This window comes from Enhydra lutris, unplaced genomic scaffold (assembly GCF_002288905.1).
Source record: "Enhydra lutris kenyoni isolate GAN:26980312 unplaced genomic scaffold, ASM228890v2 scaffoldscaffold45, whole genome shotgun sequence".
Taxonomy (NCBI): domain Eukaryota; kingdom Metazoa; phylum Chordata; class Mammalia; order Carnivora; family Mustelidae; genus Enhydra; species Enhydra lutris.
In genome coordinates this window covers 12303985-12441378 of record NW_019154129.1, presented here as the reverse complement: position 1 = coordinate 12441378, position 137394 = coordinate 12303985, and the positions used below count along the sequence as shown (strand labels likewise).

General features: G+C 57.0%; 5 protein-coding genes, 1 long non-coding RNA gene and 1 pseudogene across 11 annotated transcripts; 2 read left to right on the top strand and 5 right to left on the bottom strand.

The window, feature by feature from the left end:
* Nucleotides 1–1887: 1887 nt before the first annotated feature.
* LOC111156154 (transcription factor AP-4) lies at nucleotides 1888–13658 on the bottom strand. Its single transcript, XM_022516845.1, has 7 exons — nucleotides 13428–13658; nucleotides 6609–6774; nucleotides 6394–6492; nucleotides 5823–5993; nucleotides 4681–4821; nucleotides 3517–3669; nucleotides 1888–2763 (listed from the first exon to the last, which is right to left on the bottom strand). The coding sequence occupies exons 1-7, from the start codon at nucleotides 13514–13516 to the stop codon at nucleotides 2569–2571; spliced, it is 1014 nt and encodes a 337-aa protein (XP_022372553.1). The 5' UTR covers nucleotides 13517–13658; the 3' UTR covers nucleotides 1888–2568.
* Nucleotides 13659–36945: 23287 nt separating this feature from the next.
* On the bottom strand, nucleotides 36946–38075 carry LOC111156169. Its single transcript, XR_002641187.1, has 3 exons — nucleotides 38014–38075; nucleotides 37177–37284; nucleotides 36946–36972 (listed from the first exon to the last, which is right to left on the bottom strand). It is a non-coding gene; the product is annotated as an uncharacterized LOC111156169 (long non-coding RNA).
* A 3356-nt stretch (nucleotides 38076–41431) lies between these two features.
* LOC111156143 (GLIS family zinc finger 2) lies at nucleotides 41432–62125 on the top strand. Of its 4 annotated transcripts, none has more exons than XM_022516820.1 (7): nucleotides 41432–41468; nucleotides 55702–55944; nucleotides 56965–57137; nucleotides 57921–58097; nucleotides 58182–58315; nucleotides 58412–58530; nucleotides 59357–62125. In XM_022516820.1, exons 2-7 carry the CDS (start codon nucleotides 55773–55775, stop codon nucleotides 60154–60156), a joined length of 1575 nt encoding a protein of 524 aa, XP_022372528.1. In that variant the 5' UTR covers nucleotides 41432–41468; nucleotides 55702–55772; the 3' UTR covers nucleotides 60157–62125. The 4 variants fall into 4 exon arrangements, with proteins under 4 accessions (XP_022372528.1, XP_022372530.1, XP_022372529.1 ...); XM_022516822.1 differs by lacking the exon at nucleotides 41432–41468 and adding an exon at nucleotides 52427–52467; XM_022516821.1 differs by lacking the exon at nucleotides 41432–41468 and adding an exon at nucleotides 52848–53155.
* A 78-nt stretch (nucleotides 62126–62203) lies between these two features.
* Nucleotides 62204–69949, bottom strand: LOC111156166 (presequence translocase associated motor 16). The gene is made up of 5 exons (XM_022516870.1): nucleotides 69868–69949; nucleotides 64942–65026; nucleotides 63770–63906; nucleotides 63302–63367; nucleotides 62204–62844 (listed from the first exon to the last, which is right to left on the bottom strand). Exons 1-5 carry the CDS (start codon nucleotides 69868–69870, stop codon nucleotides 62758–62760), a joined length of 378 nt encoding a protein of 125 aa, XP_022372578.1. The 5' UTR covers nucleotides 69871–69949; the 3' UTR covers nucleotides 62204–62757.
* Nucleotides 69950–71941: 1992 nt separating this feature from the next.
* LOC111156135 (coronin-7) lies at nucleotides 71942–127664 on the bottom strand. Its single transcript, XM_022516793.1, has 28 exons — nucleotides 127526–127664; nucleotides 125184–125280; nucleotides 124034–124108; nucleotides 120322–120392; nucleotides 119746–119929; nucleotides 116883–116959; nucleotides 105857–105907; nucleotides 100451–100537; nucleotides 99906–99988; nucleotides 79615–79669; nucleotides 79062–79119; nucleotides 78839–78984; nucleotides 78667–78759; nucleotides 78410–78556; nucleotides 77760–77886; nucleotides 77292–77467; nucleotides 76701–76809; nucleotides 76510–76596; nucleotides 76286–76428; nucleotides 76107–76211; nucleotides 75942–76027; nucleotides 75024–75165; nucleotides 74836–74925; nucleotides 74175–74291; nucleotides 73773–73908; nucleotides 73275–73366; nucleotides 72670–72756; nucleotides 71942–72555 (listed from the first exon to the last, which is right to left on the bottom strand). Exons 1-28 carry the CDS (start codon nucleotides 127583–127585, stop codon nucleotides 72550–72552), a joined length of 2787 nt encoding a protein of 928 aa, XP_022372501.1. The 5' UTR covers nucleotides 127586–127664; the 3' UTR covers nucleotides 71942–72549.
* Nucleotides 84452–98223, top strand: LOC111156140 (vasorin). 2 transcript variants are annotated; one of them, XM_022516812.1, is made up of 2 exons: nucleotides 84452–84557; nucleotides 92814–98223. In XM_022516812.1, exon 2 carries the CDS (start codon nucleotides 92824–92826, stop codon nucleotides 94855–94857), a length of 2034 nt encoding a protein of 677 aa, XP_022372520.1. In that variant the 5' UTR covers nucleotides 84452–84557; nucleotides 92814–92823; the 3' UTR covers nucleotides 94858–98223. The 2 variants fall into 2 exon arrangements, with proteins under 2 accessions (XP_022372520.1, XP_022372521.1); XM_022516813.1 differs by lacking the exon at nucleotides 84452–84557 and adding an exon at nucleotides 90766–92614.
* Nucleotides 127665–131851: 4187 nt separating the features above from the next.
* Nucleotides 131852–132404, bottom strand: LOC111156168 (annotated as a pseudogene). The gene has a single exon (XR_002641186.1). The product of XR_002641186.1 is annotated as a macrophage migration inhibitory factor pseudogene (transcript).
* Between the last annotated feature and the right edge of the window lie 4990 nt (nucleotides 132405–137394).

Here is a 137394-nt window from a genome sequence, read left to right as displayed (position 1 = left end):
CATGGTCCTAGTGTCCTGGGATCGAGCCCCGCATCGGGCTCTGTGCTCTGCAGGGAGCCTGCTTCCACCTCTCTCTCTGTCTGCTTCTCTGCCTACTTGTGATCTCTGTCTGTCAAATAAATAAATAAAATCTTTAAAATAAATAAATAAATAAATAAAATACTTAATTTGGGGCACCTGGGTGGCTCAGTGGGTTAAAGCCTCTGCCTTCAGCTCAGGTCATGATCTCAGGGTCCTGGGATTGAGCCCCACATCGGGCTCTCTGCTCAGCGGGGAGCCTGCTTCCCCCTCTCTCTGCCTGCCTCTCTGCCTACTTGTGATCTCTGTCAAATAAATAGATAAAATCTTTAAAATAAAATACTTAATTTTAAGTTATGTGAATTTCACCTAAAAACATTAAAGGTTTGGGGCACCTGAGTGGCTCAGTTGGTTGGGCGACTGCCTTTGGCTCAGGTCATGATCCTGGAGTCCTGGGATCAAGTTCCACATCGGGCTCCCTACTCGGCGGGGAGTCTGCTTCTCCCTCTGACCCTTCCCCTTCTCATGCTCTCTCTCTCATTCTCTCTCTCTCTAATACATAAATAAAATCTTTAAAAAAAAAAAAAAAAGAAACATTAAAAGTTCTAAAAAAAAAAGTTCAGGCTCCTGCCTCCCTTTCTATTCAACAAGCCGGTGTCTAGAGGCATTCACTGTGGGGTGAGATGTGAAGTGGTCATTCCTCTCTGGCCTCAGTGCCCATGTACCTGTCACAATGCACACATGACAAAAAGCAGGAAAAGGGGAACACTTGAGGGGTTTTTTGGTGTTTTTTGTGATCTGGGTTTTTTTGTTTTTGTTTTTAATTTATTTACCTATTTGAGAGAGAGAGAGGAGAGCACATGTGCGGGGCGGGGGGGCAGATAGAGGGAGAAAGTCCTAAGTAGATGCCACACTGTGCATAGAGCCCAATGCAAGGCTCGATCTCATGACCCTGAGATTACTAACTGACGCAAAACCCAGAGTCAGACACTCAACTGCTCAACCGACTATACCACCCAGGCACCCCAAGGGGAGCAGTCTGTAAAGCTCTCTCTGGGCACGGAGGATTAAGAGATTTTAAGATCCACCACCCTACCCAATAAGGCAAACTTCCCTTGTCCGCTGACTTCCAGCTTCAGATGATGATGAAACTGAGGCTCAGAGATCAACGGGCTCCCCCAAGAAGGAACTGGCTGCTGGCAGACAGACTCCAAGACCTGCTCTCTTTAACACCACACCAGGAGGTAACACTCCCTTCCCTTCTGTAGCTGGGGAGACTGAGGTTCAGGGAGGTTACACAAGATGAGGAAGTGGCAAAGCCCAGGGACAACCAGGACCCCTGAACATCCTGTGTCCTTTCTCTAAGACATAGGAACCTATTTCTTGGTGGTTCATTCTCTCCTTGCCTCCCACCAAGGAGTTGGGAGACACTCCTCCCACCCCCAACACCATCTCCCATCTCTGCATGATTGAGGGAGTAATCCTGGGAACCCTGGAGTCTGGAACCCTGACTGCTCATTGCAACACAAGCTGAGGGAAGTCATCACGCTCAGGCACACCCAGTCCCCTCTGGGGGGCCCCAAGAGCACCCATACTCTACTCCAGGAGCCTTCCCCAGCTCCTCAGGACAACACACACCCAGGAGACACAGAACCTAAAAAACAAAGTACAAACTTTATTTTGTTTCTTTATAAAGGCACGGTGGCCTCTTGGTTTTTCCCCCCACTTTCTTAACAAAATATAATAGTTTCTCCTTGAACACAAAGACCTCAAAATTGTAAGAAAAAAAAATTTCAAAACAAAAAAGCAAAACAAAACAAAAGAAAAAAAAAACAAGAAACAAGAAACAAAAAAGATAAACGAAACCAAAACCAAAAAGAACCAACAACAAACAAAACAAAAAGAGAAAGACAAAGACATTTTTGGGGTAGAAGATGGGAAATCCGGAGGGAGAGGTGGGGCTGGGTGGTGATTGCGAGTGGCAAATCCTCGTGCTGAGCCGAGGCCGGGAGGGGAGGGGAGAAGGGCAGCAGCAAACCCCAACCGAGAAGCACTGTAGACCCCCGGGCCCCCAGAGAGCCCCGACCCAGCCAGACCCCCAACCCATGTAAGTGCTTACAGGAGAAAGGAAAAAAACAAAAAGAGGAGGGAAAGAGTCAAAAACTGACGGTCTCAGGCTGGCTCTGGGGAGGGCAGAATACCTTGGGGTTTTGTTTGATTTTCCCTGTTCTTAAAAACACGTTGAAATGAAAAAATGCTTTTTGGCGGAGAGAGGCCAGGCTGTGTCAGCTTCCCCCAGCCTCCGGGGCGAGGCCCAGCCCCAGGTGTCCCGGTGCTCCCACGCGCTCCTGCCACCCCAGCCCCCCGGGACCTCAGGCCAGGTGGCTTCGCTCAAAGGTGGATTTACAGTATTGAAAAAGAGGTCATAAAAGAGACCCAAATGACGTCATAATTTTGTAAAAATTCCTCACTCGTTCACCTGCGTCGCTCCCTGTTGCTGCCCCCCGGCCCCCTCCAGCCCCAGGAAGGGAGAGGAGGGCTGGGGGGTGGTCAGGGAAGCCCCCCGTTCCCTGCTGGCTCCTCCCGGCTCTGGTCCATGGCATCGCTGTCCGAGGCCTCTGAATCGGAGGCGGTGTCAGAGGCGTGGGCCTCTGGGCAGCTGCGAGCTGGCTTCACGATGACCGCTCGCCGCTGTTCCTCCTCCTGCTCCTGCCTTTCCTGGGTGCCCTCGATGTGCTGGATCGCCTGGGGTGGGGGGGTGGGGCAGGCTGTGATGAGGGCTGCTGGGGACACTCGGACAGCCACCATCCCCTCCCACCCCCCACACACAGCCCAGAAAGGCCCACAAGTGAGCCTGGCAAGACAGCGGCTGGCCCGCCCAACCTTTGGAACTCCTCTGCTAAGCTGAAAAACTCCGCAAGAGAATCACGAGCGTCCCCCATGGATATATTTCAAAGTGCCTGTTCACTTATGCAGGGTCTCTGTCATTAACTTTATTATTCAATTTACTGGGTTTATGTGCAACTACAGTTGCAGGGGTTGATGGGGTTTTCTGGTTTGTTTCTTTCTTTGTGACGCTGTTGGGTTGCCCAAGGGGCACCACGCGAAGGTGGGCACAGCAGAAACCTTGGGCCTGACCCACAGAGCCGATCATCTCCTTTCTTCCTCCTGCGCTCGAGGCTTCCCTGTCTCCCACCCAGCCGCTGCCACCTGCACCCCGCCCCGGGTCCTGGGAGATGGAGCTCAGAGGAAGCTCTGAACCAACCCGAGAGCTGGATACAGGAGCCTGACACCAGGGCTCTCAGGGAGCAAAGAGCCCTCTCAGCAAATCCCACAGAGGGAAGGAACGGGGTCTTCCAGGGCATGCTGCCCACCCCCTCCTTCTCTGCCCAAAACCTTCTCGGGAGCCGCCTCCCACCGCAGACACAGAAAGGGAGAAGCAGGGATGGACACAAAGGGCCTGTTCCCACACGAGAACCCGTCCCCAAGCCCAGGTACCTGCACGATGGTGTCCAGATTTTGCCGGGACGTAGAAACAGAGTTGATGACCGAGGAAGGGCCCATGGTGACAACGTTGATGTGGTGGGAGGGAGGGGGTGGCGCAGGCACGATCACTGTGGGGTGGTGGGTGGGGGCCGGAGGGGGCAGGAGCTGCAAGACAGAGGCCCTCAGTCTCTTTCCGAAGGTTCCAGGAGCTGCCCCTTCCCTTCTGTCGCTCACAGAGGACGGCCCTCAAAACCATCTGCTTTGAGAGAGCCTCTGCCAGCCACCCCAGCCCTTGAACTCCTTCACTCAGAGGGCCAGCCAGTTTGTGCTTCACCCCTCTTATTTTAAAAAGGAGGGAAAGGAGGTCGAGAGAGGCGCTTCCAGCCATCCGAGATCCCCTGCCCCTCCAACCCCGCTCTCCAGCACAAAGGAAGCACTTCAACATCTAATAAATCCCATGGCTGAGGGGCACCTGGATAGCTCAGTGGGTTAAGCATCCGACTCTTAATTTTAGGTCCGGTCATGATCTCAGGGTCATGAGATCGAGTCCCACGTCAGGGTCCATGCTCAGCAGGGAGTCCACTTCAGAGTCTCTCTCCCTCTGCCCCTCCCCCCACTCGTGCTCCCTTTCACTCACTCTCTCTAAAATCAGTAAATAAAAATTTTTTTAAAAGTAAATAAATCTCGGGGTGCCTGGGTGGCTCAGTGGGTTAAAGCCTCTGCCTTCGGCTCAAGTCATGATCCCAGAGTCCTGGGATCGAGTCCCACATCGGGCTCTCTGCTCAGCAGGGAGCCTGCTTCCTCCTTTCTCTCTCTCTGCCTGCCTCTCTGCCTACTTGTGATCTCTGTCTGTCAAATAAATAAATAAAAATCTTTAAAAATAAATAAATAAATAAATAAAAGTAAATAAATCTTAAAGAAAAACACACTGGTTGTCAGGAGCGTAGATGCTGGGTTTAGACGGCCAAGTCCCTGAGGATCCCGAGTGGGCATACAATGTAACTTTTCTGTGCCTCAACTCTGCCATCAGTAATATCAGAAGAGTAAGAGCTCAGGCCTCCAAGAGCCACTACAAGGCTTCAGTGCCCTAAGCACTGAAGGGCACTGAGTCACCCCACTGAAGCCCAGAGGCACGGATACTCAGGTGAGAGCCCCTCCTGGACGCCTCCCGCTCACCTGGGTCCGCAGGTGCTGCTGCTCCCGCTCTAGTTTCTCCTGGTGCAGCAGCCGCACCTGCTCCTGCTGCTGCTGCAGCTGCACCTGCTGGGCAATCACCTTGAGCTTTTCCGGATACATGTGGGCCTCCAGCGAGCGCACCTGGGGGCAGGGCAATAGGTTCAGGGGCAGGGCTTGGACCACACCCTGTCGCCTCCCCCCACCACCAGCCCGGCTCTGGGACCGTTCAGGTCAGCCACCCCAAGCTCTGTCCTCCGCCAAGCCCTAGTATGGTGCTCGGCCACCCTTAAGGTAGAGACCAAAGTCCTCAGCTCAGCCTGCCGGACTCGCCATGACTCATCTCCTCTCCTGCCGCCCTCTCGCCCGCACTCCCCTCCCACCGCCAGGTCCCTGCCCAGGCTATTCTGGGCGGAGCACCCTTCTTCCCTCTCTGCATGGTTGACTTCCAGACTTGACCTCCCAACCTCAGCAAAAGTCACTTCCACGGAGAGGCCGTGGAGCAGCCTCTCTGCAACCAGCCCAAGTCCGCCTCTCTGGTGCCCACCGCTGGCATGTGGCTTTTATTACAGCTGTGTTTTTATCTTACTTTCTTTTGTTAAGAAGTCATTTACTTGAGAGGCATCTGGGTAGCTCAGTGGATTAATCCTCTGCCTTGGGCTTGGGTCATGATCTCAGCCCTGAGTTGGGCTCTCTGCTCGGCAAGGAGCCTGCTTCCCTTCCTCTCTCTCTGCCTGCCTCTCTGCCTACTTGTGATCTCTGTCTGCCAAATAAATAAATAAAATCTTTAAAAAAAAAAAAAAGAAGAAGTCATTTACTTGAGAGCGAGCAAGAGCGCATGCCTGCGCAGACAAGTGGGGGGCAGGGGGTTACAGAAGGAGAGGGACAAGCAGACTCCCCACTGAGCAGGGAGCACGACATGGGGCTGGATCCCAGGACCATGACATCGTGACCTGAGCGCCCCAGACGGCCCACAGCTGTGTTTTTACAGTGTGAGATCCTCTGACTAAGGTTCCTCCATCCCATACAGACAGTGACCCCGAGGAAAGTGAGCTGTCTGCTTTGGTCCCCGCTGGGTCCCTCACTTGTAGATCCGGAACAAGGCAGGTGCTCCTGCAAATACCTGTTCAACCCAGGAGCCTCACCTGCTCCTCCAGCATCATGCGCACCGAGCGCTCCTTGTCCAGCTGCTGCCTCAGCTCGATCATCTCCCGGCGCAAATCCTCCGCCTTCTCGTCCTCCCAGATGTCCGGCGACCCGATGCCCTCGTCCTTGTCCTCAGCCCGCCGCCGCTTGGGGGATGAGCCGCTCAGCTCCTGGGGACCCCAAGGGGCCAGTGAGTGTGCCCCCATACTACCAACAGCAGCTAAGTCAGAGGACCCCCCACAGCCCCCAAGCCTGCCTGGCCCAGGTGCACCGGCACTAAGGAGCCCCGTTCTACAAAGCCAAAAAATGGCCAAAGGCCAGGCAGGGAGGCAGAATGGACTTGCTTTCCAGAGCCCACCCCACTGCACTTGACTGATGGGCAAACTTAGGCCCAGGAAGGCAAACGCCTGAAATAGGCAAGTCGGTGGGAAAGATGCAGCCCTTAACCCCATCGAAGTCCAAGGCCACGGTGGAGCCAGGACAGGCCAAACAAGGGAAAGGGAGCCAGGAGGACAGCAGGGCACTGAGGCAGCAGCGGGGCCTCCATAGGGGTGGGGGGAGGGGCACTACCTGGATAAAGCGCTTGAGCTGTGTGTTTTGCTGCAGGAGCCTGGTCTTCTCCTGCTCCAGGGAGAAGATGTACTCTGCCGTCTGCTGGAGAATGGCTGCCTGGGGGTGGGAGGGACGCGTCAGGGACCCTAGCAGGCAGCCTCTGCCAAGGCTCACTTTCTTCTCCCCACCGGAGCCCACCACTTCCTCCAGGAAGCTTCCAGGCCCTAGCCCACCTTGCTGAGCTTCTCTCCATCTGTGTGGGGGATGAGGGTCTTGAGGGACTGGAAGCCCGCGTTGATGCTCTGCATGCGTCTCCGCTCGTTGCTGTTGGCGATCTCCCGCCGAATCCGCCGCTCCTGGTCCCGCTGAGTCTCAGGGGTCAGTGGAATGTTGGCAAGGCTGCAGGGGAGGACAGAAACAGGCTCAGGCTAGGTACCCTCCATGCCCTGCCCTGGCAGGACCCTGTCTTTCCAATCCCTCTGCAGAGGGCCCCTAGTAGAGCTATCATCCCCTCCCGGTGCAGAATTTGCCTACACTCGCAGCAGACCAGGAGGGTGACGGAATAGTACACTCTGGGAAGCCCCCAGGTCCCAGCCCCAGTGCCAGGCCAGCATGTGTGGGTGGGGCGCCGAAGCCTGAATGGCTACCAAGAATCTCTGTGATTCTGATACCAACGGTCCCTAAGAGCAACTGCAGACACCTGTCCCTGCGACACTTCTGAGCTCCTTGTTACACACCTGGACCACCCTCCCTCAGCACTGCCTGCTTGAGGACTGGGGAGCACATCCCTCCCTCAGCCTGGCCCCAGACAGGGCTGAGACTTCAAAAATGAGACAGGTACCCCTCACTCCAAGAGGGGGCATCAGATCAAGCACCCCTGGAGACACTTCCCCCCAAGTCCACGCACCCCGAGGCAGGCCCACCCAGTGCCAGCGAAGCCAAGCTCCCAGCATGCGGTCGGCAATGTTACTGCAAATTACGTGACTGCGTCCTACAGCGGCAGCAGCCGGCAGGGTGAGAGAGAAGGCGGCCAGTGGAAGGGGGAGAGGCTGTGGGCCCAGAGGCATTGGCAGGAGGCAAAGACAGCAGCAGAGCCTGTGGGCCCAATGCCACCGCTCCCGAGGGGTGGGCCTGTGTGTGGCCTAGAGGAGGCATTCCCCCTTTCCTGGCCCTCTCCTGCAACTCCCCCGCCCCTGGCCTGATGGCTTCCAGATGCTGGGCTCCCAGAAGAGGCCACCGGCCCCACCCAAAGCCACAGCCCTGGCTTCTTCCTGAGGGGCCCTCCTGGGGTGACCTGGTCCAGGCCTGGGCCAAGAGAGCTCACACCCCTGGTTCTAGAGAAGTGGGAAAAAGGAATATGGGCAGCCTTATTCCATCGATGGGGACCCGGGGCTCAAAGAGGTGCCCAAGCACCCATGCCCATCCCCAGGTGGAAAGGAGTTTGCTCAGAAACCCAGGAGAACACTTGTGTGACAGCTAGAGACAGCCAAGACCTTTCTTGGCCGCCGCCCCCACCCCCCCGCCCACCCCGTCTGTCCCATTCCAGGCCTGCAGGACCCTGCACTCACCCTTGCCCCTTCCTGGGCCTTGGCCTTCTCTCCTGACAGAGAGGCAGTCCACATCAGCCTCAGCTGGAGGTCCACAGACAAGCCCTCTCCTCCACCAGCACCCCGAAGTCCTCCCTGGACCCCCTCCATCAGGATGCAGTTTCCTCATGGTGCCCTGGAGTGTCAATGCTCGAAAGGGGGCCACAACCCTTTCTTCACAGATGAGACTCAGGGCTCAGAATGAGGGCCAGAGTCTTAAGAGTCAGACCACCAGTCATATGGCTCCAATTCTGGGCGAGAGGCACCTCACTCATCCCAGTTTCCCTGCCCCTACAGTGGAGGCAATGGGGTGGCAGAGAGGATGCCACCCTGAGACCTGATACATAGTGGCTTGCCTGCCCTTGGCGGTGGCGGGGGGGGCGGTGGGTAGAACCTAGTCCCGGCTCCCTGGTCTGGATGTACCCTCCAGACCCTCTGTGGTGGGAGGGTAGATTACAGAAGAGGTGGAGGGGGAGAAGAAGAAGAGGGGGGGTAAGAAGCCTGGCTGGCTCAGTCAGAAGAGCCTATGACTCTTGATCTTGGAGTCATGAGTTCAAGGCCCATGTCGGGTATAGAGCTTACTTAAAAAAAAAAAAAGAGGTGGGGTGAGATGTCCAGAGGAGGCCAAGCCACCAAGGTCAGACAGCCAGACCAGGGTTCAACAGGCACCTGCAGATGCCAAGGCCCAGCTCTCCTACACCTGCTGATGGTACCCTCCACTGATGGCTCACGAAGCAGCTGCCGCTTACCAGAGCCCCGTGTATGGCCTCAGTAGATAGTGTCCCTGACCCTCCCGACGAAGAGTGGGACCGCACAGAGGTGAAGTGACCTGCCCAAGTCCACCATGAAAGACAGGAGGAGGAGGGTGCAGGCAGTGAGGCTCCTGCACGTCCCAGCCCCCACTGCCCCCCCCCCCGCGCCCCTATCCAAGTCCTACCAACTTCCCTGGACCCACAGAGAAACCAGAGTTCAGCCCCACTTCCCCCAACCAGCCACCTCGGCCACCCATTAAAATCTCTGCCCCGGGAGACCCTCAGCTCCATCCTTCTCCCCAGGATGCCCAGGAACTGGGGACACCAACGGAGAGTGAAGGACCCAGGCAGGGGGCAGAGGCCCGCTCATCCTGGCTCTTCGGAACATTCCAGCCGTTCTGCTCCCTTCACCACCAAGTATATCCACCCAGCCTCCTGGTTCAGAAACCAGCTACAGGGGAACCTAATGCATGCAGAATTAAGTCCCAGAAAACAGACTTCACCCTAAAGCTGCAGTTCCTCGTGACGGACTGCCAAGACCCTAATGGATAACTCACCTAAACAGCCCTGTAAGTTACAGGTTTCCGAGTTTCTCTAATACTCAGAAACTCAGCTGAGTTTCTCTAATACAACGTGGACTAACCAGGGGTTCTGATTGGCGGAATGTTGACTCATCAGGGGTTCTGATTGGCGAAAGCATGGCGAATCAGCTGTTGACCTGTGGAATCACGGCTAACCAGGGGTCCTGACTGGTGGGCGTGCTACCAACCAGGGCTCCCGAATGCTGACCAAGCAGATTCCTGCAACAGAGGGCTGTTCTAGCTACTCTACTAGATAGGGATAAAGGGGACTTTTCTGCAAATACCTCAAAGTTTCTTACACTTCTGAGTTTTGAGCACATAAACGTGATTTACAGGAACGGTAAGGGCCTCCGACCCCTCCCCACCAACTTCAGACTCGCAGATGAGCAGAGAAGGGAGCCTGGTCCACTGACACCCAGCGTCTGTTGCTTCTCTCCTTCCCGAACTGCCCTCTGACAGCCAGTCTCCAGAAGGGCAGCCAACGGCCAAAAACAGTTTGGGTACCACCCCTGGGTGCCGACTGCCACCCCAATACCAGAGTAGCCCCAGACGGCCCCCTGGGAATAGCACCAGCATACCAATCAGAGGCTCTATAGTAGTGACCACACTCAAGGCAGAATCCTGACCTGTACCTGTTCTCCTGCCCAGTCCAAAGGCAAGTAGTCCCCATCCACCTATACCCCCAGATTTGGTTCCAGCCTCAGATTAGCCACGGAGAACTCTCATTTTCCATGGCCCAAAGACACTCACACACCTGCCACTCAACATTGACAGTGAGAAGTGGGAAAGCCCACATAGGATTTCTCCCACACCCCAAAAGGAAGACAGGAGGGAAGAAGCGACCATCAGCAAGGATCCCCAAGGCCAAGTACTGAAGCAGCTCAGGGCCTTCACCCAGTCCCAATGCTTTTATCCATACACTTCACTCTGCCCAGCCTGCCACCCCTACCCTCGGCTCTGAACAGAGCATGGCCAGGCTGTTCCCATCAGGAACACCTCTCGCCTCCCTATGGCTTCCTTGGCCCCTCAGATCAGAGGGAGCTCCCTGCACTGTGTCCAAATACAAACCAGCCCGGCCATTTGCTAGCTGTGGAACCCCATGCTAAGGCGCTTCATCTCCCAAAGCCTGTTTACCCGCCTGTAAAATGGGGGAATACTACCTCACTTCATAGGGTCATGGTGAAATTTACAAGATATTGTGGGGGGGCGGGGCACCTGGCTGGCAGAGTCAGTAGAGCATGAGACTTTTGATCTTGGAAGTCATGAGTTCAAGCCTTACATTGGGCACAGAGAATACTTTTTAAAATAAATAAATAAGGAAGGAAAGAAAAATGATCCTTAGGTTATAAAAAAGATAGAAGGAGGGAGGGAGAGAGAGATGGAAGAAGAAAAAAAGAGATTGAAGAAAACAGGATGCCTTGTTTTTCCAGAGTTTGTACCTAGGACTCCAGGAGATCCCAAGATCTCTCTTATGTGGCTGACAAGACTCTTCAGCACCAGACTCTGAGCTGTGACGACAGCGTCAGTTCCAGTTGCCCGCACAGAGTAGGTGCCATATACATTCTGGATTAGGGACTCAGCACACACTCCAAAGGCCCTGTCTCTTCCTCCCAGGAACTGGTCTTTTTCCCTCCACCAAGCACAGCAGGTAAACACTTTAAGACCACAATCCTCCTGCCTTTACAAATTTTGAGGGCTAGTGTAACAGACACCAGGCGCTTCCCAGACACACAGCCAACCTTCACAGGTGCTCCATTTTACAGAAGGGGAGAGCAGTGCAACCACACAAGTCCAAAACTACCCAGCTTGGGCATGAGCGGGGCTAGGAGGGTGATGCGGGGTGCGGGACCCACACCGGTGCCTGCTGTGCAGTACAGTCCCCTCCAGTGGGCCTGGGAGAGGGATGAGAGAGGGAGGAAGCCCTTCTAGTCCCTGAGGGATGGAACGAAGCCAAAGCCCGCCAGCCTCAGGAGCCAGTCCACATAGCCCAAATGTCCCGCCCAGTCTACACACTTGATGCCACCTCACCCCACAGCTGCTTCTGAAAATGAACAAACCCAGAGGGCCCAACTCCACACCCACTGCACGGGCTTACAACTGTCTCACAGATAGGCAGGCTGAGCATGTCCCCATGCCCGAGCCTGGGGCATCTGACCCCAAAGACTGCTGGACTCCTGTAAAGCAGGGCTTGGGACAGGGACAGTGAAGCCAGAGTCCTCAGAGGCCAAGAGAGGATTCAACAAAGTCCTAGGGCTGGCGGCCAGAGGTCCCCAAGCCTACCCAGGATCAGGCCCAAATAGCCCCACCCAGCCGTTCTCTGAGCAACCAGCCACTAGGGGTAGGAGCAGGGCTCTGGGATCAGGATTCAAGCCCCAGCCCTTCCACTTGTCCTTCTCAGGCCTGTCCTCATCCCATATGAGAATCTTAAGGCCGTTTAACTGAGAACAGTATGAAAATTCAGTGAGAAAAATCTAGCAGAACGAGTCCCTAAAACATACTAAGAGCTCCACAATTTTTTAATTTACCTATTACAGGTAGGTCCTCAGGGCAGACCTTCTGGAAGGGCCAGTCCCCAGAGTGGCTACCACCCTGGCTGCCCTCCATCCTGAACTTGAAAACTGTTAAGGTAGGAGGAGCCCTGGGGCAAGCTGGGATGTGTGTATATCCTTGCGCAGCAACCTTCCCCAAACGCGATTTCTGCAGCCCTTGGTGTCAGTGTCCACCAGTCTGGGCCACACCGCCCGGGGCTCCTCCTCCCTCAATCCCCGCCCAGCCTGCCCCGGGGCGGTGGAGCACGTGGCCCCAGCCCTAGGGAGCCATTTCGCTCCAGAAGCAGCATGGTTGTAAAGGGGCTGTGGGTTCCAAACTTGGGCATACAGGAGAGTCCCAGATGCTGTACTGCCATGTCCCGTGGGCCATGTCCAATGCAGATGCCCAAGCCCTTCTGGCCACTGAAGTTGCGGCATGTGCATTTTAGCAAGTGTCCAGGGCAACGGGATGCGAGTGGTGCACACACTCATCACCCTTGGTGAAGGGTGGATCTGGAGCAACCCGGGCCAGACCTGGAAAGTGGCTCCCGGGGAGGGCCTCGGACCTAGGATCACCCACCCACGCACCCACCCGGCTGCGAAATTGAACGCTTTCGGTTTATGGCTGGGGGGAGGGGCGTGGGATGGGAAAGTTTGCAGCCCAGACCTGCGTGCGGCAGGCAGCGGCCTCGTGAGGCCAGGGGCGGCGTCCGGTGCCCCCTCGCCAGAAAGCACTCCCACCGGGCCTGCCTGGCCCGTCCAGCCCTTAGGAGCCGAGCTTTGTGCGAGGAAAGCGTGGTCGGGAGGCGCCTACAATTCCCACAATGCCACTCCAGCGGGGAGCCGGGAACTACAGCTCCCGAGAGGCTGCGCGCCGAGGTCCGCCTACTCCAAGAGGGCTGCAGAGTCACGTCCAGGCCTCGCTAGTAAACAGCGCCCGGGCGCGGGCGGCAAGCTAGCTAGCGGCCGCCAACGTGCCGGAGTCCGCGGCGCCCCCCAGCTGGTAGTGCCGGCCTCTCGGGTCCCACCCATCCTCGCGCCCCCACTCGAGCACGCCCCCCCCCAACCCCGCCAGAGCTCCGCTAGCTGCAAACACATCACCCGGCTCCCCGATTCCCCCCCCCCCAGCGCCCAGAGACGCGGCGTGGCTGCATTGTAGCCGCCCGCGCCGCGGCCCCACGCGTGGCCCGGGCCCCCCAAGTCCCCTTGGAGGGGAGGACCCGGAGACAGCGAAGAAGGAGGGAGAGGAAGGAAGCCGCGGCAGGAGGGGGAGGAGGAAACGCGGGGGGGAAAGCCACCAGCACCAAGCATGGCCGGGACTGCTGCAGAACCACGTGGGTCTGTTTGCAATTTACAAACGTCGCGACTCGCCCGCCTGCAGTGGACAAAAGTGACCCGGGCCGCTTGGGGCCCCCATGTTCCGGGGGAGGAGGGTCACCCGGCAGCGCAAGCCCGGCGCGCGGGGCTATAGCCGCCCAGGGCGGCTAAGAAAGGCGAGCGGGGTCGGCAGCGCGGGCCATGCGTGCGCACACGCGCGCCAGCCCAGGCTGGCTGGCCGGGGGCTGCAATCATGGGAAGGGGGTGGGGGAGAGGAGGAGTACACACCTACAGAGCCCTCCTATCACTTCTTTCTCTGTTTTCCTGAAATGTTGCAAAGAGGGCACCTTCTGAGTGGGCACCATGAAATACTCCATAGCGATCGGCCCCCCTCCTCTGCACGAGCCGGGTCCCGCGGTCCGCCGGAGAATGCAAGATGGAAATCCGAATCAAAGGGCAGCGCCGGACGGAGGTGCAGAAACGGCCGGTCCCAGATGCTGGCGGCGGCGGCGGCGGCGAGGGGAGGGAGGCGGGCGGGAGGGGCGGGAGGGAGGTCTCTCCGGCCTGCCTCCCCGGGCGTGTGTATGTGTGTGTGTGTTTGCAGCTGATCAGATGTCTGTTTCAAGGCGGGAAACAGCTGGTGAAAACTCAGCACTCCCCCGGCCTCCTTCCGCGGAGTAAGGAATTGCATGTAAACAAAGGACTATTTGCAGCGCCCCCCGGGCGCCGCAAGGCCCGGGCGAGAGGGGCGCCGGCCCCCGGGGGCTGGTTGCGGCCAGGGTCTGCGGGCCTACCCCCCTGGCACCAGGAGCCGGGGGCCGTGGGCCCGCTGGGGGGGCGCGGCGTGAATGGAGCGAGCTGCGGCCGAGCTACATGCGCCACTATGGGTGATGAGGTCCATCAGCTGACAGGTTGGCAAGCGTTGCAAAAAAAAAAAAAAAAAAAAAAAAAAAGGCCAGCGACCGCGAGGGAGCCTAGTCCGTGCGTCCGGGGTCCGGCAGAGACTGCCCGATGCAGGGTCTCCGTACTCGGCGGCTCTCGGGGACAGAGGCCGCGCAGCTGGGCCCGACGAAGACGGCTTAGGCAGCCTGGGGTGCTGCTCGGGGCTTTTTCTTTTTCACGGTTGCAGCTGCACGGAGAGGAGCCGCTCTGGCGCGCTCCCTCCGAGCCCAGGGCCCCCTGGAAACTTGCGTCACAGCCACCTCTTCCCACATGTAACTTGGGGCCGACTTCGGAAGCCAGCCAGCCCCCTCCCTCCCTGCCTGCCCAGTTGGCCGCCCAGCCCAGACTCCGGAGCCTGGGAATCCCGGAGCCGGGGAGGAGGAAGCAAAGGGGGGCGCGCCGGGCGCCTCAGATCCTGGGGCTGCCTTAGGAAACGGGGGCCTCGTTGGGGGAGTGAAGGGTGGAGGCTGGCCAGGACGGCATTGGCCCCGGGGGCAGGCTGCCAGCACGGCCCGGAGGTCTGATGGCTGCTGCCTAGTACCCCCTATTACCCAGCCTCCCACTTTCCCCCTTCGTGGGGAGGCTGGACAGCAGGAGGCGGAGGGCCGAAGCTTCTCATTCATGCCTAAGCCAGTGAGGGACTGCTCCTCCGCCAGGGTGCGCTCTCTACTACGGGTGACCGCCCGGGGCGAGGAGGGAGGGACGCTGTGGCGGCCAGCTTCCGTCCTCCCTCCCACGTCCCCTCCCCTGGCTCCTGGAGGATTGGCCCCTGGCTCAGGAAGACCACGCCTGCCTTGGAATGTCCTCCCTCCTGCCCACCGCCTTTCCCAATCCCATCCGCCTTCAAGGTTCCGCCCAAATCGCGCCTCCTAATTAAAATATTCCTACTAATCGCAAGAGTTACTGTTACTTTAGGAACTATCATTGTTACTAGACATTGCGACAACCTTGCAGATTTTTGCATGCATGTTCTCGGATCCTTAAAGCAACATGTTGGGCAATTTCTCTAAGTACAGATCCCAGTCCCTGGGAAGTCTCAGTATGGGGCAGGAAATGTGCTCAGGAAATGATGACTTCTGGGGGGCAAATAGGATACAGGGCCACATAACTGTATACACTGAGTCGGGTCTATAATGCCTGAATGGAGGAATGAAGGAATGAAGGAATGAGAACCAGGAGAAGTTACTCTTCTCTTAGGGAACTGGTTCCCCCTGAGGGCCCTGGTTCCCCCTGAGGGCCCTGTCACTCAGACTGGTCTCCCCATTTATGCGAAAGGTGCCTAAACGATGCCCCCTTACCCCCTGGCCCCGCGCCCGTCTCAGCTGCCCCTCCCCCAAGGCCCGAAATACCATAGCAGCCTCCACCCACCACCCCACTCCAACTCCCTCCCAAGACTTAGCCCTCTTTGCCCAAGTGACACAAGACTTCCTCAAACTCCAGGCTGTCCCCATTCCCAGGATTCCCAAACTCGGTCCACTGTGCCCCCTGCAAAACCCCTTAGAGCCCCCAACCCTGATTCTCTCAGTCACCTTCCTGCTCTAAATTAGGGTCAGCAAACTTTTTCTGTAAAGGGCATGTAATACTTTCCCATTGCTACTGTAACACATTAACACCAAGTTCCTGGCTTAAACCAATACAAATGTATTCTCTGGAGGTCAGAAGTCCAAAGGGTTATATTTAACTAAAAGCCTGCTGTCGGGGACGCCTGGGTGGCTCAGTCGGCTAAGTGTCTGCCTTCTGCTCAGGTCATGATCCCAGGGTCCTGCTCCAAGGTCCTGCTCCAAGGGAGCCTGCTTCTCCCTCTGCCTGCCGCTCCCCCTGCTTGTGCTCGCTCGCTCTCTCTCTCTCTCTGACAAATAATAAAATCTTTTTTTTAAATATAGTTTAACATTTATTAAAAAAAAAAAAATCCTGGGGTGCCTGGGTGGCTTAGGTTAAGTGGCTGCCTTGAGCTCTGGTCATGATTCCGGGGTCCTGGGATCGAGCCCCACTTGGGGCTCCTTGCTCTGTGGTCAGACTCCTTCTCTCTCTGCCTGCCACTCCCCCTGCTTATGCTCTCTCTCTCTCCCTGACAAATAAGTGAATAAAATCTTTAAAAATAAATAAATAAATAAATTTTAAAAATAAAATCCTGTTGTCAGCAGTGCTGCATTCCTTCTGAAAGCTCTAGGGGAGACTCCTTTCCTTACCTTTTCCAGCTTCTAGAGACTGCTTTTTTTTTTTTTTTTTTAAGATTTTATGTATTTATTTGACAGAGACACAGCGAGAGAAGGAACACAAACGGGGAGTGGAAGAGGCCGCGAGAAGGGAGCCCAATGCAGGGCTTGATCCCAGGACCCGGGATCATGACCAGAGCCAAACACAGATGCCCAATGACTGAGTCACCCAGGCGCCCCTCCCCATGTTTCCTGACTGTGACCCCACTCTAGTGGCTCACTCCAACCTCTGCTTCTATTACCATATCTCCTCCTCCGACTCTGCCTCTTTTATGATGATCTTTGGCCCACCCAGATAATCCAGAATAATTTTCCCATCTCAAGATCCTTGCCTTAGTTGTATCTTCAATGCCCCTTTTGCCACATAAGGTAACTTACAGATTCTACCGATTAGGATGTCAACACCTTGAGGGACCATACCATTCTTAGCTCAGCGGCCACACAAAACCTGACAAAAGCTGTCATAAGCCCCAGCAGTTCCACTCTTAAGTATACGCCCAAAAGAATGAAAACAGGGACTCCAACAGGTAATTGTATGCCAGTGTTCACAGCAGCTAAAAAATGCAAAGCACCCACTGTCCCTCAAGTGATGAGTGGGTGAACAGAATGTGGTCTATCCATACAATGGAATATGATTTAACCTTAAAAAGGAATGGAGTGTTAATATATACTACAATACAGATGAACCTTGAAAACATGGTAAGTAAAAGAAGCCGGAATACAAAAGTTCACATATTGTATGATTCCACTGGCATGAAATACCTAAGATAGGCAAATTCAGCCGAGACAGAAAGTAAAGCAGAGGTTACTGAGGAGGTGCGTGTGGCGGGGACGGAAGTTATTGCTTAATGAATATTGTGTTTGTTTGGGGTGATGGAAAATTTTGGAAACAGTGATGGTTGCACAACACTGCGAATGTAATTAATACCACTGAGTTGTACACTTTTAAACGTATTTCATTTTCATTTATTTTAAGTAGGCTTGACACCCAATGTGGGGCTTGAACTCATGACCCCAAGATCAAAAGTCACATATTCCACCAACTGAGCCAGCCAGGCGCCCCTGGAATTGTACACTTCAAAACGGTGACAACAGCAAACTTTATGCTATGTACATTTTACCACAATAAAAGAAAAAATGGCCAGGGAGCTGGATTTGATCCGTAGTTCCCTTGACCCCATTGATACTGCCAAAGGCTTGACCCTTTATTGTCTCACTTCCCTCATTACCCAGCTTAGAATTCACACCCATCAATATAATCCTTCCTTTGCATATCTAACCCCAGCCTGCCTTACCCTGACCCTCCCCACTAGACGAACAGCCAGAGAAAAGGAAATCCTACAACCTAGCTGACTGATCTTATTTTCACATCCCACAGTGGAAACTCCTATTGCCCTGGTCTGTTTTTCCTCCCATCTTCTCCTCTCTCCTCAAGACCTTCATCATCTCCCCACCTTCTCACTCAGGTGCATGACTTCAGGTCCCGTTTCTCTGAGAAAATGGGACCAACCTTGAGGAAAAATCCCACAAGCGCCTCTTGCTGGTTCTTCCTTGCTCTCTGTACCTGTCATCCACCATCCGGCCCGTGTCTGGGTGAACGTCCGCGCTCTGTCCGTGCAGGGACAACCCCTCCATGAGTCTCATTCAGAGATGTTTCTCCCGCATCCTCACTGCGCGCCCTCTCTCAGATCCTTTCCATCACCAAGAACAAGCTGTGTTATTCCCATTTAAAAAACAAAACAAAACACCCACAACCCTCCACCCCTTCCAGCTACCACTCTCCCTGCTGTTCTTTACAGCAGAACTCCCTAAGTGGGTGTTTTGTTCAATCTCCCCTTCTCTCCTGCCCACCCCCAACTCCATGAAAACTACCCTTGCATCACTGGTGACCTCCAAGGAGCTCTGTTTTCTGTCTTCATTGTATGTGACCTTGTTCTTTTTTGCTTGGCATCTGGGACACCCCAACAGCCAAAGTCCTTAGACTTTGTCTCTGTCTACACACACATACTCCCTGCTTTCTGGACAACAGAGTTCCAAAAAGGACCAGAAGCTGTATGGTATGGTTCAGAATCCAGGTTCTGCCTGAACCCCAGCTTCAGGTATTAGGGTGACCACGGGCAAGTTTCTTAGCCTGACCCAGCTTCCTCACCGGGAACACAGAGGCCCTACCGCACCCGGCTTACAGGCTGTTGCAAGAAGTCTGTGATTCACCTGGCATGTCGGAGCATTAGTAAGCGGTAATTGTTACTGCTGATGCCAGGCTGCCATGAGCAGAGCAGGCCAGAGGCATCTGAGCTGGCCCGGAGAAGAATGACAGGGTTTGGTGGTGGTGTGCAGGGGAGGGACAGAGGAGGGGCCAAGCTCTTCTCCCTTCCTGCTAAAACCTGCCACAGGTGAAAAGAACAGGTGTATTGTAAAGTTCTTTGCTGGGCTTTATGGTAGATGCCTGCACGTAGGGCCAGGGGGTTTGACACTCAGCCTGCAGATCATTTGCCCTCTGAAGTGTATGGCGTGGGAGGGGAGGTCCTCTGTAAAGACTGAGAGCAGCTAACCTCCCTGTGTTAGTCAATCTGTTTTAGAAATGCAAACTGTCATCTACGTAGCTGACACACAGCTGGCCCCTTGCAGCTGGATCTGGCTGCAGACCCTGGGGCAGACACTGCTCTGGAAAGTAGACGCGGGGAGGGGGCTGGCTTGACCCGGGGGAAAAGAGCTGGGACCACAGTATGGCCTCAGAACAAGGGCCCTCCTTCCTCTATACTGTCAAATAGGAGCCCACCCAGCTCCCTTCTTCCCCATTGCTGCCCTTTCCCCAACCCTATCCCCAAATTCCAGGTAGGAAGAGTGAAAGAGAGTCATCGACAGGCTTTAGGAATAAATGAATAAAAAAAAAAAAAATGTGGTATGCATCCAATAGGTATTACTTACCCACTAAAAAGGAACAAAGTACTGGGGCCCCTGGGTGGCTCAGTCATTTCAGCCTCTGACTCTTGTTTTCATATCAAGTCATGATCTCAGGGTGGTGGGATCAAGCCCTGTGTCGGGCTCTGCATTGGGGGTGAGCCTGCTTAAGATTCTCTCTGCCAGGGGCGCCTGGGTGGCTCGGTGGGTTAAGCCTCTGCCTTCGGCTCAGGTCATGATTTCAGGGTCCTGGGATAGAGCACCGCATTGGGTTCTCTGCTCAGCAGGGAGCCTGCTTCCCCCTCTCTCTCTGCCTGCCTCTCTGCCTACTAGTGATCTTTCTCTCTGCCAAATAAATAAATAAAATCTTTTTTTAAAAAAATTCGGGGCACCTGGGTGGCTCAGCAGGTTAAAGCCTCTGCCTTCGGCTCAGGTCATGATCCCAGATCCTGGGATATAGCCCTGCATCAGGCTCTCGCTCAGCAGGGAGCCTGCTTCCTCCTCTCCGCCTGCCTCTCTGCCTACTTGTGATCTCTGTCTGTCAAATAAATAAATAAAATCTTTAAAAAAAAAAATTCTCTCTGCCTACCTTTTTTAAAAATTTTTTTAAACATTTTATTTATTTATTTGACCAAGAGAGAGAGATCACAAGTAGGCAATTAACAATTCCATTAAGTTAAATATCTAAAATAGTCAAATCCAGAAACAGGTGGTGAACGAGTGGTTGCCAGGGGCTGGGAGCAGGAAGGAATGGGAACTGCTGGCTAATGGGTAGGGGAGAGATCTTGGGCTGATGAAAATATCCTAAAATTGGTTGAGGCAATGATTGCACAACTCTGTGAATATACTAAAAACCACCCAATTGTACACATTTTTTTTTTTAAGATTTATCTATTCATTTGTCAGAGAGAGAGAGAGAATGTGCACAAGCAGGGGGAGCAGCAGAGGCAGAGGAGAAGCAGGCTTGCCACCGAGCAGAGAAAGCGGCACTTGGGTGGTTCAGTTGGTTAAGCATCTGCCTTCAACTCAGGTCATGATGCCAGGGTTCTGGGATCAAGCCCCTCCTGGGGCTCTCTGCTCAGCAGGGAGCCTGCTTCCCCCTCTCTTTCTCTGCCTGCCTCTTCGCATACTTGTGATTTCTCTGTCAAATAAATAAAATCTTTAAAAAAAATAATAAAAATTTAAAAAATAAAAATCTTAAAAAAAAAAAAAAAGCACCCATTTATCATCACTCAGTTCCAGGGGTCAGAAGGCCAGGTAAGGCATGACTGGGTTCTCAGCTTAGGGTGTCACCAGCTGAAATCCAGGTGTGGGCCGGGGCTATGATCTCATCTGGGGCTCTGATCCTCTTCCAAGCTCACGGGTTGTGGGCAGAATTCAGTTCCTCTCAGCTCTAGGATTGAGGTCCCTATTGTCTTACTGGCTATTGGCCAGGGACAAGGCCCAGCTCCTAGAAGCCATTCTCAGGCCCTTGCCCTCTGGCCCTCTCATCTGAGCAAAAGAGACTGTCCCTCATGCCGACCCCTTTCTCACTTTGAGTTTCTAACTTCCTCTTCTATGGGCAGCCAGAGAAAACTCCCTTTTTTTTAAATTATTTTTTTTTTTGAGATTTTGTTTATTTATTTGACAGAGAGACACAGCGACAGAGGGAACACAAGCAGGGTGAGTGGGAGGGGGAGAGGGAGAAGCAGGCTTCCCGCTAAGCAGGGAGCCTGATATGGGGCTCGATCCCAGGACCCTGGGATCCTGACCCAACTGAGCCACCCAGGTGCTCCAACTCCCTGCTTTTAAAGGGCTCATTGATTAATCTGTCTACTTTAGGGTCAAGTGTGCCATCTCACATAAGCTAATCACAGGAGTTACACCACATGCACAGGGAGGGGAAGACGAGGACAAACGTCACTAGGGTTCTTATGAGAACCCAGCTGCCATAGACGGGGAACACGCGGGAGGTGCCAAGAAAGTTAAGGGATTTCCCTAAGGACATACAGAGAACCAGAGATGGGGCCTGAATGGCTGTAATTTAAGGCTTCTTCCTCCACACAAGTAGGCCAGGACCTGGGGGATGTACCAAATGGCCTTTTGAGCCCCAGCATGCTCTAGTGTATATGGGGACCCCAGCCTGCTGGCTGAGGAGGTGGCAGGGGTTCCAGCTGTTGGACCTGGAATGAGGTCCCATAGAAACAAAATGCTCCTGCCAGGGAGAGGATCTTGAACACTCCCAGGAAGGCAGAATAAGAGTCAGATGGCCCTCCTGGGGTCTGGAACAAAGGCCAATATTCCCAGTGCCCAGGTCCCCTTTACTTGCCCAGACAGGGAGAGATCTCTGGGCCAAAGAGGCTAGGGTCCCCCAACCACTAGGGGGCGCCTGGCACACACGATGCTTTGTGTTTAAGGCTGGTGTGAACACATTTGGGGAACCCAAGGTAGGTACTGGGGTGGAGGGGCTGACCACCTGCCTCCCCACACCCTCAAGGTTCTACAGATCTGGGGGGCATCTGGCTTGTCTACATGCCCTAAGGCCCTGGCCTCCTGATGCCTGTTTCCTTCTTCCTGCTTAATCTGTTTCACTTTGCTCAGAAGCAAGCCCTTGAAAAGGGCAGTGGACGTCCACTTCTGGTATGCACCCCGTCCCCATCTCTGGTCCTTTTCCCAGTGTCTCCAGTCCTGACACTTCAACCCACTGGGGCGGCCCCCTGCCCTTACCCCTGCTTATGCTCCATCATTGTGCCCTGTCCTGGACCTGGTCAGCACCCAGCTCCTTCCCTCACACTCCATGGGAAACCTTCACCTCCTTCTGTTAGGGGATTTTCCCCCAGGGAAATGTGGGACCTGACACCTGGCCCAGGCCCTTTCCACCAGGGAATTCAAGGGGAAGTGGGGACAGAGTCTCAGGGCATCTAGTCAACATTAAAGCGAGAGCAAGTGAGGAGGCACCTGGGTGGCACAGTCAGTTAAGTGTCTGACTCTTGATTTCAGCTCATGTCATGATCTCGGGTTGTGGGATCGAGCTTTGGGTAGAGCCTACGTCGAACCCCACATCAAGTCCCATTGGGCTGGGGTCTGCACTCAGTGGGGAATCTGCTTGGGATTTTCTTTGTCCCTCTCCCTCTACCATCATGCGCCCCCCCCCCTCCCATAAATAAATGAATCTAAAAAAAAAAAAAGAAAAGAAATGAGAACAAGTCAGCCCAAAAACTAAGGGAGTGTGGCCAGAGTGGGCAAAGTTTGAGCAAAGGCACACAAAAATCCAGGAGGGAGTATTTGGGGTTCAGGGGGAAGGCACGAAGCATAGGGCAACCAGAAGAGGACAACTAGAGACACTATTGAACTCAGGGAGGGTGTCCACTGTTTGTCTGCAATGTCAGCTCTCCTCTGAAGGAGTAGACAGAGGGACGCCTGGGTGGCTCAGTTGGTTGGACGACTGCCTTTGGCTCAGGTCATGATCCCGGAGTCCCGGGATCGAGTCCTGCATCGGGCTCCCAGCTCCACAGGGAGTCTGCTTCTCCCTCTGACTTTCTCCTCGCTCATGCTCTCTCTCACTGCCTTTCTCTCAATAAATAAATAAAAATCTTTAAAAAAAAAAAAATGAAGGAGTAGACAGAGATGGGGGAGGAAAGGCAGGACTCCAAGTCCCATTTGAGGATAGAAAAGGATGGGTGGGGACTGGCCAAGCTGGGAAGGGACAGAGGCCTTCTCTGATTGGAGAGGCTGCAGGAGTGGGTCTCCCTGGGGAGGGGTGGGCTCGGAGCCCCAGCATACCCAGAGGCACGTGTGTCTGCGTGCATCCATGGCCTGTGTCTCCACGGGCCAGCTGCTGCTCTGGCAGCTTTACTCCCATTCTGTTTGGCCCTCACTCTGGCACCCAAAGTCCTGGGATACCCTAGGGACTTGCCCAAGATCATCCCCTCTAGTCAGGGTCAGGCCCCTCCCAGTTGCCCATGCTCCTGCCCCCGGAATGGCTCCCATGCTGGCACCTGCTACTGGTGGCAGGGTCCTGGACAGACAAGGCAAGGCCAAGTGCAAGAGAGGAGCCAGCCTGGGTGTGGGGAAGGATGGGGGGTGGGGGAAACCACGGTCTACGTGAAATGACAAGGTCAAGTACGTGGTGAGATAGAACCCACATTCTGTGGTTAGTGGTCACTGCCCAGACAGCCAAAGGAAGAAACAACTCCTGGGGGTCAGGAAAGGCTGTGGATTCAAGTTTGGGCAGACAGGGAGGAAGGAGAAGAGAGAAGCACCCCAGGGCGGATCCAGGCTGGAGCGAAGGGGCTGGTGTCAGGTGGGCTTTCTCCTTCCTCAGCACCTCTGGACCTTGAGCCCCTGCCATTCATTTCTGGCCACACCGCCGCCAGCACCAGCACACCGGGGGTTAACTTCTGTCTGGTGCGGTGGCCTCTCAGCAGCAGCAGCAGCAGCAGCAGCAGCAGCTGCAGTGTGAGCAGGAAGGAGAGGGGCAGGGCTGGGACCGGCTGAGTCTCAGCAGCAGGAGGAGACTGTTTCCCTGGCAGGACCCTGAGGCTCCACTCCTGCCTCGGGATGGCTGCCTTCCTGCCTCATGCCCGGGGCTACGACACCCACGCTGGGCACTCCAAGGGTCACGGCCAGTATCCAGGCCCGTGGGCCAGGGGGCAGCCAGTCTGTCGGTCTGTGCTGCAAATCAGGGGAAGGGGCCCAAGGGCCATACCCAAGCAACCAGCAGAGAATGCACTGCTTCCCGAGCACCAGGTAGGGAGCCGGACAGAGGGCAGACTGGGGAGAATGGAAGGTTCTTTGGGGTCCCAACCTCAGAGGCCTGGCCTTGACGTCCCCCTCCTTGAGCAGAACTGAGTCATAGGAGCCTCCCACAGCTCCAGGCCAGGGAGACACACAAAGCTCCCTGCCCTGTCCCTGGGCTGGCTGCCAGCCTGCCTTCGCAGTAAGGACCAACCAGAGACGGGTCACTGTGTGAGAGATGCGTGCGTGCGAGGTGCTGGGCACCGAGTGAGCGCCTCGTCTCCCTTCTCTTGCCCTCTCCTCCACCACACCACTGGATTCACAGGTAGAATTATTATGACCACTGCTGCCAATGAGCAGAGGCTCAGAGAGATTAAGAAACTCGCTCGAAGCCACGCAGCCAGAGCAGACTTGAACCTGGGCTTGTCTGACTGGCACCCTTAGCCACCTGCTGCGTAGGAAGGTGAAAAAGCGAAGTTCGCCAGCAGGTGAACCTGGGTCTATGTGCCAAATCCAAGAAGGGCAGCCCCGGGACCCCCAGGAAAGCAAGGTGATATAGGCTGACAGCAGCATCCAGAGGACACGGGAAATGTCTGGTCCCAGGTCTGGGGATGAATCTGTGGCAGGAGGGACCTCCTATAACTCCAGGTATGTCCCCAGAGCAAGGGCACTGCTGCTGGCCACATGACGGAGTGAAGCTGCAGCATTTACTGTGAGGCAGTGCTCAGCAAGGCTCTGGTAAAACCGGATGGAAACACCTCAGCAGGCATCACGGGAGCCTGCCTGGTGACCAGGAGCCGGAGAATCCCTGCGCTTCCAGCAGCATGACCTTGACTCCCCTCTCTGAGCCTATTTCCTGATCGGCCCAAGTTAGAGCATACCAGCATCAACGTTCAGGGTTTCTGTGAGGATTACAGGAGGTGTTTGTCAAAAAGCACTTGGACTGGGGGCACCTGGGTGGCTCAGTTAGTGAAGCCTCTGCCTTCGGCTCGGGTCATGATCTCAAGGTCCTGGGATGGGCTGCGCGTCAGATTCTCTGCTCTGCAGGGAGCCTGCTTCCCTCTCTCTCTCTGCCAGCCTCTCTGCCTACTTGTGATCTCTGTCAAATAAATGAAAATAAAATCTTAAAAAAAAAAAACCACTTAGATTGAAAACCTTTTTTTCTTTTTTAGTATTTTATTTATTTATTTAGAGAGAGCCAGCACACTCGGTGAGGGGCAGAGGGAGGGAGAATCCCAAGCAGGCACTGTGCTGAGCACAGAGCCTGAGACAGGACTTGACCTCACAACCCTGAGATCACAACCTGTACGGAAACCAAGAGGCAGATGCTTGACCAACAGAGCCACCCACGTGCCCCTGAAAATCTCCTTCTAGGGATGCCTGGGTGGTTCAGTGGGTTGAGCCTCTGCCTTCGGCTCAGGTAATGATCTCAGGGTCCTGGGATCGAGCCCCACATCAGGCTCTCTGCTCAGCAGGGAGCTTGCTACCCCCTCTCTCTCTGCCAGCCTCTCTGCCTACTTGTGATCTCTGTGCCAAATAAATAAAATCTTTCAAACAAAACAAAAATCCTTCTTCAAAAAAATTGCACATGCACGTTCATAGCCGTGTTACTCACAAAGGGTAGAGACAACCCAAATGTCCATGGACGGATGAAGGAATGAACAAATTCCGATCTAGCCAAAGCAACAATGGACAAGTATCCAGCCACAGAAAGGAACAAAGCGCTGACACCTGCCACGGCACGGGGAACCGTGAAGACACGACGCTCAGTGAGAGAAGCCAGACACGCAAGGCCACGGATATGAAATGTCCAGAACAGGCAAGTCCACAGGGACAGAAAGCAGGCTGATGGTTGCTGGGCGAAGGGGCAGGGACCGCTAATGGAGTCAGGGTTTCTTTTTGTCTTTGTTTTTGTTTTTAATCAATTGTATTTTTCTAGAGCCGTTCAAAGTTCATAGCCGTATGGAGCAGAAGGTACGGAGATTTCTGCCCGCCGGCCGCCCCCGCACACACACGCCCAGCCTGCCCCACTGTCCCCACCCTCCACATGAGCCGTGCATTTATTTGTTGCAACTGGTGACCCTGCAGGGATTTCTTTCTGGGATGATGAAAATGTTATGGAATTAGAAGGTGGCGATGGACGCAGCACTCTGAAGGTACTAAAACCCACCGGGTTGTACACTTTAAAAGGGTGAATTTTATGGCATGTGAATGATACCTCAATTTTTATTAATTTATTTGGTTTAAATAGGTTCCATACCCAGACATGGAGGCCAACGCAGGACCTGAACTCACCACCCTGGGATCAAGACCCGAGCTGAGATCAAGAGTCGGACGCTTAACCAACAAAGCCACCCAGGTGCCCCATATCTCAATTTTGAAAAAGCACTTGGAAAGAGCTCAGAAAATGCAGCTCTCGTTACTACGTCCTTCAACTTCAGAGAGTCTGTCCTGTGATGAAAGAGATGAACATCCTTTCACAAGCTCGACACCCAGAAGAGAACTGGGCAGAGCTGTCCTGGCAACCAGGGACAAGTGACCGAGTCGGGCTAATGGCACAGGACACTCGAGAAAGTGACCAATGGCGGGAGCCCCTGACTGCCATGTCAGCTCTGCACAGAGCTACTGAACGCAAGGCTGTGGGGAGAATAACCAAGGGGCACAAGGCTGGCAGGAAAGGCTTCTGCGAGGTGTAGAGGGTACAGAGCCCGGGGGGAGGGGGGCATGGCCACCCTAGCTCTCTGTGTGCCCCAAGCAGGTTATGGGAGGTGCTTTGCTTCAGTTCACAAACAGGAACAAAAAGCTTGCAGTAGGCCTGCTCTGTGCCCTCCCAGAAGGTCCAGACTTCCAGGTTCCACAGGCGAGAGAATATACAAGATCAGCAAGTCTGGTCCAGACACACAGCTAATGTGGCACTTGAGGGACAGAGGCAGCTACTCCTCAGAACCCGGGCCTTCCTCCAGCCCCAGGAGGAACTAAGGGCCCACGGAGGGACTCCAGAGGCTGGCCTGAGCCTGTAGACCCACAGGTGAGGCACCACACAGGCTTCTCCTCCCACCCATCTCCTGTCCCTCCTGCCTCTCCCCTCTGTCCTGTGTAGTCCCCAGCCCTGTCCGGGGAGAAGCCAGATAGTACAAATGCCTTGGAGAAGGGAAAGGGCCATGCCTGCTGTGAATACACACACACACACACACACACACACACACACACACACACACTACACATACACACATGCACAGCCCTTTCAGACCACACACATGTAGACAGAATAACCTAGAACCTACGTAAAGGGAAGAGAAAGGGAACTAGTAAGCACTGTGTCTCCTCTGGGCCAGGAAGGTCCCAAGGGATTTGCACGCACTATCTCATTCAATCCTTAAGAGAATCCTGAGAGATTTCAAAGATGAAGAAAATGAGCTTCTGAGAGCTTAAGGAAATTAGCCAGCAGGACACCCAGTAGGTAAAGGCCATAAAGCTGAGCACAGAGACGCCTGGGTGGCTCAGTTGGTTAAGCAGCTGCCTTGGGCTCAGGTCATGATCCCAGCGTCCTGGGATCGAGTCCCGCATTGAGCTCCTTGCTCAGCGGGAAGCCTGCTTCTCCCTCTGCCCGCGCTCTCTCTGCCTGTGTTCACTCTGAGAAATAAATAAATAAAATATTAAAAAAAAAAAAAAAAGCTGAGCACAGTGTCCCAGAAGCAGGTCCTGCATAGGAGGCTTAGCAGATTGGGGGTGTGGTCCGTTTCCGCCCACCAGCTGGCATTGGCTCCTTTGGGGGACTCCCTCACTCCCACTTCCTCCCTGTGGTTCTAGGGGTGTTGGCTCTGTACTGGAGCAAGCTCCTGAGCTAGGCTTGTCCCTCAGCATGAGATGAGCTGGGACCTGAGAAGCCAAGGGGCTTGCTGGAGCCCTGAGGAGAGGCAAGCTGGGAGTTCTCAGGCTTCCGGAAGCACTGACGGGAAAGTAGAGCAACACAGGAGACACTGGGCCAGGAGAGGGAGGCCAGGGTCCCCGTGCCATAGCAAAGTGTCGGACCAGCTAGGCCCTTGGCCCATGCAGTTATAGGAACTGTTCACTAACTGGTCTCTGAACCCAAGTCTAACTGCAGATCTCTCGCTTCCCTGCCCAGGCTGTTCCCAGAGAGGATCTGGTCCTTTCGGAGCTGGGTCTCACCTCTCCCAGAATTCTGGGGTGGGGTAGTGTTGGATGCTCTGGGCCTCCTCCTAAAGCGGCTCCACCGCTTAGTTTGACCTTCAAAGTTGGCATCTGCTTGCAGGAGTTTGGCTCTCTCCTCCTGGAATTCAGCCTCCAGATGTCAGATCCGAGGCGGCAGCAGCGGCTGCACAGGGCTCCCCCCGGAGTGAATCAGCTGCATTCCAAAGGTGCAAACACAGACGCCACACCCTCGGCAGCCTGAGGCTGCAGACTTCCTCCCCAGGCCCGCCCGGCCCCCACTCCCGCTCCCCTCCCCTTTTTTGCCTCTTCCCAGCCAGACCGGGGCGTTGGGCTTCCTTTCCAGAGACATTCTCCTGGAACTGCAACAGAGAGACAAAGAAAGCCACTGGGGCCGGGAGACACCCTGATCTGCTCTGCGGACTCTCCTGCAGCGAACCCAGACCCCAGGCGGGACCTGCCCCGGCTGTGAGCAGCGTAGTCGGGTCCCTCCACTCGGCAGGTACCTGAGCACCTGCTCTGGGACTACGAACACGAACACGATGCCTACCAGCGCCTGGTGTCAGGGAGCTCAGCCCGGCCAGAGCAAACAGTCCCAAGGGTGGGAAGAGCCATAAAAGAAAGACAGAAGGGCTGAGACAGACAACCAGTGACAGGGGGCGGGGTGGGGGCGGTTACCGGGGTGGGGGCCTCTCTCAGGGATGACTCATTAGCTGAGCCTGAAATCTCTACAGAGCACGTCTCCGCCGTCATTTCCCTAGAACCAGGGCAGTGCCCAGAGAACCCCGACCACGTAGCAGGCTACCATCTTAAAGCACACAATCCAACAGTTTCCAGAATCTTCACCATATTGTGTCCAATCGATCCAGAACATTTTCAACACCCCAAGACACCCAGTCCCCATCAGCATTTACTGTTCCTCCCGAGCCCCCCATCCCCCTATCCCCAGTCCTGCTACTCGGGTGCCTTCTGCCTCTAAGGATCTGCCAATGCGGGATGCTTCGAATCAGTGGTATCATACAGCACGTGGCCTTTTGTTCAGGCTTCTTGCACTCAGCACGTTTCCAAGGTTCGTCTGTGTGGTAACAGGCATCAGTGCTTCGTTCCTTTTTGTGGCCGGGAACACTCCACTGTACGGATGGACTACATTTTTATTTACCTCATCATCAGCCGATGGACATCTGGGTTGTCTCCCCCTTTTGGCTGCTGTGATCTGCCGTGAGCATCCCTGTGTGGGTTTTCGCGTGGACCTGTGTTTTCACGTCTCTCGGGCAGATACTTAGGAGTGGAAGTGCTGGGTCAGATGGTGTCTCTAGACTGAGACGCTGCCAGACCGTTCCAAAGCAGCTCTGCCATTTGACATTGCCACCAGCACAGTGTGAGGTCCAATTCCTCCCTAGACTCCCCAATACTTATTACTGCCCCTCTTTTTCTTTTGCTTTTCTTTTCTTTCTTTCTTTTTTTTTTTTTTTTTGTTACAGCCATCCTTGTGGCTGAAAAGTGCTATCTCACCCAGGGTTTGACTTGCAGTTCCGGAACCAAGCCTGCCCTGTGGCTCAAGGTAACCCCCAACCCCTTGTCCCCAGTCCCTTCAAACCCTCCATCAGGTCCTGCTATGATCCATGTCACAAGGGTTAAACCTACATCCAGTCTAATTCAGCCAAATGTCTACCACTTGAGGGCTTCAGGTACAAGGAAAAGCGGGGAGGTGGGAGGAGGGTCCTGGTTTACGACCTCAGGGCAGACAGGGAAGAAAAGAGGCCACACGGAAGTTTCCACAGGAGTTCCTATACATCTCTTTCTATCTGTGCCTCCACTGAAATGTAAGCTCTGTGAAGGCAGAGCTTCATCTGATCGTTCACTGCCAAATCCATGAGTACTAGGCATGCCACAAATATGTGGTGAGTGAATGAATGAACGAATGAATGGACAGAAGATGGAGAAAGAGAACCGATGTGGGGGCTCAGGGGTTAGAAGCTCCAGTTCTGAAATGAAATGGTTCGCACCAGAATCCTACTTCTGCTCTTTTATAGCTGTGTGCCCTTGGGTGAGTGAATCACTTGGCTTCTCTGGGCCTTCCTTTCCCCATTACAAAATGGGCCTAACGGGGACCATATACCTGACCATACACCTGGTTTTGAGGATTAAATGTGATAAATATAGACCAGGCACAATTGTGTGCCAAGGACTCTTACAGATGAGGTCATGTAACACCCATATTCACAAGAGCCTTATGAGACAGGATGATTGCCAGCTTCAGGCTCAAGGAAGTCTGTCGGGTCATAAGGCTGGTGAGACCAAAAGCAGGGATCTGAACCAAGAACCCAACTCTGGTCAGGGGCACTGACCCAATGCTGCATGGCCCCTAACGAGAATACCAGGCCATCCCTGAGCAGGTGACAGATGACCTGGCCCAGAGGGGGACTTTCCCATTCAGTGGAGGCTCCTGGGTAGTGTCGGGCTCTCGGCAAAGGGTGCAAGCTACTGCGGAGTCCAGCGACCCTTAATGCAGGACAGGCATGAGATGCTGCAAAAGCTGACCTTAAACATGCAGGAGAGGGGCGCCCAGCAGGCTCAGTCGGTAGAGCATGCAACTCTTGATCTCAGGGTCTTGAGTTCAAAGCCCACACTGGGCATGGAACCTCCTTTAAAAAAAAAAAAAAAAAAAAGTTAAAAAAAAAGAAAAACTTAAACATGCAGGAGAGAGGTAGGGAGACCCTGAGGCTACATGCCCGGGGCGCCAGAACCAACATCAACTGGCAACTCGGGTCAGTGATCAGAAAGACGGGAGATACCCATCCTTTTATCAAGGACAGCATAAAGAAGTCAGAGGTTCCTGGTGGGGAAGCCTGGCTCCTGACATGACTCCCTTAATGGCCGGCGCTCTGTTCCTCCATGAGGGTGTGTGGCCTCGGGACAGAGCCACACAGAACCCACACCAGCAGGACCACCTCAGGGTGACAGGTGTGAAGGGATTCCCTTCAAATCAAAGAGTCTATCGGGAAGAGCTCCAATGGGTTGGCCTAGGGGGGACATCAAGTTGGGCCCTAGAAAAATCAGCCTGGCACAGCCCAGAGGCTGAGCAAAAATACCAGGGATTCTCCCAAACAGAGATGGGCATCCCCCTCACTTCTGCCTCTTCATCAGAGGGAATAGATGGCCTAAGGAGGGAAACTTAAGGAACACCTGTTTTCAGGGGCCACAGGCAGACAGGAAGACAGTATAGACCGTAGAGGGCTGAGGAGGTGAGCAGAACCCCCGACTGTGGGAGAAGCAGCTGAGAGGTCTCTGTGCCAAGAACTGGTTGAGGGGCAGCTCAGGACAGAACAAGGAGCTCAGAAGTAAGTGGGGGATGTAGGGCGGACTGCTCTTCTGGGAAACTTGGCAGCGGAGGGCTGGAGACAGGGCTATCAATGGAGACTCCATCATTTATTTTAAACAGGGGAGAAGCTCAGCTGATGACAGGGCTCCAAAGGAGACTGGAATGCGCTTAAATCCAGTCATGGAAAACAATTACACACGCCAGGCTCCGCTCTGCTAGAAAGCTCCGGAAGGGGTTTCTCCTGGCGGCCTGGCTAGGAGGACCAGCACAGTGGTTTTCCAGGTTGAGTTAGAGGACCACCTGTTAAACACGCAGACCCCTGGGCTCTGCCCCAGACTTGCTGGGCCAGCAAGCCCAGTGTGAGAGCCTGCTGGGGCTCTAAGACTCAGAATGTTGCCAGAGAGGCAATGAGTCTGCAGGGAGGGAGGGACCAACTCAGTATGAAACAATGCACAGAGAGTGACTGTTCAACAGCCCTGGCCCACAGGGCTTACTTGAGGGGACCGAGTCTCCTCTCCTTCTGGCATGCTATTCACATAAGTCTCACGACCTGTCTCCCTCTACCTGGGCACCCCCATACTCATAGCCCACCTGGCCAGTGGCCATAGCTCCAGCCGCCCCCTTAGTTCAAGGCCAGGCCATGCAGATGGGCTCCAGGTGCCCAGGGGGACTCTTTCATCCTGTGGGCCCAGCTCCAAGACCAAAGGCCCCAGTCTTCACAAGGAGGAAGCCCCTGGCTGGATGACTCTTCCAGGGGTCCTAAAATACCTCTGGACCCACCTATACCAGTCCCGCCCTGAGGAAGAACTGACTGATTTGGCCTAGACCCAAAGGCCTGGGGACAAGGCCCAAGGACTGTGTAATAGGGGAAAAGGTTTACAGAAATAGCAGAAAGTGTCTCTGTCTCCTTTGGTCAACATCTCCACAGAGTATCTGTATGGGGGGGGGGGGGCGTCTCCAAGCAAATAAAAGTATATCCCCTCTGCTGGGATGAATCAGCTCCCTGAACCAAAGGGTTTGTGAGCTGGAACTGTTTGCACTTGGATCCCATCTCCTGCTACTTTACAGCTGTGCACTCTCAAGCAAACCACTTAACCTCTCTCAGCCTCTTTCTCTTCTACGAAATGCACCCCACAGTTAGTGCCCCCTGTGGTCCAGTGCCACCAGGATCTCTGACTGACTGCTGACCTGAGGCTTGAACACAGAAAGCTGGGTTCCACTCCTAACCTCAGAGCCACATTTCCTGCCACTGCCCAAAGGGCAAGACGGGGAGTTGTGTCAGGCAGAAGGGACGGATTGCATAAGATTCACCATCCCTGCCCCCACTGGAAACCCACAGACCTTTTTAGGATTAGAGGCACAGGCAGATCTTCAGAGGAGCACAAATACATTTCCCCCATTCCCACAGCACAGAAGGAGTCAGCACAGCCAGCAGAACCCAGATTGGCAACCCTAAGGCCCCTTCCAACCCGTCTGGGCAGCAGCAGTCAGAGACCCCCTTGCCAGGGCAGACTTGGGAAGATTTTATGTGTATGTTTTAATTGCTCCAGGCTCACGGGGCTGTTGAGTGATTCTGCTAGTCCTGCAGTTGCTGGCGGGTACACACAGCCTGCCTGCCTGGCACCGCCTTTGTTACTGCTTGGGAGCACTCAGCCATTCTGGGCTCCCCCCTCCCCCAACTCCCAGAAGCAGCAGGCTCTGGGCCTTCCGCCCTCCCTCCCTGAAGCCACTTGTACCTGCTCCAGAGCGTGGAGGGGTGACAAGTGCTTCCCAGACAATGAGAGGCTCCCGGGAGAACAGACATACTCAAAGGCTCCTGCTGCACCCTTGTTTTGTGCACTGAATTCAGGCTGGGGTTCAGGGCTCCTACTGCTGGGTATGCACTCCAGCAGGCTGCCTTTGGGGCTGATTATTGGCAAAAAGGCCCTGCCTGCCCATCCTTCATTCCAGGAGGTCAGTCACCCCCCGCCCCCCATACACACTTTCCCTTAGTACTGTGGGAGGAAACTGAGGCCCAGGGTAGAGGACCTGTCTGGGGCAAGGTCACCCCACCCTGGGTCTCCTGGGTGTGTTTCAGGCAATGACATCAATGTTCTTGGGGTCCAATGCTGCATGACCTTGGGCAAGCTATTTAACCTCTCAGCCAATGATACTGTCCTGTCTGCGTTGTCCGGAGGCTGGATGGAAATTATATGCATCAAGCACCTAGTACTTTGCCCGGTACCTGATCAACACCTGACCCATTACTATCATTACTCCATCCTTTTCATTCTCCCCTCCCTCCATTCCAGCCACCCCTCACCCTCCCCGCTTCAGGGCCCCGTCAAACGCCAGGCACAGGCTTGTTCCCAGGCTTCTCCTGAGGGACCCTCCCTAGCCGCCTAATAGACGCTCTTCTCTTCCCCGGCTTTTGTCCTAGCCTTCACACTCTCTGACACCCCGGGCGGTCTACTGGTTCACCCCTAGGGCCTCTCTCGCCCTGGAACGTAAGCCCCTTGAGGGCAGGGCTTCTGCGGCACTGTACGCCCTCCAGCCCCTCACCCCCGTGTGCGAGCGCTGGAGTGCGTGAAGGAGTCCCATCTAGGGAGCCTGGCCCCGGGGCCGACCTGCCCTGGGGGCAGCCAGCCCGACCCGGGGCTGGAGAAGGAGGGCGCGGGGTGTGGGGGACCGCCGGCCGTGGCTGGCGACTGGACGCGGGCTCCAGGGGGGCGGCGCCGGGGACAAAGGGTGGCCCTACCTGTGCGGGGGGCGCGGGCACCTCCCCCAAGGTGGCTCCGGCGCGCGCCCGCGAGGTCATGTCCCGGGCGCGCCAGCCGGAAGGAGGCCCCGCGCGGGACGGGGGGCGGGGCGTCATCGGGTAGGGTACGCCCCCAGGGCGAGGGGCAGCGGCGGGGGGGCGGGGCCACTGGGCTGGGGCCGCCTCGCACTTCCGCTCGCCGGGGTCGATTATTCATATTCATAAGGCGGATGAGGGGCGGGGCCTGGATCCCCGCGACGCCCCGCCCCCGGGCCGCGGATCCCTCCCCAGCGGAGGCTCCGGCCCCAGTGGGGCGCCCCCGGCTTCCGCCTCCGGGAGGGAGTTTCCACTTGGTCACAACTCAAAAATGTGTCGCTCCCGCTCCTCCGCCCCCTCGTTTCTGCTCTGGGCGGGGGGTCTCCTCCCTCGGAAGGCAAGGGGGCGGGGCCAGGAGAGGGGCGGCTCCTCCTTCCTGTGACAGGTCCATTGGGATGCACAGACCCTTCCCTTTCTACCTTCCTCCAATTTAGCGGGGGTAATAACACTCATTTTAATTTAATTTAATTTATTTATTTGACAGAGAGAGACGGGGAGAGAGGGAACACAGGCAAGGGGAGTGGGAGAGTTTCCCCCCGCCCCAGCAGGGAGCCCGGGATCATGACCTGAGCCCAAGGCAGACGCTTAACGGCTTAGCCAGCCAGGCACCCCAATAATACTCCTTTTTAAAACAAAATAATAGTTCTATTTTATTGACCGCTTATTCTGTGCCAGGCACTGTGCCTTTTATACCAACTACCTCTTTCAATCCTCTCAACGGTCCCACTGAAGTTAAGTACAACATTTATCAGGCCCAGAAGCTCAGGAAAGTTGAGTGACGGACGTACCCATTATCACACTGCTGGCCTTGCGCTTTTTCAGAAAGGTTGGTACCAATGGGTTGGGGGAGGGGGTCAGGAGCTGTGCCCCCCCCCCCCACTGCCTTTTAGGAAACAGACTTACCTAAGGCCCTCCTAGCTGGCTGGGAGTGGCTGAGGATGTATCAGAATGTCCCATTTGAGGGAAAGCTACCACTGGGGGAAAGCAAAGCATGAAGGCAGGACAGGCTACACAATTTGCCCCACCCAGTGCAAAAAGAAAATGTAGGCCCTGTGTTCCAAAATGATTAAGAATTTCAAGAAGGTGGGGCGCCTGGGTGGCTCAGTGGGTTAAAGCCTCTGCCTTCGGCTCATATCATGGTCTTAGGGTCCTGGGATCAAGCCCCGCATCAGGCTCTCTGCTCGGCAGGGACCCTGCTTCCCCCTCCCCCCTCTCTCTCTCTGCCTGCCTCTCTGCCTGCTTGTGCTCTCTCCCTCTGTCAAATAAATAAGTAAAATCTATTTAAAAAAAAAAAAAGAATTTCAAGAAGGTGATGACAACATTCAGCCAAGCCTAGGCCCTGCTTAAGTACCAGGCTTCTGTGACTGTACAGGTGAACGTGCATGAAGCCACCTGATGAAGGGGCTCAGGGGCTCTTCTAGGACCTGAGAAACCAACGGGGACATCCCCACTTCCAATGTCACCTCACCCCCCAACCCGCCCCACCCTGGGAGCCTCACCTCCATGCTGACATCCAGGGCTCAGACTCCAGAGTTACAAAAGCTGAGCATTTCAGGTTCTCTAGCACTGGATTCCTGGGGGGTCGGGTGAGTCCTGTGGGGAGAGCATGTCCTGAACCTGAATGACTCAGCTGGCCCTTGGATATTCTCAGCGCCGGCCACGTGGACAGGTAGGCTGGCTCTCACTTGCCAGGCCCAGCACAGGACTCGGTTCTGACTCGATGCCCTCCTTCCCCGCTGGAGCAGGGAGTGAGGGAGCAGCCAGGGCTGCTTCCCAGAATAAACACCCCACCCAGAGTCAGCCCCAGCACTACAGGCACAGCAAGCCAGAGCCAACGGGAGAGAGCTCACCAGGCCCCAGCTCAAGGTTAATAAGTCACCCTGATCTCACTCCCTCTGTCACTCCATCCTTGTTCCTGGGCCCCCACTCACAGTGGGTTGCAGGTTTCCTTAATAACAATAGCTACTATTTGTTGCATTCTTTTGAAGCCCTCCTGTGCTCTCTGCACTGAGGCTCACACAAACCCATAATAAACCTGATGATCGCCATTTCACAGATAGGGACACTAAGGCATGTAGAGATCCCATGGCTTGGCTAAGGTCAAGGGCTGGAGTTTGGGGATTGCTGCCATTCCTCCATCCCGGTTCCCGTTGTCTCTCCTACATCTGCGTTGTAGGTCATGGGGCTCAGTTCATGCTGTCTTGTATTATTTACTCTCAGCGCCTTGGATAGATTAAGGCTCTGGAAAGACAGTAACTGTGCTTATACCACTGAGTTTCTCTGGACCCAGCCTTGTGCATTAATTGACGAGTCATTTACTAAGCATCTATATTGTGCAGGACACCCTCCTTGCAGTGTGCCTGTGTGTGAATGAGGGACTTGTGCCCCCTCTGGGTGATAACAGGGGAGGGGTCCCCACCAGACCAAGAGATTTCCTTGAAGACACGGATGGCAGTGCCTAGCCCAGTGCACACAGTAGACCCTCAGTAAATGTTGATGAATAAACACACAATAAAAGCTTAATAAATATCTGTTGAATGAATGGGAACCTAGGAGATGCTTAATAAGTGTTTATTGCTGGGGCACCTGGGTGGCTCTGTCAGTTAAGCATCTGCCTTCAGCTGATGTCAAGATCGCAGGGTACTGGGATCAAGCCCCACATCAGGCTCCCTGCTCAGTGGGGAGTCTGCTTCTTTCTCTCCCTCTGTAGCTCCCCCTGCTTGTGCTCTCTCTCTGTCAAATAAATAAATAAAATCTTAAAAAATAAAGAACGTAAAATCTATATAAATAAATAAATAAATATATGTCTATTGTTGAAGGTTTAGGAGAACCAGATTGAGCCCGCCAAATATATCTGTCAGCAATTATCTTAGCTTGGGCTGCTATTAACAAAATAGCACAGACTGGGTAGCTTAAACAACACACATTAATTCTTACAGTTCTGGAGGCTGAAGTCCGAGTTCGAAGCGCTGGCCGATTCCGTTCCCAGTGAGGACTCTCTTCCTTGCTCGCAGATGGCTGCCTTCTTGCGATGTTCTCACATGGCTGGAGGCAGGGAAGCTCTGAGCTCTTTCTCTTCTTACAAGGGCACTGATGCCATCATGGAGACCCCACTGTCATGACCTCATTTAAGCCCAATTAGCTACCAAAGGGCCCATATACAAATAGTATAACATTGGGAAGGGGTGGTTAGGGCTTCAACATATGACTATGGGGGGACAAACATTCATAACAGATATATTTATGCAGCGATATTTATGAAATATTTACTATGTGACAGGCCCTGGGCAGGACTGGGCAGGACCCTGGAGGGGGTGTGACAAAATGTCTTGTGTCCTACTCTTTGGGGAACTTGGGAACTTACAGTCTTGTAGGGGAGACCTTCCATAACACAAGGTGGGGGAGCAGGTATCAAAGTGTGGGAGCTCAGAGTAAGGACTCGTAGAGGGAGGAAACCCAGGGTAATGGGAGGAAGGAAGACATCCCTCCTTACCCACCTTTCGCTAAGAAGGAGGAAGCCAAGCCTGGCCTGCCTGCTATGCTGCCTCCCAGAAATGCACAACGCAAAAAAAAAAAAAAACAACCCTTTGGAGCCTGGCGCTCTCAGATGTCCTGAACCCCCACCCCAGTGGGTTATAACACAAGCTTTGGAATCAGATCAACTGAGACTGCAATCTGGCTTACGCCTCTCACTAGTTTCTAAGATCTTGGCCAAGTTACTTCTCTGTGCCTCAGTTTCCTTCTCTGTAAAATAGGAATAATAATAGGACTCACCCTCAGGGTTATTGTGAATATAATACAAGTACAGCATCCGGGGGTGCCTGGCTGACTCAGCTGGTGGAGTATGTATGTGACTCTTGATCTCCAGGTGGTGAGTTCAAGCCCCATCATGGGCATGGAGCCTACTTAAAAAAACAAAAACAAAAACAAAAACAAAAACAAAAACAAAAACAACAAATTCTGGTATAAAGAACTGGTCTGGCTGAGAATTGTGGGTTTCTGGTTGGGTCAACTCCAGCAAGATTATATAGTTCCTCACTCTTGCTAGATTTGCAAAAGCCAAATTTAGGGGTTTATCTGCAGCTAAGGGAGTCCATCTGGGTCCTGGAATTGTGGACACCAGGTAGTGATGGCTAGTATGTGTTAAGAATGCACTTCATTTGGGGTACCTGGGTAGCTCAGTCCCTTAAGCATCTGACTTCAGTTCAGGTCTGGATCTCCAGATCCGGGATCAAGCCCCCTCCTCCCCCTCAGGTAGGGTTTCCTGCTCAGCAGCACACACACACCCCCCAGGGTACCCTGCTCAGTGGGGAGTCTGCTTTTCCCTCTCCCTGTGCCTTACCCTCTGCTCCTCCTGCTTGTGCTCTCTGTCTCTCTCAAATAAATAAATAAAATATTTTTTAAAAAGAATGTATCTCATTTCATCTTCACAACAGCCTTAGAAAGGAGATACTAGTCATCATCCCAAGGTGGGAATCCCAACACAGAGTTCTCACCTGGGAGCAACCTGCTGGTCCTTGAAAACAAGTGTGTGAAGAAAAACAATGAGAAAGGCCCTCCAACTGTAAAGGTTTCTTTCTCCCCCCCCCCTTTTTTTTTTTAAGATTTTATTTATTCATTTGACACAGAGAGATCACAAGTAGGCAAAGAAGCAGGCAGAAAGAGAGGGGAAAGCAGGCTCCCTGCTGAGCAGAGAGCCCGATTGGGGGCTCTATCCCAGGACCCTGAGATCATGATCCGAAGGCAGAGGCTTAACCACTGAGCCACGGAGGCAGCCCTGTAAAGGTTTCTTACGGTCCAGTGTCCCTCACGGCACGGAGGTCGTTGGATTTCCCCGGTTACTGATTTCAGGTCCGACTGGACTGTTTGTAAGACCCACAAGGGCGGAGCGCCTGGGTGGCTCAGCGGGTTAGGGCCTCTGCCTTTGGCTCGGGTCATGATCTCGGGGTCCTGGGATCGAGCCCCGCATCGGGCTCTCTGCTCCGCGGGGAGTCTGCTTCCTCCTCTCTCTGCCTGCCTCTCTGCCTACTTGTGATTTCTATCTGTCAAATAAATAAATAAATAAAATTAAAAAAAAAAAAAGACCCACAAGGGCGAGGGCAGCTGGGGTGGTTCGCTCTCGTCTCCACTGTCGCGCACTGCCTGGCACCCTGCGGGCACGCCATAAGCATTATTAACAGATAAAAGTAGCCCCTTGCACACCTTTTTTCAGTATACCTAGATTCCCCCAGGGCTGGAGGCGGACCTACGGAGGTTTGACTACGCTTTGCCGCCAGCCGCAGGGCCGCGCTGCAGGCTGAATCGTCGAGATTCCAGAAGCCGGGAGGGGGCGCTCTGCGGCCCTCAGCCCCTGCCCCGCCCCACACACCGCGCGGACCCGGAGAGTCGGCCCTTAGCAGCCCCCTCCTGGAAGGTGCTAGGTCCCAAAGCTGGCCTGCCCCCAGGCCCATCTGCCGGCTAATGTTTAACCTGGTCTCACTCCACATTATCCGCAGGAGAGAAGTCGGGGCGGGGTGGGGGCAGGAGAGGTCACCTCCAAATCGCTCCTTTCCAGGCCTACATGTCTTTCGTGTATCGCCCAACAAGTTCATGAGCACCTACTCTGGTGTATTCATGTAGGTCATGAGTACCTAGTATGTGGCCATTCATTCCACCATCATAAGCACCAACCATGTATCCATTTGCCCAAAATATAATAAGCATCTACTGTGCGTCCATGCAACAATTTAAGAGCAGGAATTCTGTGTCCATTTATGCAACATGTACATTGGCTTAACATGTAATGAGCACCTGTCCTGTGTCCATCGTGCAATGCCTTGAGCACCTACTATGTGCCAAGAACTGTGCCAGGAGACCCACCGGCCTCTGCTCTGCCAGGGACAGCGGCATCAAATGCACACAAGAGGACAAAGTTACACGGGGAGTCAGATGCCTCACCTACAAGATGCTTTTCCTCTCCTGGACTCAAGGCCAACCGTGAGGCTGCAGGGCTGGCCAATAGCAGGAGGACTGTTTTTGAACCAAGATTGCGACCCGACAGCAGAGCAGCGAGAAGGTAACTGGGCAGGGGCTCCAGATTGGCCCAAACACGACACACTCAAGAACGCGAGCCCGGGATAAGCTTCAGGAAAAGACAGTTTAGGCGGGTGCTGGGCTTTAGCACGCGCCGTCATCCACTCCTTCCACCTCCTAAGCTTGGGCGCCGCGCCGGGCGAGACCAAAGACCCCGGCAGAGCTCAGGCTAGGGACGCAGGTTGTCCCAGCTCCTGGGACCAAGCCTGGGGCCGAGCGGAAGCCCGGACTGCTCCCGGCCGGACCTCGTCCTAATTCCACGGGCGGGGACCAACCCGGGACCTGGAGGGAGTGTCTGATCCCGGCCTCGAACCCTGGCTTGCGCCTCCCCGAATCCGGAGCCGGGGCCTCTGCCCGCCCGGCGCTGCCCGCGCGTTCCTGGAACTGGGTTGGGCGGAGAAATCAGGGCCTGCGGAGAGGCATTCCTGCCGCCCTCCCCGCAGCCCGGGGCCGCGGGGGGCCTGGCCAAGGTGACCCCGCGGGAGGGAGGCGAGGGGCCCCCGCCCCCTCGGCCGCAGCGACCTCCTCCATCTTCCAGGTCTTCGGGGCTTTTCCTCTGGGCCCGCACGCCCTCCCTCCGGTCAACGGCGCGCCTGCCCCCTCCCCCGGCTTCCCCAAGGGCGGGACATCCCTCTCCCCCCCCCCCCCCCCCCCCCCCCCCGCGGCCCCGCCGCCCTCGCTCCCTCCCCTCCCCCGGCCCAGCGCCGACTCCCGGCCACCCCCTCCCCCCGACGCGCACGCCCCGCCTGGCAGCTGGCGCCCCGGGCCTGGGGCCGCCGCGGCGAGAGGGGTTTGCTGGGAGGGCGGGCGCGAGGGAACCAGCGGGGGAGGGAGGAGGGAGCAAGGCCGCCCCCCGCGCCCCTCCTCCTCCCCCTCCTCCTCGGCTTGCCGGGCCCTCCTCCCGCCGCCTCCCTCCTCCCGCCTCCCTCCCTCTCTAAGACATCCCCGCACGGCCCGGCCGCCGCGGCCACCTTCCCTGCCGGAGCTGCAGATGTGGCGGAGCGGCCGGGCGCCGGGCGGCCGTGCCAGGGGAGCCCGCGCCCCGTGAGCCTCGCGCCCCGGCCCCCGCCCGCCCCGGCCCCTCCCCCGCTCGCTCCCCCGCCGCCCCCCGACCGCCGGAGCCCGCAGCCGGGAGCCCGACCGCCCCCGCCGCCGAGGTAGGAAGACCCGGGGCGTCGCGCCGTGGGGACGGGACTGGGAGGGCGGCGGGGGGGGCCGGGCTGTCGCGCGGGGGCCTGCAGGGGGCTGCGGGACCCCAGGGTCGCCTCCTCCTCCCGCGTCCCCGCCTCCCCGGGCCATTGTGAGCCCTCGCCGGGGCCCCTGCGCTCGCTCCCTCGCTCGCTTGGCTCGCGCGCTCCCTCCCTCTTCGGCTCCCTGGCCCCGTCCCTCCGTCTCTCAGTCTCTCTCGTGCTTCCTTCCCTCCCTCCGTCCGGAGGCCCGGTCGACCCACGGCCGGGCCCAGGGCGGGAGCAAACTTCGGCGGGGAAGTTGGGCGGCCGCGGTGGGGGCGCGCTGCAGGGTGAGGGGGGCCCCCGGAGCCTGGGCACAAAGTTGTCTGGGGCTGCGGGGCAGTCGCCCCTTCCCAGGGCTGCGCCGGGGCTGTTTCTAGGACGGGGTTTGAAAGGTGTCTCCTCCCTTGTCCCGGAAAGTCTCCCCACTGCTGCGCCTGGCTGGCCTGGGCCCTTCCCCGGCCGGGGGAGGGAGGCGTCTCTGGGGGTCAGGACGGGGTGCAGCCGCGTTGGGCCTGAGAGCAGGAGTCCTGTCTGGCACTTGCTCCTCCTCCACTGCTGTCTGGGTGGAAGCAGAAGAAGCTGGCAAAGTGAAGAGGGCAGGGGTATCCAAAGGGCCTGAAGGAGGGTCCGGAGGGAGTGGGGGAGGAGGCGAGGCAGGCAGGTGCATCCCGAGGGAGGGAGATACCGGCACCCTGCTTCCCCGCAGGCCCCCGGGAGTGGGGCTGGAAGCCAGGCTGGCACCTGGAGGCCTTGGCACACTGCCCTGGCCTGTCGGGTACTCAGGCCACAGCAGGGCAGCATGCTGCTTGTCCGCCTGTCCAGGAAGGACCGCCTGGCCTGTCCCCCTGGGGCAGTGATGGTTGCAGGGATCCTGGCCCTGCCCTGGAGCCTGGGAAGCGGGAAGGGATCCTGGGAGGAGCCCTGGGCCCCCAGCCATCACAGCCCAGGATCTTGGCTCTGAAGGGAACGCTTGACACTGAGGGGGCAGCCAGGCCGGCCGCAGACCTGGCCAAGGCCTGGGCTCTCGTGGCTCTTGGTCTAGGCCAGGGACACGGCCTGAGCTGTGGTCTTAAGAGGTGGCCTTCCTGAGGGTCTTACGTCCTGGAGGGAAGGTGGGGCTTAGCTGAAGCTGAGGGTCAGCGGAGACACTCCGGTCCCCCAGGGCCTTCCACAGCTCCCAAGCTCAGGGAAGGGGAAACTGACCCCTTCCGTCTGCCCACCCACCCAGTCCCCTCCAAGCCCCGCTCCTGGTGCCACAGTGCCACAGCTGTTCTAGCCCGTCCCACACATCCCTCCCCACACATCCCTCCCCATGACCTCGGAGCCTTCCCCTTCTGCTCCTCCTTCTCCCCTCTGGGCCTGGGCTGGGCCTCCCAGCTGGCCCTCGCCCACTCTGGGGGAAGGGCTGCACCTGGGGAGCCCTTCCCAGGACACCCCTTTCCAAGCTCTAGCCCAGCCCATTTTACAACCCACCCCCAGGTCTACTTGGCCCTGTCCACAACCAGCCAGCCAGGAGGCAGTGCCAGGGGGTTGGGGCACAGTTTATGGGGGTTGAGGACCCCTTGGAAGCGGCCCTGTTTTCCTTAGCTCCTTACCCTCCCCCTCCTTTCCGGAGCTGCCATTAGCGCTGACCCTCTGACCCCCAGAGCCTGCCCACCCTTCCCTGTCTGTGACCTTTGACCTTTGGTGTTAAATCCCTCCAGCTGGGGCTCTTTGGCCCCTGAGTGACCCCGGCCCAGGTCCCCTGGGGGGCCTCTCCCTGCTCCTGGCTCTCTACACAGGGACACCTGCCAGTCCCTCCCTCACTGGTGGGGAGGGGGTGCCCCAGGAAGCCAGACGGTGAGTCACCCCACTTCCAGGCACCACTGCTTTTAGAGTCGGTGGCTTTGGGGGATTCGGTTGAGCCAGGCCACAGCATTGAGGGTGAGTGGGAAAAGCCCCTGGCCTGGGAATCTGATCTCCTGGATTGGAGTTTGGGCCAGGCCACCAACTCCCGGGGGCCGGTGGGGCAGCTCCCTCTCACCCCCTTTCTGGGTCTCAGTTTCCTCATCCGTAAAACCAAGAAGTCAGACAAGGTGAACTTCCCAAGCTAGAGTCCCTCAGGAAATTTGTTGGGGGGGGGTACTGAGAAGTGGGGCCAGGCCAACAAAAGCCAACTCTCAGTTATCCGTGGGTGGAGCCAGTATGAACAACTGGATGCCGCAGACATCCAGAAACCTCATTTCAAACAATCATGGGAACCGCGTCCCCCCAAAGCTTTTGTTGTTTCTCAAAAGCCAGCTGCAGATGGGGTAGCCACAACCGTGTCTTCTGCCTGGGCTCCCCTCACTGGGAGTGCCCGTGGAAGGCGAACCCGCCTGCAGGAGGACAGAGCTCTGCCAGGGACCCTCCTTGGGGCCTGTCAGAGGCCCTGGACCCCTCTCGGCCCCACCTTGTGGCTCCCACACTCCCCTCTCCCCTCCTTCCCTGGCCTGGCCTTGGCCCCAGGCGGTGGGAGTGTCTTCTGCCACCTAATCCTCCTGGGGTCTGAACTGTGGTATAGAAGGAAGAATGTGTTTTCCTGACGACATTTTCCCATGTGCGTTTTCATCTACCCGGACTGGCCTGGAATCCGAATTTCCCACTTGGGCGAGGGGGGTGGGGTGGGGATGGGCGCTGGGCAGAGTTTGGGGCAATCCCAGGATGAGGGAGGGTGGCGACAGCTGTGGCTGGGGGACCAGATGTTGGGGCTGGGGCCTGCCGAGGAGCTGGTTGGGAGGCATTTGGGGTGGGGCCCTGGTGCTGGGAGGCACACTGGGGTTTGGTGGGGGAGATGGCTGCTCCTGGCTCTCCCCTCTGGCCCCGGATGTCTCCCCAGGTTGCATATGGGGCCAGGTTGGAGGGGAGGCCGTGGAGGCCCCTCATCCAAGCAGGGCATTCAGCCTGCAGCCGAGAGGCCCTGAGCTGGGCAGAATGGGGGGAAGAAGCTTTTCTGAGGCTGCAGGGGGTGCTTCCCTCTAGTCAGGGTTCCTTTTTTTTTTTTAAAGATTTTATTTATTTATTTGTCAGACAGAGATCACAAGTAGGCAGAGAGGCAGGCAGAGAGAGAGGAGGAAGCAGGCTCCCGGCTGAGCAGAGAGCCCGATGCGGGGCTCCATCCCAGGACCCTGGGATCATGACCTGAGCTTAACCCACTGAGCCACCCAGGCGCCCCTCTAGTCAGGGTTCTTAATGTGATTTTATATCTCACACAGATGATGGAGGCCGGAGGGTGACTGGTGGAAGGTGCCTGGCGATCCCCCCTTCACCCGGAGGTGGGGAACGTCCATGGCTGGTGACGGGGCAGCTCAGGGCCAGCCAGAAAGAAGCAGCTCTCCCTTGCCTGACTGAGTTGGTTCCCTTGGCCCCAATAGGTGTGGGGCATCCACTCTCTGAGATGGGATGCCCGGCCTTTCCCCAGCCTGCCACCAAACCTGGGTGTGGAGGAGCACAGCTTTTGCAAAGCCCCTTGGGACACACCCCCCCAACCCCCCCCCCTCGGCGCCAGCCTGGTGAGTTCTGAGTCAGGTGCTGCTAGGGCCGGGGACTCGGTATTTCCTACCTCCAGTAGCACTTCTGGTGCTCTGCTGACCCACCAGGGTTGAGGCTTCGCTGCTGGGACAGGAAAGGATGGGCTGCTGGGGGGTCCTGTGTAGGGGCATGGCCTGGAGTAGAGAGACCCCCATTCTCTCTGGGGCTCCAGCCCAGCTCTGCAAACCTCTGCTGTTCTCCAGCTCACGACAGTGCCTGCTGAGGTCCCTAGGGAGGCAGGGTGTCTGGGGAAGGAGCGGCACGGGGAGAGCAACTCCCAGAGAAAATTCCCACCTTCCAGCAGCCCCGGGAACTTGGCAGGGCTTGACATCTCTCACCTAGAATTGCCACATCAGCCCAGTGAGGAAGATCCATTGATCACTGACAAACAAGGAAACTAAAGCTTTGGCTGGAATAGGGCCAGTGGTCTTCTGGGCCCAAGTTCCTGGATCTGTTCTGGCTGGTGGGGGGGTGGTACCTGGTGGTCAGTTTCCCAGCCTGGGTTGAGAAGGGATCCTGTTCTGGAGGGGAACCCAAGCTGCCCCAGCAGCTGTGTATACTTGGCCCCCAAACCTCACCCTTTCACTGTCCTTAACTCCAGACTGCTCCATGGGGGAGGTGAGGCCTGGCCCAGGTCTGCAAGGGCCCCTGGCCCTTCTTCCTATTCCACCACTAGTGGTATGGGGCCATCCCAGGGGAGCTCTAGGGGGGCCTCTACCCAGCTGGCCTCCAGGGAGCCCTGGAGCCGGACCTGCCATCCTAGCACCCTAGGATGCTTCTCTTCCAAGCTCCCTCAGGCTGGGCAGGGAAGGGGCCTCGGCTCTGGGCATCTTGAGGGGCTGGAGCTCTGGCCTTCTCCTCCCCCTCCCAGATGGGATGGAGTGTTCTGGTTAACTGGTGGTCAGGCTGGGAGGAGCCTGGGGGCACGGGGATGTGAAGTGATTCCAGCATTGGGGTGTGCATTGGGGGGCTTTCCATCTGCTCCAGATGCCCCTGATGGGGGATGGGCAGAGGGCCTGAGGATCTTCCAGTGCCATGACTGGGGGTCTGAGGAGAGGCTGGGCCTTCCTCGGGCCCTTTGTCTTCAGTGCCTGTGAAGCCAGGTAGTACAGGGACGGCCCCACGATGCTGCGTGCGACATGTGTGCGCACACGTCCTCCTGCCTTGGCAGATGGCTGTCCGGGGAGGGGACTGACCCAGCCCCTGGCCCCCTCCTCCAGTCATGGCCAAGGACTGGTGGGAGGCTCCGGAGGCCCCAGGAGACCGCTGAGCTGCCTGACTCAGTCCTGGGAAAACAATCCTGCCCAGCTGACAGAGGGTCTTGTCTCCTTTGCACAAATGCACTCACAGGCTAGTGCCCCACTGGGACCCTGGGAGTCCGAAGGCTGCGGGTGGAGGCTGCTGGGGGGGGAACTGACACTCAGAGATTTGAGGGCTTGGCCTGGGATCACTTGGGGTTAGAGAGGGACAGAGGGGGACCGGAGCCCAAGGCTGTCTGGCCCTGGCCCCTGAAATGTCAGTTCAACGTGGGAATCCCCTCGGCTCTACTGTCCCCCGCTCTATTCCCCCATCCCCTGTGTGGGCATGAGGGCGTGACATGGGGGCAGCTGCGTCCAGAGGAAGCCTGTCACCCTCCCTTCTCCCCATCGTCCATCTGGGTTTGGCTGGCAAGTCCCAGCGAGCCTGAGCCATTTCTCCCCTGGGCCACTCCCTCCTACATCCAGAGCCCCCCAACCCCCATCCCCACACTTTCAGGCTGACTGCCCCTAAGCTGCCGTGTCCCCCTCCCCCCTGGGCTATGGGGCCCTCCATTGTCCTGCCTGTTCTAAAGCTCCCCCCCACCCAGTACTGCTGGCTGTCTGCCTGCCAGCCCCACCCTCTTTCAGGCCAGGCCCACGCCACCACCTCAGGACACCTAGGGCTCACCCTACTGGGTGCTGTGGACCCTGGACCCCCAAGGGCCTGCAGCAGGCCAGGCCTGACAGGGCATACCCAGTGGGTGTTTCCTTTTGGGTTTGGAGACTGCCCCCAGCTTCTAGACTTGCTTTGCTGCCAGATGGGACAAGCAGGGGACAGGTGGGGGAGGCAGGGAAGAGGGGCTGTGGGCAGGGCTGGGGAGGGGAGGGGTGTGGGGGGGGAGTCCAGAAGTCGTGGCAGGGCCCCTGCCGGGCCTGGTCACTGGCTGCTCTGGGGGTGGGCCCCATGCCAGCCCTGGGTGGGAGTGGCAGGAGAGAAGCTGGGGGAACTGGGCCCTACCAGTCATCCCAAGTGAATCAGGGCGATGCTGGCCACCCCATCCTCATCCAGGTCTGCTCACGGGTCCTTTGCCCTGGACGGGGAGGAGGAGGCCTCTGTGCCAAGGCCCAAGCCCCTGCTCTCACCTTGACCTTGGGCAAGCCACTTCCTTCTTGGGGCTCAGCCCTTCCATCCTTCCCCAGCTCACACGGCTGGTGGGCCCCACAGTTGGATTCATTCCTTCAATGGACATTGCTGAGTGCCAGGAAGAGCGGAGGGCGGGTGTGATGGTGCTGTTCAGGGAGTGGTTAGGGAGCTCAAGGTCCAGGGGACTTGAGGCCAGCCCCTTCCTTTCCTGGATGGGGAAACTGAGGCCCAGATCTTTGCCCACATCAGATTGGGGCAGGCCGGGTTTTCTGGCCTTGAGCCCACAGCCCTTGGCCTCGCTGCCCAGTTCCCAATGGTGGAGGGGGTCAGCTCAGCATGGGGGCCGTGGGAAACTGCAGTGGTCCCCTCCAGGAGGGCTTCCCCGGCTCTAGGACTCCCTTCTTGGAATGAGGCACTGAATGCCAGCAGCAGGGGTTAAGTGCTGGGGCCAAAGGTCGGGGCAGTGCATGTCACACTCCGTGTGCAGAGTCAGGCATCCAAGGTGTGTTCATGAGCCGGTGGCATTATAGCAGGAGCGAGGACTTGGACCCTGGATGACCGTGGCAGGCAGCACAGGCCGCCGGAGGGCTGGGGATGCTTCCCTCAGCAACGCAGGGACAGGAGCAGGTCCTCTGCTCAGCCATCAGTCAGGCACCTGCGGCCAGGAGTCTGAGGCCAGAGAGGGTAAATCATGGAAGACTTGCTGCAGGAAGGGGTCGGAGGCAAGTGGCTGCTGCAGGAAGGGGTCGGAGGCAAGTGGCAGCTGGGGGAGAATATGGGAATGTGGAAGGGTATACAGGGGGCCTGGCATTGAAGAGGTGAGCATCGGGCTTGTGGGAGAAAGAAAGGGAATCCCGAGAAAGAAGGTGCTGCAGGGGAGAGCTTGAGGGCAGGAGCCTCTGGCCTGGAGAAGAGGAGGGTACTTTCTGTGTAGAGCACTCCATGGCTCCCGGTGCCCTCCAGGTCCTGCCCCAGAACCCGCTCTTGGGCCTCCTTCTCTTCTAAGTGACAAGCAGTTTTGCGGAAGGTCAGCTGGGGCCACATCCCCGGCCTCTACAGCACTGGGCACAGAAAGAGTGTGGGCTTTGGAACCTGGCAGTAAACCCCAGATGTGCTACTTGCAAGCTCTGTGACCTTGGCAGGTGATTGAACCTCTCTAAGCCTCACTCTCCCCCCTCTGGAAAATGGAAACTAGCACCTAATTTGTGGGGGGGACCGGGAGGATGAATGGTGATGCTGAGCGGGAGGCAGACTGGCCTGTCTGGGCTGCAGAACAAGTTAGGACCCGATGTCCCAACACTTCACCCCATGTCCCCACTGCTTGGGAGCAGCCCTCCCCCACCCTGCTGCTCAAGCTCCCCCACTGAGGTCCAGGGGCCTTTCATCCTCATTCATCTGGAGGCCCCCAGGACTGAGTGGGTTGGAGGGCCTGGTGTTGGAATGCATAACTGAGGGGGCGGGGGATGAGGCGGAGGGAGGGGAGGGCCAAAGTCCAGAGCCCGCCTTGCCAGCCTCTGCTCTCAGTTGGCAGGTGCCATTCCGTGGGCCTGGTGCTTGTCCCGGGGTAGTGGGAGGGGTGAGCCGTGGGCAAGCCCCCAGGACTCGGGAGGTGCTTATCGGGTTGTCTCACAGCCTGACTTGGTTGGGAAACTGCAGTGTTTCCTTCCCTTTGGGGCCTGGGCCTCATCCCTGCGGCTCGTCCTTGTAACTCCTGAGTCCCAGACCGGCTGCTGGTCACATGCTGTGTCCTCTGTTTGGTGTTTGAGCACAGGTGTGACACATATGCATTGCCTCTATGTTGGGGTGCGGTGGGTGCCCGCCCATGTCCTGTGGGACACTGGCCATGGCCTTCGCTGGCCCCAGGAAATTCTGGCAGAGTGCCCAGCTCTGCCTGTCCATCCTGAGTGGCAGTGCTGCCTAGCGGGGCCTGGACTGCTCCTGCCGAGGCCTCAGTGAGTGTGTGTCCCTATCGGGCTCCCCCCACCCCCATGCCAGCTCCTCCTGGGGATTTGGGCGGCCTGGGGCCAGCTCTTCCCTTCCCACTCTGAGGGCAGGCGTGGGGGGTGCTTGGCGGGCTTGCCTCTGGCAGAGGCCCAGGTGCAGGCAGTGCTCAAAGCCCCACGCACCACCTCCCCGCCCCCCCCGCCCCCCAGCAAGCTGGGCAGACAGGAAAATACCAGACATAGTTGTACAAAGGTGGCTGCAGGCAGGCAGGCAGTAGGGGGTGGAGGCCGCTGAGATGGGGCCTAAGGGAGGCCTCTGTGCCAGGCTGGCCCCTGCAGCTGGACAGGCATGCACATCTGTGTGAGTGTGCTTGTGCATATGTGGGCGGGGTCCATGTGTTGAGTTGCTACCGCCCCCAGCCTGGCAGCATTGGGGAAGCCAGGACTGGGGGAGCGGTTGGCGTGGGGGTAGCGCTGGGGAGCCAGCTGTGATCCTTCCAGCTTCAGGCACTGCTCAAGTATCTGGGTGACCTTGGCAGGCTAAGTTATTGCATGGGGCACCCCCAGCCCAGGGCCAGGAACAAGAACCCTCGGAGCCACATCTCCTGCGTGCCCGGCACGGGGCCAAGCTCCTCCTGCGGGATGTCCCCAACCCCCACCTTGCCCGGTGAGCTGGCCCCTTTCTGTGGTACCTGTGTTTCTGACCAGGGCTTGGAGGGGGCAACAGGGACCCATCTGAGGCCCCACAGCCAGGGGCGAGAGCACAGAGGACCAGCACCAGCTCGCCTGACTCCGGGTAGCACCATCTAAACGTGCCCGCAGGAGAAGTTCCTGGCACGCACCCCTATTCAGGTGCTGCCCAGCTGAGGGCTTTCCTGAGGCCCCCATGACTAAGGACAGAGAGCTCAACCCTCGCTGGTCCACCTGGGGCACTTGCTCCCTCACCCCCGGCCCCCGGGGAATCTGGGGAGGCCCCATCTTAAGATGGGAGAGGGGCCGGCTTGCCTAGGGAGAGGGTCCCAGGGAAGGCAAACCCTTGGTCTTAAAGGAAGTGCGGCCAGCCCTGGCCCCTCTCCTGGGACCTGCCAGGCTGGCGAGGCCTCAGGATAAGCCCCTCCCCTGGGTCCTGGGAGGAGGTCTGCTCCCTCCAGGGCTCCTCAGGGCCTCTGGGACCTCCCTCCTTTTCTTTGAGCATTTGGGCTCCGGAAGGTGGCTAGGGTCTGCTGTGGCCACTGCCCAGGGCAGCTGGTGCCGGAGGCCCTTTGAGGGACATGAGCTTGTTTAGTTGCACCTTATGGTGAAGGTCAGGTGAGCTCAGGTGAGGCTGAGACAGTGTTGTCTCTGGATACCATGCCGAGGGTCCGTCCCCCACCCAGCCGTCCTCATTGCTCTAGACTAGCCAAAGGCTGGGCGTGTCAGTGATGGTGACGGTTAATTCAATAAGTTTGATCGAGTACCTACTATGGGCCCAGCATTATTTTAGTTGCTGAATATTACATAATAATGGGAAACATTAAGAAATCACTGGATGTGTGCATCACCACCCAAAACCCAATGAGAAGTTATTACGGTTACCATCATCCCCTTTTAGAGGCCGGGACAATAAGACAGGGAGGCGACCTGCCGAAAGTCACATGGACAGGAAGTAGCAGACCAAGGGGGAGACCCAGGTGGTCTGACTGGATTTGGACCCATGCTCTGCTGCCTGCTCAGAAAGGGGGGCACTGAGAGGATGAGGTCTGCCTCTACCCCTGCCCCCAGCCCCTGCCGCCAGGAGGGTGGAGCTCTTGGCCAGAGCAGGGAGGGAGCCGGAGCAGTTCCCAGGAATGTGGGGCCGTTTGCTTTGGCAGCGGATCTGCCCTCAACTCTCCAAGCCTCCCTGTGGGCGCCCCCCGCCCCCAGCTGGCCCCTCCAGTGCCCACCCACTGCCTGCTGCCCCTCCTAGGTTCTGTACCTAGCTCCCACAAACCCCTGGGCAGGGAGGGGGTGCCAAGCTGGACCCCTTTTGCCTGCCCTCCCAACATCCATGGGCAAAGGAAAGGCTTATAGTGAACATGGCTTCTGGACTCACCTGGGCTTGAAATCCAGTTCTGCCACAGACAAGCTGTGTGATCTTGGATGGGTTGCTTAATCTCCCTGAGCCTCAGTTTTTACATCTGTAAAATAGGGGTGGCCAGAACCTGCCTTAACAGGTACTGGCTCTTCGTCTGACTGTCCGTCAGACTGGCTGTTGGTCCTGTTGTCATGTAACCTTCACCCAAGCCTTCCAGTGGGCTTGCTCCCCACTCCAGCCCTCAGCTTCCCCATCTGTGAGAACTGCATGTTGGTAGCAATCATCTCAGGCACCAAACACCCCAGCACCCACAGAGCACAGGGGAGGCTGGGGACTTACATCCCCTTTCCATGCCATATCAAGAAAGCCACTGGGCTTTTGCAAGGTGCATCTTAGACCCCTGTCCCCAAGTCCTAGGCCAGACGGACCATGGCTGACGAAGGGGCAGTATCAGGACCACAGGGGCAGTAAGGGGTGTCCCTTATATGGGCCCATGCTGCTGTGGGGTGGGCAGGGAGAGCTCCCATCTTACAGAGAGTCCTGTCCTCTCTGCTTCTGGCAAGGAGCCCCTGAGTGTTTCTCAGGGTGGATATGCCTAGCTGCCCCCTCCACCTACACAGGCTGCCCTCCAATCCCTGGGCCAGCCCGCTGACCTCCTCCAGGCAGGGAACGAGAGGCTTTATCCAGAGCGGAGTCCAGCCCACTCCCCCGAGCCTGGTGACTTCGAACCTCAGTTTCCCCATGTGTACGACAGGGGCAACGACGGCATCTCCTCCCAGTAGGGGTTTTAGAGGGCTCAGAGAATTCTTGGACAGCCGGTGCTTGGCACAGGGTAGTGCTGGACGCCTGCTCACCGCCCCCCGCCGCGTCGGGTATGCGTCCCACCCCACTACACAGCGCCCTGGCGCGGTCGGTAGCGGTCCGGGCCTCGGTTTCCCAGGCCCCCCGCGCTCGCCCCGCGCTCGCCCCGCCCGCCGCGGGTGGGCTCGGCCGCCAGGTAGGCCGGGCGGGGGCGCTCGCCGGGCGCTGCAGCTGGGGGCCGTCTGCGCGCCGCGGGGCGGGAGCACAATAGCCGCCATTGTCTGGGCCCGGCCGGCGGGGCGGGCGCGGCGGGCGGGGGCCGGGCCCCGGGGGGCCAGCGCGGCCCACCCTCGGGGTGACCCCCCGCCCCGCGGGGAGGCCGGCCGCGGTCCCGCGCCCGCCCTGCCGCCCCGGTGGTCCCCGCGCCGCCCCGCTTCCTCCCGCTCCCTGGGCTCTAATTAGTTCCTTTCGCAGCTGGAGTAGCGGCGCGGCGCCCGGCAGCGCGACCACCTCGGCGCCGCCTCCCCGCCCGCCCGCCTGCGGCGAGGGGTCGCGCCCGGCCGCGGGCTCTGCTGCCGCTTCCGAAGCTCGCCTGCCCGCTACGAGCCACGCGCGGCACCCTTCTGGGCGGCCCTCGCCTGCTCTGGGAAACGCGACGCCCGAGTGTCCTCCCTCCTGCCCGCCTGGGTGTCGGGAGCGTCGAATCCGGTGACGGTCCTGCCGCCTTCTCTTGTGAGCCTCCGAGGCCCAGGAGAGTGCCACCCTGGCTGTCGCCGTCCTCCCTTCACCCAGCCGCGGAACAAAGAGCAGAGACCCGGTTCAGAAATGGCTTCTGCAAGCTTGCGGGGTGGGGAGTGGAAGGAGACACCTTGAGGTTGGCCAAGGTCAGGACAGGAGAGAGGTCATAGGGGGGTCTTCACGTTGGTGTGGGGCCCCCTTCTGGAGGACAGTTCTGGGTGGGGCCAGGCTGGGGTTGGGAGATGCTGAGAGCAGCAGGCTTTTGGGCTGGATTCTTCCTCCTTTCCCAAAGGAGTCGGGGTGGCTGGGTCTCTGGACTGGGTTCTGGGTTCTTTGTGGGAATGAATCCCTGCTTCCTTGGGCAGAACCCAGTGACAGGAAGTGTGTATGTATGTGTTTGGGAGGGGTTCTCTGGGGACTGGGCCTGCTGATTAAGGGGGGGTGCTGGAGTCCCCACTCCCACCTGGGTACTGTGCCTACCCCTCCTGGCAAACAGGTTCCTCTCGGAGGGGGGGGGGCTCCCTAGTTGTATGTTGAGGCATGTCTCCTGCACGTCTTAAGAACAAGATGACCCAGTGTCTAGGGCTCCTCCCTGGACTCCTTCTGGCCTGGGGCGGAGGGCAGTAAGGAAGATGCCAAAGGATGTTACCTGGGCAGGGTTGTCAAAGCATCAGTTTGAATTCCCAGTTCCCAGACCATCCAGCACACATGGTCCCCTTCTCTGGAAGGTCCAGTTGGGGGTGGAGGCTGGAGGCTGTGGGGAGGCCTGTGGCCCTAGGCCAGCTGAGGGACCAGGCCACCAGCCCTTCCTGGCTCCTGAATTCTTAATCAGCATAAATATTTACTTCCTTCCTCCCCTCCCAGGCTCCCAGCGCAGAGGAGCTTCAGGGAGGTTGGACTGGGCCTGTGTCTAAAAATAAACAGGTGGAGGGACAGGCAGACAGACAGACATAACTGGGGGAGGGGGGGTCAGGCAGAGGGCAGCTCCCTGCCCAGCCAGAGGAGAGTGGAAGGGGCCCAGGTCCATCCATCACTGTCACCCACCCACCTGCCTGCCTTGGGTCTGGAGCTCCTGAAGGACAGGGTAGCAGCCTGATCCCAGCCCCACTTGCCTCACTGGGAGCCCCTGGCCCATGCTCGGCCTGGCGGTGGATCCAAACAGATCTGACTGGTCCCACCTGATGCAGTTTAACTGGGACAAGTCAGGTCACAGACTGAGTCCCACAAACAAGAGTGGCTGCCTCTCCTTGGGCTCCGATATTTAGCCATGTGCTGGTAGGGTCTTGGGATGTCCTCAAAGCAGAGGGTCCTAATTGAGGTAGGGGACTGCCTTGTTCCCCGTGTGCCTGAAGGGTCTTGGCAGAAGAAGAGCTTGTCAAGGGAGATGGATGGGCCAGGACTTGGGATCAGAGAAGATTGTCCAAAGTTGCTGAGGTGCATGGCCTGGAGGAAAGATGAGTGGGGACGTGAGGGCTGTCCTCCTCCTTTGGGCTCCGTGAAGCACACACGTGGGCAACTCTGGTTCCCAGAGAGAGAGAGAGAGGCGCGTGTGCACACACGTACACACACACAAACACACACACGCACAGCTGAAACGTATGGTCATGTGCCATGTGATGGTTCCGGGGTGTTCTGTATTAAATTATGAAAACGTGGATTTGGTGAATGATGTGGAGTATCTCATAGTATTGGCTTGTTCAACAGATAGATTTTCAAGGTATAATCACCTCAATTAGCAAATGCAAGGACACACTTCTACCACATGTGGAAAGGTTGCCCCTGGAAAAAGTTGGAGGTTGGAATAGAGTTGACCTTGTTCTTGGGTCACACCATTGATAATTTCTAAGAAACCGTGAAAATACCAGCATGAGAACTTATAATAAAAGAATATCATCACCCCCCCCCCAAAAAAATGATGGAAGTATGTTCTTATTAACCACCAGACCGAGCTGGTCTACTTCCCTCCAACCCTGTCCGGGGCTGGCCTGGCTGGGCCACAGTCCCCAGCTGCCCCCTGGTGGCGACCCAGAGCCCTCGGGCTCCCCGTGCCTATGGGCACCTTTCTTCCGGAACTTACCTGGGAGGCAGGGCCCCCTGTCTGCACCCCCATCCCTTGGGCCAGGCGCTGCACAGCTCGCCTGAGACAAGCTCTCAGCCTCCTTCCCTTGCAGGTGACCACAGCTGCCTGGGAGGCCTCCCACAGTGAGCACTTGTTGATCAGTAGCGGAGAACCACTAACAGTGACCTTGGAAGACGCTTGTTGCTCTTCTGGTTTGGTTCTGGGTCCTCAGGCTCAAATCAGGCATGTGATCCCGAGCACAACTTCCCACTTGGTCAGAAATGACCTTTGGGACTTGGCTGACCAGTTCCCAGAAGATCTGGCCTTGAAGCTGGTCGCTTTGCCACTTGTTAGCTCTGTGACCTGAGGCAGTATCTCTAAAACTCAGTTTCATGGCAAAATGGACTCTCTGAGCTTTGCCTCTAGAAAAGACTTGAGGGCAGTGAACATCAAAGCTCTCAGTAGGTGGTTGGTGCTCCTGTGTCCCGGGGCCAGAGCCCCTCAGGGTCCCCCTTCCCAGGGAGACAGTGCTCACGCTGCCACACAGCCGTGCCTCCCTCCCCTGGTGGCTTCTGTGGGTGCAGCCCGAGAAGCCTGAGATCATGGTGTCACAGTATTCCTGTCTTCCCCCAGGTTCCTGCCTGAATCCCAGCTTGGGGGCGCCCCACTGTCTGCAGCCACCTCCGACCCAGCACCCCATCATCATGCACTCCTTGGACGAGCCGCTCGACCTGAAGCTGAGCATCACCAAGCTCCGGGCGGCGAGAGAAAAGCGGGAGAGGACGCTGAGCGTGGTCCGGCACCGAGCTCTGCACAGGGAGCTCGGCTTGGTGGATGACAGCCCCACCCCGGGCTCTCCAGGCTCCCCACCCTCAGGTACAGAACCCCTGGCAGGGCAGGGGGTCTCCAGCCCCGATGGAGCCATGGCAATGGGAAGAACGTCCAAGGTGTGTCCCCCAGGATGTGAGCAAGCCCCTCGCAGCTTTCAGCTTAGAGCTAGAGCTCTGTCCATTTATCCTCCCAGCAGTTTGTCTCTGGAGGTGACACTGTCCCTGGGGGGAGGCAACTGACCTACCCAGTTCATGAAGCTGGCACAGCAGAGCCAGGATTCAAACTAGGCCTCGGGGAGGACATGGAGGAGCTGGTAAGGGGGAGCAGGGGATACCAAGGCCCTGTGACCGAACTCCTGGGCTTTGAAGCAGTGTGGCTGGTCCGTCAAGTCCGTGCAGATTGGGGACTGAGCCCAGAGAAGTGCTTCTCGGGGGTGCTTGGGGCTCAGGACTTCCACTCTGCCTGCCCGGGACCCACTTAACAACCAGACCCACCACGTCTGAGCTAGAAGGCTCTGGAAGCAACGTGGCCCAAACACTTTTTTTTTTTTTTTTTTTAAGATTTTATTTATTTATTTGACAGACAGAGATCACAGGCAGGCAGAGAGGCAGGCAGAGAGAGAGGAAGGGAAGCAGGCTCCCTGCTGAGCAGAGAGCCTGATGTGGGGCTCGATCCCAGGACCCTGGGATCATGACCTGAGCCGAAGGCAGAGGCTTTAACCCGCTGAGCCACCCAGGCGCCCCGGCCCAAACCCCTCTTATAGAAGGGCGCAGAGAGGCAGGCAGGGGCCCGGGAGAAGTCAGAAAGGTCCCCAGCTGGCAGGGTGACAGCAGGCCAGGAGCCTGGCTTCAAGCTCCTGTTCAGTGGGTACTTCCCACTCACGGGCTTACCCAGTGGCTGAGCTCTCCTGGTGGCGAAGGCCACACTCTCAGCTGTGCAGGCTGCTGCCCAGATGCTTGGGGTCCCAGGGTGGTCTGGCGGTGTGGCTGGTATCTGCTTCCAGGGTCACGGTGGGGGATTCGGAGACTCCCGATCTAGTACCCCTGAAGAGTGCTTCTCCCTTAGGCTTCCTGCTGAACCCCAAGTTCCCCGAGAAGGTAGAGGGACGTTTTTCGGCAGCCCCTCTGGTGGACCTCAGCTTGTCACCGCCGTCCGGGCTAGACTCTCCCAATGGCAGCAGCTCGCTGTCCCCTGAGCGCCAGGGCAACGGGGACCTGCCTGCAGTGCCTGCTGCCCCGGTAAGGAGGGCGTGAGGGTTCTGGAAAAGAGTTGTACTGGTCTCCTGGAAAGGACTACAAACTGGGTGACTTAGAACAACAGAAATGTATTATTCTGTCACAGTTCTGGAAGCTAAAGTCTGAAATCAAGGTATTGACAGGGCTGTGCTCCCTCCGAAGGCCCTGGGCAAGAATCTTTACTTGCTTCTTTACAGCTTCTGGTGGCTCCCGGTGTCCCCTGCCTTGTAGCTGTGTCATTCCAATCTCTGCCTCTGGTGCTACTTTGCCTTCTTCCTCTGTTGTGTATTTCTGAGTTCAAATCTCCCTTCCTCTTATGAAGACACCCGTCACTGGATTTAGTTCTCCCCAATCCAGTATGATCTTTTTTTTTTTTTTTCTTTTCTTTTTGAGAGGGAGAGAGAGAGAGAGAGAGTGAGCAGAGGTGGGGGTAGAGAGAAAGGGAGAGAATGGAGGTGGGGGACAGAGAGGGAGAGAGGGAATCTTAATAAGCAGGCTCTATGCCCAGTGTGGAGCCCAAGCTGGATTTGATCTCACAACCCTGAGGTCGTGACCTGAGCTGAAACCGAGTCAGATGCTTAGCCGACCGAGTCACTCCAGCGCCCCGTATGACTTCCTGACTTGATTCCATCTACAGACACCCTGTTTCCAACTAGGCCCACAGCCACAGGTACAGGGGGTCGGAACTGGGACAACTCAACCTGCCACAGAAGGAGACAGAGCAGGTGTGGGCCTGCTGGCCCAGCGGGGAGCACTAGCCCACTCTGCCTTCTGCCTGCCCCCCAGGACTTCCAGCCACTGCGTTATCTGGATGGCGTCCCCAGTTCCTTCCAGTTCTTCCTGCCTCTGGGCTCCGGGGGGGCCCTGCACCTGCCTGCTTCCTCCTTCCTTACCGCCCCCAAGGACAAGTGCCTCTCACCAGAGCTCCCCCTGCCCAAACAGCTGGTGTGTCGCTGGGCCAAGGTGAGTGCGGGGGGCCAGGAAGATGGGGGCCGGGGCTGGGGTGGGCGGCCCCACGCAGACTCAGAACACCCCCTGGCCCCGCAGTGTAACCAACTCTTCGAGCTCCTCCAAGACCTGGTGGATCACGTCAACGACCACCACGTCAAGCCCGAGAAGGACGCGGGGTACTGCTGCCACTGGGAGGGCTGTGCCCGCCACGGCCGAGGCTTCAATGCCAGGTGAGGGGGAGCGAGGAGGGTGCTGGGGAGGAGCGGGAGGGAGGTTTGGGTGTCCCGCGAGCGGCGTCGAGCTCCCCTGTGGCCTCCCGGGAGCAGGTACAAGATGCTCATCCACATCCGCACACACACCAACGAGAAGCCACACCGCTGCCCGACCTGCAGCAAGAGCTTCTCCCGCCTGGAGAATCTGAAGATCCACAACCGCTCGCACACAGGTGAGCAGCCGGGAGGGGGCACGGGGGGTGGGGCAGGAAGCCTCTCGGGGGGCACGATCCTCGGATCCGTCTTCTGTGTGGCCCCGGCACCCTCGTCAGCGTGACCATCCGCTGGGTGCTGCCCACTAGGCAGTGCTCACTGCCGACCCCAGGCGCTGGCGACAGGGCCACACACCTAATTTTAAACTTCCTAATCGCCAAAAAATAAAAGAAGTCCTAATTGCTGCATTGAAGAAAGGACAAAGGAATAGGTGAGATGAATGGTAACGAAATTCCTTGAATCATATGTATTAAAAAGCCAGCAGTGACACACAGGAGTTAATTCTGTACAAAGTCTGGGAGCGCAGTCTGGCGCGCACCCTTCCCCTCACACAGCACATCTCGCTGCCGGCCAGCCGCAGGCCAAGGGCGCCCCGCCTGGAGCAGCTACCAGACATGGGGTCAATCTGGAGGCATTCTGCTGCGCCAGGACCAAATCCAGCGTACAGGACATTCTGCAGTGCTCACTGTGGGCCCCCAGGGCCCCCTGCATCTAAGCAGATCTGCAGTCCTGCCTGTCGAAGTGGTCACTGTCATCCCCAATTTAGAGCACAGGACTGAGGCCAAAGGCACGCACACAGGCCACAGCAGAGCGGGGGGTGATCAGGCCAGCTTCTCCGTGGCCGTGCCCTGCCGTCTGCACCTGGGATCAGATCTCGTGCCAGTGCTGGGGACACTGCCCCTCCCATCGGACAGTCGGTGCTCTCGGGGGGACCTCGGTCTAGGGTGAGGGGCCTGGGGCTGCCCCTTGTGCGCAGAGGCCCCTCATGCCCGCCCCGCCCCGCAGGTGAGAAGCCCTATGTCTGCCCCTACGAGGGCTGCAACAAGCGCTACTCCAACTCCAGCGACCGCTTCAAGCACACGCGCACCCACTATGTGGACAAGCCCTACTACTGCAAGATGCCCGGCTGCCACAAGCGCTACACGGACCCCAGCTCGCTGCGCAAGCACATCAAGGCCCACGGCCACTTCGTGTCTCCTGAGCAGCAAGAGCTCCTGCAACTGCGCCCGCCCCCGAAACCACCACTGCCCACCCCTGACGGCAGCCCCTACGTCAGCGGAGCCCAGATCATCATCCCCAACCCTGCTGCCCTCTTCGGAGGCCCCGGCCTGCCCGGCCTGCCCCTGCCCCTGGCCCCCGGCCCCCTTGACCTCAGTGCCCTAGCCTGTGGCAATGGCGGGGGTGGGGGGGGGCCGGGCGGCATGGGCCCTGGGCTGCCAGGCCCTGTCTTGCCCCTCAATCTGGCTAAGAACCCGCTTCTGCCCTCACCCTTTGGGGCTGGTGGACTGGGCCTGCCTGTGGTCTCCCTCCTCGCTGGCTCCGCTGGCGGCAAGGCTGAGGGGGAGAAGGGGCGTGGGGCAGTGCCACCCAGGTCTCTGGGCATGGAGGGCCACAAGACGCCCCTGGAGAGGACTGAGAGCAGCCGCTCCCGGCCAAGCCCTGACGGACTCCCCCTGCTGCCAGGCACTGCGCTGGACCTGTCCACAGGCGTCAGCTCGGCAGCCAGCAGCCCGGAGGCACTTGCCCCTGGTTGGGTGGTCATTCCGCCGGGCTCTGTGCTGCTCAAGCCAGCCGTGGTGAACTGAACCTGCCTGCTGGACGGCTACCCGCAGCCCGGCTAGCAGCTCCCGACCCTGCCCCTGACGAACGGAAACTTTTCTGCGAAATAGCAATAATGTCCTCCTGCCCCCGGGGCCTGGTTGGCTGGGTCCCCCAGGCAGACCTAGCCCCAGATAAGCTGGGCAGCAAGGATGGTGCTAGAAGGTCATTGGTGGTGTCCCAGGCTCCGGAACAGGGGCTGGTGCTGCCAGCCAGGGTGAGCCATGCTCCTGGGTGCTAAGGCCTCGCTCGCCTCTGGCCCTCCCCCTGCCCTGTCCTCCATTTAGCCCTCAGTCTCCCAGGCTACCCTCCCCCACCCCGTGCCTCCCTCATCCATTCACCAGCCTGGGTAGGTCATCCTCCCTCCCTGCCTTGCCTACCTGCCAGCCATGTCCCCATCCTGCCTAGCCTCTCGGGGCCCCTGTTCTTGGGGCTTCTTGGACCCCTTTCCCTCTGGCCCACCCTCCAGAGGGAGAGCAAGACAGACGCAGGCAAAGCCACAGGAAGAAGCCACCTTATCCCTATGACAAGGCGCCTCCAAACTCAGAGAGGGAGGCCCGCTCTGCCAGCTGCCCCTCACTACTAGCCCGTCCAAAAACAGCCAGCACTACCTGAGGCTCGGCCCTTTCCCTGGGCTGGATGCTCTCCACAGTGAGGGGACTGCTGACCACTCACCTGCCCCTTCACTGCTGGGCCTTCTCCCTCTACTTTCAGGGAGCCCTGGGAGCGTGGGCAGTGGAGCCCTGAGCGAGGAGGGGAGATGCCAGGACGCCGGGCCCTCGCTTGGCTCAGGGAACAGGTGGGGCAGGGCTTGGCTTGGGGTAGTGCCGCTCTGCACAAGGGACTATGGGCGTTTGCAGGGTGTCAGGAGGTGGGAGGCTGGCCAGGGACAACCCCAGGCTGGGACACAGCTCCTATTCTGGGGGTGTCAAGTCACAACCAAGCACATGGGGGGGGGGGGTAGGGCTCCAGGCCAGTGCTGGGCATGGGAGCTTTCCAGAGGCCATGGACTGAAAGCCCTGGGCTTGAGGGTGGAGAAGCAACCAAGGATGGCCACAGGAGCGCCCAAGCCCTCTGCCTGGGAAGGGGAAGCTAGAGGAAGGAGCCTGGATTTAAGACATGGTTGTGTCTGTTGGCTATTTCCCAGAGCCTCTGTCTTAGAGGTGTCCCCACCCCTGCCCACCACCTCCCCCATGGCACAGGCCAGAATAAGCTAAGGATGCTGGTGCTCCATGTGCCCCACAGCCCACTGCCCGATCCCACCAGGCCTCGGGGCCCCGGCAGATGCTTCCCCTCACCCTGAATCCTCGCTGCTCCCTCTCTGGAGGTGGCCTGGTCCCGCCTGGGAGGCGCTGGCCCAGCAGCCAGGACTCCTGGCCCCTCAGCCACATGACCAAGCACTCCGTTTCCCCTGCTGTAGAACTGGAGGCTGCGGGCCAGCAGGGGGTGCTCAGCAGCCCTGCGGACTCTACCCTCTCCCAACTGCCCTTCTGTCCTAGAGGGGGTGCCCTAACAGGGCCTGGCAGTGCTGGCTCCGCCCCTTGAAGGGGCTGTGAGCAGAACAGGAGGGAGCTGGTCTCCTTTCCTCAGGTCCCACCCAGGACCCTGGCCTTAAGTCCCCAGCTGGGGGCCAGGGCTCTGAGACTCAAGCCCAGGGAGCAGAGGAACAGGGCACTGGAAGGTGACGTTAGCTCAGCATGTGACTTGGTGATAGACCAGGCTCGAAAGGGCTGGTGTACGTGTTGTTGTTGTGGGTTTGTTGTTGCACATTCCAGGATATCAGTATTTTAACAGGTTCTAAGTGCCTTTCTATCGTAGCTTACGTTTTTCCTCCTCTTGGCTCCATTGCTGTTAGCATAGAGTTTAAAAAAAAAAAGAGATAAGCTAATGACTATAACAATATATTCCTCCATGTGAGAGGAAGTTTATAAAGAAACAATAAAAGTGAGTTGCAAAGATGGTTTCTGTCTTGGCTATGCCACGAGTGGAGCCTCCCTGCTCGAGAACTCTGACCAACCATCTTATGCCTGGCCTGGGTCTCCTACCCCCAGCAGGCAGCACCCAGAGACCCCATTCCAGGGCTTCCTTCCAACCCTGCGGCTGCCACTACTGCCAGGTCTACTGCTGGGAGCTGGGAGGGGGCAAGTGCTGGAGGGAGCAGAGAGAGAAGATTCTGGATAAGTATCATGGGTTCAGGTCCTCACCCTGCCACTACCTGCTGTGACTTTGGTGAGCTAAGCCTTCGTTCTGGGGGAGACACAACTCCCTGGCCTCGGTCCAATGAGAGTCTGGTGAAGGCTTCTCTTTCCTGGTGGCACTGGAACATTCCACCCAGATTCCAGAGATGCTAGCATGAAACCCTGCTCAGGGAGAGGCGGCCTGTGGCAGAGCCGGGGGTGCAGGGCTCTGTACCTCCTGGGAAGGGTGAGGGAGACCTAAGGACACTGATGCTGCAGGAGGGGCCTGGCACCAGGGGGGCAGGACTGGCTGGAATCTGGATGTGTGCATTGAGAAATGCAGAAAGGACATTTATTACCAAACTATAAATTAAAGGAGGTGGGCTGGGTGCAGTGGGGCGAGCTGAGCGGTCACGTTTTGGGCATCTGTTCCTTCTCTCTTTTCTCCTGGGCCTGGATCCTGAGCTCCTCCTGCAGGCGCTCCCAGGCTCGGACCACCTGGGGGAGGAATTAGAACCAGGCAGGACAGTGAGTGAGATGGGCCTCTGCCCGTCCCAGGCCCTGCACAGCAGCAGGCATGTCTAAGCTAACAGCTTGGGAAACACAAGTGCTTCCTTTATCAGTGCCCAGCACTCCCAGGGGGGACAGGGCCCAGGCACACCCTGCTGTCTATCAGCTAGTGGTCCTGTTACCTCAAAGCCATGGCTGCTGGGAGGGCCACTGTCTGGGTGACATAGGGCCCAGGCAATTCAGCCCAAGCGGCTAGGCCCCATGGAGCTGAGGCAGCTGGAGGGAACGGCAGTTTAGGGGGTACTCCCTGAGGCTGGGGCACCAAGGAAAGGCCCGGCACAACTTCCTGCCTGCCAAGTTCTGAACTGCCTAGAAATGAGGGGCCCCAGTGAGAAGAGGCCCCCCCCTTGCGTGCCCTCCTCTTCCAGCATCGAAGAGCACTCACCTTGGACTGCAGGTAGAAGGAGCCACCCACGGACTTATCGTTCACCTTGAATAGGTGTTCGTAGTTCTGCAGAGGAGGGGAGACGGTGAGAGGGTGTGCGGTCTCTGGGTTACAGAGGCAGGGGAAGCTAGGAAATGACAAAGAAGGAAAGCCAGAGGGTTCAACCCTGACGCCCCACGTGTCCCCCTATGCAACCCCGGAAGCCACTGTCACTGCTAGGGGACAGAGAAGTGGACAGGTGCCCACGGGGGGAAGGAGTTCTGTGCCACTGCCTGCTTCGGGCCTAAAAATGGAGTGACAAGCGGCTCCCACCACTTGGGGTCCAAGCGGCTGCAGCCACAGCCTCCACACCCGCCTCTTTCCGCCGGGCCACCTTCCCTCCTCCTGATCCTGGTGGCCCGGCCCCTCGGCCTGCCATTCTGGTCTGCCCAGGCAAGACCCACCTCCGAGCCAGCCTGGTAGTCTCACCTTCTGGATCTCCTCAGGGTTCAGCTTGGAGACATTGAGAATCTGCTGGGCCTCCTGGAGGCTGAGGCCGGACAGGTTAGAGGCAGCTGCAGACTGGTGTCCAGCACGTCCTCGCGCATCAGCTGCTGCCCGGCTGGCTGTGTGGACACACTGGTGAGTGCTCAGCCCTCAGAGGCCCAAAGGTTCCCTTGGGCCTTCCATGTAGGCAGCACAGCCTGCCAGTGGGCATGGGAGAAGACACGCGCAGGAACGGGGTACATCCCCTTTCCAGAAGTGGATATTTTGGGAGGGTTGGGTGGGGAGTCTATGAAGTGAAGACTGAGCCCACTGGAGGACAGGGACAGGTTCTGGTCCCCAACCCTGGTACCTGGTGCCAACCAAGACCATGAGATGGCCCTGTCCCTCCCCTCTCCCCTGACCCCTCATCCCAAGTGACAGCAAGTTGGGGAGCTTTAGGCTACAATGGGAAGCAGGACGAAGCTGTAAGTAGGAAGAGGTAATAACAGCTCAGGTGAGACCCGGCCGCCCACCAGTTACCTAGACAGCAAAGCAAGTGGCTCAGGTGACCTTTTCCATTTCAGTGACCCTAGAATCAGAAGCCACCAAACTTTTTCTTAAAGGGTCAAAGAATAAACGTTTTAGGCTTTGCAGAGCAATTAGAGTCTGTGTTGCAATTACGTGACTTTGCCTTGTAAGCAACCAGAGGGTAGGGCTGTGTTCCAGTAAAACTGTTTACAAAAACAGGTGGCCCGGCGAGCAAGCTTGCCACCTCCTGCCTCCGTGTTCACGTCAACCAAGTTTCCCTCTTTTTTTTTTTAAAAGATTTTATTTATTTTTATTTATTTGACAGACGGAGATCACAAGTAGGCAGAGAGGCAGGCAGAGAGAGAGGGGGAAGCAGGCTCCCTTCTGAGCAGAGTCTGATGCGGGGCTCGATCCCAGGACCCTGAGATCACGACCCGAGCCGAAGGCAGAGGCTTTAACCCACTGAGCCACCCAGGCGCCCCCCAAGTTTCCCTTTCATGAGAATGTCCCAAAATCCAATGATGTCCCCCACCCCCGGAAAATGCCCCAGGCTGCTGAGGTCCCTGCATTCACTGTGGGCCCGTGGTGAGCGGCCACAGGTGGGAAAATGTGACCTGGGCAGGAGCGACAAGCACCCCGAGCCTTACCTGCAAACTCCTGCCGCAGCGCCCGTGCGAAGGCCCTGCCCGCCACCTGCGCCCCCATCACAATGATCTGGGCCAGGTACTTGGCCTGTGGACAAAGCAGGTACCTGGTTAGCAGGCTGCATTCTAGAGATGGGACCCTGGAAAAGGCTTCCAAGTGACAAGGTCTCGGAGGTGATGAAGCACAGAGCAGCAGTCACAGGCGACTTGTTCCAAATACCCTGAAAAAGAGCCTCTGCCCTGGGTGGTTCAGGGGCTCACCGGACAGACGGCTGGGGGTGAACCCGAGGGAGTCCCCAGGGACAGACAGGAAGCCCCCAGCCCCCCACCAACGGCCTTCACACAGGAGGGGAGGAGCTGAGGTGATGGGGCTGCAGGGCCCAGAGGCTGTGCCCAGACCATTAACTTGCCCTGCACGTCTCTTCTGAGCTCCTGAGACTGGCAGCTCCCACCTCTGTTCAACCAGCCAGGAAACTCAGGGAGCCTGGAGCCACCTCAGTTCCCAAGACTAGTGACCACCCTTCCCATCAACACAACAAAAGTGAACAAGACTCTCCACCTTCAAGCAGCAAAAAGCCCACGGTGGGGCGGGGCGGGGTACTGAGGCAAAGATACGGAGGGCCAGCTGCTGAGGGAGAACAGGACTGGCCACCAGCTCCTCCACTGGTTCAAGCCCGTGCAGAGTCCGCTAAGCTCTGCTCAGTACCCAGCCTACAAGGATCCACGGAAGCCAGCCGTGCCCTCGGAGCTCCTGCACACTGACCCCCCAGTGGGGAAGCGTCTACACTGGCGCAGCACGGTTTTCTAACCCAGTACAGAAGAGTCTTATGAAGCACGCCCAAGAGGACAGAAAGGCCATGGAAGAAAGCCTCAAGATGAGATGGAAACTCAGGGAAAAGATATTTCTCCTGGGCTGGATTTTGAGGGTAGATGGAATCACAAAGGGAGTATCAGGGCTTTCTAGGCAGTGGGACCAGGGCGAGCCCAACAGGAGAAAGTGTAAAGGTTGTCCTGGGAGCAACCCAGAGCACAGGGGACGTGTAAGGTCGTTAGAGGTTAAGGCTAAAAAGATGGCTGAGACAGGAAACTGTACAGACTGACTGAGAACAGAGATTACGTACAAACAGCACATGTGGAAATGGCCCTGGGCCCTGTGTGTGCAATGGCACAAAGCAGGGTGCGCGGAGGACCCAGAGAGCACTCACTGCAGGTCGACACTGCTCACGGGCACCCTCCCGTGGTTTCCCTTTCTCTTTTTTGCACTCCTCTGTCGTCAGATGTTGTCACTCAACAGGTATCAACCGAGCCTGGGTGCCAGTCACCGTATTCTACTTACTGTGCTATTCAACCCCAAAATTCAAGATACCAAGGCACAGAGAGGTTTTATGATCAGCCTGAGGACATGGCTAGTCCTCAAGGGGAAGGTGGGTAGGAAACCCCAAACTGGCGCTGTTTGCCGTGGCATCTCCAGGCTGCCCACCCCACACAGGATCCTGCAGGGAGGGCAAGTGAGCACCTGACCAGGACCAAGAACCCAGCCCAAAGGCCAAAGAGGGGCTCGTCAGATTCCAGTGGAATCCAGACTCCCGAACTGGCCTGGTTTGGCTTCCAGTGAACCTGCCCTTATGGGCGGAGTGGGATGTTGGTTCTGGGACGCTAGCAGTAACTAATAAATGGAAGTGGGGTTGGATTTCACAACTAAGTAGAAATTTCCTAAGCCCTGTATTTCACACCAGAAAGCAAAGCTCAGTGAGGACTCTTTAGTGATCAAAGGGAGGGGGCAGGGCCACAGCCAGCTGTGCTGTGGGTGGCAAGACAAACACGGGGCACACTTCAGGTTGGGAAGTTGCCTAATGTCTCCTTCCATGCCCAAAGCCCCTCCCGAGTGGGAGAGGAGGTTCCTGGATGGACTGCTGGTCCTGTCTGGGGCACAGAGAGGGTGACAGGCCCGTAGGTGACTTCAGAGGGCTCCCTTCAGGCCTCAGACCATCTGTTCATCTGCTACCACATGCCCAAGGGCAGCCCCACAGCTCTGGCTGGTACTGCCCACTGACTTCTCCGCCCGGAGCAGTGGCTGCTGCTCAGTAGTGAACGTTGAGAAGGTACTACTGAGAAGGTAGAGGGGCAGCTCCCCAGCCACAACGGCAGACTTCAGACCACTGCAGCCCAGTCACTCCCACTGCTGGAGCGCCACGGCTGCACAGTGGCTTGAGGGGGCCTGCGGTTTCAGAGGCCATCCCGGCTGGCTAAGCGGGCTGCCTGGCTGGCCCGCTGAGGCCTCTCCAGGGGAGGAAGTATGGTGTGTGGTCATAAAGGCAACCTCTGGGATCACCTGTGTGCAAATTCCAGCTGTGTGCCTGACACAAACTTTCAGGTTCCCTCAGCCTGTTTCCTCCCCTGTGAAATGTGCCCAACAATAGGGCTGTCAGGGATTCGATTACGTAATGCTTGTAAAGTGTCTGGCACAGAACCTGATGATATAGTAGGTGCTCAATAAACGTTGCTTTTCATCTATTACACTTCTTTGTTTCACAAAACTTAACAAAGGTCAGACACTATGGAGTAACAGCTTTTCCCAATGAGGCAACTCATTTGACATATCCGCTGATTCCTCAGGGGAGAAGGCTGCAAAAAACCAGGCTATGTGCCAAGGCAGTGAGAAGCAGTGTGGAAGAGGAGGGAGAAGGCTGCTTTGGAGCTATAACCTGGACTCCTGGCTTGTTTTCTAGTTAGCTGTGTGGCCCTGGGCAAATTACTCAACCACTTAGAACCTCAGTTTTCTCATCTGCAAATTGGGGAAAATAATACCTTCCTCACAGGAGGGCTGCAAGGTCCTCAGGAGGCAATCCACGTAAAACCAACCAGGCAGTCAGTAGCAGGTTCAAAGCAGCCCAACCTTAACCTTCGCTTCTGGACGAGACCCTGCTGGTCTAGAGATCATCCGCTCATTCAGTACCCAGCGCCAGCTGCGGATCAGCCATGCTCAGAGTTCTCTAGTGACAAGGAGTGAGGAAGACTGCCACTAGCTGAGGCCTCTCCTAGAAAGTCCCAAAACATCCCACAGTCCACTGACTGACACTTGGGCCTGAAGACCCTGGACAAGAACAACCAGCTGACACGGCATCCAACTCAGGACCAGAGCAGAAGAACACAGGCAAGCACTGGGGGACATTTGGGAACGTGGCTTATCTCATGTTAAGTGCATCAAGAAAGGAACCTGGCTTTCAGAAAGACCCATGTGCAACGTTCCCTTCAAAGCCCAGTTCTAGGCTCTTGGGCCAGTGGGCAGAGACTGCCACCGAGCCTAACCTCCTTCTCAAGGATGCACTGAGGTAGGAGGGGGGCTTTGTTCACCCAGAGCCCCTGCAAACAGCCTCTGGCATCACAACTAGGCAAAACAGTCAGGACCATGGTATGCCTGGGGCCCCCACCTATGGCTGGCATGGCAGCCTGACTGGCATTTGTATGAATATGACAACCAGCTCACCATTGGCAAAAACTCTATGCCCCCCAGACAGGGTTTCCAAATTCCTGTTCTCACCGCTCCCTCTGCTGGAGGGCTTCTGCCACACAACTCTCCACAGCCACTGCCTACAAATTCAGTCCACTTCTTAGGCGGGCATCCTCAGCTCTAACTACAAACAACTTCTCTGGTTTTCTCTCCCCTCACCTCTCTCTGCCCTGCAGCCATACCATCTACTTTTAAATCAGCTCTTACTACTTTTACCCCGATGTCTCCCAATTCACACACAAGTCACTCTTCTCAAATATTCAGCGATGTTGGTGTATTCACAAACTCTGTAAATACACTAAAAAGTACAGTATCACTAGTTCCAGAACATTTTATCACCCCCCCAACACCATACCCATTAACCTTGAATGCCCTCCCTACTACTCTCATACTGTCAAAACCCAACCTCCTTCAAGATGGTACCGCTCCCCACCCCAGTGAAACCATCTCAGAACACTATCTTATCCTATTACCACGCTGTCATATTTTACAGACTTGCCCAATTCTTCCTTTAGGATACAAACTCCTCGAGAGCAACATTTTATCTGGCCCTTGAGGGTGGCTCAGCGTGACACGCAGGAATGCATGACAGGGACCCGGTTCAAGGCTTCATTGTAGGTCGTCAAAAACACGGCAGTGACCTGGTCTGCACTCGTCTCTGACACCACTGGATGAAATGACCCTGGAGGAATCAAACTCCCTGGCATTCAGGGTCCTTCTCAGTGAAAAGAGGACAAGGACCATACGAATTTCATAAGCATTAATGAGAGAACCCACATAAGGCCTCAGCTCAGGGCCTGGCACCTGCAAGCTCTTAAGGTATCCTTACTACTGGTTAAGAAGTGGCTCCCCAAACCGACTGCTTCAATCACCTGGGGGGACTTCTAGAACCTCCGTGGACAGAACTAAGGACACTGCATTTTTAAAAGGTCCCCAGGTGACCTGTCGCAGCCAGTCCGGCCCAGGTCTCTGGACCGGTTCCGGGTGCCAATGGTACCGCAGAAACGCTCAGCTTTCGGTGTCGCGGGGCCTGGTCAAGCCCTGGATGTGCTACTTCCTTGGCAAAGTCTCAGAGCCCGTTTCGTCAGCTTTCAAAGAGGGACAGTAACAGGGAGATACCACCAACTGGCTGCGAGCCTGCGCAGGGACTCCCGGGCCAGGTCCCCGCGCGGGGGCTGTGCGCACATGGCGACCGCCTCTGCTGGGCATTTTCAGGCCGGCCAGGCCCGCCCTGCCTTCTGTGGCCCCGGGGCCGCCAGAGCCCGCCGCAGTCCTCCCGGTGCGACGCCCCCGGACCTAATTCCCCCCGGGCACGTAGGCGGCGCGCCGCGCCCGCAGCCCGGCCGGAGCTCGCCGCCCCGACCCCAGCCCCGAAACGGCCTCCCTTCCCGCCCAGCAGGGCCCTACCCGAGGCTCACCATGGTGGCCGCTCCGCCTCGGAGTCGCGGGCTCCGGCTTCCTAGCCCCACGGCTCCAACTCAAGGGCGGCCGGCGGGTCAGAGGTCAAGGGAGAGAGCGCATGCGTGACGCCGTACTAGGCATGCGCACTGCTCCGCCCAAGGGGGCGGGGCTTGTGTAGGATGTAACCAGTGGGCGGAGTCCGAGGCGGAGTCGGCCTCGGACTCCGGCTTAGAAGACGACCGGGGGCGGGCGATGGGCGGTCCCAGGACCCACCGTGGCCCTCCTGTTTATCCGGCCGCGCTAGATGCGACAGAATGAATACATCTGTCAAATGCGGTGCAATTTCTTCCCTTGTTTTGGCAAAATATTTCGTCCTAAAGGATATGCAATAAACATAAAACACCCCACGAACATGAGTAGGGTGCCGAAGCCTCACAAATATATAAGAAAACCGAAAACTTCAAAACGGTTTTCCTTCTAGGTTCCTTCTGTCTGGAAAGGACATCTCTCTCCTCAAGTTCTTGCTCAAATGTCACCTCCTCAATGAGGCCCACCCCGCCCCCCACCAACGCTGCAACTCGCCCTGCATTGTGTTTTAGTAATGGCTTTGAGATAAAGTTCACTGTTTTAGAGCGCACAATTCAGTTCTTCTTAGTGTACTCACAGAGTTGTGCAACCATCACCACTAGAACACCAGAACATTTTCATTAAACTCCCCCCCAAAAAACTGCCCGCCCTTGCCTCCCCCAGCTCCAGGTGACCACTAAGCTTTGTCCTGTCCTTTGGATTTGTTACTTTTTTTTTTTTTAAGATTTTTTTTTTTTAAAGATTTTATTTATTTATTTGACAGAGAGAGATCACAAGCAGGCAGAGAGGCAGGCAGAGAGAGAGGAGGAAGCAGGCTCCCTGCCGAGCAGGGAGCCCGATGCGGGGCTCGATCCCAGGACCCCGGGACGTGACCTGAGCCGAAGGCAGAGGCCTTAACCCACTGAGCCACCCAGGGACCCCCTTTTTTTTTTAAAGATTTTACTTGACAGAGAGCCAGAGATCATAAGGGGGTGTGAGGGGGAATGGCAGAGGGAGAAGGGGAAGCGGGCTCCCTGCTGGGCAGGGAGCCTGATGCAGGACTCCACCCCAGGACCCCAGGATCATGACCTGAGTGGAAGGCCGATGCTTACCTGACTGAGCCACCCAGGTGCTCCTGGACAGGTCTGTTCTGAACAGCTCATGGGAGCGGAATCACACTGTATGTGACTTTTTGTGTCTGGCTCTCAGTCCCCTCTATTTTTTTCCCCCCAAACTTATCACCTTCTTCCGTATTATTATAATTCATTTATGTTCACTGTTTATAACCTGTTCCTTCCCACTAGAATGTAGATTCCTTTTCTCTTTTCTCCACTCCTGGACAGGTGGCTGGCAAAGGGAAGGTACTCAACACCTAACCCTAATGAAGGTTAAGTCAGGCTGCCTTGGACAATGTGTTGGACCACTGCCCTTTCCTCCAAATCTCCAAATTCTTTCCTCAGTGCGGTGACCGCCCTTTCTTTTGTCTGAAATGTTCTTCTTGTGGCTCTGTGGCCTTCGGGTTTCAATTCTCGGCTTAAAGGTTGCCTCTCAGACTCTGAATACCCTGCTCTCCCTACATCTTGGCTGTTCCCTTTCCACATTTGTCCCTCCTCCTTTTTTTTTTTCTTAATTAAGTAATCTCTATGCCTAACATGGCGCATGTTTAACTCACTACTCTGAGATCAAGAGTTGCATGCTCTACCAACTGAACCAGCCAGGTGGCTCTGTTTTGTCTTCTTTACGGCTTTCTTCATGATCTGCTTACTTGCACACAGTCTGGCTTCCCAGCACAGAACACTGGAACAAGTACCTCGAGAGGCCTCGTCTCTCTTGTTCATTACTGTGTCTACCATCCACAGCACTGCCTACGTGCTGGATGAATGAATGAACTCGTAGCAGCGGAAAAGAACTCAGGAGCAAAGTGAAGCCTGGGACAAGGGGGAACCCAGAGCCAAATTCCCTCACCCATCCTTCTGTTCCCTTCCCCTTCCATCAGCCAAAAGACCACAGCAGCTCAAGAGGTCACCAGCTTCAAAAAGTTTAATTGCTGAAAACATCCAGGGTATACTCAGGCCAGTCCCTGAGGGGTTTACAGCCCCCTGAATTGGGCCCTCGGCTCTGTAATGCCCCTTTCTCCTGGTTTCAGAGCTGAGGAGGAGGGCAACTGGTCCCTGGCCCCTGAGACTGGAGCTGCTCCAAATGGCCTGGCAGGAGGCCAGCCCCCAAGACTCCTGACGAGAAGTGGGGCAGCAGGCGAGAGAGGACAGCGTGTAACAACTGAAGGTGCTGGGCGAAGCCAGCCCAGGCTGGGACCAGCCCAGGGGCGTGCTACTGACCCCCACTACCCCCCCTACGCCCACACCCCTGGCTCCCCATGCTAGCAGACAGCTGAGGAGAAGCAGCCAGTCCCACAGAAAGCAGAGGTGCAGACAATCCACGGGGGCTGCAGTGGGGCCCAGAGGCCGGAGAAGTCCCCAAGGATCAAAGGAAGCCAGGGCTTTGGGATAAAGTGTGCCAGGGCCAAAAGGCCTCTCCCAGTTGGAGGGTGATATGTGAGGTGTGCAGGGGGCACCACGCCAGGTGGTTCTAGGAGGTGGCAGCGGCCGGTGAGGCTAGAGGTAGTGGTGGGCAGGCTAGTCCTGGGGAGATAAACCAAGGGGGTGGGGGGTGAGAGGTCTGGGGAAGGGTGGGGGGTGTCGGCTGCAAGGTGACGGAGGGAGGGAGGTGATGCCAAGGCCCTCTTCTCTACTCACCCACTCGTCCTCGTCCACACCTTCAAAGGAGTCCTGGGGGAGCGGATCCTCCCGGTTCCCTAGCTTGGCCACCATGGCATTCAGCAGCTAGGAGACCGGACAGGAGAAGAGTTGGGAAGGCAACAGGACAGGACTTCCAAGCCCAGAACACAGGACCTCACAGTTTGAACCCCATCAAGATTGTGAAAAGAGCCATTTCATCTAACAAAGTGGATGCTTTCACAGAAAAAGAAACCTCATCCGGGATCAGGGAGCCAGAGGCAGATGGACACACAGCACTGGAGTCCCAGGGCAGCTGTCTCCGCACACTGCCTCAGACTCAAATGTGTGCCAGGGTCCCAAACACATCTGGGTCTCAAAGCCTTGGCTCTGTTGGGCCAGGCCGGATAGGGACCTCTTTCTGCCCTTCCCTGGCTTCCTGAGTCCCCTGCCCCATGGGTCAGGTGCAGAGCTCTGGAAGTTCTCCCCATCAAGCTGCCCAACCGAGTGAGGGATGACACCAGCTCCTGCCCCAGCTTGGGCTGGACTAGAGAACAGGAAGCCAGTCACCAGGTGTAGCCAGGACCCTGTGTGTGCCACACTGGCCAACTGTGTCCTGTGCCTACCTCTTCCTTCTTTTGCTGGTCCGACTTCTCTTCCAGGTAGAGCGCTGAGGGTGGGACCCGTCGGGCAGGGGCTTCACGGGGGGCCTGGCTCACTGGGGTGGGGGAGGGACAGGCATCAGACATCAGAGAATCCCCCCGGTGAGGACTGCTTGCCCAGCCCTTGAATCCTGGGGCAGAGACGCCAGAGGGGGCAACAACAGCTACTCCACTCTCTGTTCACAAGGCCCCTTGGGGGCACCTGGCAGTGTGCGTGCCTGTATGCACATGCGTGTGTTCCTGTCAGGGTTGGAAATGTGGTGGAAACACAGACCCTGTGCTCTGTCCTCAAAGGGCTCAGAGTCTGAGCCTGGAAATGCAAGCACCCCATCCTTGGGAATGCCAGGGGGTCCTGTGTCCCATCAGGGACAGGGGGACCTTGGACTTGGCCATTTGCCCCTTTCCCCAATCCCTACCCACTCCCCTGCTTCCCGCTCACCACCCCCCAGCTCCTCATCCTACCTGGGGTCATGCCAGGGGGCTGCAGACTGAGAAGCCGGAGCTGCCCATCGGCACCGCCCAGCCAGGCGCTGGCACTGAGCACCGGCTCCCAGCTCACGGCTGTGTCTGGGAAGACATCATCCTGGAAGAACTCTTTCTGTAGGGAAGAAGGAAGCGGCTACCCGCAAGCACCAACTAGAGGCCCAGGGCACACCAGCATCCCTTGGGAAGGTGTTAAGGTAAGACCCAGGACCCCGGGCTAGGCTTTCTGCCAGTTTCAGAATCTCAGCAGAGTAAGCGGTACAGGTGCCCCAAAGAGTAGTGAACTGGGACTGTTTGGTGACAGGGCCAGTCAGGCTCCAAAGCTCCTGACAGGGGTTGGGAAGGGGGACTAGGTGTTGGGTGCCAGGCCCCTAACCGCACCCTGACTCGGGGTAGCCGGAAGGCGACAGGCTCCAGGGAGGTCTGGCGAAGCCGCAGGCATCGGGCAAACTCTACTTCCCGCACGTCACACTCCGTCTTGGGCAGGAGGATGAAGCCCTGGGAGAACAGGGGAGTCTGAGCTGCCACCGGGGCCCTCCTGGAGTGCCAGCACCGCAGCCTGTCCCCGAACCTCAGGGTGCTGGCAGCGCTCAACTGCGAGCTCTCTGGAGGAAAGACACCCCGACGGGTAGCCCTGATGGCGACTTCACGCTACAGACAGAACGTGTTCAGTGCAGAGCTGGGGGGATGCGTGTGGTAGCCCCAGAGGGTGTCTCCACTGACAGCTCCCACAGATGTACTAAGTAAGCCTGGCAGCACAAAATCAGCTGTAAGATCAGCTAAAATGAGTAAGAAATGATACACTGGATGTTTACTGCCCTGGTTTTTAATGTAATTTATTTGTAGGTTCATATAACTTAAGATTTTATGGATTAATTTTTAATAGCGGTAGAGTTTAATAGCCAGCTCCAGAGAGCTGCCAGCCCGCCCTGGCCCAGTGACCTGCTGACCTCACAGGCCCCTGCGCTTCCCCATCTGGCCAGGAGAGGGCAAGGGAGCTCAGTGTCCTCCAGAGAAAGGAGGACTAGGGAGTGCCCCTCACCTTGTGGGGGTCCGGTGAGGTGAAGCTATTGCACTCCAGGAAGAAAGGAGCCTCCGGGAGCAGCTCATACAGGAACACGCGGGTGTCGCCCTAGGTCGCGGGGTGGTGAGAGGGAGGCGGCCATCTCAAGCTGCCTTCCTCCCCACTGCTCACCTGCCCACCACCCCCACCTGCATACCCCAGCCCACCTTGCCGGTGAGTAGCACCAGGCTGGTATCTGGGTCATAGCTGGGAAGCAGAGTAGAGGGAGCCACGTCCAACCCCAGGACCGCCAAAGGACCACCGGCCAGGGCCTCGGTGGGGTACAGAAGTAGCTGGCGCTCACTTCGGCTGCAAGGGAGATCCGGGGAACAGAAGCAGGTCCTTAGAACTGCAGAGGCCTGGATCAGGGCAAGGACTCTGACAAGCACCCTGGTCAGGCTGGGGACCCAGAGGGCTTTGGAGCCTGAAGAGGCTCTGTCCATTCTCTTTCCTGATCCAGTTCTCAGAACTACCAGCCCAGAGTCATGCCACAGCCTCATCCTTGACCGCTACTCACTCTGTTGCCCCTGACCCTTCTCGGCACAGTCCTAACACTGCACTGTTTCCTGGCCACTATGACCTGTAGTCTGGACTTATCTCCCCACACTCAGCTTCTCATCCTCTGCTCCGGCCTGACTGGTCAGCTTCCTGGCTTTTCCATCCAGACTTGAATGCCCTCTCCCCTGAGTTTCTGGGTACTAGCTCTTTCGTGGCTCAGTTCAGATGACATCTCCCTTAGGAGGCCCTCCCTGGTTCCTCCTCCCAAGTGCCAAATACCCATACCTCGGACCTTTCTAGTAGGCTTGGTTTCTTCATGCTCTTTACCTGGTCCCCACCAGGCATGGGCTCCAAGCAGCAGCACGGGGTTCTTACCTTCTGGGTTCCCAGTTGACTCATTCTTCCTCCCTACCTCCCTCTTTCCCATGCATCCACCAATCTACCCACCAATCCACTGACACATCCAGCCATCTTTCCATCCATCCCATCAGTGAATAGCAGGGACAGTTTTTGATGCCTAATACACGTGTGGGCATCTGGGGAAGGAGGACACAATTAGCTGGGGATGGTGGTCCCCGAGTCCTTACCTGTCAAAACCAGACACCAGCAGACAGTGACCATCACACACCCAGACCACGCGGGCTCCACGGGCTCCCTCGGGCCCTGGGCCTTCCTGTTGGGATACAGCACGTGAAGCCCAACAGCCATCCCTTGGGCAGGTCTGGAGGCTGCCCCCAGTGTACCCTGCTCACCTGCAGGGGCTCAGGGCCACCCCGGGGCTCATAGACCCGCAAGTACCCATCCTTGCAGACAGTGGCCAGATGTTGTCCATCGGGACTCCAAGCCAGGCTAAAGATCTGGAGGCAGGTGCAGACAGATGTGAGAGGCAGCTCTGTGCATGTGGCTGGGTCCCTGCCCACGCATGTCCTACCTGGTCCCGGTGGCCCTGCAGCTTCAGCCGCTCGGCTCCCGCCTGAAGGTCCCAGATCCGAATGGTAAGGTCATAGGAAGAGGAGGCCAGCACGTCGGCGGCCAGGGGGTGGAAGCGCAGAGAGTAGATCTTCTCTGTGTGGCCTTGGGGAGAGGCATGGGGGAATGTTGAGCCCCTCAGGAGTCGCCGCCCGTCTCCCAGCCCCCACCCTGGGCCCAGCTGACCTGTGAGCACGGCCTCAGGTGTCGTGAGCACCTCCTGCAGGCCCCCTGGGGGCACCCGCCACAGTCGGATCCTGGCGTCCTCCCCACCTGCAGAATGCAGGCTCATCACTGCTGTGCCCAACACCTCTGGGTTGTGTGCCCTCATTCAGAACCCCGAACCCTCCCTCAAACCTAGCACCCAGCCTCCTTACCCACAGCAAGGCGGTAGGGGTCAAAGGGGTCCCAAGCCAGATCTGTCACAGCTGCCTCATTCTGCAGCGTGGGCAGTGCTGTGTCGGGCAGGCGGCCAGGCTTCTGCAGCTGTGGGAGGCAGCGCCCTGGCCCGTCAGTAACAGGCGGGGAGCTCAGTCCCCAGGGGCTGCATGGCAAGCTGCGTGCCTGCGCCCCCACACTCTGCAGCCAATGCCCCACTGCTGGGTGCCCCAAGCTCTCTGCCTCAGCCATCTTCAGCTGAGCCCCAGTGCCAACTATGAGGTCCCAGAAAGTGAGGGGGGCAGTGTGGAGCGGAGGTAAGAGTTCGGGCTTGGGGCCCAGGCAGCCTGGGTTCGAATCCCAGCTTACACGGCCTTGTGACCTGACAGGGCACCAAACCTCTCTGTGCCTCACTGCTCTCTTCCACCTGTAAAATGGGGAGAAGAGTGGTATCCCTGCACGATGGCGGAGGGGATTTAAGGGGATGCAGTGTGAGTGCCCGGCACTGAGACTGGAGCTGGTGTGGGTACCCCATGCCCTTAGCTTCCTGCAGGGCCCTGGGGCACACGGTGGTGGGCGGGGTCCCTCACCTCCAGCACAGCCACTTGCCCACCACTGCTGAGCAAGGGCACGGCCACGCGTAGACGGTTGGCACAGAATCCGTCACTCTCGCCGGGCGTGGTGAGGTTGAGCCCCTTGAGGTTGGTGATGTGGCTGTCTCGGTGCAGGACAGTGCCCTGAGCATGGCGGAACTTGGAACTGGGGCCTGGCAGGCAGCAGGGACAGAGACACATGAGGACGCCCTGCCTGTCTGCTTGCCCTGAGTCCTGGCTGCCTGCTCCCCTCACTGCCTGCTCCCCGCACGCCCCGTGCCCCAGCCTCTGCCAACACAACCTGCCCAGAACTACGCCTGGAAACGGGACTTGCAAGTCCAGGACTCCAGGGAACATCCAGGCTGCCCTCTTCCTTGAGACTCACCTCATCCCACAGGGACAGGTGACCCCACCAGGAGGGGAGGTGAACATACACAGGTTTAGTTCCTGCCCAGACGCACGTACCCAGCAGGCTCTGCAGGGACCTCTGGCTGGGGCTGGTGCCGATGCCACTGGAGCTAGAGAGCGAGGGCCCCAGGCTGGAGGGCGTGCAGGGTGAGGTCAGCGAGCTAAGAGGGGAGGAGAAGCCCTCCTAGGGGAGAAGCACCCTGGATCAGCCAGCAGGCCCTCAGTGTGTTGGCCAAAGCGGGATGGCGCTGGGGTCATCAGTCTGGGCCCCTCCTCCCGGCCGGTGGGACACTGTGTGGGCAGGAAGCCCCACTGTGGGGTGTTGGGTGGAGACACAAACACCCACACTGACCAGGGCTGGAGATGACACAGGGCGAGCTAAGCTTCAGACTGTGCGGACAGAGGGTGGTAGCTGCCAGCTCCTAGCTTTGTAGGAGGACAGGCTAGTTGGGTTAAGATCTGCCAGGATTTCAAGAGAAGCCAGAAATCTGGATTTTCTGTGAAAGTCTTGCTTTTCATGTGTTTGCTCAATTTAGAGAACAGTGCGAAGTTCTTTATTTATGCTTCACGTGTTTCTCTCTCTTGCGCTTAACAGCTAAAAAAGGCTCAAAGACCATCAGGCGGCCCAACGTGCTTGCCAGCTTTGACTCAGGGGACCCACGGTGGTGGCAGGATGGGGAAGACAGGAGGACAGCCCAGGTACTCACGCTGGGGTCCGCATCACCCCCAGGGGTGTCTGCAGGCATGGCCGCAGCACGTGGGGCTGCATCGGGGGCGGGCTCCGCAGGGGGCACCAGGCAGGAGGTGAAGCTGGGGTAGGGCCGGTGAGCTGGGTGGAGGCTCACCTTCTGCACCTGTGGGAAGAGGCTGGCGTTTGAGATGGGGGAATGGGACAGGTGTTTGAAGCTGGGTGAACAGACAGCTGGACAGGACAGTGCAGTGGCCAGCCAGGCCATGGCCCTACCTGCTGTTTGCTCCCAGCCCACCAGGCATGGGGGTCAGAGGCGGGCACGCAGCCTGCGGTGTCTGGGAACAGGTCCTCATGGAACTCCACAGCCTAGTAGTAGACAGGTACGTGGCCGGGAAGGTCCAGGCTGCCCAGGCCCTCCTGGCCCCTCACCCAGGGTAGCCCTCACCTTGCGAGGCACGTGGTAGCTGACAGGTACGACGGCCGTGTCGCTCAACTGCAAGACGCGGAGCACCTCGCAGCCCATGACGGCCAGCGCACGCCGGGGCACGAGAGCCGCCCCCCGCAGCACGTTCTCCAGGAGGCACTGGGTCACTGTGGGGGACACCACGGGAAGACAGTCAGGGAGGGTGGGAGAGAGGAGGGGGAGGACGGAGGACAACAGGGCTTACCTGAGCTCAGTGCTGGCTGCTGGGGGGCTACCTCATAGCAGTACAACTGACTCTCGCCCTGAAACAAGCCCAGCCTGAGTGCGGCCACTCGCCGTCAGGCCGCCTGCGCCAGGCCTCCTCCGCGGGCACCAGCTCCATACCCGGACCCAGCTCCCGCCCCCTAGCCCCGCCCCACCCCGAGCCCCGCCCACAGCAGCCCCGCCCCCCTCCCGCTCCCAAGCCCACAGCAGCGCCCCGCCCTCAGTTGGCTTCACCGTGCACACATTAAGAACAGGGCACGGTCCGGATTTACAGAGTGCCTTGCCACAGGCTAACCCTGCTTGAGTGTTGGTCTTGTCCACAAAGCTGACATTTTCGGGCGTTACAGTCATCCCGATCTGAATGCCACTCAGCCTGACAGGGGTGCAGCCAGGGTCACACAGCTTAGGCTTCTTTCTGTCCCCAGTCTCCCAGGTGGCGGGCTAGGTCAAAGGTTGGGAAGGACCTGGCACATGAGGGCACTACCCTTGGTGGGGGGCGCTGGCAAGGACAGGCACTCCAGCGTCTTGCTTACCTTTCCTGCCAGGATCAGGAGCCCGGAGTCTGGGTCCAGCAGGGGCAGCAGAGACCTGAGGGAGAGAGGTCTAGTGGGCAGGATGTGGCCAGCCTCTGTCCCTGAGGGGCAGCTGGAGAACGGTCAGCCTCGTGACTCCAGATGGGGGCTCAGGCCGAGCACCACGCTGGCGGGGAGGGATGTGGCCCCTCTAGCTGTGTCCAGGCTGTTCCCTGGGACCCTCCACTTTCTCCCTGTGCTACCAACACACCGACGCTGAGCACATCCCCATGTCCCAGCGTTTCTTGCCCTGGGTTCCCCATCTGCCCACCTGCTTCACTCCAGGACTCATACGGACCCTGGGCATAGGGAAGCTGGGCCCCCATTCTACACCTCAGTCCTGAGCTCCATCCCAGGCTCACCAGCTCCAAAAAGAGCCCACATGCACTCTGTCCCTGGGCTCCCATTGTGGCCAGCCCATGCATCAGGCCGGAGTTACCAAGGAAGACGAGTGGGCCTGCTGGAACCAGGGACTCCCTCCATCCCTGCCCAGTACAGTCAGCCTGGGTGCACCAGGTCTGCACTAAGGTTTGGGGACGCCCTCCTCAGTTACCCCAGGCTTCTGAGGACATCTTAGAGACTCAGAAGCCTCCTCAGCATGACTTTAAAACTAAGCCAGGGGCTGGGACAAGGGCCTCCTTCGCCCTTCCCTCCCCATTCTCTGTCCCGACTCTGGATGGGGGGCAGTAGCTGGGAACATAGAAGGCAGGCTGGAAGCCCCCAGCACCCCTGCCACTCTATACCAGTCACCTCTGGACTGATGGCCTGTCACTGTCCAGGAGAATTCTGACAGGTGCCTTCATCTGTTAGTTTCTTCTCCCGGTCTCGATTTCACGTCCCTAGGAACCCAAGGGCCTGGACTCTCACCCCAGTGCTGACACTGCCCCTCAAACAGAGACCCTTCCTCATTGTCGTCCCAGTGGTCAGAGGTCGCCCAGCTGCGGCAGCTGCATCTATCCCTCACCCAGACAACAGAGGGCCCAGCCCCCACTTCCCTGCCTGTCCATTCCCTCCTGGCCAGCTGCCCAAAGCCTGCCTGCTGCCCACCTCCCCTCCCTACCCTACTGGGAGCCACAGAGTGGGCTGGGGAGCTGGGTGGGGCCCTGGGTGTCTCCACAGCTTCCGGGAGTCCTCTGGGCCCGTCACCTGTGAGTAACAAGGCTCTAATTACCTTGGGTCGGCAGTGTAAGCTGGGCTCAGAACTGCCCTTCTTGACCTGGTCTGACTAGTGCCTTCTGTGAGGGAGCAGATGGGCAGGGGAACAAGGTTGGCGAGTGACCCGAGGTGCACCCCACAAGGATGCTGGCTCCACTGGGGCTGGAAGCAGGTCCCTTCAGCGGGACCTTCATTCACTCACTCCTTCACTGCCAACCATTCATTCCTTTGCCGAGCAGATCTGTGCCCAGCCCTTGGTTCGACCCGTAGCTGGGACTAGAACTGAGTGCAACGGACCCCACCTCTGTCCTCAGGCTGCTCATGGCTGGGCCTGAGAGCCAGACACAGTCACCCAAGCATGTGAAGGAAAAGCTCCCTGGGGACGCATGGCGGGGGTGGGGGGGGCAGGGGGACCTGACTTTGGCGGGCTGCAGGGAAGGGGCGTGTTCCCTACGCCCCAAGGGCTGAGGAGGAATCAGCCAAGTGTGGAGAGTACTCTCCAGGCAGGAAGAGCAGTCTGTGCAAAGGCTCTGAGGTGCGGCAGTCAGGTACATGGTCTTTTGGGGAACAGAGTGAAGGATGATGTGGCTGGTGGCCTGGGCAGTGAGGGGGAGGGGCTGAGCTTCCAGTGGGGGTGGGCAGAGGCCAGACAGAATGGGGCCTACATAAGAAGGGGAATTCTGCCTCCCTCCATCAGACAAGCAATAAGAAGCTGATGTGATGTCTTTAGTGAAGGGGGACAGGATCAGACGTGTGCCGAGCGGAGATCGCCGTGTGGAGATGGACAGGAGGGTGTGGAGAGGAGAGGTGAAGGGCTCAGGGTAGCGTCTGGGAGCGAGTGGAGGGACTCCTGAGGCCCCACTGTCACCTTGACAAGAACTGGGGAACGGACCTGTGGGTGGCATTGACAGCTCATCCCGGCTCTAATCCAACTTCCTCAAGACGCGCCACCTGGCCTCCCTGCACTCCCTCCCCATCAGCCCCAACTGGCCAGCCCACTGACTCAGGCGCTGGGGGGCGTGGGGGCAGGAAGTCATGGAGGGCAGGGCTGGCTCCTCCAACAGGTCAGGCCAGTCTTCCTCGCTTCGGGGTAGAGCCATCCACGGCACAGGCCAGGAAATGGGGTCATGGCACCCAGCCCCCAGGGCTGACCAATAGCTGGCACGGGTCTGACCCCAGGCTTGTAAAGAGAGCCAAGCCAGGTCTGGGTCTGGAATACAGAACATGGTTCCTGGCAGAGGACCAGAGGTGGTAAGAGGTGGCACGGGCATCTCTCCCACTGCTATGCTATGGGGCAGGGCTGGCATCTGGGCCCGCCACTGGAAGGACTCTGACTCAGGTCCAAGTGTCTGCTCCAGAACCAAAGTCACAGAAGGTCTGGAGCCCAGACTGGGCCCCTCCGTCACAGAAGATGCAGGACAACAGAGGTACCAGGTCACAGGAGGGAGAAGTTAGCACCTGATAATCCCACCAGCTTTCCCAACATTCCTGCATTTAGCACAGGAGGTACTGCAGGTCAGGAAAAGCAGCTTTAAGAGTTCTCTGGTTCTTCTTGCCAGCCCATCTCTCCCCTTCAGACCCACCAACCTAGACATCCTGCCATTGCCCCTCATCCAAAGCAGTCCAGGTCCCTTGGATCTGTCCTGGCTACCCAGACTGGGCAGCTGGGAACCCCCTGCCAGATCAAGCCTTGTCCCACACTCTTAGCTGCCTTAGAATCAGGTTCTAAGGGGGCGTAGTACCTTGATCCCATATGAGAAGAGAATGGAAAAACTGGGGGAGGGTCCCCTGGAAGCTATCCTTACACCTCTGGGGGGAGTGGGAGTATAGCATGTGTGAGTCCAGGTTCAGGATTGGGGTGCGGGAGAGACCCTTTAGGTGGGTGGGATCTCCCTATTAGCAAGAACTGGGCACAGAAGCGAGAAGTTTTGGGGCCTGTCAAGAAGTCCTGTTCCTTGGGGTGCCTGGGTGGCTCAGTGGGTTGAAGCCTCTGCCTTCGGCTCAGGCCATGATCCCAGGGTCCTGGGATCGAGCCCCGCATCAGGCTCTCTGCTCAGCAGGGAGCCTGCTTCCTCCTCTTTCTCTCTCTCTCTCTGCCTGCCTCTCTGCCTACTTGTGATCTCTGTCCGTCAAATAAATATATAAAATCTTAAAAAAAAAAAAAAAAAAAGAAGTCCTGTTCCTTGGGGAAAGTCAGGCTAGAGGCCCTCAGAACACCCCCCTTCGGTGTTGGGGAAAGGTGTGGACCCTCCTGAGAGCTTTAGGGGACACAAGGCCATCTGACCAAAGCCATACAGTACTGACCGCAAACCCAAATGTCTCAGAAATGTGAGTGAGTGAAGCAGCCTGGTGGGAGACACTTCGGAGTGGTGGGGACTGGGGCAGCCAGTGAGCCTGGGTCTCCATCAGAGGGGGCAGCTACTACTCAGCCCTTGCCCGGAGTTCCTATTCAAGACAAGCTGGGAAGTCCCATTTTAATGTGAAACCACCAGATTTTTCAATGTTGGCAATGGCTTCAAAGTTTTAAAAAGTCCCAGACAGGCCAAATGAAATGCAGCCGAGAACCAGCACTGGCCCAGGAGCAGAGGTTCACACGCCATGACCCACATGTACATCTACACTGAGAAAAGTGTGTAGTGCAGGCCGGGTTGGAGGGGATGGCGGGTATCCCAAGGCTCTCTGAAGTTGGGAGCTGAGCTGGTCCCCCAAAGCTCACAAATGTGGATCAGGAGGGCAGAGCATTTTCCTGGAATATTCCAAGGCATGGGATTTTTCTGGACTAGTCTAGCCCTTGACACTGCTCTCCCCCCACCAACAGCCAACAGCAGCAGCACTCAGGCCCCACCCACGGACCGCAGGTGAGGCCCCACCTCCCACCCCATCCCACTCCTCCAGTCCTGTGGGGCCTTGGGCAGACTCACTTCCCTTTCCAGTGTCTCAGTCCCCTCATCTAAAATGTGGAGAAGGTCACCCAGGGACACTCACCTGCCCCCAAAGCCTTCATGGCTAAAAGGACCCCAGAACTCAGATTCGGCATTAGAGATTGTACTTAGCAGGCTCTCAGGGGACTGTGTGTGGCCTGCCCAAGAGTTTTTAAAATTGGGATTAGCTACCAACAATAACACATTGAGAGATTTCACCTAAAAAACCCAGATTTCCAGTTTCTCTTGAAAAACCTGAAACTCTGGCAGACTGGGGCAGGTCACAGGGGTCGAGCCTTTCCACCAACCCTCACTTTCCCTACCCACCCATCGCCACCTCTCCAGGTCTCCACAAGCTATGGTGTCTGCTCTTTGGGTTTAAACACTGTCCTTATGTCGCCCGCCTGTATGTTGTAGGTATCCGGTTTTGAAACTCTTGGTCTCAATATTCTCTTGCTTTTGCTTTTACGAAAAACAGGGAACCGCCCAGAATCATATGGCAAACTAGTGGCACAGCAGACGGGAACGCGGGACTCCGTCCTCCTTGGTCGGGAGGTGGAAGAATGAGTATCAGGCGGCGGGCGAAATGACCCCTTTAGCGGAGAGAGGAGGCGGGTCTCTACCGGCCCCGCCCCACCCCGCCCCAAGGGGGAGCGACCCCGCCCCCAGCCCTTAAACCGCGACCCGCCTCCCGCGAGCTGACTCCGCAGCCCAAGCCCGGGGCGGGGAGACACGAACGCGGCTGCCTCGCGACCCCGGATCCCAGGACCCCACCGGGCCGGCCGGCCCACCCCGCCCGGCTCCTGCTGCCGCCGCCGCCGCCGCCCGGTGAGTGTCTACCCGAACGGGGAGCTGCGGGCGGAGACGCGGGACGCTGTGGGGCGGGCTATGCAAAGCGCCGATCACGCGCGCGAACTAGCCCCCGTCGCGCGGACAGGCACTCAGGACGGACACGCGACCCCCAGCCCCGCACAATCACCCGGACTGACCTGGGCCCAGGGTGGACGGACCCCATGCACCCCCTGCTCGCGCCCGACTTGCCCCCTCCTCGGGCAGCCCGGGACAGCCCCACGGCCGGGCGCGCGCGCGCGCGTACAAGGCTCACCAGCCGGTAGCCGGCAGGGCTGTGAGCAGACAAAATAAACACCCCCTCCCTCGCTTCCTCCTCCCACGGCTGGGCCCTCCGGCATGACCAGTTTTATGAATCAAACCCCTTTGAGGGGATAGCCAAGCCATGGTCTTGGTTACTTTTACCTCCTGGAGTGGGACAGTCTGGTTCTGGGCCTGGAGCCCCTGTGCAGATCTGTAGATTGGCCGCCTGGGGGTACTGAGGGCCCTTGTCACCATACCTGGGGCCCACAGGTATGCAGCTTTGGGGAGGACTGGGGGTGGCTAGGAGGTATCCGATGCCCCTTGGGGGGCAGGGAACAGATCTTGGCTGGCTGGGGCCCTTCCTTTTCCAGATATTAGGGTGCCCCAGCTCTGCCTCTGCCAACGACAGGGCTTTACTTGGGCTATGAACCCAATGGCCAGGAGCCAGCTTAGTCCTTTGTATCCCTGGGCTGGCAGCTCTGGGGCCTGAGGGCTGCTGAGGTCCCCTGTGGTCACTGGCAGGCCAGGCGTTTGGTGCCAACCATTCTGCCTTGCCCCCATTCGTTAAAGATTACCACACCAGGGTCACTGACTGCCTCTCCTGCTGGGGCCCAGGGGTGGAGTCTGCAAGGTGGGAAGGAGGGAAAGGCCCCGAGGGTCCCCGTGTCTCCCGGCTTGCCTTTTGCACCAAGGACAGGTGAGGTTCTGGAAGAGGCACCAGGACCCAGAGCCCTCCTCTCCAGGGCAAGAGATTATGGGGCTGGGACACTATACTAAATTTCAAAGGTTCCTTCCTGCTAGGCTAGACTTTGGGTGTTGAAGGCAAAGAAGGGTAGCTGGGTGGGTGCCCCAGAGGGCAGTGAAGTCCAATATGGGCCCAGCTGTTGGCAAGGCCCAACAGGGATAAGGCAGGCGTGTGGGGGGATGGGACAGAAGTCCCCTGAGTTGGCTGTCTTCTCCCAGGGGAATCAGCCCCCGGAGCTTCTGTAAACAGAGTGTCAGAGGCAGGAAGAGGGCTCTGGTAATGTGCAGCCCAGCTGGATTCCCTCCAGACCATTATCTGGCCCAGGGAGGGAGGATGAGCACACACGTGCCAGACAGGGGGCCCGGGCACTGGCTGTCCCCACCTCCCCCAGCTGCATACTGAAACAGCTACTCTGGGACCTGGGGGTCCGGAAGGTCAGATGTGGCCAGTGGGGGACTGGTGTCGCAGAGCATCTGATGGGACTCTGAAAATGAGGGAGGGGAAGTGAACATGACTAGCCCCTCAGATACTGCCCAGACCTGTGTTCTCCCTCGGAAGCCTCTGTGGCAGGCAAGGAGATGCCCTGGGCAGGGTCCACAGTTTCCGGTTCCCATTCCTGACACCCTCATTCCCCACAGCCCTGGGGGAGGTGGAGCAAGTCCCAAGTAAAGAGGGTTGAGTCCTCATGGGGTCTTGTAAGTGGACCCCTCCCCTGAGCTAGGCAGGTCCTGGGAAAAGGAAAGTGGGGTCTCAGCTGCCCCCAGGAGGCAGCTCCCACCTCAGAAAGCCAGCCAGCCAGTCCCCCTTGGAGACCAGAGAGAAGGCTGGGTGAGCCTGTCCCACAGAAGCATCCCTGACCATCTATAGGCCCTGAGCTCTTGGGAAGGGCATCAATGCCACTGAACGGGGTTATTGGCCCCTCCTGTAGCCCCCCTCAGCTCCCCTTAGAGTCCCTCCCTGAGCCAGGGAGCCCAAGGCTCTGCACTGCCAAGAAAACCAGCTCCCCTCACTGCTGTGGAATTTGCAAGAGTTCTTGGAGAAGGGGGAGGGAAGGAGGGAGTGTGTGTGTGTGTGTGTGTGTGTGTCAGAGCACGGCCCAGTGGGCGTGTGTCTGGCGTGGGCATGTGTTTGCGCGCGCGTGACTGGAACAGGGCTGTGTTTGGGGGCGGGCTGGGGTGCTGCAGGAGTCTGAGTGCACTGCAGGCGGACAGGGGCTCAGCCTTCCTCCTTTTATCGGTTTCCACATTCCAGAGTCAGCCGGATTGCTTTCCTTTAGCTGGCTGGGCCGCCTGGCTGGCCAGGCCCTCAGGCCTCCCCCACTTTTCCTCATTCCAGCCTCCCTGGGTATGAGGAGGCTGAAGCAGACTCCCTTGAGCCACCTTGGTTTTGGGGAATAGAGACAGGCAAGGGGCCAGTTCTCCAGGTTGGGGACGGTCCCCCCAACCAGTCTCCTCCAGGGGAATGCAATAAGGCTGACATTCCTCTGCGGCTGCCTGAGAGATTTAATTAAAGAGGGAGGAGAGAGCTGGCTTGCACTGAGAAGGGGCTGGGGCTGAGGCGGTCACTGGGGCCCCTACTGGCCCTGGGCCTGGATGGGCAGCGGTAAGAACTGAGAGACCCGGGTTGGGGAGTCGGGTTGTGGCTCCCCTGAACAGCTCACAGGCCCCAGGAGGGGCCAGTTTTGCCGCAAGGGAACTGAGGACCCCAGGCATGGCAAGAGTGAGAAGGGCAAAGATCCCTTCAGGGCCACTTCCTTCTTGGTCCCAGACAACCTGGGCCCAGCTGGCTTGGGCTGGTGGCCTCCCTTGGTGACTAAGGTCTTCCTCTGGCAAATCCAGGGTTAATTGCAGGGTTAGGGCCTTACTTGATGGATGCTTGGCCCTGGGTGGGGACAGGACAGCTAGGAGGCCCTAGTTCTGACTGAGCCCAGCCCCTGTGGCATCACACCCGCACGCGTGCCGATGGTGGCATCTGGACTGGCCCATTTCTAGTTGGGCCACAGCCACCAAATAGCTCCTGGGGAAGCAGGTGTCCTCTCCCAACAGAGTGGCACCTCTTCCGACTGAGATGACATATCTCGCCGCCCTGAGGGCCCACTTGGGCAGAATGGCTTTAGTCACCAGTCTCCCAGTCCTGGGCTGACAGGTCTGGTGGCTGCCAAGTCACCCACGGTGCCACTGAAGGCACCCATTTGGGGCCAGGCAGCTCCTGCCTAGGAGGAAGTAGGAGGGGAGAAAAGGGCCCAGCTCCTGCTCTTTTGGCACACCCAACCAGCCACACCTGCTGGTGACCCGGACCCCTCCCTGGACATCCAGACTGTCCCCCTTTGCAGTCTTCTGCCCCAGGGTCTGAGCCCTGAAGGGGAGACTCACTGAAGGAGCTTCTCCAAAACGCAGCTCTGCCTGGGCCTTATCCCAGAAATTCTTATTAAATTGGCAAGGATTGGAGAGCCCCTCAGGAACTTCCCAAAGCTTCCCGGGAGATTGTGATGTGTACCTAGGGTTAAGAAACCCTTGGGGTTAAAGGTGGGAGACAGAAAGACAGCGAGGGAAGGGAACTGGATGAGGTCACAACGTGGTGCCTTGGGCTTCACGTGCAGAATGAGCAGAGCCGACTGCAGCGGAAGGTAGAGTAAGGGAGAGGAGCCAAGACCAGTAGGGACTCCCAGCTTCATGACAGGACCAGACTGCGGTCCCCACCCTCACCTTGTCCCCTTCCTCTGAGAGCCTAGGATGGAGACCCCAACCTCTCTGCTCTGCTGTGCCCCAGGAGTGGGGAGATGGGTGGACCCAGCCTCGGTTCTGAGTCTCCCCAGACACGTCAGCGAAACCGGAGCCAGCTATCCTGGCCGCCGGCATGGTCCCCGCCTGCCTGGGGCGGTGGGGGGGGGGTTGGCAGACTCCTGGGCTGGGCTGCTGCCAGGCCTGGCCGGCAGGCCTTAACCCAGGGGGTGGGGGGCGGCACTGGGAGCCAGAGGCCCGGAGCCTCAGGGTCAGACCTGCAGCACCGGACCCCTGCACCCACACCACAGTGTCTGGACCAGGAAGGGTCTGTACTGGCCTCGTCTGTCCGACCCTGTGTCCCCAGCAGCCAGGCGTGTGGTCTTCCCCAGGAGCAGTGAGATGCGCAGTCTCGGCTCTGATGTGGTCCCCCAGATGCCTGGGTCCCATCCACTCACTAGCACCTGCCTGACCCAGGGCCCATGTGTGACTAGGCGTCTCCAGATGTCCCCCACACTCAGACGTGGGTGAGGGCCCCAGCATCCCACTGTGAGCTGAGGAGGGGTTCCTTACTCATAGAGCCTCTCCTTCTGCTCCCTTCCCCTACTCCCAGGTCATACGCTCAGGGGGGCCGACCAAAGCACAGCTCACTCCCCCGCCCCCTTCCAGAACCAAATACACCCCTCATCAGGCTACTCTCTCCAGCTCCTACTCTCCCACACCGAGGATGAAGGCCAGCCTCCACGTGGAGGCCTTGCCCTGGGCTCAGGGCACCTCCTGTCTGGGCGGAAAGTGCCACGAAGCCCCTCCCACACCATGCCATCCTCCCCCTCTATGTGCAAAAGCAGGGCTCAGGTTTTACGGGTTAACACCTTCAGTAGCTGATGTTGACTGACCACTTAGCACGTGCTCCGAGTACAAACCAAACAGCCCAGCGATCAGGCAGTATAACCAGGAACCACCCCCCCGCTGGCCCTTCACAGCCAGAAGGGAGGTGAAGGGCCGAGGCACGACTGTCATGCAGCCAGGCTGGGATCGCAGGCAGTGGGACCTTAAGAAGCCCCATCCCAGCAACTGTCCCCTGGAGGGCAGCACCGCCAGCAGCAGGAGCCTGGGCCTCAGTTTCCTGCCTCTTCCCACCATACCACAGTGGGCCAGGCCAAGGCGAGGAGGCTGCAGGGGGCAGGTGGAAGAGAGATGCCCTGGACCCTTTGCCCTCCTACTCCCACCGCCCCCCAAGCCCCAGGGCTGCCGCCAGGAGTCTCTCCACACCCTTTGCAGAGGGAGAGGTCCCACCTCTCTGCCTCGGGTCAGCAGATCAGATATCAAAGCCCAGGCCAGGCCCCTGGTCCTTCAGGACTGCTGGAGCTTAGAAGCCAGGCCAGCCGTGAGCTCCATGAGACACCACACCCCCAGTGCACACACACAGCAGAACGGGCCCAGGCAGGCGGAATCGCTCCCAGAACTCGTTAAAAGAACTCCCCCACTTAAAAACAAACAGAACAACACAACACTACAAGCCCAGGTGCTCAGAACAACTCCAGAGAGTGAGGCAGGGCTAGTGAGAAACTGAGGCCCAGAATCGGAAAGGGACACGGGAAGCGATTTAGGGCCTAAATTTGGGCCTCTATGTCCTGTTGCCCTGCGGCACCCTGTCCCATGGCTGGCCTTCCCCTTCTGGGTCCCCTTCTGGGAGCTATGTGGTCTGCTCTTGGTGCCAGGAGAGCCCACGGCAGAGCCCATGGAGCTGCCGGCACCCGGCTTCTCATTTACCAAAGCCCCAGTGCTGACTCCTTGCTCTGGCCCAGGTGCTCACCCCGGCACCCCAGCAGGTGGGAAGCGGGTTAGCTGCTACCTGCTGGGGTCTCCCCCACCCAGGATGCCAGTCGCTCTTTTTCTGACCCAGCCCCGGCTCCCCACAGACTCAGCCAGGTGGCCACCCTGTGGCTGGACAGACCTACAGCTCCCCCAAGATGACTTAATGTATTAGAGTCATGGAGCGAAGCCCAGAGCCCACACATCAGTCCCTCCTCAGTGTAGAGTGGGGAACGCCCCCCAGCGCGCACCCCGAGCCCCCAAGGGCCACGCGGGGCTGTTCAGTTTTAAGCGCTCCCAGTCCTAGAATGTGTCGACTCTGAAACGCCTGGGGAGACAGTGAAAAAAGCAAGGCTCTGAGAGAAAGCCACTGTCTGTGGCCTCGGAACTGTGATGCCCTGGGCCCAGGCTGCCTGGAGTGTGAACTCTTAACTGTGACCTTATACGTAGCCCATGGGGAGCCGAAGCCGCAGGGGTGGCCACGTGTAGGGTCCCCTCCCACCCTGGAGCCTGGCTGCGCCCTTCCTGACCCTGCCTGCCCCGCTGGGAGGCTGATTCAGGGGGAGGCGGCTCACCCCACATGTGGACGTGGGGGGCGGGGGGGGGCGCTCACAGCCCACATCTGGAGGCCAGGCCACACCCGCTGCCTTCTGAGTCAGTGAGGGTGGAGTGGGTCCCCCTGCGGGAGAAGGCCGGGTGTGGTGCACGCAGCCCCCTTGGGGTGGTGCCGGCAGGCCTGGGGGGGCACAAGGCCTTCCAGGTCCTGGTCTTAGCTTCCCTCTGACGTTCAGTTACAGGCTCTGCCCCACCGTTCACTCAGCAAAGATAAGCTAAGCATGCTCTGGGACACAAGGGAGCAGCAGGAGTGACAGCAGGGGAAGGGGCACCAGCTGGGGGTCAGGGTGCCCTCCCTGGCTGTCCTCTGAAGGGTGGTTTTCAGTGAATGAGTGAGGGGCAGACGGTTATAGGCTGCTTCCCCGGCAAAGGGGACCCTGCAGGCGGGCAGGGCCTGTGCAGGCCCAACCTGGGTGACAGGCCTTGACCTCGAGCTGGTCCCCCTGCTGACTTGTCGCGTCTCTCCTGGAACCACCTGCCCGTCCTCTGCCTCACACTTCAAGGGGCCTGTGTTCCTGGGGGAGGAGCCTGAGGGATGGCAGCCGGGCGGAACACAGGCTCGGCTGAGGGGGCCGTGTTACCTGCCATGGCCTGACGGCTGGCAGGCATGGGGGAAGGGGAGGCCGGGCCCCAGCACAAAAGGCCCTTGTGTGAGCAGAAGGCGCCTGGAGAGGAGGAGTGCCGGCCTCTTGGGGACTCTAGGGGCCTGGAGAGTGGCGACTGCTGCTAGGGTGGCCCCTGGGCTCCCCCAGGAGCCTGAAAGGGGGCCTCATACTGTGGCCCCATTCTGTCTTAAGCAGTTCCAGCTACAAGCTGGAGTCCCGAGCAGCTGAGGGAGCCGCCCCCACATCAGCAGGGCAGGACCATCACAGGCTGCAGGCCCAGCTGCACCTGGACGTGGTTAAGGATCTAGGCTCCGGCTCGGATTTCCTTGCAGTGGGAAGGCAGCAAGTCACTACACCTCCTGGAACCCCCTTCTCTTCTGTCACCTGGGAGCAGTGAGAATAGTTTCCACCTGCCATGGCTGTGCGGGGCACCCCACGAGAGGACTGGAAATGCAGGGAGCTTGCATGGGGGAGGAGCTGCTGCCCCTTCTTCTCAGTACTCAGGCCAGAGTGGACCCCAAGAAATGGTAGACAAACCAGTCCGCAGACAGTTTCTAGCCCCAGCACTGTCTCTGGGGCCACCCCATACCCAGTGTCCCTCAGCGTGCCCCCTGGGTGAGCCTAGGGAGGCCAGGACCCCCCACCTCTGAATCTGTCATCACACCTCAGAGGTGGGGATCTGAAAACCAGGGCTCCCTGCCTCCCTGCTCCCCACCCCACAGGGGGACACCTGCCAATGGCTCAGGCCCTCCTCTGCCCCCTCCCTTGGAACACTCCCCCTAGCCACATCCTGGAGGGGCCCTCGGCTCCCATACTGGGCAGGTCTGACTTCACAAGTGGAAAAACACCGATCCCATAGTTTCCATGTGAAGTCTTCCCGCTGCGGTCTCCTCACTCGGAGGACACAGAGCGTGGCGGCAGGGGCCGGAGGCCTGGGGCAGCCAGCTTCTCTGCTTACGCGCTGGCTGCCCGCCCCTTCTCTCGCAGACGCGGCGGGGAGGGGCTGCTGCTCTAAGACCCATGGGGCTCCCTCCTCGCCTGTCCACCTCAGTGGAGGTTTGCGGGGGGGATGGGACTTGAAGGGAGGGCACAGAGCCTGATGCTTTCAGACCACATGTTTTCTCTGAGCTTCAGACGCAAGAGCTAGAGTGAGGGAGATGGCAGCTTTTGTGGCCACTGAGTGTTTGGGGGCCGGCCTCTCTCTGCATGCATCAGCCCACTGAGCCCTGGTGACAGCGCAGGAAGTAGCAACTGATAGCGTAACGAAGTCATGTGAGGGCTCAAAGTCACTCGGTGAGGGGGCCGATGGGGCTGGGACAAGAACAGGGCCGGGGCACTGGGGACCTGACTCATAACTACTGTGCACTCTTGGACTTGGGGGAAGGGAATGGTGAAGGGGGCTGGGAATTCCCTTCTTGGTCCTTCCCCGGCGTGGCTGTCCCCTGGGCCCCTGACTCATGGTCTCCTGCCTCTCTCTCCCCTCTGCTCCCAGGAACCAGAAGATGTGCTCCAGAATCCCCCTGCGCCTGCTGCCGCTGCCGCTGCTGCTGCTGCTGGCCCCAGAGCCCGGGGTGCGGGGCTGCCCATCCGGCTGCCAGTGCAACCAGCCACAGACGGTCTTCTGCACCGCCCGGCAGGGAACCACTGTGCCCCGCGACGTGCCACCCGACACAGCGGGCCTGTATGTCTTCGAGAACGGCATCACCACGCTCGACGCAGGCAGCTTTGCCAGCCTGCCGGGGCTACAGCTCCTGGACCTGTCGCAGAACCAAATCGCCAGCCTGCCCAGCGGGGTCTTTCAGCCGCTCGCCAACCTCAGCAACCTGGACCTGACGGCCAACAGGCTTCGCGAGATCACCAACGAGACCTTCCGTGGTCTGCGGCGCCTGGAGCGCCTCTACCTGGGCAAGAACCGCATCCGCCACATCCAGCCCGGGGCCTTTGACACGCTCGATGGCCTCCTGGAGCTCAAGCTGCAGGACAATGACCTGCGGACCCTGCCCCCCTTGCACCTGCCGCGCCTGCTGCTGCTTGACCTCAGTCACAACAGCCTCCCAGCGCTGGAGCCTGGCACCCTGGACACGGCCAACGTGGAGGCGCTGCGGCTGGCCGGCCTGGGGCTGCGGCGGCTGGACGAGGGGCTCTTCAGCCGCTTGCGCAACCTCCACGACCTGGACGTGTCTGACAACCAGCTGGAGCGCGTGCCACCCGCCATCCGGGGCCTGCGGGGCCTGACACGCCTGCGGCTGGCGGGCAACACCCGCATCGCCCAGCTTCGGCCCGAGGGCCTGGCCGGCCTGGTGGCCTTGCAGGAGCTGGACCTGAGCAACCTGAGCCTGCAGGCCCTCCCGCACGAGCTGTCGGACCTCTTCCCCCGCCTGCGGCTCCTGGTGGCCGCCCGCAACCCCTTCAACTGCGTCTGCCCCCTAAGCTGGTTTGGGCCTTGGCTACGGGACAGCCACGTGACACTAGCCAGTCCAGAGGAGACACGCTGCCACTTCCCTCCCAAGAATGCCGGCCGACTGCTCCTAGACCTCGAGTATGCGGACTTTGGCTGCCCAGCCACCACCACCACAGCTACGGCACCCACCACAAAGCCCGCAGTGTGGGGGCCCACGTTCTCCCCTTCCAGTCCAGCCCCCACCTGGCTCAACCCCACAGAGCTGGTCACGGAGGCCCCCAGCCTGCCCCCTGCAGCCCCGCCCACGGTGCGGCCTCCACCCCAGCCTCAGGACTGCCCAGCCTCTGTTTGTCTCAACGGTGGCACCTGCCACCTGGGGGTGCAGGGGCACCTGGAGTGCCTGTGCCCTGAGCTCTTCGTGGGCCTGTACTGCGAGAGCCACGTGCGGCAGGGGCTCCCGGCCAGCCCGGCCCCGGCCACGCTGCAGCCGCCGCAGCCCCCGGTCTTGGGCATAGAGCCGGCCAGCCCCACCTCCCTGCGAGTGGGGCTGCGGCGCTACCTGCAGGGCGGTGCCCTGCAGCTCAGAAGCCTCCGCCTCACCTACCGCAACCTGTCAGGCCCCGACAAGCGGCCCGTGACGCTGCGCCTGCCGGCTTCCCTTGCTGAGTACACGGTCACCCAGCTGCGGCCAAACGCCACCTACTCCATCTGCGTCAGGCCTCTGGGCGTTGGGCGAATGCCCGAGGGCGAAGAGGCCTGTGGGGAGGCCCGCACACCCCCCGCCAGCCGCTCCAACCACGCGCCTGTCACCCAGGCCCGAGAGGGCAACCTGCCGCTCCTCATCGCGCCGGCCCTGGTGGCCGTGCTCCTGGCCGCGCTGGCGGCCGTGGGGGCGGCCTACTGCGTGCGGCGGGGGCGGGCGGCGGCGGCGGCGGCTGCGCACGGCAAAGCACAGCTGGGGCCCGGCGCTGGGCCCCTGGAGCTGGAGGGCGTGAAGGCCCCCTTGGAGCCGGGCCCCAAGGCGACTGAGGTCGGTGGGGAGGCCCCACCCAGCGGGCCCGAGTGTGAGGTGCCACTCATGGGCTACGCTGGGCCCAGCCCCCAGGGGCCCCTCCCCGCCAAGCCCTACATCTAAGCCCGGGAGCGACGAAGCTGCGAGGCCGGGCTCTCAGCCCCGCTGGGACCCGCCGGCGCCCTCCTGCGGCCAGACCAAGGAAGTTCTCAGATCCCTACCGGGGGACACAGCAGGGTGGGCACTGTGTGACCACAGCAAGACCCCGCCCCTCCGTCTCCTCATCCGTGAGATCCTGGGACCCAGGTGACCACCTCGAAGGTGCCCCCCAGCCTGCGTGCCTACGAGGAGGGCGTCTGCCCTGTCCTCTGCAACGTACAACCCCTGGGGAAAGGTGGGGCGTGCCCAGCCGTGTGCTGGTAACACAGGCCCAGGGCTGCCAGGGCCCCCCTCCCAGGGAGACTCTGGGGGCCAGTGAAGGAAGCCCCCAGAAAGACAGCAGAGGGAGAGTGGGGCTGGGGATGGGGCGTAGGGTCAGACTCAGCCCCAAGGAGCAAAGGAACAAAAGAAACTGGAAGGACAGACACTTTAGGAACATGTTTTGCTTTGGTTTTTAAAAATATATTTATAAGAGATTCTTTCCCATTTATTCTGGGAAAATGTTTTTCAAACTCAGAGACAAAGACTTTGGTTTTTGTAAGACAAACAATGATATGAAGGCCTTTTGTACGAAAAATAAAAGATAAAGTGAGTCTGTTTCTCTGGCGTAGCCCAGGGTACCTGGGCTGGGTGGAAGGAGGGTGGGCATAAAGGGATAACTCTCTCTGGGGGAAGCTGGGGGCCAGGAACCCTCTCCCCAGTGAGCACCAGGCCCTGATCAGCAACCCCTGGGCTTAGGAGGGCTTCCCGACCATGCCAGGAAGGGTGGCCCTTCCAGGTACCCTGTGCTGGGCTATGTCTGCCCAGCCTCAACCAGAGCGCCTGGTGCAGCCTCTCAGCTGAGACTGGGATGCAGGCGGGAGCAGAGCTGGGAGCTGAGCAGCTTCTAACCTCGGAGAAGAGGGACACGGGGGCAGCCTCACCCCACCCAGGCCCAGTGGTCTGCCAAGAGGAACTGTAGTGCTCCTGGGAAACTGGGGAAGGCTCATGGCAGATAAAGGCCAAGAGGGTCCCCAAGGAGCCCTCCTTGGGGAAGGGCCTGATAAGCATTTCACTGCCTACCTTCATCTGTGAAGGGTATACCTAGAACTGTGTCCTGCAGGCCCCCACAGATGGTGGTGAGCCAGGCAGAGCACACAGCCCAGCCCTCCCTGCAGTTCTGACAACCTTCTGCGTGGGCTCAGGCTAGGAAACCCTGCTCCCCGCCTCTTGCTCCAGCAGCAAAGAGGGGTCTTAGTGGAGGGGTAGCACAGATTCTGAATGACAGGAACTGTCTGGTGAGTGGAGAGGAAGGGCCAAGCCAGGGCTGTGATGGCACTTGGGATGTGCCAGGCTTTCCAGAAACCCCGGAAGTGGGAGTGTTTTCCAGGAAGGCCATAGACTGTGTGGGGGCAGGGCCAGGGATGCAGGACTGCAGCTCTGGCCTGGACTGGGTGCTGGGAGCTGGGAAACAAGAGCGCTAGCACAGCACCTTCTCCCATGACCCTGAGACGGGAGGCAGAGGGGGCCCTGGGGCCACAGAGAGGAGTGGCGAGCACTAAGCAAGCCTCCCCGAGGCCCCATCCTGGGTCCCCTCTGTGGGTCACGGCCCCTGGGCCCCATCAGCCTCGCCCTGCACGGAAAGCGGCTGCTCAGCCAGGCCTGGGGAGCAGGCCCTGTGGCTCAGGGCACTGATGTCAGCGCCGAGTCAGGCCCAGCCACGCGAGGTTCTGGATTCAATTAGCGGCTGCTGAGGGTTCTGGCACGGGAAGGGAGGAGGTAGGCGGTGGGTCGTGGCGGGCAGAGGATGGTGGCAGTGAGCCTGGGTGGGGCCCCTTCTTCCTGAGGCAGCGGTGGGCCAGGTGGATTTCCTGTGAGCCTGGGTCCCATTAGGGGAGCGGCTATGGCAAGGCCTGCCCTCCCCCTCGGCAGCCCTGTCAAAGGGGCCATTGTGGGCCTGTGGGCTGCTGCTGAACACAGCATTGGCTGTTGCATAAATGTTTTCATTGCAAAGCCAAACCTGGCCTAGTGAGATGGTAGGAGGTGGGGTGGGGAGGCGGGACCCAAAGATGGGCTGAATGCTCACTCCAGCCCTCCCAGAAAGGGTATCTGGGGTGTCACATCAGATCAGGGGCTGGGGGAGTGGAGGGAGGCCCAGGGGCAGAGTGGAGACCAAGCCAAGATGCAACCCTTACGCAGGGCAATCCCAATGGCCCCAGGCCAGGGTCCAGGGACAGATGTGGGGAGATGCCAGTGGGATTGTTGGGTCCTTGCTGCCGCAGGCCCTGTGCCACAGGGACTCCCGTTAACGCCCAGCAAATGCCCTACAGAGAGAAGCACCGGCTGGGAGAGGTGAGCCAGCAGCTTGCTCAGGGCAGGCGGGGATAGGATCCCGACAAAGGCACCCTGGCCCAGTCCTGGGGCTGCCAGCCATGTGGGCCTCCAGGAGATGGGTGGGGCCGCCATGAAGAGCAGAAGCTCTCTGGTGTGAAGCCCCAGAGACTGAACCCCAGCATCCACCCTGCGTGGACTGGCTGCTGCGGTGACCTCAACAGATACTGAACTTCTCTGGACTCAGACGCCTCTTGTGGATCACGAGGAGATATGTCCCCCTCTGCCTGGCGCCTGTGATGGGTCCAGCTGACCTTTCACCCACCCAGAAGCATCGCCCCGAGACAGTGTTTCCGCACCTCCCAGTCTACAATGGGAGCTGCTCCTTCAGTGCCAGGCCCGCCCTGCCACTTACCCTCCCACCTCCACCCTGCCCGGAGCTTGGCTTCACGGACAGGCCCTTGATGCCTTGCTCTTCCAACCATGGCATGTCTCCTCTGAGTGAGCCTTGCTCCACGGACCATGGGGATGAGCAGGGAGGAGGACACAGGTGGGAGCCATGACAGAAGCCTCTGAAGGGTCAGCCCTGGGCGCTCCCTGGGAGACGACAGGGAGAGGTGTGTGCCTGATCCCCGGCCCCCTCTAGCTTTTAAAAGAACACTCCCTGTTCTGCTCAAATTGAGAGGGAAAATCTGTAAAACAGAGAAGAAATTGAGGAGGTACAGTGGAACTCCATGGCTGTCCCCGCATCTGACACCCGACATGCTTCCCATCTACAGTCCAGATCACTGAGCAGAGCTGACACCCAGGGGAGCCCGAGGGGTTCCGCCACCACACGGGGCTGGAGAGTCCCCACTCCCCTGCCAAGGGTGTGGCCTGGCAGGGCAGGGGCCAGGCCTGGGGGATGGAGGGGGCGGGACACAGTCTGGCCACCCATCTGGGAGTGATTTGAGAAATTCCAGGCCCTGCTGGCCCTGCGAAGCTATTCTTAACTGCTGTAATTACAGGGTCAGCCTTGGCCAGTGGCACCGTGGGGTCTGGGCATCGTTAACTCCTCCAGGGGCCACGCTGGGGATGGTGGGGGGGGCTGCTCCGCGGGGGAGGGGGACCCATCAGGGGCCAGGGGTGGAGCCTGGAAGGCAGGAAGTGGTGGGAGGAGGAGCACTTGATGGCTCACCCTGGGTCCCCACACCCCTCCAGGCTGGGCCAGCTCCCTCCTTTTGCGGGGGAGCCGGGTAGGGAAGAGATGGCCTGGCCTGGGGAGGTGTGGAGGATGAGATACGAATGCAGCATCAGGCCCAGGGGCTCTTATTCTTTCAATGCAGGGGCCCCTGGTGACTGTCCCCTCCAAATGCCCAGGGCCCAGAGTAAGCAGAGGCCTTGCACTATGTGCTTCGAAAGCACTGGATCTCACTCAGCTTCGCCTTCCTCATCTGCAAAATGGGCCTCACCAGCCCCCCAACCTCTCCCGGGTTTGTAAGAAGTGATGGGAGTGGAGGGTCACTGCTACCGTTAGCCCTTCTCTGGCAGATGCCCTGGCAAGAATTCTTACGGCAGTCAGGCTTCTTTGCCCTCAAACATGGTCCACTTGACTCCCAGAGCTTGGACAGATCACTAGGCCTTCTGTGACTCAGTTTCTCCAGCCATGAAATGGAAGGGGAAAGGGCTGGACAGACAGCCAAGAATGAAAACCCTCTCCTGGCTCTGACCTTCATAGGTCCCTGCCTGGGGAGCAGGTGGGGTTCCCAGAAAGCCCCTCCAACACTCGTGACTGAGCAGGGCAGAGGCTTCTGAAAAGGAACCAGGCCCCCGGCTCCTCCTACCCCAGCCAGGCTGGTCCCCCACTCCCAGCGCCTGTTTCCTCAGCTGTGATATAGGGAGTCATCGCTGACAGCCTCCTGTGCCTAAGCCACAGGGAGCCCAGGCCCCCTGCACAGAGCTGGCTTGGCCAGTCCCCACGGCTCCATCACAGACCCCCCTGCACACACTTCCAGGAGGATGGAAAACTGAGGGGCACTTACAGTCCCAAGCCGCTTGGGCACACCCACCCCCCAACACACCCACAACCACCAGAGACAGGCGTGTGGCCAGAACTGAGGAGGTTCCATAAAGCCTGTCAGTCCAAGGCCTGCCTCCCTCTGTCCCTTGTGCCTCCAAGCTTGCCAGCCCATCTGTCCCCATGTCACCCCATGTCCACCCTGCCATCTACTGAAGCTTTGGTCTCCTTGACCCTCGGTACCGCCAAAATGGCCCCAGCAAAATCAAATATGCTCCCACGCTTCCCACCCATGTGTCTGCCAGGTCACGGTCCCTGCCCCGACACTCTGAAAGCTTGCATGAGCAAGGGCCCCCGCTGTGGCTGGGGACTGGGTGGGATGGGGTCAGGAAGTTCCTCTGCTCAGGCAGAATGGCCTCCCCCCGACAGGCCTGCTGGTGGAGCCTTGAAGGGCCACGACCGGGTTTCTTCTGCAAGACCTCGCAGACGAGCTTGAGCCCCCGACCACTTGGGTGATGAGCCCCTCACTGACAAGGTCTGGGCCGGGTCAGGCTGTGCCACCCGCTCAGGCCCCTCCACTCCACAGGTGGCCTTGCCATGGCACGGCAGAGGCCCTCACCCCAAGTGTCCACTACAGGCCTCAAGAACATCATTCACGCCCTTGACCCTCCCTCGAGCCCAGCCCCAGTGTGCCAGCTGCTCCTACCCGGGTGAGGTGTCCAGGCTGAGGGAGGCGAGGGCGCTGGAGAAGTGCCGGGTGTCCCAGAGCTTCACTTCCCGCTCCCGCATCTGCACGGAGGGGGCAAAGAGGGGCTCAGAAGGGCCCATCCCTCAGCCCCCTGGGCTCCCTGGGAAGCCAGCACCTCAGGACACAGCCTGGCACAAGGGTACTTGGCCCAGAGCAGCCCTTGGAGGGTGGGGGGGATGAGTCATGCCAGGCAGGGAGAGTTTGGGTTTTCATGTCCTGCCCCTTTAAGGACCCCTAGGTGACAAGGGACAACGGGGCGGTTCTGTCCATGGACTCCTGGGAGTGGGGGGGAGGCTGCCACAGTTCCCAGGGTCAGGCTTAGCTATTGCGAATGGAATCTGCCAGTTTTCAGCAGCTGGAGGTCCCCTGGGGCTCCGAGACCCGGCCGCACACAAGGCCGTATATGGACAGGCCTAGAGCTGGCTGGACACCCCTCACCTCCCAGTGGGCCTCATCCCTACCCTCTGGGTGTGGGTGCCCTGCCCATCTGGGAGGGGCCCTACCTGGTTGAAGCCAGTAGACACAAGTTGCTCCTGGGTGCCCGTCCACGCCAGCCGACCATCCTTGCTGTTCCTGTGGGCCTCCGTGCTCTGGAGGAGACAAAAGATGGCGCTGCGCCGCTGGGGCCTCCTGGGGTGGGCCACCTGCCTGAGAGCCCCACAGAGGGCAGGAGGGGCCAGGGTGGTGAGCCCCAGTGGCTGGGGGACAGGGGAGGCCTAGCGTCACGACAGGATGGACCCCAGCCTCACCTTGGCTGAGGACAGAACTGCACCCAGAGGGCTGACCTGGCACCACGCTTAGGCTCAGTGCCCCTCCTCCAAAGGGGACAGTAGGGACTGCCTGGCCACAGGGTCAGGACTCAGGGTAGCAGCACACCCTTGTCCTTCCAGGAATCCCAGAGGAGGCACTCAGCGGCCAGTCGTCATCCCCAAGTTCTGGGGATCCCCATGCTTTTGGAGACCTTCATTTCCTCATTTGTGAGTAGGGTTCATGTTCGCAAGGCTATCCAAGGACCGACTGACACTACATGCAAGAGGGACCGGCTGACTGCAGATCACGGGAGTGTGAGCATCACAGCCACCTCCTGACTGCCAGGGTCTGGGGAGAGGGCCTGGTGCCAAGCTCTAGGGAATGGTCCTCGGAGAGGGCAGATAAGTGCCCCTCCTCGCTTTCCCCCAGTGCAGGAGCTGCCAGCAGGAAGGCTTCCTGAGCCCAGGGAGAAGAGGCGAGTTCATACCATAGGCGGCCTCGTCCCCAGGGCCCGGGGTGGGGGGGAGAGCCCAAGGAGCAGAGGGGGCCCAGAGGAAATGCAAACAGCTCCCTCCCAGTCACCTCGGCCCCTGGAGCCTGAGACCAAAGACCCTGTTACCAAAAATAGCTCACCCCAAACTGTGGCCAGCTTCCTCCAAGCTTCCCACGATCTCCTTGGGAATGAATGAGGGAGGGAGGTAGCCTGGGAGGAGCTGGCCCAGCGTCCCCTCCCCAGCCCACGGAGGCGGACCCCAGCGTGGGAGACCCTGGAATGGCCCATGTTGTTCAAGGGGCTTTTCTCACTGCTCCCTTCCCCACTCGGCAGCCGGCACAGGAAGTCAGGGCTGCAGCCTGAGAACCAGGGCCCCACACCCCTCTCCACACACGAGGGGCTGTGGGGCCAGAGCTAGGTCAGCCATGCCCTGACACCCTAGAGGCAGTGGTGTCACACAAGCCCTCCCTTTCACTGGCGTGCAAATATCCCAGGTGCACAGCAAACCAGACGGCCGACAAAGCGCCATGTGTCACTTACTCGTGCACCAGACTTGCGAGGTCTCCCCAGGCCAAGCCCCATGCTAGGGGCCACGGTGGGGTGGGTGGTTCTCAGATGCTCCTCTGATGGATGGTCACGTCGTTGGGTGACGCGGGGCTGCTCATTCATAATATGAATGTTCGAGCAGCGTACTCTGCTAGGCACTGGGAATATGCGAAAGTGGAAAGGGTCCCCCGCCTCACTGAACACACAAGCTGGGAGACAGAGCTGAACCAAAGAGAAATCCCAGTGTCCCTGCACGTTACTGTAAGTGCCAGGAAGTGAAGGTTAGGGGCCGCGGCTCTGGGTGAAAAGCTGCCTGGTGACGGACGGCCTCCTCCCAGCATGACAGCTCTACGCCTCTGTGCCTGTTCCCTCAGCTGGAGAAGGAGCCGTGTAACGGGACCACCCTCGGAGAGCTGCTTTGGGAAGGGTTAACACTGGTGAACGCCTGGGGATTGTCTGGCACATACCCCATATGCATTTTCTTAAAAAGCCTGATAACGGAGTACAATAAAAGTATAATACAGGGAAGGAAATTAAGGGGACATGTGAGCGAAGGCAGGAAGGATCAGCAGGCGTGAGCCAGGCAAGGGGGCCAGCACCTGTGATGAGTGGGGACCTGGGCGAGCAAAGAGGCCAGCGCCACTGCAGGGGGCAGGAGGCAAGGGAGAGGAAGTGCCCCCAAGCCTGCAGGGCGTGCGGGTTGCAATGGAGCATTTTTCATTCAGAAGCATGGGTCAGGGACGGAATCAACCTTGGCCTGTCTCCCATCTTCCTATTTTACACACGGAGAAACCGGAGGCTCAAGGAGAAGACACTTGCCTCAAGTCACCTAGTAAGACAGCTGTCAGCTCTCTGAGCCCCCTGCTCCCTGTGGGCTGGGTGATTGTTCCGTGTCTGTGTGACAGGGACCTGAGGTGACAACAGATAAGGAGACTGAGCAGCAGGTAGAAGCCAGCAGAGTTGGGACCAGGAGGGGCCCCGGGTCCCAGCTGCCTCCCAGCACACACCCCTGGATGAGCTCACACCAGGGGACCCAGGCTGCCCAGAGGGTGGTGATCGGCAGGGCACTGGTATCTGAGGACACTGAAGGCACCAAGGAAGCTGAGATGAGGCAGGAGCTCAGCCTGGGCCCAGCATGCCCACTGTCGGCACACTTAGCTCAGTGTGCCCAGGAGCCACAGGAAGCCCCACGGAATGGGGCTGGGTTGGCCTGGGGCTGGGTTGGCCGCTGACCACCTTCTCCTTCCTCTGTCCCCAGATCATTAAAATGATTTGTATTCTAAAACTGACAAGTTCTTCTTCCCTGACCTCAGCGGGACTCAGGGAGGAGGAGCCCTCTCTCCAGATGCCCAAATTCTCATTCTCCTGAGCAGAGGAAAGGTCTGGCTGGAACTCAGGCAGTCTGCCACCCCAAAGTCCCAGCTCTGTCACAGGAGGCTCTAGGGGAAACCGCTGGTGGTAATCCCCGAGGCCTGCAGGCCAGGCCTCGGGCTTTCCCCCTTCACAGGGGTGGCCTTTGTCCCAACAAGCCGCAGGGCACCCTGCCCAGGGAGAAGCCCCTCAGTCCCCTCCTGTCTCCCCCACACCTGGCCCCAAGGAGAGAACAGGAGGGGCTGATTGCCCAGCACAGGGGCGCCAGGAACAGGCACATACCCAGCATTCCAGCTGCAGTACAGCCAAGTCGCCCCTCTGTCGCCAAGACAACGCTTGCTGTATGGGGCAGGGCAGCTGGAGGAGCAGCGCAGGGCCTCTTGGGACCTTCTCTGGTATAAGACCCCCGCCACCCACTCATACCCCTCCTTGGCCAGGCTCAGGTCTACCAGCCCACGCCAGAGGTCAGAGGGCTGATCCCAGGGCCCTCCTGCCCCGAGGCCGGTGCTGAAGTCTCACGGCTCCCTGGACACCCCTTCAGCCACAGGCTGCTCCATCCCTGGCACACCCATGGCTTCAGGCCTTGGCCGCCCCCACCCAGGCTCCCGACAGTGAAGGGCTTGCAGCGTCCAACAGATGAACCTGCCTGGGCTGCCCTGCTGTGCCCCTAGGACAGAAATGACCAAAGGGCCAGCTTTATAGGACAATCGTGAGTATGGAAAAAGATTGTGTGTGCCAAGGACTCGGGGTATAATAAATGGTCATAAATGCAATCTAGATATAAGGTGGGGGATGGGGGAACAGGAGGGAGTTGCTCAAGCATCTCCCAACCCAAGCTCAGGTCACCCAGGGCCCAAAAACGACAGCAGGGGGAGGACTCCCCAAGGTGCCCCACCCCCCAGCTTCCAGCCTGTAGTGACAGCCCCTAGTGTATCCTCCCTTGACCCCCCTCAGCAGCATCCCCCTCTCTAGTGGGGAAGGAGGATCTCAAAAGAAGGCACTCCCAGAAGGTCTTTCCCCTGAGCGGGCCCCTCAGCTCACACCGACCCTGGCCGCCAGCAGTGGTTTTCCTAATAGAAGCCAGGTGTGGGCCAGATGCCCTGGGCGGAAGTGGGGGGCAGGGCCACGAGGAGGGCAGCATTCCAGGCCCTGCTGCCCCCGCACCAGCACCAGCGGCAGAGCCCAGGCAGCATCCCAGCAGCTGGGAGGGGGTAGGAGCCACCCACGCTCTTCCCAGGTCTCCTTGGCCCAGAAGCCCCATTCAGGGGGGCTCCCTCCCGAACCAGATCCTCTCCCCCTTCTTCTAGAAACTTGGAGCCCTTTGGACGGCAGCCACTCGGTCTCCACCATCACTGTCTACCCCACCACCACTTGCTGGAGGAGGCAGCAAGAAAGGAAGAAAATGTTCAGGCCAGGGGAGCTGGCCCCATACAATGCCCAGTTGGGGCAAGAATGGGGTACCATGCGTGGTGCCCCGGGGCCCTGAGAAAGCTGGAGGTGGAGGGCCTCAACCTCCCTCCTTCAACCTGGCATGCCCCCTTCCAAGCAGAGGCTTGGAGGTCAAACACGGAAAACTCCAGTGGGGCGCACTGCTCATACCCACACTGTCCTGGGACACAGATAGGCACCACCACCAGCCACAGGGCCAAGCTCCCCGGGAAGCAAGGCCACGGTGGGCTGGAATGGGGGCGGGGGGTGCTGAAACCACACCTGCCAGGCTTGGTCAATACAGGACCTCCTTTTGGTCTTCGGCTGGTCAGAAACAAAACCAACTAGGCTATCATGGGCAAAAAGTCGCTGTGGCCTACGCGATGGGGATCCTGTGTGTGCATGTGTGCAGGCACATGCTAAAGGTATGGGGGCAAGGCCCTGCACCCCTCGCTACTGCTGATCAGGTTTAGGCTGGTGAATGACCCTTGACCCCAGGTAGGGAACAAGTCCTAGAGATGGAGACAGGGTGTCTGGGAAGGGCCTGGGTTTCGCTGGGGAGCTCTTTGCCTGATCTTTACCTTCCTCAGGAAAATAAATTTTTCACCTTCAAGAAAAATTTTTCAAAACCATAAACCTGCTTATCTCACTTTCTGCTTAAAACTCTCTTAACGGCTTCCCATAGCCCCAGTGACAGGCCCTTCACCACACGCCTGGTACTGAGCTGATGTCAAATGAATGAATGATTCCCCAGTGGCTCAGTGGCTATAGCATGAACCCAGAACCCATCAACCACTCAGCACTCAAAAGGCCCCAGGCATCCCCAAGCACCATCACCGACAGAAACCAAACATGCTCAGTGCCTGGGTCCCCCAGACCCTAAGTACAGAATGAAGGTCCATTGGCTGTGAGGCTGGAAGTATACGGGGTGGGCGGCTGTGTCTTTCTGGTTCCTCCAAGGCTGGCCTCTGCCAACTGCGCCAGGATGAGCAGGGGGGCATTAGGGTCTCAAGGAAGGAGAGGAAGCTGGAGTCTCAGATTAGCTTCCTAAAACCACAGGATGCCTCCACTAAGGCCTGTGTACAGCCAGGCTGCGCCCCTCCCTGTGATCCAAGCCAGGTCCTCCCAGGACCCAAAACATGCTTCCCAGAAAGAGCTTCCAGTAGCAGGAGCCCACCCCAGGTGACCCCTACACACCCATCAGGCCTGGGCCAGGGGCATGGGGTGTGGCAGAATCTCTGCTAAGAGGCGGAGCCTGCCCCCACCTATACCTGCTGGAGCCACTAGGGCCTCAGCCCAACCCCCAGCCCACACAACTCACCTGAGAGGCCCCTGGCTTTGTTCTGGGGTCAAAGATCCGCAGCTGCTTGTCCTGGAAAAGGAGAGAGGAGTAAATAGAGAGTGTACTTGGGACAGGCAGGGTCCTTAGAGGCCAGCCTCTCTCCCCTACCCACAGGCTCTGATAGCCCCACCTCCTAGTACACAGGGCTGCCATCATGCACCAGGGGACCCCTCCCCAGCCTGGCTCCTACTTCTCACTGCAGGGGGCAGGCCCCCTTTCCTGCCCCAGTCACCCACACCAGAGAACTCAGACACAGGAGTTCACATTTGCTGAGCACCTATAATGCACCAGGCCTACTACACGCATGATCTCTCCCCATCTTTCCAGCCACCTTATGAAGTGGTGCTATCACCATGACCCCGTCACAGATGGAGAAAATGAGGCCCAGAACCAAACTCTAGGCTACCAGCTGGTAAATGCCTGGCCCTGCGTTCAGCTCAGCCCAGAGGAGCACAAAAGATGATGTCATTTCTACACCTAAAGAACTTGGTGACTAACCAGGATAGCAAGTTTACAGATCCCAGCCGTCACTCGGCATACAGCTACTGACTCAGATTACCTAAGGCTGGAGACAGGAATAGGTAAGACATATACATACATATACATATACACATACACATACAAATACAAATACGTATATACACACACCAAATGAAGTGCCCATACCGCGCAGAAGGACTCTATTCCCTTGGAGTAGTGGGTGTGCCCGTGCAGAAATGTACACGCATAAAGGACTGGGGGAGAAAGGGGGCAGAATTTACATCCACTGACTACTTACAGGCTTGGCCATGACCAATCGTTAAGTGCTACAGGGACGGTGGAGAGTAACGCGGATGGTGTGATTCTGCTGCGGCAAAAGTAAACAAAGATCTCTATTTGACCACATTCCTGTAGCTTTTGCAAGTTTGCTGAGCAAGGAGAAAGGTCTTGAACAGCATGGGCTGTGTGTTAGTGCTGGGGACGGGGAAGGTGGGGGGTGATCAGCTCTTCTTCTTTTCATCTTTGCACAGTTCCACTTTGCTGCATTCAGCGTGGACTCATATTTTCATATTTTGAAAAACAACGACCCAGCAAGGAACAATCGGAATTTGAAGTGAAAAACACAGTACCACTTACACCAGCACGAAAAAATGCGAAATGCTTAGCTATAAATCTAACAAAATACGTATGAGATCTATGGGAAGGATATTACAAACCTCTGATGAAAAGAATCAAAGAACTAAATAAACAAGAGAGTCCATGTCCGTGAATAGGGATATAATCAATAATCAATAATAATAATCAATAACGTCAAAACGTCCATTCTTCCCAAGTTGATCTACAGATTCAACGAAATCCCAGTGAAAACTCCACCAAGTTATTTTGTGGTTATGGACAAACGGATTCTAAAGTGTATACGGACAGGCAGAAAATGCATGGTCAACACAATCCTGAAGGAGAAGACCAAGTCGAAGGACAGACAGGGCCCGACTTTATTCTAAAGCTCTGCTAACCAAGACAGTGTGGTGCTGGCGTAAGGACAAGAGATCGAAGGAAGAGAACAGACAGCCCAGAGCCAGAACTCCACAAATACAGTCAGCCTATATGTGACAAAGAAGTGAAGGCAATATGTTTGAGAAAGGACAGTCTTTTCAACAAATGGTACTAGAAAAACTCCACGTCCACATCCAAAAGGATGAATCCACACTGAGACTTTACATCTTTTACAGAAGTCAACTCGAAAGGGATCACAGACCTACCTGTAAAATACAAACCTATAAAAGCTCTAGGAGATAATACAGGAGAAACTCTGGGTGACCCTGGATTTGGCAAGGACTATTTATTTACTTTTAATTCACTTTCTTTCCTTTTTCTTTTTTTAAAGCCTTTTTTTTTTTGAGAGAGAGAGAGAAAAAGAAAGAGCGCATGCAAGCTGGGGGAGGGGCAGAAAAGGACCAACATGGAGGTGGAATGAATCTCAGGCAGACTCCGCACTGAGCGGAGTAGAACCTGATATGGGACTCTGTCTTCCAACCCTGAGATCATGACCTGAACCAAAACCAAGTACTGGACACTTAACCAATGGAGCCACCCAGGTGTCCCTGGCAAGAACTTCTAATTTTTTTAATTTTTAATTTTTAAAAAGATTTTATTTATTTATTTGAGAAAGAGAGAGAGAATGAGAGAGAGCACGAAAGGGGAGGGTCAGAGGGAGAAGCAGACTCCCTGCTGAGCAGAGAGCCTGATGTGGGACTCGGGACTCCAGGATCATGACCTGAGCCGAAGGCAGTCGCTTAACCAACTGAGCCACCCAGGTGCCTGGCAAGGACTTTTTAGATACAACATTGAAAGTATGACCTGTGAAAGATAAAACTGGATTTCATTAAAATCATACCCTTCTGGTCTACAGAGACACTGTTAAAACAATGGAAAGACAAGCCACGGACTGGGAGAAAATACTTGCAGGCACGTATCTGAGAGAAGACTTGTATCCCAAATATACAAAGATCACTTAAAACTCAAAAATAAGGGGCGCCTGGGGGCTCAGTGGGTTAAAGCCTCTGCCTTCAGCTCAGGTCATGATCCCAGGGTCCTGGGATGAAGCCCTGCATGGGGCTGTCTGCTCAGCAGGGGAGCCTGCTTCCCCCTCTCTCTGCCTGCCTCTCTGCCTGCTTGTGATCTCTCTCTCTGTCAAATAAATAAATAAAATCTTAAAAAAAAAACACCTCAAAAATAAGAAAACAACCCAATTTAAAAAGTGGGCAAAATGGGGTGCCTGGGTGGCTCAGTGGGTTGAGCCTCTGCCTTCGGCTCAGGTCATGATCCCAGGGTCCTGGGATCGAGCCCTGCATTGGGCTCTCTGCTCAGTGGGGAGCCTGCTTCCTCCTCTCTCTCTGCCTGCCTCTCTGCCTACTTGTGATCTCTCTGTCAAATAAATAAATAAAATCTTAAAAAAAAAAAGAAGTGGTTAAAAGACCTGAATGAACACCCCACCAAAAAAGACGCACAAAATGAAAACTGAACACATGAAAAGATGTTTAATATCACATCTCATAGGGAATTATAAACTTAAACAACAGTGAATTACTACGCCACACCTATTAGAACGGCTAAAATTTTAAAAAAATGGTATCAGATGCTGGCAGGATTACGGAGAAACAGAAACTCTTATTTGCTGATTGGAATACAAATGGAACAGCAACTCTAGAAGCCAGCCTGGCAGCTTCTTACGAAGCCAGAAATACTCTTGGGCCGCCTGGGTGGCTCAGGCGGTTAAGCGTCTGCCTTCAGCTCAGCTCATGATCTCAGGGTCTTGGGATCCAGTCCTGCATGGAGCCCCACATTGAGCCCCACGTCGAGCCCCGCCTCAGGCTCCACGCTCAGTGGGGAGTCTGCTTGCCCCTCTCCTTCTGCCTTTTCCCCGCGCTTGTATGAGCACACGTGTGCTCTCTCTCTCTCAAACAAAATATTAAAAAAGGAAATTATGCCTGTATAAATGTTTGTAACACTTTTAAAGTTGCAAAGAAGTGGAAGCCATCAGCACGTCCCTCAACAGCGGAAAAGATCAGCTGGGATGCATTCACACAATGGAATACTGTGCAGTGATAAAGAGAAAGACTAAGAGGCCAAACCATAAAACTCCTAGAAGAAGGCCTAGGGGAAGAGCTTCAAGACGTCAGATTTGGTAATGATTTCTTGCACAGGACACTAAAAGCACGGGAAACAAAAGCAAAAACAGATGAGCGGGACTGCACCAAACTTAACTTTTGTTCCTCAAAGGACGCAATCAGCAGAGTTAAGAGTCATCCAAAGGGAATGGAGAAGACGTCGGCAGATCATGTCTCTGATAAGGGATGAGTATCCAGAACAAACGAAGAATTTGTACAGCCACAAAAAAGTTAAATAACTCTCTTTAAAAAACGGGCAAAGGACTTGAACAGATAATTCTCCAAAGGTAGACCAATGGCCAAGAAATATACAAAAATATGTTCATCATCACTAATCGTTGGAGGAACGCAAAGTAAAACCACAATGCGATGATCACCTCACACCCGCGAGGATGGCCCCTGTCAAAAACTCAGGAAACAACAAGCGTTGGCGAGGACCTGGAAAAGTGGGAACCCTCGTGGTGCAGCCGCTGTGGAAAACAGTGTGAGAGTTCCTCAAGAAAGTAAAAATAGAATTCCCTTATGACCCGGCAATTCCACTGTGAGTACCTCCCCCGGGGAAGTGAAAAGAGGGTCATGTTATCATTCACAGCACTCACGGCAGCATTCTGCAAAACAGCTGACAGGCGGGGGCCACCTGAGTGTCCTCTGACAGAGGAGTGGGTAAATACAGGTACGGGGGAATATTATACAGCCAGGAAAGAGTTCCTGTCCCATGCCACAACACAGACGAACCTGGAGGACATTATGGTAAATGACACAAGCCAGTCACAAAAAGACGAATAGTATATGGGTCCACCTATGGGAGGTGTCTAAGCGGGTCCACATCACAGACATGGAGGGGAGAATGGTGCTTACTGAAGGCGGGGGCAAGGGGGCCGGCAAAGGGAAGCTGTTGTTTAATGGGTGTGGGTATGGGGTTTCAGTTCGGGAGATCTGCTTCACAGCAATGTAAATAAACTTCACCTAACTGTCTACTTAAAAAGGGTTAAGATGGTAAATTTTATGATGTGTTTTTTACCACCATAAAGAGCGAGCCGCCAGCCCACCAAAAGACAGGGAACGCCCATAAATGTACATTACTAAGTGAAAGACGTCAATCCGGAGAGGCTGCATGTTGTGTGATTCCAGCAACATGACATTAGGGAAGAGGCAAATCTCACGGAGATAGCAAAGAAGTCAGTGGTTACCAGTGGTTCGGGAGACGGAGGGAGGGATAGGGGTGAAGCCCAGGGCACTTTTAGGGCAGAGCAGCTCTTCTGCACAATGCTGTCATGTGGGTGGCTGATGTCCTGCACTTGTGGAAACCCCTACGATGCCACACCAAGAGTGAAGCCTCTTATAAACTCCGACCTTTAGTTAATGTGGCAAAATTGGTTTAACCATAACAGACACAGCATCCCAACCAACATGAGACCAGATGGGAGGACGGATATGGGAACTCTTGGTACTGTCTGCTTGGTTTCTGCCTGGTTCCAGCCCAGGTGCTTGGGAGGCAGGGCTGCAAACAGTCCGTGCCCAGTACTGGACTCCGCAACCCACAAGCGGTCACGGGGAACTGCGGAGAGAAACTCAGACCTGAGACGAACCTCCAAGGACAAGCAGAGCTTGCACTGGGAAGGGAAAGGTATTCACAGGAAGTGGAAATGCATGAATGAAGATGTGGAAACAGGAACTTGCTGACATGTGATGTGAAGGGGAAGACAAGGCCAAGACTAGGTGATGGGAATGGAGGGGGCGGTGGGTGAGAGCACAACTGGAGAAGGGGGGGGGCAGCCCAGAGGTCTCGAAAGCCCGGCCTCCCCTGGCAGACAAGTCCCAGGTCTCCCTGATGCACCTGGAGGGGTCCCAGGGCTCTTGGGTCACTCCTGGTAAAGTCCTCGCAGCTGCCGTTTACTGAGCACTTGCCCTGTGCCACGTGGGAAGCAGACCCAGGCCAGGAACGAGCTGACTGTGCAGCAGCACCAGTCCACGCCACTCCACAGCTCCGCAGGAGGATGCGATGTCAAGACAGACAGAAGAGGACAGAGAGACACACAGGACCAAAACAAGCAGAAAGAACAATGAAACACGGAGCAAGACGGAGAGAGAGGACCACTAGAGATGGAGGACAGAGACGGGGCAGCAAGAGGCAGAGAATAAGGAGAGACAGTGAGACTGTGAGAGACAAAGGATCTTGAGAGATGGTGGGCAAGACAGAATGCCTCTTTGGGGTTCCTGGCTGGCTCAGTCAGTGGACTGTGCGACTCTTGAGCTCAGGGCTGTGAGTCTGGGCCCCACACTGGGTAAGACAGTACGTGGAAATAAAATATAGAAAAAAAGAAAGAAAATATATTGGGGAACCTGGGTGGCTCAGTGGGTTAAAGCCTCTGCATTTGGCTCAGGTCATGGTCTCAGGGTCTTGGGATCAAGCCCCGCATCAGGCTCTTTGCTCGGCAGGGAGTCTGCTTCCCCCCTCTCTCTCTGCCTACTTGTGATCTCTGTCAAATAAATAAATAAAATCTTTTAAATAAATAAATAGATAAAAAAGAAAGTATAGAAAGAAAGAAAAAATATAGAAAGGAAAGAAAAAAAAGGAAGAAAAGAAAAAAGGAAGAAAGAGAAGATGCCTCCTGACAGCAAAGGTCACTCACTCCCAGCTAAGCAACAGAGCTCTCCCAGTGGAGAGCCCGAGGGCCTGGGTTTGGACACCAGCTCCACCACCTACGGGCTCGGTGATGCGGGCAAACCCCTGAGGCTTAGGTAGGAAGAGGATCACTGATGGCAGCACCTCTCATGGGTCAAAGTTCCAATTCTTGCCACACTGGGTACTCCCCAAAGGCAGCCGGGCCAGCAAATGCCGGAACTCGACACTGGATCCACACCAGAGGTCACACTGGGCGCCAGAGGGGCACATACCCCTGGGCTCACAGGCGCGACCAGAGCACACCGAGCGGGAGCACCGCTGGCTGGACTATCCGTGAGGCCAGCGCGCCCCCTAGCGGCTGCCTGCCTTTCCCTTAGTGAGAAGAGCTGGGAAGGGAGCAGAAGGGGCTTCTGCAGGGCCTGGAGGGAATCAGGGGTCCTGGGAGGCAGAACCAGACAGCCAAGTGGGAGACGGTGTGGAGAGCGGGGGGCTCTGGGAGGAAGCAGAGTGTTTCCCACACCCCACCTGACTCAGGCAGCGCTGTGTGTAAACCCAGAGCCAGTCTGTAACCACTGGCGAAGGAGGGTGCAGGCTCCTTCCTGCTAAGGGACGGCCCCCTCACTGGCTCCCTCAATGCTCAGGATGAGCCCATGGGCCTTTCCTCTTGATCTGCAGTCACGGGGTGGCCTCCCCTTCTGCACCATTCCCTATAGGTTTTTGCATTTGACACACCCATCCAGGATCCCGAGGATACCCCTTGAAGCAGAAGAGGGTGGCAGTGAACGCAGGACTCTGGTGCCCTGAGACAGCACTAGCAGGTCATGAGAGTGGCGGTCACACCCTGCTGGGCCAGCATCCCCTCCAGGACGCTGCACCCTGACAACGGCATCGTAAGGTACTGTGTCCCCACAGGGAGAGCCCCTAGGTCTAGGAACAGCGTGGAGAGTGGGGCGTTGGGGGAGGGCTCCACTCCAGGGATCCACTCGGGAAATCTGCGTTGTTCCTCCCTACAACTTTAGGTTCCCTGGGTCTAGAGGGGACGCGGAGGTCCTCTGCACTGAGCTGTGGCCTCATCACACTTATTCTTCCTCCGGGGACACCAGCAAGCAAGAAGCTGAGTCATCACGCCAACAGGAAGGGGCATGACACAACAGAGCTTTCTCAGCTGGGTAGCTCTTCATCCCACCTCACCATCCGAACTAGGTGGTAAATGGGGCTCCGATCCCTGGGGAGGGAGGCTGGACAGCTCCCAAACACTTCCTCATTTAACCCTGCACACGAAATCCCCACACCTGACACCCTCTTCCCCACACTCTGGGTCCTCCTCCCCGCTCCACCATACTCTCCTGGGAAATCACACCCACCTCCTCCCCACACACGCTGTCACCTGACCACCAAGGCCTGACGCCAGCACTGCCCCCTCTCCTGGGAGCTGCAATGCTCCCTACATTTCCCCATGTCCCGTCCTGTCCCACCACCACGGTGCCATCTGACCACGCCACCCCCTCATGCTGTATCCCCCACACACCACACCCACTGCTCTCACCTGGCCTTGTACTTGCCCTCAGCCCACCCCACCTCCCTTGGACTGTAGCTGCCTGCAGCTCCTCCTGTGGACTCCACACCCGGCTGCCGTCTAACGCAGCCAGAAACCCCGGGAGACATCCCTGCGTCCTAATCCATCTTTTTTTTTTTTTTTTTAATTTGGCTGACAGAGATCACAAGTAGGCGGAGAGGCCAGCAGAGAGAGAGAGAGAGGAAGCAGGCTCCCCTCTGAGCAGAGAGCCCGATGCGGGGCTGGATCCCCAGACCCTGAGACCATGACCTGAGCCGAAGGCAGCGGCTCAACCCACTGAGCCACCCACCGCCCCTCCTAATCCATCTTTATGGAGCCACGGCGAAAACTGAATCAACCACGCTGGGCTCTGAGCTCTGTGAAAGGAAGGTGCCTCTGTGACTACTCCACAGGCGCCCCAAGAAACAAAAATCTATATACAAATATATTCAGACATTACAACCTATGAAACGAGTAAATTGGTAAACTTATACGATAAGGTATTTTGTACGTTTGTTCAATTACTGATGAAACAGAGAATGTATTTTTATGCAGAACAGAAAAGGCAGGGTGGAGAACCTGGAGGCGTGATCTCCACACGTACAGAGAGACATGCCTCAGAAGGGATCAGAGAGAGAGATGTCAAAATGGTGACCGGTACTGCCCCTGGGGGGAGGATCACAGGTGATGGTTTTTTCTTTACTTTTCCACTGCTCTCTCAGGTTAGTGAAACAAGCACAAACGACTGCACTTTGGTCACCATAAAGCAAGAATTTCCCGAGAGCATCTCCTTCCGTCCCTCCAGGTCTCCTTCTGTGCGCCTCTCTCTCACACACCAGCGAAGGGTGTGGAAATGCAGGGCAGGGAGGGCTTCTCACTGGAGGGGGAGGTCCCAGCCCAGAACCCTGTCCCCTCCTCCTCAGTGAGGGCAGGCCCGACCTCATGGTCTCTGGGAAGCCGTGCTCTCCTGTGTGGAGCCTGAGTAAGAGAACCACACCGCCTTCCAGCAGGGGCTCCTTCAGGGCTGGCAGCCCCATGGACCCCAGAGCATAGGCCAATGTCTAGAACCTACTGTCTGATGAACTGAATGGGGGGAAAAGCTGATTAAAAAAACTGGGCGGGAGGGGCACGGGGTTACGGTGCCTGGGTGACTCAGTCGATTTGAGCATCCAACTTTTTTTTCTAAAGATTTTATTTATTTATTTGACAGACAAAGATCACAAGTAGGCAGAGAGGCAGGCAGAGAGAGGAGGAAGCAGGCTCCCCACCGGCAGAGAGCCCGATGCAGGTCTCGATCCCAGGACCCTGGGATCATGACCTGAGCCGAAGGCAGAGGCTTTAACCCACTGAGCCACCCAGACACCCAGCATCCAACTTTTGATTTCAGCTCAGGTCATTATCTCAAGGTCTGAAGATCGAGCCTTGCATCAGGCTCCCAGCTCAGTGTGGAGTCTGCTTGACATTCTCTCCTTCTGCCCCCCTCCGCTTGTGTGCACTCTCACTCTCTAAAATCAATCGATCAGTCTTAAAAAAGAAAACCTTGGGAAATGGGTGTTCTGAGAAAACAGAGAAGTTTGTAAACAGGATCCCCAAGTATGGAGACCCCATATTTTCTCCGTAAGAGGAGCCCCCCATGCCCCCCCCCGACAGATAGCTGCCAGAGGAGCCCTTGCAGACTCTGCCGTCTTCCCATCCTTCATGAATGGCTCTAAGACACAGCACATCCCCAAACGTCCCGAAGATCACCCATCTCCCCAAATCCAACAGATAATCGTTATTCACTCCTCAGCAGACTCTTCTGGGGGTCCCCAACCACCTCCCTCGGGGACCCTGTTGCCCTGGGCCTAGGGGCATAGACTGCCAGCCTGTCTCGGCTTCTCTCCTGCCACAGGGTGGCTCCTTGCTTCTGCTGCACAGGTTCTGACCCTTTCTCCAGGCTCACTCTACCACCCTCCTCTCACTCTCCTCTCTCCTGCTCGGGGGACACCCCTTTTTCCCCTGGTAGGTGTTCTGCAATGCAGATGCCACCTGTCCTCCCACCCTCAGCTCACACTGATGCCCAGAGCTCCAGGCCATGACATTCCAGGCCCCCGCTAGCCTAGAGGCCGAGAACTACCCCTAGAAGCTCCCTGTCTGGACGGCAGGCCTCCCCTCCAACCCGCAACCCTGGAACCAGCCTCCTGACCCCCCAAACCTCACCCCAGCCCATGTCCCCTCCATGTCCCCCAAACCTCTCTGCATCAACCCATCTGCCTCCCCCAGGAGGTGGCCTACCATCCCTTTTAGGTACCGCCCATCCCTGCAATGTTCTGTCCACACTGCAACTGGGAAGCTTCCAAAATACCAATCTGCTCACCTCACGCCACGGCCCGCCCCTCTCTGGCTTTAAACATCCCAGGGTCTCCTGCTGCTTCTACGGTAACAAGTGTCACCCTGTGCACGTGCCTCCAGCCTCGCCCACTGCTCTCTGCCCCCAGCCCCTTCTAGGCCTACACCTATCACTACTCTGCCCAGCCCTCCCCATCCAACCCCAGTAACCCTCCCTTCCTGGGCCCCTGCCAGAGGCCAAGCCCCCGGCCTCTCAATCAGCTCAGAGCTCCCTGTGTCCCTCTCTCAGAGCCCCATCACAGCTCACACTGAACTTTTCATCTATATGATGCCTTAGGCCATGTTGGCTACTCTCACCAGCAAGGGACCCGGTGGGCACAGGGCCTGGCATCAGTGAGGACCCAGAGGCCAGCTGACTGCATGTGGGGGCCGGCACCAAGCCCTGTGCATGGCTGCTGCTCGACACGACCCTCTGGGAAGGACAGTGGTGCGGACAAAGCACAGAGCAGCCCGATGAGGTGGCCTGACGATGGAGGGGAGCCAAACACAGACACCAGGGTTGGGGGTGGGGTTAGCATGGGGCCTAACTTGAGCCCCGATCTGATAGGGACCCCATACCCTAGTAGCGATAGAGTGTGGGGGTTTCCAGATGCAGATGTGAAGCCGAAAGTGAGAGCAGCTGAGGTGGGGAGAGGAGATTCACAAATGCTCCTGACCTACGCGCTTTCCTGACCCGTAAATATCGCCAAGCCCACCAGGTACAGCCCAGGACATGCGCTCCCCAGCGTGTATCCCCGCACAGAGCCGGCACGCCTCAGTCCGTACCACAGGCATTTCCCCAAGACTTACCTTGCACATCGTGCCCACCAGGGCTCCGTCCCGGCTCCAGACAACACCCTGCACCAGGTCCCCATGGGCCGCCAGCTCTACAGAGAAGCAGCAAGGTCAGGAGGGGGTCCAAGGTCTCCCCACGCTGTCCCAAGCAATGGGGGCACCAGGTAAGTGGGCACAGGAGGGCCCAGCTCGGGGTGGTGTCCAGGGCAGAGGCAGCAGCTGCAAGCTCTCTCTCGAGTGGGAGGAGCAAGGCCAGCATCTCCCTCCAGACCCCCTGCACTGCGCCTGGACTTCTTCCTTCAGCCCTGCCCACATCGGGCCACACTTCTACTCTAAAACCTTCTGAGCCTCCCTGCCCTCGCTCAGCCCAGCTCTCACGTCCCACTGAGGCTAACGTCTAGTCACTCACCAACACAGCCCGACTGAGTCACACCAGCCCGTGGCCAAGACACACACATTCCCACCCCGGGCCTCTGCTTGGGCCATCCTTGCTCCTCCCCCAGCGTGACGGTTTTAAAATACGCCCACGAATTATGGGATGCTCGTACTATTAGAGGTCGAATGGTCTCCCCACAAAAAGATGCTGAGATGCCTGGCTGGCAATGTCGGAAGAGCATGTGACTTCTTGGTCTCGGGGTCGGGAGTTCGAGCCCCACACTGGGTAGAGAGATTACTTAAAAATAAATAAAAAAATAAACTTAAAAGGAAAAAAAAAAAGATGCCGACGTCCTAACCCTCAGCACCCATGCCGTACCTTTCTTTGAAAACAGAGTCTTTTTAGAAGATCAACTTAAGCTGATATCATTCAGGGTGGGTCCTAGTCCAGTAGGACTGGTCCTCGTGAAAAGGGAAACATGGACGCACAGTCAGACGTGCACAGGGAAGAAGACAGGGAGAAGACACCACGTACAAGCCGAGGGATGCCTGGGGGGGCCTGGGACAGACTCGCCCTCACTGCCCTCAGAAGGTGCCACCCTGCCCGGACGCCTGGGTTCCAGACTTCCACTCTCCAGACTGTGAGACAGGAAGTCTCTGTGACTTGAAGTCATCCAAGTTGTGGTGCTTTCATTACGGCAGCCCTCAGGCTCTAAGGCACCCTATTCCAAATGTGGAGCCCCATTCCCTTCCCCTTGAGTGGAGCCGGGCTTAGTAACTCGTTTCTACTGAAGACAGTCAAGAGCACGTGGAGGCGTGTGACTTGCAAAGCTGGGCCATGGAAGGCACTGCCGCTTCCTCCCTGCTCCCTGCCCCATGGTGGTCCACCAGAGGCAGCCAGCTCTGGCTGTGGGGGCAGCCCAGGGAGGGGCCCGGTGGCGGGGACTGAAGTGTCCTCCTCACAGCCAGCACCGTGTCCGCAAACCCTCTGAGAAGCTGAGCCTCCTGCTTCAGCCAGGTCTCCTGATGAGGAAGCCAACGTCTCAGTCGCAACCTCGTAAGAGACCCTGAGCTGGGACCACCCAGCTGAGCAGCTCCCGAATCTCTGACCCTCAGAAACTGCGAGATAATAAATGTTCATAAATATTCTAAGCCTCTATGTTCTGGGATAATCTGTTCGCAGCAGCAGATAACCACTCTGCCCGGGCTTCCTCCCCCTGGGATTAACCCCAGCCCTGCTGCCCACCCACTCCATGGGCTGGACCCCGTTGTTTAACCTCATCTGTGACATGGGAATGGCAGCGGTGGCCTGTGGAACCACTGTTGGCAGGAAGGCCTCAGCATTGTCCGGGGCTGAGAGGGCTCGAGACACAGCAGTTACAGCTGGGTGACCCCCTACTGACAGACTGCCTGGTGACCATCCCCTCTGCTTCAAAGGCCAGGCCAGTCTCCTGGATGGTACCAGGAGCTGGGTAATTCACAGTACCGGTGGCCCTCGGTTGCCCCCTTGGTCCCAGCCCCAGAGGTAGGGATCTCACCTCGGTGAGCCTGACCCATGCTGGATGCTCCAGACAGCCCTATAAGGCAAGGCTGTCCTTTAGCTCTCGGAGCCCCGTGTCTTTGCCCTAAAAAGGGCATGCGCGTATCAGGGCCTTGGCAGAAATGACACCGGGGCACTACCACAGAACGCCAGGCCTCCACATGGGTCACAGGGTCATAGCCATTCGCTGAGGAATCTGACCCAAAGCTGTCATCATCTGTGCTGGTCTGAATGTTTGTGTCCCCCCCACACTGAAGCCTAACTCCCGCTGGGACAGGGTCTGGAGGCAGAGCCTCAGGGAGGTGACGGGGTCACGAGGGTGGAGCCTCCTGAACCGCATCAGTGACCTGATAAGAGGTCCTGAGAGCCCCCTTGTCCCTTCTGCCGGGTGAAGACGAAGCACTGGGACGGCCATCGGTGACCCAGAAGCAGGTTCTCACCAAACACCGAGTCAGCCGGCACCCTGACTTTGGACGTCCAGGCTCCAGAGCCACGAGCAATGAATTCCTGTTGTTTGTTTGTAAGACACCCTGGCTGCTTAGAGCAGTGGCTTAGAGGGGCGGCTTAGAGCAGCCAGACTTGGAGCGCACCAAGACAGGCTCAGCCGTGAAAACGAGCGGAGAAGCCTCGGGGAAGGGGCTGCAAGACAGCAGAACCCTTGTCCGGCAGAGAAGCAGCCAGAAGTTTGTTTTCAAAACCGAAGTGACATACCACTCAAGAAGCAACACTAAGAAAGGTACTTGGGCATACGGAGGAAAAACAATTTCCCAAAATGAAAACAGATGCCTACAGGAAGTGGGACGGAGCATTTGGGATATGTCTGCTAGACTCTCACCACATTTCCTATCACTGACACACGAGACGTTAACACATATCCTGGAATTCACGTTAAGGAACACAGAAGGCGACAGCGTGCCATCCGGACGGGGGCTGCCCGGGGAGGGCGGCCAGTGCGGCCCATACCTGTGAGGGGCTGCTGCTTGGCCACGTCCCAGACCTTCACGGCCGTGCCCGCTGCGCTCACCATGACGCCATCGGCGGTGGGATGGAACTGCAGCCCATCCACCTGCACGGGCTCCGGGCCCAGCACCAGCCCAGGCACCGAGGGCAGCGCCTGGCCAGCGGCAGGCAGGCGCCACAGCTTCACCTGCGGGAAAGAGTAAGTCCGTGAGCCCAGGGGGTGGTACTTGGGCACAGGGGCTGTGTATCCCATAAGAAGACAGGGTAATCCAGCCCAAGATCGCAGCATGTCATCAGGGGTGGGGTGGGGGAGGGGCAGAGAGACACAGGGCAGGGGCTCTGGTCCATCCCTTCCAGTGCCCCACACCACCCCAGCCCTGCTCTCCTCAGGCAGCCCAGCAACGGGACAGCAAGTCAGGGCCACAGCTCCTGCCAAAGGCACAGGAGCACACGGGAGCCAGTGTAGGCTGAGGAACTGAGGCTCTGGGCTAACCCAGTTCTGGAGGCCTTTGCAGGGGCCAAGGGCCCTGGAGGGGACTGGGAGGGACATAAAGCAGCTCATCCAGCAGCTCCACTCACCGTCCTGTCAGCTGAGCCCGTGGCCAGGAGGAAGTCATCAAAGGGAGAGAAGTCCAAGTCTGTGACCAGGTCTGTAGGAAAGCAATGGCTGACACAGGCCTGGCAAGAACGTCCCAGAACTTCAGTTCCAGCCCAGTAGGATATCTCCCCAAGGTGAGGAACCACAGCCCGGGGTTTCAGAGGTGGGGACAACTCCGCCCACGTGGCGGCAGGCTGAAAGTCCACGAGGAAAGTCACACTGGAAATTCCCGCCTGTGATACACATCCCCCAGGATGGGCAAAGGCCCTGGCATCAGGAGGTCAGCACAACGACAGGCAGGAAGCTCCTCAAAACCCCAAGCACCTGCATTTGCCCCAGATCCAGAGCCCAGTGCAGGGCCCAGCCTACAAACGTGTGAATGAATGCGAGTGTCAACCCACAAGGGATTCACGAACTGGACAGACACCACCCAGCCCTGACAGACCCTCAGCACCGCCACAGCGAGACACACACGCGTCTCTGCAGACAGAGCAAGAGGTGGGCTGAGCACAGGGCCTCTCAGGTCAGGGCTCAGGGCAGCTTCGTGGAGGAGACGCGGGGAGCCCTGAAGAACATGAAGGACTAGAACAGGTCAGAACATCAGGGAAGCCGGCATCTGGGTGACATGTGCAAGCTAGGAGTTCTCTGCCCCTCAAGACCGCACCGGGGGGTTGGGGGGCCACAGTGTATCTGATCCAAGGATGAGCAACCAGCTTCTCTCTTAAGGGAATTAAACCAGGAATTGGGAGGCCTCGTGACAGGGTGCCTCAGGGACTGGCCTGGGTGGGGTGGAGGGTAGCTAGCCAGGAGGGAGCCGTCGGCTCCCGTGCCAGGACCCTCCGCAGGCCTGCATGTCCAGCTGCTCCTTCGGTTTTGGAAACTCCCCAGGCCCTCAGCTCTGGAAGCTCTCCTCTAAATCCCTTTTTGGCCAAAGCAAGCTGGAGTTGGTCTCAGTTCTTTGCAACCCAAGAACCGGAGCTGCTCACCTCTGGAAGGCCAGGAGGGGGAGACAGGGACACACAGAGTGAGCCACAGCCCTGAGGGGAAACCCACATTTCCTGAATCTCACAAGCGGGGTGAGGAGGCCAGGGCTCAATGTGGGGGTTGGCAGGGAACTATGAGCATTCTGGCCGGGCTTGCGTCACCAGAGGAAGGAGCGGAGCGACTATCTCTGCGGCCTGCCTCCACTGGGGGTCAAGCAGGTCTGTGTCCCTCTCAGGCCACAGCCGGACTCCAGGCATCCCAGCCAGAACACAAAAGAGAAGGGGCAGATGAAGACAGGCACCCTTGGGACAGCCCTGGTCTGGACTCCTGGAAGCCCTGCCACCCTGACTGTGGGGTCTGCACAGGACAGGGCAGGGCCCAGCTGGGTGCCACAGCCAGCATGAGCAAGCTGGCATCCCCGAGGGAACGAGAACCAGGGACATGGTCAAGCTGAGTGTCCAGCTGGCCAGCAGGCCTGTGTCCTTTGCATGCATTTATCTCATCAAATCCTCACAGCGACCCCTCAGGATGGCACTGTGGTGTGATCCCCAAGGGGGGGGGGTGATGAGGACGTGAGCACAGAAGGGGTTTAAGTAACTTGCCCAGAGCCACACAGCTAAGAAGGGACAAGGCTGATGGCTGGGCGGTCAGTCTGGTTTCAGAACCTACACCCGCAGCACAGGACTATGCTGCCCTTCCCAGGTCGGAGCAAGTCCCCAGCCACCCCACAGCCCAGACCGCAGGAACACTCCGAAACACCTCCCAGCCCCCTGCTGTCTGGGCAGCTGGGCTGAAGGGCACCTGGTCCTGAGCCAGGAGGCAGAAGGCACCCCCGAAAGGCAGGGGAGAACAAGAGGCCAGCCCACCGCACTCTTCCCCTGCTGGCGGCACCTTGGAGGGCAGACTGGTGCCTGCTGCTTCGAAGGCAGGTTCTGAGGAACTAGAGGTGCCCCCCATGCAGCGTTCCAGCAAGGCTGAGGCCACAGGGAGCTACACCCGATCAAAAGAGGCCTGGTCCAGCTTCTCCTCGAAGGGCCCCCAGTAATGGGGCTTGTTACCCGGCAGGCACCAGCAACCTGGGCCAGCTCCCCCAGGGGTAACATGCATCAAGAATACAGGGCTCAGGGCCGCCTGGGTGGCTCAGTTGTTAGGCATCTGCCTTCGGCTCAGTTCATGATCCCAGGGTCCTGGGATGGAGCCCCGCATCGGGCTCCCTGCTCCCCAGGGAGTCTGCTTCTCTGCTGCCTGCCACTCCCCATGCTTGTGCTCTCGCTTTCTCTCTGTCAAATAAATAAATCTTAAAAAAATAACAAAAACTGTCTTCAGAAAGGTGTAAGAATGGATAAGAAAACAGACTCCTGCCATGCATTACAACAAAGATGAATCTCAAAATGTTATGCTAAGTGAAAGAAGCCAGATTTGAGAGACTCCACGCGGTATGATTCCATTTATGCGAAACATCCAGAAAAGGCCGGGCCGTAGAGCAGAAGCTTGGGGAGAAGCCCTTACTTGAGGGCTTGGGGGCCATATGGTCTCCGTCACACCTCCTCAACTCTGTGGTTGCTGGGAGAAAGCAGTCACAGGCTGAATGCCAATGAAGAGGGTGGCTGTGTCCCCAAACACGTTATTTACAAAGACAGGCAGCTGGCCAGACTTGGCTGTGACAGTAGCTCGCAGACCCCGACCGCAGAGCCAGAAAGTAGATCAGCTGGAGCCCAGGGCTTCGGAGCTGGAGGCGGAAACGGATTAACCGCAAAGGGGCAGGAAGATCCTCTGGGGAATCGTTCTAAAATTGGGTTTTGGATGCCCAATTCTGTCACTTCCATAAGAGTCATTGAGTTCCTCACTCAAAACAAGTCACATCAATGGTATGTAAACGATGCCTCAATAAAGTCGTGAAAGGCTTTCAGAAAGAACGAGATGAGAAGGTGTAGACATCGTTCTTAGCACACCGAGGGCTCTTGACCAGGCTTCACCACGGTTACTTAATTGGCTGCTGTTCTCATCAGCTGGATTCCGACACTGAGCCGCACACTCAGACTGGGGACCTAGGGCCAGCCCTCTTCCCTCCCCCCAGGCAGCCTAGCAGGGGCAGGAACGCAAGCCAAAGGTGCTGGCCCGCAGCCGCAGCAGCAGCTGGACAGGGAGCGAGGAGGCAGCTGGGCCAGGGCTGCCGCAGCCCAGGGAGAGCGAGCTGTTCCCTCTGAGCGGGCGGGCTGCCGGGCGGGCTGCCGGTTGCCCCCAGAAGCAGCTGTAGCTCACAAAAGCTCTCTTTGTGAGGCCCCATCTCGAGCCCCGAAGCCCGGACAGCCCCCTCCTAGAAGGGTGTTGAGCAGCCTGGCTGAGGAGGAGGCCTGGTGGTGAGGGGTGGTCTGCTGGGCTCCAGGAGAAGACACAGGGCTAAGAATCCCAGAGGGTTGAGTCTGCCACAGTGCACTCCACGGCATCGGCCTGGAGCCTGATGCTGGCCAGGCCCATCCCCGTCCTCTCAGGTGGACGACCTGGAGCACTCAGGTTCCGCTCTCTCTGCCCGAGCGGAATGCTCAACCAGGACCCAGCCTTCCAATATGGACACTGTACGAAGGTAGAGCAAGGTATAGTAGGAGGAACCTCGTCAGCCATGGGACTGTGGCTTCAGGTGAGTATGAGTCCCTGCACCCAGGGAGGGCGGAGCAAGTTCTAGACTTTTTTGGTCCAGTCTCCACTCACCTGAATGGCAGCCGAGGTAGGTCACCTGTTTCTTGTCCTCTCCTTGGCCTTCCAAAGGCACAACGCCCAGCACACCTATCAAACACATGGGAGCTTCTGACTTCAGTCCTAATGGGAACTGTCTGCTGCCCAGGGCACCCAGAGGACAGGAGACCCAAAAGCTCAGCCTTGGACCTTCCCAGAGCCTCCACCAATCATAAGACAATATCCCCCTGGACACAGTGATTGATCCAAGATTATTTTCTTTTTCTGTGAAAGAACATGTGACATCGATGTACAGAACATATTGAAGAAAGAGATTGTCTCTTTTTCACATTGTGGGTCATATGGGGTCAGCCTAGGGCCACCAGTGGCCACTTTCCCCAGCTTTACTTGAGAAAGAAGCCATCATCCAAGGGCAGCAGAGCTCGAGAACAGGACACAGGTCAGGGCCGATGGCGTGTGTGAGCCTCTGCATACGGCTCTGCCCAAAGCCTCTGGATGACTTAATGACACCAGCCGAAGAACTATCTGAATTTTGTTTAACTCCGTTTGACGTCCAAGTTATTGCTAGTGACCAAAAAGTCCCAACTAACATAGGGAGCTTTTCAAATCTTGGTGTTCCTATTGACTCCAGACAATCCCAGACCCCCAGATGAGGAATGGCTAGCTATGGGGATAGCTGAAAACAAAGAGGACAGTCCTCTCCTTATCGTCCTGGCCAATCTGTTAAAAACCATAGCCAGGGACGCCTGGGTGGCTCAGTGGGTTAAGCATTTGACATTTGGTTTCAGCTCTGGTCATGATCTCAGGGTCCTGGGATCGAGCTCCATGTTGGAATTCATGCTCGGTGTGGAATCTGCTTGACATTCTCTCTCTCCCTCTCCCTCTCCCCCTCCCACTCATATTATCTGTCTCACTCAAATAAATTAAAAAAAAAACCCACAGGCAGTGTGGTTTATATAAAGTATGCGTACATAACCACATCAAAATCAATCCATTTCTGCACACTGACCACTTTGTAGGGGTCTAAGGCCCTGCAGGGTGCTGACCTCTGACCCCCACAAGGAGTCTTCAAGCCTCCAGCCTGAAATGAGCCTGCCCTTCCACCCCATCCTTATTAGGGTGACAATGTCTGAATGTCCATCCACATCCACATCCAACTCCCTACCTGGACGGTCAGAGTTAAATGCAATCAAGTGGCAGCTGGATTTGATCTGGTTCCCACGTGAGGGTGTGGTTCCTGCTCGAATGTCACTGATCCAGGCCTGAAAATAAAGAAAAGAATTGTGACAGCCAGGTCTCTGCTCATAACTAAGGCAGGGGCTGCACAATTAGAAATGCATTTCTTTGGATCTAATCCTGTGCCCACTCACATACTCCCTTAGGATATGCAATATATTACTGAAATGATAACCTCAATCACAGCGGAGTAATTTGGTCTATTAACTCAGTTCTCTAATAAGGGGGAGAAGACTGTCAGAAGGGAAGCTCTGGATAAATGTAGTCAAGAGACCAGGGGGTTATTCCTGTTAAAAGGGAGAGAGAAAAGCAGTGAAAGCAGAAGTGAGCACCTAAAACAGAAGACAGCCTCAACTTCCTCCAGGGCACTGCCGAAGGCCTCCCCCAAGCACAGGGGTCTCCTTGCAAGCCCCAGGAGAAAACACTCAAGCTCAGAAAGGGGAAGAATCAAGGCCTCTCCACAAGGTCTCAAAGAAAGGTGAACACTGCACCCCTGAGAGAAGACAATAATGTTAACACCCCCACATACGGAGGACAAAAGAGCACTCCTTCTGAAACTAAAGATCAGCAAGGTCCATATGTTTTCTCTTGTTGGTATCAAAGCAGTCCGTGACACTCATCCCAGCCACCTGAAAACTGAACACCCTTGTGTCCCAACCTACCCACCCACAGTGCACCAGAAACCGCCCCTCCCATGCAAGTTTCTATTTCAATTTTCACCTGGGTTATCATCTTGCATTATTTCATGTTTACTGTACAAACAGAGTGATAGGAAATACCTTTAAAAGGAGAACAGATCACCTGTCCTCCCATCTCCCTACCCTAAACTGTTTAAACCTTTCTCTGTAATCCCTGGTCCCATGCTCATCTGTTTACTTTGCTGGACTGTGGCCTACCTGGGACAAGCCCCAAAGCCCATCGAGTATACTCCAGACCCATGAAGGAGTGCTTACTGCACGCAGAAGGACGGTATTAATGCAAATCTGAGCACCTCTCCACCCCTCGCTTTGCTTTCAACTTTTTAGTACAATGGTTCCGCACTGCACTCAGAAACAACCCAACTTCTTCCTGTGGCCCTCGAACTCTATAGGACTGCTCTGGACCATCTGACAGCCTGCTTCCCCATCACTGCCCTCCATCCACCCTGGCCCACTTTCCAGGCTCCTTCCCACCCCACTCTTCTCATAGCTGGGTGCTTCTCACCCTCCTGGCCTCAGCTTAAATGTCACCTTCTCCCTGGAGCCTTCTCTGACTACTGTAAGGAGATTAACCTCCACGTGGCCATTCATCTCCATCTCCATCCCAGCTCTTCCTGTGTGTTCTTTGGGGCACTTACTAAAACTTGCAGTGCCCTTGCAGGCATGTCTGCTTGCTGGATGTCTCCCTCACAAAACTGTCAGCAGTACAGAGGAAGTAAAGTGCTGTGGTGTTCACAGTTGTGGTTCCAGGAGCACACGGAAGTACAGAGGAAATACTGTCCAGAGGATGAAAACTGGGCTTCTGCCCCAGCTACCCTGCTGTGCGTTCGCTCCTGATGGGGTTACTAGAGGTCAGCTCCTAAGCCTTCCAAATAATATTGGGAGCAGCAGAGCAGGACTGGCATCATCTCTGAAGCACACCCCTCATGAGGCCGGCTGCCCTTCCGGGGGGTCCGAGGCGCCCCAACACCTGGCTCAGCTCTTCCTCTGGGCTCCACCTCCTCGGGCCTCCCCAGACCCCACCCAACCCTGGCAGCATCACCCCAGTAAGAGAAGAGCTGCTCTTGCGCCAGCCCAGAGAGAAGGAAGCGCCAGCGGAAACCCGAGGGAGGGGAGCGCCTCTGACTGAGGGGCTCCCGCTCTTCAGCTGACACACCCGGACTCGTCAAGGCCAGCGGAGAGAGCGACATCTCTCCCATACCCCAGCCCCGGGAAGGGCCGATCAGGGCGGCGGGGAGGAGCTGGTGCCAGCAGCGCCCGAGCCGCGGTCCCCGGCGAGGCCGACCGGAAGCCGAGAAGGCAGGCAGCCTTGCAGGCCTCAGGCCTCGGCGCCGCTGGGCGGGCTACACCGCTTCGGGGGTCCCGGGGCGAGGCGGGCGAGCCCGCGGACTGCGGCGCTCACGGAGCGGCCAGAGAGGGATCCAGCCAGGGAACGCCTGATTCTGTCCTCCGAGTGCGACGGAACAGCCGGGCCCAGGCCAGAAGGGGGCGCCCCGGGGCAGGCGGGCTCAGGGGTCCCCGAGCGGGGTCCCAGGGAGGGGGAGGGGCGCAGGGACCCGAGGGCAGGGCTTACCTCGCGGCGGGACGGCCGGGCCTCCGTGTGTCGGAACTTGGACACCTTGAAGCGGTTCATGGCGACGAGGACGGCGGCGGGTGCAGCTTCGAGGACCCGAGCGTCGGCTCTCAGGTGCACGGACAGCAGCCGCGACTCCCGCCGCCTCCGGCCCCACCCGCTTGCTGCCGCCCGCGGCCACGCCCCGGCACGCCCCCGGCCAATCCCAGCCCGCTCCGGCCCACCGGGCCCCGCCCCTGGCATTTCTCCCCCGGCGGGAGCGCCGCCGGCCCCGCCCCGCAACCAATCGCCTCGAGGCCGCCAGGCGGGGCCACGCCCCAATGCCGGCGGGCTGGCCGCGCAGGCGGGGAGGTCACGTGCGGCGCGCTGTCCGCCCCCGACCTCGAGGGGCGCGCGCGGGGGCTGGGGGCACAGTCCGGGTTTTGTAGTCAGGCTTTTTTTTCCGGGGGCGGCTCTCCAGCGTCCCGGGCGCGGCCTACGCCGGGCAGAGAGGGGGCAGAAGTAGACTAGCTCCATTTCGGACACGGGGACCACGCTCAGGAGAGAGGAGCCGCTGGCCGCGGTCACACAGATAGCGGGTGGCAGCGGGGAAAGGAAGGGGAGCTCAGGTCTGACGCACATCCCTATCGCTGGGCTTACTCCAGCGCCTCCGCGTCCCACTCCTCCTGCTTAGGCCAGGTGGACTTGAGGGCAAGGGTGCGGCCTTCAGCATCCCCGCATTAGGGCATGTCTTGGCGCAGGCTTTGGGCGCCATAGGGCAGGACTGACACCTGCAATGAAAGCAAGTATGATTTAGAGATAAACGGAAAGGCAGAAACGTGAGAGAAATGGAGAATAACTTTCAGAGTGCCGCTGCCCCACCAATGACTCGCTTAGTCCCCAGACAACTCAGGAAGAAAAGAGAACGGCTTCATTTCACCTGGAGCCATTCATTCCACAAGCATATTTCTCTTTGCTTTGAAAGCGAACTCCAGAATACGCTTTCTGCTTGAGAACAGGCAGTACACCTGCTCAGGCGTGTCTGTAAAAAGGACTTTGATCTGAGGAATGCCAATGATTGCTGCAAAAATTTCCGGAGCCTGTGGCAGAGGAGAGCCTGTCCGGAGGTACCTGCCCACAGGGTGATTCTGAAGAAGTTTGCAGTCGTGGAGGGCACCAACCGACCCCCAGATGCAAGTTCTTTTTTTTTCAGTTTTCACAAGTAAACTGTGAAGTCTCAAAGGCTACTTCCTACCTGTATCCTACCCAGTGAGTTAAGAGCGAGTTTGATCTCCATAAACTGAAAATAAGAGGCCAGTAGAGTTGACTGAGGCCTGGGATTTGGAATTCTGAGCAGTCCAGCAGCCACTGGATACAGCTTTCTCTGGGAAGCCTACACTTGGAACTCTGGAATTCCAGCAGAGTCTGCAGTGCTGTCTCACAGTTGTGTTCGATTACTGCTGATATTGCTTCTTTTAAAATCAACAACAACAACAACAACAAAAATCAACAACAGCAAAAAAAAAAAACTGTGGTTAAAATATATATATGATTTACAATTTTTAAGTGTACAGTTCAGTAGTATTAGGGACATTCACAGTGTTGGGCAACAGGTATCCAGAACCTTTTCAGGCAACACTGAGACTCTGTACTCATCAAACAACAGCTCTTCATTGCTCCTTCCCACCAACCCCACCATGGTAACCACCATTCTACTTTCTATTAGTTTGACTACTTTATGTATGCATTCACTTTTTAAGGTTTCATTTTTAAGTACTCTCTACACCCAACATGGGGCTCGAACTCTCAACCCTGAGATCCAGAGTCCCATGCTCCTCTTACTGAGCTAGTCAGGAGCCCCTAGTCTGACTACTTTAGTTATCTCATGTCAGTGGAGTCCTATGTTATTTGTCCTTTATTTTCCTTAGCATAGTGTCCTTAGGTTTTTCCTTTTGTAGCATGTGACAGTATTTCCTGCCCCCCACCCCGCATTTTATTTTCCAAAGTAAGTTCTATGCTCAATGTGGGGCTTGAACTAACAACTAGGAGATCAGGAGTCACACACTGTACTGACTGAACCAGCCAGGTTTCTATTATTATCATTATATTTTTTAGTATTTCTGTCCTGGTTAAGTCTATTTATTATCTTTTTTTTTTTTTTTTTTTTTTTTTAGGATTTCTCTCCTGGTTTAGTCTATTATACCACTGTATGCACCACATAATATATGCCATTAATAGAACCCATTTTATTTATCCATCAACAGCCATTTGGGTTCTCTCACCTCTTGGCTATGGTGAATAATGCTGCTATGAACGTGGACATGCAAATCTCTCTTTAAGGCCCTGCTTTCAGTTCTTTGGGGTATATATCCAGAAGTGGGTTTACTGAATCACAGAGTACTTATATTTTTTTGAGGTTTCTCCATACCAGATACCGCTTTTAGAATTACAATTATTTTATTTTATTTACTTGATAGAGAAAGAGACAGTGAGGGAGGGAATGCAAGCAGGGTGAGTGGGAGAGGGAGAAGCAGGCTTCTCGCTGAGCAGGGAGCCCCATGTGGGGCTTGATCCCAGGACCTTGGGATCATGACCCAAGCCAAAGGCATATGCTTAACGACTGAGCCACCCAGGCACGCCTATAATTACAGTTTTAAAAAAAGATTTTATTTATTTATTTATTTGACAGAGAGAGAGAGAGAGAGAGAGAGATCACAAGTAGGCAGAGAGGCAGGCAAAGAGAGAGGGGGGAAGCAGGCTCCCCGCCGAGCAGAGAGCCCGATGCGGGGCTCGATCCCAGGACCCTGAGATCATGACCTGAGCTGAAGGCAGAGGCCTAACCCACTGAGCCACCCAGGTGCCCCTAGAATTACAATTATTAATAGTTTAATACCATCTGTTACTATAGATTGTTTAACTCCATGGTATGCAGTAACCTCTTTTTGCATCAGCAATATTTGACTTATAACATCCCAGGAAGGGGACACTCAGACATTATGCATTGCAATTCACATGTAAATCAACCAAAAAGAAACCAAAACATCCAGGCAAAAAAGAAAAAAAAAGCAAATCATGAAGAATTTAAAAATCAGTTCCTCAAAAGACATCATCAACAGAATAAAATGGCAATCTACAGAATGGAAGAAAATATTTGCAAATCATATATGTGACTGATAAGGGACTCACATGGAGAATATAATAGAGAATTCCTAAAAGTCAATAACAACAAAAACAAACCACTTAAATTTGGCAAGTTTCTGGGGTACCTCAGTGGCTCAGTTGGTTAAGCGTCTGACTTCCACTGAGGTCGTGATCTCACAGTCTTGGAATCCAGTCCTGCATCGAGCCCCGAGTCTGGCTCCATGCTCAGCAGGGAGTCTGCTTCTCCTTCTCCCTCTGCCCCTCTCCCTCTTCATGCTCCCGCCCATACATAAATAAAATATATATTTTTTTAATTGGCAAAAGTTGGGGCATCTGGGTGGCTCAGTTGTTAAGCATCTGCCTTCGGCTCAGGTCATGATCCTGGGGTCCTGGGATCCAGCCTCACATCAGGCTCCCTGTTCCATGGGAGGCCTGCTTCTCCCTCTCCCACTCTCCCTGCCTATATTCCCTCTCTTGCTGTGTCTCTGTCAAATACATAAATAATTTTTTTTAATTGCCAAAAGTCTTGGATAGACATTGCTCCCAAGAAGATATACCAATGGCCATTAAGGGTATGAAAAGATGCTCAACATTACTAGCTATTAGGTAAATCAAAACTGTTGTGATACCACTTCACACCCAACAGGATGGCTACTACCAAGAAACAAAACCCCCAGAAAATAACAGGTGTTGGTGAAGATGTAGAGTAATTGGAAACTTTATGCTCTGTTGATGAGAATGTAAAATGATGCAACCACTGTGGAAAACACTACAGTAGTGTCTCAAAGAATTAAAAATAGAATTATCATATGATCCAACAATTCTGGGGTGCCTGGGTGGCTCAGTTGTTAAGGGTCTGCCTCCAGCTCGGGTCATGATCCCATGGTCCTGGGGTTGAGCCCCACATTGGGCTCCCTGCTCAGGGGGAAGTCTGCTTCTCCCTCTCCAACTGCTCCTGCTTTGTGTTCCTTCTCCTCTCGCTGTGTCTCTGTCAAATAAATAAATAAAATCTTTTTTTAAAAGAGATTTTGTCAGAGAGAGAGAAAGAGAGAGCGAGTACGCACAAGCAGAGGGAGCAGCAGGCAGAGGGAGAAGAGGGTTCCCTGCTGAGCAGGGAACCTGATGCGGACTCGATCCCAGGACCCCAGGATCATGACCTGAGCCGAAAGCATATGCTTAACGACTGAGCCACCCAGACAACCCCAATTTTTTTTTTTTTTTTTGGCGCCGCCACCCCCGTTAGTGGGCCGGGGGTGGGGGGGGGGGGGGCGGGGGGGGGGGGGGGGGGTGAAGTGGGCACAATATTGCGGGTGGCAGGGCCTGGTGCGGGCAGGTTGGGCAAGTGTGGCGCTCAGGCGAAGGCGGAGCCGTTCCAGCCCAAGTTGGCCGCGTTCATGTCGTAGTAGTTGATGTAGATCCTATCCGGACTGACTCGCAGGCGGTCGGCCAGTAGGCCGCACAGCAGCTTGCTGTAGGAGCGGTTCTGCGGGCCTCCGATCTTGCCGATGCTGTGCAAACTGCAGAGCGCGCACGGCTCACTGGAGCCGCCGAAGGCCATGAGCTGGTCTGGGACCACGTGCACCGCGATGTACTGGGCCGGCTTGCCGGTTGCCTGCGCCAGCTGCTGAGTGAGCCCGGAACGGAGTCCGTCCGGCACGGAGGCGCGGGGGACGTTGGTGTTCACTACGAACATCCGCACGCTGGCGGAAAAACGGCGGGGACCGGTGCACGGGAACTAACCGATGCGCCTCCCGCAGCAGCCCCCCCAATTTTTTTTAATATAAGTTAACTATGCATCTACAGCAAAGGTTCATGTAAACCTTCCAAATTTGCTTGGTGTCGCCTCATTGCTATCCCTGAGTTTGTTCTTGTTTTCTTTTGTTTGAATTTATCATTATGTCAGATAAGCCTAAATAGGCAAGTCAGGAAAGTCTTTTAACCCCCAGAGGTAACAAATGGACATGTCGTGGGCCAAATCCGGTTCACAGATACATTTTAGTTGGTTCACATGATTTTTTAAAAATTGGGAAATTTCCTAAAAGTTTGAATTTCAGATGCTCTGGAAAAATGGAAAGATTTGGCAATGCTAGGTCCACATCCCCACCTGGCAAAAATGGGCCCACTGAGTATTACCTGCCACGATTACTGCGTGTTTTCCCATTCACCACACTCCCCCTGATGCCTCAGTTTATCTGCCACTACTCCACCCATCCTTTATCTGCCTGGCCTTGGCACCTAGGTTTATGACCTCTGACCTTCTCTCCCAGGAGAGAAATGAACCATGCCCCCGGCTATGTTGAGTCATAGGACTATATTTCCATAAACTGAGGGTTGATGGAAACCGAGCAGAAGTATGTCAGATTTCTCATTCCCACAGCCATGAACCCAAGCTCCACAGCGAGGAGAAGAAGAGACAGAAGAACGTCAGGGGCCAGAGCCTGGTCATGTCACACATTCCCAGATCCATTCCAGGTGGAGACAGTGATTCTGGTAGAGAGACCTCAGAGCTCTGAAGCTGTTGCAAAATTGAGCGGAAAAAATTGTGAACTGCAAGGTTGAACTGACAGGCTCCAAGATTCCTTGCAGTCCCATGAGTCTAAAAATTACCAGCTTTGTTTCTGTATACTCTTACTGACTCCACTTTGCTGTTTGTCTACAAGAACACTGGAAGACTGCTCTCTACCCTAAAGGGCAGTTTATCAAAAGGTGGATCAAATTCCAGCAGAACAAGGATGTCTGGTTAATTTGGGGCCAGGATGATTTCCATTTCACAGGTGCTGTTTCCAAGAGTAATGACTAGCAAACAAGAATTTAGGAATCCATTGTAGTGAAGGCCTCCTTCTAGAAAACAAAACACTTTATGTATTTGAAAGAATATTAGCAGAGAGAAAAGGGCAGCAAGGGAAAAATAGGGAAGAAAAAAAAGGCACAAAAACATTGAAAGAACTCAGTCTTATTCTAAACTGTGAGGCTAAAGAAAAGAAGTTTCTATCTTGATGTTCCCTTAATCTTCTGTAAAGTTAGTGGTTTGCATAAGTCAGAATTTTTGCAAGCAAGAGTTGGATGGATTCAATGACAACAAAAAATCCTTAGATCTAGTTACCTGCCCTTGAAATGACTGTTTAAGATGCATGGTAGTGGTGCCTGGGTGGCTTAGTCTCAGTGGCTTAAGCATCTGCTTTTGGCTCAGGTCATGATCCTGGGGTCCCGGGATTGAATTCTGCATCGGGCTCCCTGCTCAGCAGGGAGACTGTTTCTTCCTCTCCCTTTGCCTGCTGGTCCCCCTGCTTGTGCTCACTCTGTGTCAAATAAATACATAAAATCTTAAAAAAAAAAAAAAAAGGAAAAGCACTTGTAGTTCTCAGCACAGAAAAAAAAATTATGCAACAAAATACATTTCAAAAATTGGCAAAAACTCTCCATATCCCATCCCAGCATGACAGTGCGCCTCGCATTATTATTTTTTGTTCCTCAAATGAAGGCATACCCACATGTTCCTAGGGCTCTGAAGTTTTACTAAATAACTTCAAGTGATTTGTTTTGATATTTTAAAGATTTTATTTATTTATTTGAGAGAGAGAGAGAGAGAGATCACAAGCAGGGGCAGGGAGTAGAGGGAGAAGCAGACTCCCCACTAAGCAGGGAGCCTGATGCAGGACACAATCCCAGGACCCGAGGATCATGACCTGAGCCAAAGGCAGAGGCTTAACCGACTGACCCACCCAGGCGCCCTTGTTTTAATTTTTTACGGTAATGTGAAATGGTTCTAGCAGACACAACATTTAATTTTTGTGGTTATAATTTACAACTAAAGGGAATTCTCACGGAAAAGACTGTCATTTTCTAACGTAATGCTTTTCACACTGGAGTTCCTGACTGCCAGAGGATCCAGAGCTTTATTCTCAGTGTCTGATTTCTTTTTCCTTTAAAAGAATTTCTTTCATTTCTTCGGTCTGTGAAACATTGCTGAAGTTTAAGCCTCTTTTGGGCAGAAGAATATTTAGCTGCAAGCCAGACACCTGTGGTTTATTTAAAGGGTCATTTAGGAAATCATTAGCACAGAGGTCCCACTGGGGAACACACAGGGGACCAAGGCGAGGACAGTTTGTCTCCTTGTTCTGTAGGGAACTGCTCCCACGGCAGATGTCATTCATGCCCGGCAACATCTGGGTCACACATCCCGTACCCCCTTGGAATTGTCCTATAGTCGCTTGGGGAGGAAAGGAAATGCTACAATTAGAGAAACAGCTGCTTTTTATTGCCTCTGCAGAGACTGGCTCAGGCTCCTCGGTCTTCCCCGGAAGGCGTCCTCGCTCGCCTGGGGAGGGGAACAGCCATCCCATCAGGTAGTCATGGCCTCAGCTGACTCCACTGCAGGATGGTCAGAGTCTGCAGGAAATCACAGAAGAGACCATACTTAAAACTCCCTACTAGGGGTGCCTGTCTGTCTGAAGAGCGAGCGACACTTAATCTTGGGGTTGGGAGTTCGAGCCCCACACTGGGTGTAGAGATTGCTTAAATAAATAAATCAACTTAAGAACAAAACAGAACAAAACAAAACCTCCCTACTAGCTCTCACTGACCTCATTGCCTCAGGAGAGAGGGTAAGGGCCCAGTGGAACAGTGAAATGACAAGTGTGGGGGCGGGGGGATGCTTGTGAGCCTTGCATGCCTTTTGCAAGTAACATTTGCTTCTTCTTAAAGCTAAATACTTTGGCTTTAGACTGGAGAAGGGCGGGGAGCAGTGGATGATGGACACAGGATACATTCTGCCTGGGAGGATGTGCACAGATGTGGCCTGTGTGCTCCTCCCAGTTTTTGGCAACAAGCCTGGGATGGGTCATTTTTTGTCCTGTCACAGTTGAAGTCTTTGGAAGGCAGGGAAACATTTTGTAGGTGGAGTGGTAATAAATACTTGCGCATGCCTTCCTTTTGCTGTGAGGAGCTGAGGATATTCAGCAGGAGAAAGGACTCTGTAAACTAGCAAGGGCTCTCTGACCAGGAACTATTGATCACAATGACACAAAGGTGCATGATTTAAAGGGAAGAGTTTTGGGTTTTGTTAGGGGGCCCCTGGTGTGGATCTTGGCTCACCCACACACAAGCTCTGTGACCTTGGACGAGTTTTTCATCTTGCACAGCTTATTTTGTTCTGTGCAGGGGATGTGGGGGGAAGGGAGTCCATTTGTACATACAGGAATAGTCTTTGCCTTACCTCTCAGGACTGTGATCAAAATAGAAAATATGACAAAGCTCTTTGTGAACTAGAAAGAGAATGTTTTGAACAAAGCTGCATTTTTCAGATCTCTCCATAGCCACCAAGTCTGAAATTGGTCCCACAGAATCTCAAGCATGATGAGCCCAAACAACAGTGACTCATCATCTTTCTCCCCAAACCAGCTCCTTCCCTGGGGTTTTCAGCTTGGTGTTAGGGGAACAGAAAGAAGCTTATTCATTGTCCCCCCAACGAATTATCCAATCAAGGTAATCTCTGTTGTGAAGATTTCCAGAGCTTTGTAACTTACCCGTGTTTACTAATTGTATCATCTCCTGCTTCTCTATCGTGACTAGCATGAAGGGGACCTCGTATAGGACCTAGGCTGATTTCACCAGGGCGTCGTTCTGGTGGCTTCCCAAAAAACCAGTTTCTTCTCCTTCAGTAGTCACCAGCACTTACTCCATTTCCCGGGGATTCTCTACTTCCTGCAGACTCCCCAGCAATCAGCTTTCCTGCTATCCCCCAAAACAAGAACACACTCCCCCTTTTAGTGTGATTTTTTAGTATTAATCATTATGGGGAAATGGATAGGGGGAGAACTAAAATACCAAAATATGAGGAAGTTACAAAGCTGACAAAGTTTTCATATTAGTGAGCCCTCCGCTGGCTCCTAACTAACTCTGAGGTGGTAAATGAAAGTCCTTTGGCCTCTTCTTGTCAACACTTATTCCTGAAAGTTTTACTTCTCATACAGTACCCTCCCCCACTCTTTCCCCCTAGGTTTTGGGTTCCTCGTGGCCAAGTAACTGTGCCTGAGTTCTGCTTGGTATTCTCAGTGGTTAGCACAGGGCCTGGCACATAGGGCTAAGATATATTGAGCACTCACTACGGGCTAAATACTGTATGAAGTCTTCATGTGGATTATCTCACTCATTCCTCAGACGATCCTTCGAGGCAGTTACCATTATGTCCCCATTTTAGAGAAAGGGAACTGAGGCACAGGGAGGTAAAGGAAGTTGCCCAAGAACACACAGCTGATAAGTGGCAGAGCTGGGATTCATTCCCAGGCACTCTGACTCCAGGGCCCATACTCTTAACCACTATGCTGAAGACATTTAAATAATTGGCTGAACATATTAAATAAACTCTTATCTCCACTTCCCATGTCATGACCACCTCTGCCTTGTTTCTCTAAAATGCCTCCTCTCTAGGTTCCTTAGCCCAAACTCTCAACTACTCCTTACATTTTACAATAGTCTTGTAACTTTTTCATTAGACTGGTGGTTTTTATTTTTAAGATTTTATTGATTCACTTGAGAGAGAGAGAGTGAGAGAGCACAAGCGAGGAGTGGGGAGATGTAGAGGGAGAAGGAGAAGCAGACTCCCCGCTGAGCAGGGGCACTGGGGCACGGTCCCAGGCGCCCCAAACCAGTGTTGTTGTTGTTGTTGTTTTTAAGATTTAATTTATTTATCTGACACAGAGAGAGATCACAAGTAGGCAGAGAGGCAGGCAGAGAGAGAAGGGGGGAAG

Excerpts from the sequence above, each read along its gene's own strand:
- LOC111156135 (XM_022516793.1), bottom strand. The coding sequence starts at position 127,585 with ATGAACCGCTTCAAGGTGTCCAAGTTCCGACACACGGAGGCCCGGCCG. Across the intron at positions 105,908-116,882 it reads TGGTGGGCACGATGTGCAAG|GACAAGCAGCTGCGGATCTT; the intron begins GTAAGTCTTGGG and ends CTCCTTTTCCAG. Across the intron at positions 78,557-78,666 it reads GGGCTGGGAGCAAACAGCAG|GTGCAGAAGGTGAGCCTCCA; the intron begins GTAGGGCCATGG and ends CTCTTCCCACAG.
- LOC111156143 (XM_022516819.1), top strand. The coding sequence starts at position 55,671 with ATGGTGTCACAGTATTCCTGTCTTCCCCCAGGTTCCTGCCTGAATCCC. Across the intron at positions 57,138-57,920 it reads CTGCAGTGCCTGCTGCCCCG|GACTTCCAGCCACTGCGTTA; the intron begins GTAAGGAGGGCG and ends CCTGCCCCCCAG. Across the intron at positions 58,531-59,356 it reads CCACAACCGCTCGCACACAG|GTGAGAAGCCCTATGTCTGC; the intron begins GTGAGCAGCCGG and ends CCCGCCCCGCAG.
- LOC111156166 (XM_022516870.1), bottom strand. Across the intron at positions 63,907-64,941 it reads GCTGCGGCAGGAGTTTGCAG|CCAGCCGGGCAGCAGCTGAT; the intron begins GTAAGGCTCGGG and ends GTGTCCACACAG. Across the intron at positions 62,845-63,301 it reads CCTTCTACCTGCAGTCCAAG|GTGGTCCGAGCCTGGGAGCG; the intron begins GTGAGTGCTCTT and ends TTCCTCCCCCAG.
- LOC111156140 (XM_022516812.1), top strand. The coding sequence starts at position 92,824 with ATGTGCTCCAGAATCCCCCTGCGCCTGCTGCCGCTGCCGCTGCTGCTG.
- LOC111156154 (XM_022516845.1), bottom strand. The coding sequence starts at position 13,516 with ATGGAGTATTTCATGGTGCCCACTCAGAAGGTGCCCTCTTTGCAACAT. Across the intron at positions 3,670-4,680 it reads AGCAGCACCTGCGGACCCAG|CTCCTGCCCCCTCCGGCCCC; the intron begins GTGAGCGGGAGG and ends TCTGTCTTGCAG. Across the intron at positions 2,764-3,516 it reads ATCTGGACACCATCGTGCAG|GCGATCCAGCACATCGAGGG; the intron begins GTACCTGGGCTT and ends CCCCCACCCCAG.